Source organism: Salvelinus fontinalis, chromosome 7, assembly GCF_029448725.1.
Source record: "Salvelinus fontinalis isolate EN_2023a chromosome 7, ASM2944872v1, whole genome shotgun sequence".
In the NCBI taxonomy this organism is placed as follows: Eukaryota; Metazoa; Chordata; class Actinopteri; order Salmoniformes; family Salmonidae; genus Salvelinus; species Salvelinus fontinalis.
Window position 1 is genome coordinate 50,855,474 of NC_074671.1, and position 144,179 is coordinate 50,999,652.

A 144,179-nucleotide genomic window follows, 5' to 3' on the forward strand; every position below is an offset into this window, starting at 1 on the left:
AATTGTTTTAATAAATGATTTTCATATTTTTTCATTGGCTATTAAATGTTCTTTGAACAGAAAACATCAAAATTATAATACAATAAAATAACAACAATGTTCAACAAGTTCATTACAACTATAATTGAAAATCACACAATTATATAATCACATTGTTAAAACAGTTGTATTAAAAAAATCTTCCTAATTAGGGTTGGAGCTAATTGTTTTTAAGACCACAGGGAGGCTACTTAGCCCATAAACGTATTACCCCATTACCCAATAAAACCCCATTTAGAAGTACTTTGTAAGCAGCAGAGGACTCTGTGTGTGTGTGTGTATGTATGTATGTATCCGTGTGTGTGTGTGTGTGTGTGTGTGTGTGTGTGTGTGTGTGTGTGTGTGTGTGTGTGTGTGTGTGTGTGTGTGTGTGTGTGTGTGTGTGTGTGTGTGTGTGTGTGTGTGTGTGTGTGTGTGTGTGTGTGAGTGCGTGCGTGCGTGCGTGCGTGCGTGCGTGCGTGGATAAATAAACAGCTTCAGGGAGCTCCTTTAGTTCTCCTCAGGGAACCCTGGCTTTTAAAACAACCTCACCACGGGACTCTCCAAACTCCGGTGGTGCACATTTGTAGTTAATTACATTAAGCTGGTGGGATAGAATGAGAACAGCATCGACCTGTTGGATAAATGTGTATCAGTAGGTAATGGAAAAACAATTAGTTAGCTTTCTCTACCACATAGCAGATATGGGAGTTTGCATAAGAGCACTATAATTTGGACAATTGATTAAAAGGGTTATAGGGACCACAGGTTTAAAGGTCCAGTGCAGTCAAAAATGTGATTTTATGTATTTTGTATATATTTCCACACTATGAAGTTGGAATAATACTGTGAAATTATACAAATGGTGATAATGCCATGTTAGTGTAAGAGCTGTTTGAAAAGAACGCCTGAAATGTCAGCTTGTTTTGGTGAGATGGAGTTTTGGCCTGCCTGGTGACATCACCAGGCGGTAAATTAGTTAATAGACCAATAAGAAAGAGAGTTCCAAACCTCTCTGCCAGTAGCAGCTAATTTTCTGTTTTGTCCTCCCCACACAGACCACCCCCAGAGAGTCCTAGCAAAAGTATTGCATGAGACAATGTTCTTTGCTAAGAAGCATCTTTTGTTTCTTTTTTACCATTTTAATTTAAAACACTTTAAATCACTGTAGGGTACTTAATTGTTACCCATAAATGATTTGATATTGAGTTAAAAAACGGGTGCATTGGACCTTTAATTTAATAATTTCTCCTAGCCACTCACTTAAATAATTGTCTAATTTCCATTTGTTGATGATGGAGGCTGTTTTAACTCGAACAACAAAAGCAAGAGCCTAAAGTTACACATTTGTGTGTGCATGGCTTTTTTCTTTGTGCGACACTGATTTGTTTGGCCCCCTCGAGCGATAATTTTTGGGTCTGTCTCCTCAGCGCTCACACAGGATGTGCATGCTTTACAAAACAAGTTGACAGGTAATTACAAAGAACTCCTGTAATCTCCACACACTGTCACTCTGCATAATGCATCACTTTAGGACCATGACTCAGAAGGCTTTTATACTACTAGAAGTCTAAGGATGCTATGAAGGAAACTGAAATATGTGTCTCGTGGCTAACTTACTGATTGAACCCATGACATGGTAGCTGAGCTGAGCCTTACAGTGTAACCATAGGGACAGCAGAGACAAACAAAATGACCAAACATGTAATCTTGCTCCCAAAAACATTCCTAGGTCAGATTGCCCCCTTTCACACTGCAAATATAACCCAGAATGCCCTCCATTATCATACATTCATAGTTTGGTACAAAAGGAGCTAATGTCTTGGTCAATGGTGTGTTTTTGTTGATAGCTGAGGACAGACATTCAGATTCAGAAGTTTAAACTAACTCACACAGAGCTGGATACAATCCGTTCTTCGCAAAGTCTTAAGACACTTGGCTGACTCTCTGCTAAACTTGACTTATCTAGCCTTCACATGCCAATGATCATCTACAGCTGATAGGCCCTGTCAAGCTCTCTTCAGTTTTCGTCCAATGAAAGCCTTGAAGACGGACTGGAGAAACCTCTTACAGCCCAAAGTGATTTGCTTTCTGACCAATTCCTTGGAAACACACTGCTTGTAAATAAATTGTCGCCATTTTGAAATAGTGTTGTTGCTTCATCTTTTCCATCTCTCCCAATACTGTTGGAGCCCGAGAATATGTTGAACTAGCACAGCAGGCTGATCTATGCAAAAGAACTGTCAGTTTGTGATCTGAGTATCTTATGTACTGCTTTGTGATAGCATCTGAAGGTACTGTGAACAGGTGTCCATCTGAAGATACTGTGAACAGGTGTCCATTTGAAGGTACTTTGAACAGGTGTCCATCTGAAGATACTGTGAACAGGTGTCCATTTGAAGGTACTGTGAACAGGTGTCCATTTGAAGGTACTGTGAACAGGTGTCCATCTGAAGGCATGTATCTTTCAGCCGTGTTCCATGGGACTACTCTTTCACTATTCACTGGTGCGTGCAGAGTAGTTGCTCTACAATACCAAATGTTCACTCAATCGCATTTGTTTATAGTTTTCCAGGACAGATGCCTATCTTTATACCCTTTTTTATTTTCACAGGGAAAAAACTGGTTGAATCAACATTGTTTCCACGTCATTTCAACCCCAAAAACCAATGTGATGACGTTGAAACAATGTGGGAAAAAACAAATTGGATTTTAAATTTATGTCAATTGACAACTCAACCAAATTGAAATCAAAACTAGATGTTGAACTGACGTCTGTGCCCTGTGGGACCTGATCCCTGGCTTGCAGGTGTTGCTGCAACCAAACTATGGTACTTCCTGTTTCTTGTGCACTGCTGCTTTAGTGGGGGGGGTGGGGGGGGGGGGTGAAAGAAGGCATACTAACGTGCTGGCTGTCTCTCCCTTTTCCCGTCATGTGTTGTTCAAAATAGCCCTACCAGACACAGATTGTTTTGAGTGTTAATATCGTAATGAGCTGCTATTTATGAAGCATGGCATTTTTATGATCCCCAATACAATTCCAGGGAAAAACACTTCCCGCAAAGTATCCAAAGCACATTGATTAAATGTAACATCCTAAAATTCCAACGTTTCACAATATACAAGCACTTAAACGCAAATGTGCATGTCAACAACATGTCGGAAAAATATAATCTTGACAGAATTGTTCACAGGATTTGTCACAGCAGTACTACAGTAAGATTGAATAAAGTAATGAATGTTGTAGATAGTATTGTACATACAGTACATGTTTCATCGTCTGTGGGCTTTGTATGTCAATGTATGCAAGAAAGCACACGCAATCCTAGTATGCGGCTCACCGTTTGTTTTGCATGTGATTCCCCTCTGTCGGTCATGCACACGCACAGCCCATCTTTTTCCTATAGTGGAACGTTTCCCAGCTGACTATATGTCTTTAAGCTAACTCAGCCTGTCCGGACTCCCCGTTCCATCCCCTATAGCATCTGGGGCTCCACTGGAATAGCTCTGGGTGCTGAGGGTTGAATTGGCTGGAGGGATGAGGGGCTGGAGGGCTGGGGGACAGGAGGGTAGCCCATCACATCTTCATCCCCCTAGCTGGTGACTGGCGGTTGGGTCGGGCAGAACAAAGACCTGGGTCGCTTGTCCCAGTAGACTGGGCTGTGGTCTGGTCTAGTCTGCGGGCTGCATCCACACCCCAAGGTATGGCCTAAAAAAGACTATGTTCAGATCAAGGGTACAGCAATGGGTAAACAGTCACATATTCATATTTCTGCATGTATGTTTTTTTTTTTTTTTTTTACATGGTTGCACTTTAAGTAAAAACTAAGGAAATTAAAAAGATCTGGCCTCCCATGTGTTACTTATATGGAGGAAAACCAGAATGTATTTTGTTCTAATACATACTCTTCTTATTTTTAATGTGTTTTTTTGTTGCTGCTGCAGTTCTGAATTAAGGGCATTTGAGCCTCTTTTCCACTCTGATGGCCCTTTGAATTGGGACGAATTCTCTCAATGGCTGTGTTTGTTCTGCCTCTTATTAGGCAGTCATGGTCAGTTCTGCTCTGGTGTTCATTTAACTGCAGGTGTCAGATAAGAGGAGCCATAGAGAGAGGGAGACAGAGAGACAGAAAGAGAGAGAGAGAGAGCCCTAGCATGGCCGGCTGTGCTAGTCTTAAACACAGATTGATGGAGCAATGTCACGGTGCTCTGAAGTTCGTCAAGGCCGGTAGGGGAATTGGGAAGCCAGGATGTTTCCCAAGTATTTCTGGATTCAACCTACGACAACCCCTTTTATTTCTAATATGTGATTTAATTTCATGTCTGAGAGCACCGATTCAATGATTCGTGGTACTGGCATGAGACTCGAGGAGGTTGTCCACTCATTGACAAGAATGTTCTCTCACCAGCTGTGTGAGTCAGCTCATCTCATCCACAAACATCTGTGGTTCATCTCACCCCCATTTGAAGGAAATATATGATTTTATCCCCCGTCTTTCCTCTTGTCCTCTTCTGGCGTTTGTTTTGCTTATGGCCCATCTGCTCTGTATAAAATGTGGAGGATTGTGTTAAATGTACAGACGTAGCATTTAATCTCAGTCAATTTGTTATACCAGGAAAATAATCCTGCAGCAACAGGAAATGTGGATTATTATGTGGATTATAATTCATGGACATTTTTGTAGGGGTAAATCATGTCTGATATTTTTAAGTGGAAATTGCAAACTTTTGAAATATTTTATAAAAGCCTAATACACTACAAGTTTACATTCCTTGCTTTGAAGGAAAATTCTCATCAACAAAAGAGTGATCCAATTAAGAACCTACATCTGTACAGATGCAAAGGGAATAATACCAAAACAACTGTGTACTGATGTCCAAAAATATATATTTGATTTGTTGTTGACTATATGACCAGGAACATGGTAGTTTAGAGTAAGATTTCTACTGTCGAAATTACATACTAGTTTACTCTTTTCAAATCAACCATGAAGTACACATAGGATCAAGTAGAAATCAGGGCCACTTTTTTATTTGAGTAAGAAGGCAGCAAAGCAAGAATATATACACAATTCCGATAGATTTTTGAAACACTCTTTTCCAGAGCAACTTTAAGGTTCTAAGTATCCCATGCCAGTTCCTCCTATTTGCAAGCAGAGGTTGAAACTGACTATACAAGTATTCGCTTCTAGTGACCATAATAAAAAGTCTCAAACTCCTCCTCATAAATGTCTTCACCAACACACCCGGTAGATAGTTTCACACCTTACCGAGTGTGACTGCACCACTCAATAACCCATGGTAAGTTCATTCAACTTTCAGATGCCACTTCTTTCATGGTCCATGCTTGTAATTGCACTGCTTGTGCTTTTAAGGCCGAGTGCCCAGGTGTCCACGCTCACAGCAACCTGTTTGACTGGCACAGATAAGTATGGATAGTTGGATAACCATCACTGCACACACATTCAAACATAAATGTTTCTGCAGTGTGTTATACTTGCCTACTGTTATGCTTGCTTACCATTTGCGTAGCATTAGGCTTTGAGTATGAGAGTCCGTCCTCACAGCTGTCTTGCAATGCACAGTGGACATGCACACACAGACACACCATGTGTGTGGGTCCACACACGCAAACACACAGGCTTTAGATGGCATTCCACAGACCACACATCGCGCTGGATGTGTGTTAAAACAGTTATTCATGGTCTACATGCTACTCAATTCCAGAGATGTCTCACAGTGGTAACTTGAACTTTTGGCCAGTGCATCTAGTATGAAACTGTGTTTGCACAGTTGAATTGGTTAGTATGTTAGAACTGCTGTCTATGACGTGCGTAGTATGTGTTGCCTTGTGGGCTCCGAAAGGCTAATTCTAGGATTATTATCAGTGGTATAAAAAGTACCCAATTGTCATACTTGAGTAAAAGTAAAGATACCTTAATAGAAAGTTAAAGTCATCCAGTGAAATACTACTTGAGTAAAAGTCTGAAAGTATTGGGTTTTAAATATACTGAAGTATCAAAAGTAAAAGTATACATAATTTCAAATTGTACATTTCACATTGTAGGAATTTAAAGTGATGTTTGCTGGGATCGTTGTTGATTCAAACAAACGATTGTTTTTCTAGCATGTCAGCATCTGCCAAACGCAACTGGATAAGGGTCCAGATTTGAAGATTAATACTCTAATTCAGTAAACTGTACACATTCATGAACGACTATTCTTCGGAGGAACAAATTCAATTGGTTGCGAGACTTTTCCTTCAACTCTCTGTGACCAATCAGATCAACACAAGAGGACCTGCACCAATGAGAGTTTAGCAGCCAGCCTACACCGTCTGTAACAGACTCTTAGCCATACCAGCAGAACACTTGACTCTTCCACTGCATTCGACTGTAAAACTGAATGCCGGTTCTTGACCCTTATCAGTGTTGCGGGTCGTATTTGAGGTAATGTTTCCACTGGTGAAAGCCAATGCCAGAGACCACCCCTTCAGTCCAGCACTCCATCTATCTCTAGTACATATTAATGTTATTTTCGGGTCATTTAACTTCCCTGGGTGAGAGGCTGTGGATGACACATGGCAGTAAATCACGGACCAGCAGAATGGATGGGTGCCATAACAGATTATCATGCGGCTTCCAGCGTGGCCCAGCAGCCATGGAAAGCACATAGAAGGATATAGGAGATACACATGCAGATACACACAAACACATATGAATGGATAAATGTTGTCACACACATGAACATACAGGTACACACATATGTATATATACACACACACACACACACACACACACACACACACACACATACATACATACACACACACTTACATAAACACACAGGTCACAGATCACACACATCCTCCTACACAAATACACCACTTCTTTCATCGTCCCTTTTCTATCAATCTCTATGACCAATACACAGTATACAATATACTGTATACCAATGTACAGTATCCCTTTATCTCTGTCTTTTCTTCTCATTTAGACAAAGAAGCAACTGCAGCCAATAACATACATATATGTATTAGTTATCATACGAACAACACGTTCTATTGTTTTTCTTCAAAATACATGGGCATTTCTCTAGAGTTATTGACACATGCTAGTTTGAATTAGCATTGATGGATTTTATTTTATTTTTGTGGGGGGGGGGGGGGACATAGGTATTAATACTGCATCCTTTTGAAAAGTGCAAGATAGAGTTAGCGTATTTTTTGCATATTTTTACATATTTTTCCAAATGTAATCTACAACACAAAGTAGATATTGTTCCCTTTCATTTCATGTCAGGACTTAGGCATTCTTTTTTCTAATGTACATCATGTGAGGAGCTAGTTTGCTGCGTCTATACGTACATCATGTGAGGAGCTAGTTTACTGCGTCTATACGTACATCATGTGAGGAGCTAGTTTGCTGCGTCTATACGTACATCATGTGAGGAGCTAGTTTGCTGCGTCTATACGTACATCATGTGAGGAGCTAGTTTGCTGCGTCTATACGTACATCATGTGAGGAGCTAGTTTGCTGCGCCAATACGTACAGAATAACTCCCCCATACGGTTTGGTCACAGAGGGCCAATTTAGCGATGACATCACTAGTCTGTAGCGAGAGCCCATGACAAGCGTATGTAAATTGTATATGACTAATCGCCTCCCGCATCACCTCTCGGCACCTCCGAGGCCGGGGCGATGAAGGACGGAGCGAGGGAGAAATCTACCCAACAGCTCCTGCTTTTGAAGTGAGGAGGCTGGGGTGAAAACATGGCCAGCCAAGCTGCCCGCCCACGCCGCTATCCCCCTAGCCTCTCCTCCACCATCCCTCCATCTCTCCACTCTTCACGTCACCATCCCATGAAGTGATTCCATATGTCCAAGGCATGTAAGATGAAGGTGCTGGTGACCACCCGTACAATATGCCTCTTTGATAATCCCAGATCCTACTCTTTATCTGTCTGTGTACATAATACTGGACCTTCATTTAAAGAGAACGTCAAGATGAGTCTGGACAATGTGAAATGTGCACCACAGATGTCATTATGGATGGAGTTAACGTTTTACCACCAGCCTTCAATGTGTGGAGTTTTTTCCTGTAAGGAATATAAATGTGTCACCTCTGGAGTAATGCAGCCGTTGTCGAAGGATGAGAGGCAACATGAACTCATCAACTCAAGAGAAGTTGTTTGTGTCTTTTCGTGTCTGTCTTCACTCAAGTGGAACGGTCGAAGGAAAGCTGTTTTAACATATATTCAATCTGTGTACTGGTGAACTTGTTAATAATGCCATTTCTGATTGGTCATGGTTAGGCATGTGGTTATGTTGATGGCATTCTTAGCCAATTATAAGTGCTGCATTTCTCTGTGATCTTTTTTTGTAACTCATAATGCCCTTCAACAAGTTTCTAAATCGCTCGTAACATTTTGTGAGATATAAATTGAACAATGTCTATATACATTACATATGTATTATATTATATATTTATAAATACAGCATGGTAAATCAGGGGCTATTATTTCTATATATAAATTGAAACTTTAAAACGTTTTCTACAGAAATATTTGTTGTGTTTTTGTTTTGTACAGCTATATTACACAATGATAATGTACATAATGTACAATTCCACAGTTTAAAAGCATGACTTTAATAGTCTACTTATGAAACAGTACATTCACTATAACTGGACAGAATTGAATGGATCAAAGTGACCGATTTTACTATTATTTTCTTAACCCAGGTATTTATGCCTTTTATAGAGGTGGCAGGTAGCCTAGTGGTTAAGAGCGTTGGGCCAGTAACATGAAAGATTGCTGGTTCAACCCCCTGAGTTGACTAGGTGACAAATCTGTCCATGTACCCTTGAGCAAAGCACTTAATCCTAATTGCTCTGGATAAGACCGTATGCTAAATGAATAAAATGTAAATGTTTCACATTATGAGCATAATATAACATCTTATTTCAGATGATGAATTATATTGTATAGACATCAGACCGTAGCTTATGTACTTTCACATCGATCCAACAATGGAGTGGATAAACTACACCATAAACATCCAAGTCTCTCTTAAGAAAAATATCCAACCTTAAATACTCTTCTGGTTTTCTTCTATCCTCGCCTTTCCTGGAAGAATACATTTTGTGACTGTCACATAGCCGTGGTGGGACACACTATAATTTGAAGTCGCTTCCTTATTAATTAAAGATATATAGCTGTCCAAAAGTATCCTGTCTACCAAAGAGCACGCTCGATGTAGCAAATTATAACCTTTACACCTCCTCATTTTCCTTCCGAATGGCATGTAAGGCCTCAGAGAGAGGAAGGGAAGGTTATGGATACTGGGGTTATGGAGGACGCCGCGTCATATTCTTGGAGACTGACAGTGACAAAACAAAGCATGTTCATCACTCAGTCAGGAAATAAAAAGCAGTTGATATTATTTTGGGTAGTTTTATTATTTCAATTAGTTTATCGATAAAACAGCAGACAAGGTCAGATTTTATATTGGCTTTTTAATTAAAAAATTATTTGAATTTAGCTTACTTGTTGAATTTGTAGAAAATATACTTGTTTATACTCACTACAAATATACTCTCACCCACCTGCAAATGGGGAATGACTCTTTGGCCATTGGTGGTTATTTTCTGCACCGAACAGGACTCATCCCCTTTTACAATAAGATGAGACCATACTACCGCCATAGGCTTCTCTCCAAAGCTGAGAGTTTCCCTTCCCTCACACATAAGCTGACATGTGCAAGTCTGTGTTTCTGCTGCCGCTGGCACAGGCAGCAGAGAATTTGACTTGCAGAACAAACAAGTGGCGCTGCCTATATCCGCCATGTAATTTGTACTTATCTGTCGGATATTTACGGCTGTTTTTGCCCGGTGCCCCCAGACCATCTCAGCTGCGCCGTGGGAGGTTCTCTGTCAATGCCACCTTTGTTGTGTTGCTCCCAAAGATAGAGCGGTGCAATTGACAGGCCATAAAATGCAGTGAGTCATCTTCCTGTCTTCCCCCTGTCCTCTCTGCCATGGAGATCATGGCACATGCATGCTCCTTAGAGCCCCCTACAGCCTATCGCTATCTCTCTCTCTCTCTCTCTCTCTCTCTCTCTCTCTCTCTCTCTCTCTCTCTCTCTCTCTCTCTCTCTCTCTCTCTCTCTCTCTCTCTCTCTCTCTCTCTCTCTCTCTCGCTGTTTCTCCCTCGATATTTCTCTCTCATTTTCCCTCACTCTTTCTCTCTCGCTTTCTTTATCTCTCTCGCTCTCTCTCTGACAACAATCCTGGGAGCTGAAGGGGAATCAGCTAAGGGCTTCAATCCCTCACTGACACTCACCGCCACAACCTTCTTACATTTCTAAGAGTGAGAATCGGTTACATCCACTTTGAGCCTAGAAACTTTTCTAAAACTTCTTTGTTTCCACTTGTAGAAAGAATTTTCATGTTTCCATTTTACCACCAAACATGATTTCCTGTGCTCATATCATTGCCTTATTGGTTATCAGTTTAGTTTTCACTCTTGATAGTGGTTCATTTCTGGATGTAAAACAAATAATGACTTTCCAATGGGTGGGAGAGAAGAGAGGGTGTTGAAACTGTTGGCCTGTGTCTCCCTAAACCCTCCCCCTCCCCCTAAAGAGGAATCTCCCATAATTCAGGAGGCAGCAGCTGGAAGGGGATTACTCTAAGGTTCTGTACTTAGCAGTGGGATGGTCACAGGGTAGTGATCTAAGGAGCTCTTTTCAACTGCCTGCGTGCATGTGTGTGTGAGCGTGTGTGTGTGTGTGTGTGTGTGTGTGCGTGTGTGTGTGTGCGTGTGTGTGTGTGTGTGTGTGTGTGTGTGTGTGTGTGTGTGTGTGTGTGTGTGTGTGTGTGTGTGTGTGTGTGTGTGTGTGTGTGTGTGTGTGTGTGTGTGTGTGTCTGCGTACGCGCATGCATATGTGAACCGTGCGGGCATGTGCATGTAGATGTGTGTGTTTTGTTGTGTATGTGAGTGGATTTGTCTGTGTCTGATGCCAGGTTTCTGTGTGCGTCTGTCTGTCTGTCCATGTATGTTGATCTGCATTTGTCCGAGGCCCTATTATGGATTTGAAATAGGTTCCTAACAGTAAACACAGGGTCAGGGAAGATGAGGAATCAAAACAAGACAGGCCCTGGACCCCTGAGCCTCCATCCACATTGTACTCTAACAGGATTAAAGCTCACTTCGCCGGTGCATTTGCATACTTTAGCCCTATTCAGGGTCACTTGACGTCTCTGCATCACTTTGATTGCCCTAGCGTGACTTTGCTGGTCAGGGAGGAGACACAAAAGGGACACCATGCGAACCTGCAATTCTCCTTGGTGATGCAGCCTGCAACCTCAAAAGACCCCAACTATATTCCCAATCCATTCTCTCAAAATTGTAAATAACAAAACGATATTTGTTTTCTTTTTTATTATGCCTCATTCTGTATCCAGCTAGTACATTCAGCATCCAGTACACTCTACCTGAAAATCTTTTTTTACAGCTCCCCCTTCAAATGGAGTAATTTCCAGCGTCTTCTTTTATTGCTTTAATTTGCATATAAATTAAATGCATATTGTAGCTGTAAGGCAGACTATGCTAAGTATGCACTGGATCCCAGGGTTCCATTGTTTTATACATAAACCTCATGCATCTGCTAAATGATTAGGTGGGGAAAGTATCCTTGTAATTTTTAATTGGCTGAATAACTTCCCCCTTTGCGTCACCCCGTGCTATTCTAGGGCAATGTAGATTGCACCTTGCGATTCCGAGATCTTTTTCGTAAATTCTTATCCGGGTTTGCACACATAGCATGTCAAATACTCAATATATTTTATCTTCAGTGACCTTTTTCCAACTTACTGCCCTGTGTGTTGTCAGACCAATAGATGATGAAGAGGCAAGCATGTCACATCATGTAATGTAATGTCAAGTCAAACGCTTACCTGTCCGCTGTGCAGCTCCAGTAGGCCTACTGATCGTGCTGGGAACTTCGCCGCACTTTTGAGTGTAAGTTCAATGTTGTATTTGAATATTAGGCTATGTATATTACATTAGTCCATTGATAGTGGGCCTAGGCTATGAACGTATTCTTCTTGAAATTGCCAATGCAAAGAAAAAAAGGATAGCATTAGCTAACGCATAGACAACGTGCCAGAAACAACCATAGAGAAAAGGCGTCACCGAGTATACTTGAAAGAGTTGTTGAATATGACCTTACCATTATATTTTTCTGCACCAACCACTGAGCTGGATAACAATGTATTATGCGTATAGGTGCCGTATGAATTGTGTCTCTCTACCTATAGATGTCTTATTAAGATGCCATAATGCATTGAATTGAAATGTCTACATTAACTAGACTACATTAATAAGCTTATGGTGGCTGGAAATGTCCTTAAAAACTCTGAAATGAATTAATGCTGCACATTTTTCATTGACTGCCAGGCTACTCCACCCATAATTTAAGTCCAATGTTAACAGAAGTTATTCAAATAAATTATGCATGAGTGGTGTACGTGTGTGTTTATTAAAACTCGGGGAGTTAATTGAACGTCGAAACCCAGAGCAGTTCGAACAACATTGGAAATAATTAAAAACAAAACCGACGAGAAGCCCAGGGGCGGTTAAATGGTTGGGCTGCTGTCCTCTCCAGAGAAGTGGGCAACCGTTAATTAAATCCGAACTCATTTCTGGTTACGCAACAAACAGATAGGCTTATATTAGGACCAACGAAATAAACTAGGTACATGACCATGTATTTCAATTGAATAGGCTTTATTGTGTGTGTTGGACGGAGCCAAATTAAGTTGGACAATCTGTATTATGAATTCATGATCAAATGAATGAAAGCAATTGCACTTTCAGAAGTACGCCCAGTAATCAATAGGCTGTAGGCCTATACAAGATCAATTGGTATGAAAAAGGCATTCATATCCAGACATTCAAGGTTCGTTTTTGTCAATTGTTCATAGTTTACCATTTCTAATGTGTTGCGCTTGTGCCAGGCTTGCTGCCATACGCAGTCATCCTTAATAATTGATTGAGTAAGCAAGTATCAAAAAGTAAAAGTATTTTTTTATAAATAGGGACTTATGTATCCATTTAAAAAAAAATAGCCCTCAAAAAGGTAGAAGCGTTTAATCTTGAACGGAAAGGAAATTACGAACAAATGATCCATGTCGTATTATATTAATTTAAACTTTGTCATTGTTTTTCTCTTACCTGCACTATGCTACGAACCACGTCCGTTGTCAAGAAGTAAGATAATGTTGTTTTGGGGTAATGCAAAAATATGTGGTTTTCCATATTTAATAGCATATGCCTACGCTTATTTTGAGAAACTGTGAGTTATCTAGACAATATAGGTCCCAGTGTAGACTTGTTGTTGAAGGTACATTTAAATTTGGGAAATGTATTTCATTAATTAACCATTTTCATGGGGTATAAAGATCAAGGCAATGTAGGCTATAGGCTAGGCTACATATTTGCAGTGAATTGCAATATCCTGGCGTATTTTGTCGCACAGGGAATATTTCAAAGAAGATAATGCTGCAAGCCTACGCAGGAAAGCACCTAAATCCTATACACACCTGCAAAGCATAGTGTTCACCAATTGATAACTACGTTGAAGGTATTTTGGAGAACTAAAACAATACCCTAATGTTCGATAGAAGTAGACATTCATCCAGAGCAGTCGTATTGCGTAGCCTATTAGGTAACCCTAATATGTGAACAAGTTCAAACGAAGGCTATATAAAAGTGTGTTATGTGGGTTTAGCTACTAGGCCTACTTCTTCTGTCGATAAAGTAGGCTGGCCTAGACTCTATTTCAACGAAAGTTGCAAGATGATTTAGGCATTGTTCGTACTACAACTATCGTTTCAGAAGCTCGTGGCGTTTAGTTTCTTCGCGCCTCAATTTCAGAACAGCCGAGGCTTGGTAATTCAGATTGTTGGTAGGGGACCTTTTCACTGAGCAATCTGGCTGTTTTTTTATGATTGTATTTTTTATATTTACCTTTGTGTGTTTCCTACGCTCCTGCTATGATTGTGTAATTGCTTGGTCTTGGGTTCCCTCGAAAAAAGACCTTGGTCTCAATGGGACCCTGTCTAAATAAAGGTTAGGTCAAATAAAGTGCCAAATCTACTTTAGCCATATCATACTCCGGTCTTGAATTGGACTGTACAAGATAATTAGTAAACCTTTTTCTTACCTGTTCTATTACATTTTTTTGCAAAATATCTACTAATATCTACTTTTGTGAATGTGTGTCCTTTAGTGCTAACCTGGGAAAGTTAACACAATGTTTTTGTTTGGCGTATGTCTGATTAACGCAGTAACCTATTTGATAATCATTACACAGAGTTAAAATTTCAACATTTTAACATAGGAAGTTAACAAATAAAATAACAAGTATCGCTTTCTTCGAATTGAAATGAACGTCTGGTAGGCCTAATGTAGCCTATCGGTTGTGCTATAAATAGAAATGACTTGTTTTGACTGCCCGGTCTGACCTATGGCTTGCCCATGGGCTTTGAGATTTTTAATTTTTTTATTCCATAAATATGCTCTATAATTAAAGATCTGATTTTCCTCTGACCAATAAAATGTCCCGTTCTTAGATCTTCTGCCTCTTTTGGCGTTCCTCCATACCACCTGCGTGTTTAATCGAATCTTGTAAATGCCGAGAATAGTTTAATAAGTGAAATGAGATCCATTCTGGAAAAATAGCTACCATGTGTTAAGATGTCCGGTGACGGTGGCAGGGAGCTAGACAAAAGGACAACCTAACTCTTGTTCGAGAAAGTATCCCAGAAACAGGAAATTAATAAATACACATAACATAAGGCCAAGTTATGAGACAGTATTCTATACAATACAGTGTGTGTGTGTGTGTGTGTGTGTGTGTGTGTGTGTGTGTGTGTGTGTGTGTGTGTGTGTGTGTGTGTGTGTGTGTGTGTGTGTGTGTGTGTGTGTGTGTGTGTGTGTGTGTGTGTGTGTGTGTGTGTGTGTGTGTGTGTGTGTGTGTGTGTGTGTGTAAGGGAGGGGACGATGACTTAACAAGAGCAGAATTGATGTTGTTTTGGCTGGAACGTCATCTTGCTGGTTGCCATAATAATATTGCTTTACCACAAGGCCAAGTTATGAGATAGTATCCTATTCAATGCAATCATGTAATACAGTGTGTGTGTGTGTGTGTGTGTGTGTGTGTGTGTGTGTGTGTGTGTGTGTGTGTGTGTGTGTGTGTGTGTGTGTGTGTGTGTGTGTGTGTGTGTGTGTGTGTCCGTCTGCTCATCCGTTGCATATAGCTTTAGATTTTTTTCTTAAGCATTTTAACTCATATGGTGAATTCTTGCAACGTGTTCACTATTCACTTCAGTGGAACTTAATCTTCTGTTGCATGTATGTTTATCTCTAAAAGCTTTTAATACTTTTGTAGCCATGTAGTCAAGTTAAAAAACCCTTAGCGTGTCGACTTTATTATCCTTATATATTTCATGAGGAGACTGAAAGTGCTATTTAAAGCACAAGATAGCCTGCACAGAGATGATGACGTTCTGAATTGAGCCACGCAGTTTCTTGGAGAAGACAACAGCCACCATATACCAGTGGTGTAAAGTACTTAAGTAAAAATACTTTAAAGTACTACTCAAGTATTTTTTTTTGTATCTGTGTACTTTAATTTACTATTCATATTTTTGACTAATTTTACATTTACTTCACAACATTCCTAAATAAAATAATGTACATTTTCATTGACACCCAAAAGTACTCGTTACATTTTCAATGCTTAGCAGGACAGGAAAATTGTCAAATTCACTCACTTATCAAGGGAGCATCCCTGGTCATCCCTACTGCCTCTGATCTGTGGAACTCACTAAAAAAATGTTTCGTTTGTAAACGTGTTGGAGTGTGGCCCTGGCTATCCGTAAATTAAAGAAAAAAAGGAAGATTGTGCCGTCTGGTTTGCTTAATGTAATGTCTTATACTATTAGCCTTAATGTAGACATAGAGTGTATCCCAATGATAAAGGCCGAGATAATGTTTGTACTCATAGTAATATAATATTATTGAAGAAAAAACAATAATAATAGACCTACTAATCGTAATACTACTACTACTGCCCCCCCCCCCCCAATAAACGAATAATAAAAAATAACTTCCCTCCACTGTGACCTTGACGGATATAGACCTGCCTGTAGGTTACATAGCTTCCGTGAGTGTGTAGGCTTTAAGGTAGGCTAGGCTACACAGAGGGGCACGCCTGAGCCTTCTGTCCTATTAACAAGCAATGTTTGTATAGCAAATGGCATAGCTCGTGGGAAATATATGCATGTCGACATTATCTGAATTAACTCACTAAAAAGGTACGCGCAGTCTATCACTGCTTCGTTGATGAAAAATATGTATTAAATGTCAGAGCAAAATGTAAAAAGGTAGGTTTGTTTTGCATTACAATAAATAATTATGTCACTGAAGTTGTATATTTGTCCCGAAAGCTCAACAAATTACCCCATATTTGGTCATTGTCTCTTCGGGCTTTATTTAAACGACATAGTGTTAGTCCTGGGCCTTGAAAGCTAATAGTTAAAATCGATTCACAAACTACGCTTTGTGTATAGCATTTCAATGAGGAATGAAGCTGTAGCACATTCTACATTTTTTATTTATTTCAGACTACATATTCTCTGAACATATTAAAATCTTTGGCTTGGCACGTCGGTTCAGAAACGCAGTCTGTAGAATTGTGAGAGATTGGGGAGAGGGGCGACAGAAATCACACAAAAAAAAATCTATGTCAGACACTTATACTAAAACAATGGCCAACAACATCATAAGAAAAAGAAAAGTTTCAATCTAGAGCAAGTAGGGATTGATACAGACATAACCTTACCTGAAATTAAATATATACAACGTCATATTGTTTTGGCTATATATAAACTTTAATAATGTTCGTATTTGATATAATTATGTCCATATACTGTATCATAAACAGAAATCGGTTTTAAATAGCATCTGTCCCAGTCAAATCATATTTACCTCTTTCGTTTTCAGTTCACAAAAGAGTTCAAGCACTCTGCTTCAGTTCAGCGTCTATTTTACCCTGCACGAGGGGGGAAATTACTCGCTATCATCCTTCTCCTCTTGGACCGTGGTTGTGGAATGGTTGTACAGTCCTTGGGCCATGAGTTGGAGAGCCAGGCCGTTCTTGTAGCCATTCCCCTTTTTGATTTTTGCCCTCTTATTCTGAAACCAAATTTTTATTTGGGATTCATTGAGATTCAGTTCTGTGGCCAGTGACTGTCTCCGTTGTTCTGTTATGTAGCGATTTGCCTGAAACTCGGACTTAAGTCTCTGCAGTTGTTCAGCTGTAAACGCGGTTCTGGGTCGCTTGTCTTCTTTCTCATTTTTCTTCTTTTTCAATTTCCGTGTCCTTGGGCCTGATGTAGAAACAACAGTGAAACGAACACGTAAATATCAGTTAGTCCTAGGCCCAACAAACATTAATTTACACATGACTAAAACAATGGAGCATTTCAATGTAATAATTATTGTTCATGGCTAAATGTGTGTTTGCAGTGTGTTTCCAGTCAGTGCGACCATTTTAACACAGGCGCAAGTTTCAAACAAGGCTAAATGATGAACAGTTGTATTGACATAATGTATTCATTTGAATATTCATAATTTAAGAAATGCAGTAACACACATCTTCCAATTACATAATACAGAACCAAAAACATATAAGCAACGTCAAAACAATAAAATGTAGGCCTAGCGGTGTGAAAGACTGTTATCCTCGATTTCGTGCCTATTTTACGCATATGTTTTGGCCTAGGCTATATGTGGCCTACGAATTTCATAGTTTCCTAAAACAGATAGGGTAATACCAATAATACCAATATAATATCAAACGACATGCCTATACTTACTAACAGACTATTGTTGATTTGCATGCCTTTTTGTCTGTAGGCCTACCCTGCAGACCGGTGCAAGCACGACAACACACAGTATGGTGTTAGTCCTCCTTAGCACAAGTAGCCCTATGCCCCAGCTCAGCCACAATTCTTCCGTCAGTTAACGAGCTCATTCCATCAATGTGTGTAATAAAGACTCGGTGCCATAAAATGTCAAAGTAAACAAACTAAGGCAACATATTTGGTTATTTACTATTTCACTAGTCTATGCTTAGACCTACATTGCAATAGGTCTGTCTAAAACGCCATTGCACTGGAACGTAAAAGGCTACTGTTTTGCAAGTTGGTATTGAGATACTTGGCTATTCTATCCACAGCCATGTCGCGTGCACATAATTACATCTGAGAGGATCCTAACGTAGCATATACACGGTGCTAATATTGCGATAAAGAAGATACATGGATATAGGCTAATTAATCATTTATCTTTTATGCACACTTTCTGCAAACGTGTTACCTAACAGCTATATAGGCCTACTATTCATCTATTCGATTGACTTCTCCCAGACAACACAACAAAATGTAGACTGTCATTTCAGGGGGAAAAAACGATTTCTCTAAGCTAAAAAACACAATTAGGTCGTATATTGCCAAAACAAGCTGCGGATCCCAATGCAGTCAGTGCATTGTAGGATACGGTTTAAATCAGTTTGATACTGTATTGTGTGAAACTCAACTATATGCTTCTACTGTTCTCATAAACACAAAGGCTAGGCTATATAGCCTTATACTTTTTAATTGGCGGGATAGTTGTATTGGACATTTTCATCCGCGTTATGGACCGGTAGCCCTACGTCATCTTTATTTTGTCATTTGGAACAACATGGGCCAACATGGTTTAACATGTAACGACAGGGGGTCACGTTTACCTGCAGATATAGGCTACTTTCTGAATACAATAACAGTAGTAGGCCTACAATAGCAAGCACATACACAGGCTAGGCCAGGGCCTACTTTCCGAAAATATAACCTAGGCTATTTGATTAGCTAAAACAATTATATAGTCTGTCGGTTCATTCCATTTTCGTAAGCCTACATTGTTTTACCAGATATCATTCCCGAAAGATATCGAAACCAATAGGCCTAGTGTTTTTTCCCCCAATTCATATAGCCTAGGCCTAAATCTTATAGCTTAATTAGTCAATCAATCACTTTAGTCAATCAATAGATATTTTCTGAATTCTGAATCTCATGTCAAGTTCAGAAAGACTGTGGACTATAAACCCCCAACCATATTGACAAGGCAGTCTATACAACCCCTGATTTACACCATAGACCCGTCAATATGCTCGTCAGGTGAAAAGAAAGTCAGCTATTGTAGCCTAATCGAAGGGACATAATTGTTGGTTTATGTAGATAATATAGACTAAACTATTTGATGAATCTATTTTTGTTTTTTTATTTCGTGCATATTTTGCAGTTTGGGTGATTTGGAGACGGCCTTCAGCGAAGGCTTGCTAACAGTTAACAGTCAGTATAGGCATATGGTGTGAAGTAAAACAAGATAGTCAAACAAAATGACGACAGTTAAAGTGGACGTTTCGGTGTCCACTCCTTTCAAGTTTGTCTTGTCCACGCAAAACTTTTCAATGAGTTTTACATAAACAATGTGATAACATGGAGGACCAGTTTTCGGCATTGTTTTGTTTTGAGGAGAATAATACAAATTGGGGAGGAGAATCAAATTGCAGTCCAGTTGGTCTTCCTAACATGCTCTGCCAGGTCTAATTAATCGTTTTGTTTGAAATGCTCTCACCAAAACAAAGTGGCAAATGTGTGTGTGTTTGTTTGTGTTTGTCTACTATGATAATCCAGGCCTATCATCATTTGTTGTTTTGGCTGTTATCATTAGCTTTTTCAAGGTATGTTTCTTCATTTAGCCTATCGTGCATAACGCTCACGAATTGAATACATTTACAAGGGAGCGACGCGAGAGAGAAAGAGAGAGAGGGGGGGGGGGGGGGGGGGGGAGTGACAGACAGAGAGAGAGAGAGAGAGATGTTTACGATGTTCAAATTGACCTACAGGCTAGGCCTACTCCAAACATAACCAAAATAACAGACTTTCACATTTCAGACATGCAGGGGTAAAATTATTCGGAAACTAGCGCCATACCAGATGATGGTCGATCCGAATATCTCGTGCAGTAAACCCACGCAGGCCATAACATCGGCGTAGATTCTTTAGCGGGTGGAGATCCTCCATTACTGGCATTCACAACCACTATTGACGCGGTGTCTCCATATCTCGTTGTGGTAGTCCCATTCCCTTCACCTTGTGTTGTCGAGCTCTTTTTCGAAGACGGCGAGGACGACGAAGAAGAAGTACTGTCACTACTGCAGTTGGAATCCTGGCAAAGGCTGCTCGCGTGAGATGGCCTGATTACCAAGGGGTTGACGTTTTCTCTGCCGGAGGTCTGCGCCCGCTCCCGACTCCCAAGCTCCTTCTTGCAGCCGAAGTCTGGCCGCAGAATATTGTCAATAAAAAAGTTTGTGGTTCTATGTACTTGCTGTGCTGCCTGGTGGGGCAAAATTGGAGGAGATGGTAGATTCGGGGAGAGGGACACGCTCTCTCCCTCAGTCGAATCACGGCTGTTTTGATCAATTCGCTCTTCCATACCTGGAACACTTTTGGCTGGAGCGCAAACTCTCCACGCCAAACTCCACTTGTTGCTCAATGCCGTATCCGAATAATAGCAAACAAAAAAAGATATCTGACTATATTATGAAGGAACCCTATATAAAATACTTTTGATAAATGTGACAATGTTCTACACTGTCGACATGTTGCCTACTAAAGCGATCCAAGTGTCACAATAACCCTGCGCTACCACGAATGACTACACATCGCGCGCTGCAGCGTCGTCGCTAGCTTTCTCTAATGTATGTCGGCGCGATCTTTCTAAACTCTCCTAAAACCCGTTATCCCTCTCACACACTTTTTTTCACACCAACCGGAAGCACGTGAGTGCCAACACACGTGCAATAGACCAATCACTTGTGAAGATCCGCGCTGTCAGAAGTGACGACGTCCAATCGAATTTTACGAATCTCAGCAAATAAATAATTGATGGCTTTTAGGCACAAAACAAGGGGTCTCAGCGGTGCGCTTTTCTTCCATACCAAATGACTGTGCTCATCACCGATAGAGGAAAACATGGTAGTGACATTGGCCTTGTACAGAAATATTATAGGCTACCTATACAATTAGGTCACCAATGGTTCCCGTTAATTTGTCTATCGACTTGATTGCCATCCACTCTCTTACCACCGAAAGGTGATATGTGTATGCTTTTCTTAAAAGTCCTCTTCCTCCACATTTGGAAGGAACCGTAGCCTATACAATTGACATGCAGTAGGACATTTTTCCCACTCTAGTTTATGTTTTTCCTGTTTTATATCTAAAATAATAGGTGTGTCAAATTGGCAACCCATATCTTAAATGACTCTCATCTATGATATTTGTACAATTACGCATGCGTAATATCTGCTTTCCAAATGGATAAATCACTTGATAAACGCTTGTAATCATCCTCACCTGTGCATAGCCTGACTGACCGGTTACGTGCTTGTAGGTATGGGCTATATTTACATTGCTAAAAAGAAACAGGGGGACAAGTTAAGTTAGGTTTAGTTGATGGAGGTGGTAGGAGGTGACGGAGGTGGTCTGTTTGAGCGTTTGTATCAGACATACAATAAGAAGTATTAGGCCTAATGGTGACGTGGTGATGTAAAATATCTCAAATCAAGCTAATCATTCATCAACCCATTCCAAGGTGGCCTGTATCGTAAAATTGAAAATTGTTTATGTTCATTCTAATTGTATTAAGTTTAAACAGGCATGCAATTTGCATTTCTATAGGCCTATATCTGTGTCACTATCGTCTATAGGCTACACCACAGGTGCAGTTGGGTGCGGGTAGAGAGTCTAATTAAAAATCACTACAAATCCAACATTACAATCCCAGATTGAAATATAGATATAGCAGCAAACAAAACAAAACGAAACAAACACACATTGGAGACATAGGCCTTTTATGTTTGTTCATTGAGAACCTCATATTTTTTTGCAACAAGGTAGACGCTCGAGATTCTTTGTTGTGTGACAACTTTTGTCCATGGTTAGAGGTACAATAGAAAATGACACATAAATAAGAGTAATTAGTCACGAAATAATGTATTCTGCTCAAAACTATAGGACTGATTCACATTCAACATGCTAGTATTGAAATCTTTATCCCAAAAGCTATAGCGTTAGTGTGGGTAGTTAATTAAATTATAATTGGGACACTATCAATATGCTATTTAGCCAAGTACCCATTGTGGAGATGTAGTCCCTTTTCAGGCGGTAAATGAGGACTCCGGCTCTTATCTTGCCCACAAAGAGACGCCTTGAGAGGGGCCGCAAAATATAATTTATAGCTTTTAATTACTCTTCATTCCGCCTGATCAGCTTGGCGTTCATCACAGTAGAGTGAATAAAAGCCGGTCAAAAGCACTGACACTATTCCCTGGCAAGGCGCTTAATCAAAGTAAGCAGGGCAATATTATGCGCTCAAGAGGACCGCGCGTAATTTCCAAGGTGCTGATAAAGCCGGTTGAATAATGCGGCGAGTCTTCTGAGACACCATTTACAGAAATGACTTTATTGACGGCTTAACGTTGGTAATTCATTTTACCCTTCATGTACTGGACCTGGATTTGTTGCAGTAATAGGATGATAAATGCACTGACGGCCTGCAGCTCGTATTATTGAATATGGTGGGCTAGGGTGCAACACACACACACACACACACACACACACACACACACACACACACACACACACACACACACACACACACACACTTCTTCCTTCACTAACGTTAGCTGAAAAGCCCCCAGATCATTTCCAAACGAATGCTCCGACACTTTCTATTTAATTTTGAGGCCATGGTCGAATTGCTTTCATTTTCGATAGCTTTACTATTTTGCAAAAAGACAACAAACTGGAATAATACATTTGCTTTTTTGGTTGTGAGACTTGTAGGTGTGTGGTGGAATGAAACAGCTGGCTGGATGCGTTCATGACCACCAGGACAAAGACAGCCCACATGAATAGAAACGTTCAAGGATATGACCTCAATATACATTTGTCTCTTGCATCCCAATCTAAGATAACTTGTGGTTTCGTACAATTGAATGTAAATGGGGTGGAGTCAGCTACACAATAACAATTAGGCAACGAAAGGTCAACCTGCACCTTGTCCCAATGCAGTCAGAACAGGAGCACGCAGAGCACGCAGAGCACGCCAGCGCACAGCACTTGTAAAATCCAATGATCGTTGTGGGCATTGATCGGTGATTTGGGCTATCGGATGAAGTTGCAAAGACAGTTGAAAAACATTGGTTTATTCGGTTATTTGTGGAATCTCAAAACACTAACATTTAATGTCTATCCCATAAATTAGTCGAATAAACAAACAAAAAATTCTGGGCAATAATTTACAGAATTCATTCTCGAATGAATCGCTACCTTGCTTTATGGTGTCTTGCATATTTCTCTGTACTAAAAAGATAAGCATTGCAAATGCTTCAGCGGCTAACCCTGGTCATCCTTTCCACAGGAAAAGAGTTCAAGATGCAAGGAGACAGTACCGTTATTCATTCGCTTTATGATAGTTAGGCTACCAATTTCATTTTTTATTTTTTTTACCAAGTTTGATATTTTGTTCAAATGAAAGAATGCTTTTCATGCCATTGTGCTCTGTTTTTCTGACTGCAGATACACCTTTGTTTTAGGAAATAATACAAACTGATATTGCTGTTGCCAGTAGCCTGGGTTTATGATTATTACTCGCTAGAAATTTTAATGTCAAAATACGGCCAAATGCTATTTATCAGACAATCATCATAAGCAATTGGCCTTCTGCGAAATAACTGTCAAATCAACTTTATTTGTTGAATAACTTTGCATTCAAAGAATATATAATATAAACGAACGTGATATTGTATTATTTTATAGGCCTCGTTTATTATATACAATTATAATATGTTCGTATTACATTTCATGTGATCTAATCCCATGTCATATAATATTATATGATCATGTATTTTCTTATAATACATTAGCCATAGCCTACACATTTTAGATTAAAAAGTATTGGGTAGATTGACAATCAAAATGCTAAAACTGACATGTTTATCTCAAAAGCTAGTGTACTTTAATTAAGAAACTATGCATAATAAATTATCAATATGCTATTGAGCTAAATAACCATTGTGAAATGTAATTATTCACGACCGTTGCTTCATATACAGCAGGCCTAAATTAGCTGTTCAGAACCAGACCCATTGCAATTGTGTGTTGCCTATATCTAGGCTAGCTTTGAACAATATTTACATTCGGCTATATACAACCATTTGATTACCAAAAAAGTACATGCATTTTAAATGATTCAATTGTATACTACTTGTAATGATGAAATAAAGTCACCTCTTATGGAAACACTTCATCTGCTAGGCTTACTGATATGCAGCTTTTAGGCCCATATAGGCCTAGGTGTATTTCATGTAGACAATTATCACGTTTCAGATCGGTTGTTTCTTCTATTCTAGAGATTCGAACTGGGTGTTGAAAAGTCTTCTGCCATTTCTCTGATAGGCTACAGGGCGTGATACAGTGCGAGACATTTAGATACAACACCGGAATTGTGCTGTCCTCCAGTGGCCACTTCAAGAAATGGGCTTTTGTCGTTCCCAGTGAACCCATTCAAGTCACGTTCAACTATTCATAGTAATGATGACGCTAATATAAAAAACATTACCGGTGTCACCGTTGAATAACGTGTAAATCATATACTGCATGTTGAAATACGTTACTAAGAAATGTGTGGACCTAAGCCTACCTTTTCCCTTCAAATAGTGGACGGATTTTTTTTTTAAGTTTCAGGTTATTTTTGTTTAGTTAGAATAGATGGATGTGAATGTTATACAGTTCAAGATCTATATATTTTCTTGTACAAACAGTTTCTCTTATCAATGGTCAAGTTGGACTTTTGGACTATAATTGGAAAGTATTATTATTATTTATGCATCATCATCGTTGTCTTTATAGTCGTCACTGTTTTTGGCCTACACACAGCTACAAGCAAGTCTTCGCAATTGACCAATTACATTAATATAACAAACTTGGGCGACATCTTGTGGTCATTCTTGTAAGTGGGCGCCCTCTTATGTACAGAAGGAGGGATAGGACGGAGGGAGGAAGTAAGGAATCGAGAAAGCATAGCGCTTCAGAAATTCAAACAGGGATTTTCTGTCATGTCCAGTAGATGGCAGACAATCGCTAATAAGTGTTAATCAGTTCTGTAGCATGCTCCCAGTTGAACGTTTTATGCGGTGGTAACATAGCCACATACCACAAGCAAACGTAAGATGCAAACAAGCATGCAAACTATCAAGGGAGTACGCATTACTTAGCATAGCTGTAAGTTGCTGTACATAAAATAACATTTCTGTACATAAAGTATGTGTGAGACACATACATTTCATAATGGAACTAAATACTTCCCATTGATGAGCAAGCATGCCCCATGACAGGATTTCAATCCCTCCTAATGTAATTATTAACCTATTAGCCAGCAGAGCAGTATTGATAATTAGGCTATGAATAAAGACATCTCAGCATCCCAAATGGTTCCCTATTCCCTATGTAGTGCACTACTTTTGACAAGAGCCCATACGGGATATGGTGCTATTTGGGACGCATCCATAATCAATATTTTAGAGATATTCCAAAAATAAGATGACATTTTGTCATCAAGTCATGCAGATTGAATGATACCTTCTCCCTGCCCCATAACCACTGTCTTCCTCTGTTGCTCTTCTCAATGATGACCTTTATTTGTATTTCATGCCATGCCAATGTTGAATAAATGTACATTGTGTCAATACATAGAGCCTTGAGTTGAACATGCAGGGCTACTGGATAAATGCAATGAACATGCACACCACAGGAGGCTGTTGAGTGGAGGACAGCTCATAATAATGGCTGAAAACGAGTGAATGGAATGGTATCAAACACATGGAAACCATGTGTTTGATAAGTTCAATACTATTCCATCTATGCTGTTCCAGCCACTACTATTAGGCCGTCCTCCCCAATTTAGTTACCACTAGCCGCCTGTGATGCATACAATCACTATCATTTTTAGACCAGAGGAAAGAGTGCCTCCTACTGGCCCTCCAACACCACTAAGTCAGCAGCATACCACCCTGCATACCACTGCTGGCTTGCTTCTGAAGCTAAGCAGGGTTGGTCCTGGTCAGTCCCTGGATGGGAGACCAGATGCTGCTGGAAGTGGTGTTGGAGGGCCAGTAGGAGGCACTCTTTTCTCTGGTCTAAAAAAAATATCCCAGGGCAGTGATTGGGGACACTGCCCTGTGTAGGGTGCCGTCTTTTGGATGGGACGTTAAACGGGTGTCCTGACTCTCTGAGGTCATTAAAGATCCCATGGCACTTATCGTAAGAGTAGGGGTGTTAACCCCGGTGTCCTGGCTAAATTCCCAATCTGGCCCTCAAACCATCATGGTCACCTAATAATCCCCAGTTTACAATTGGCTCATTCATCCCCCTCCTCTCCCCTGTAACTATTCCCCAGGTTGTTGCTGCAAATGAGAATGTGTTCTCAGTCAACTTACCTGGTAAAATAACAGTAAAATAAAATAAAAATAAAAAAATTTGGGGTCATATCACTGTCAGATTTAATTTAAATGATCTGTCTGGATCTTTTGTTGAAGATGTCTACACAAACATACAGAATTGTAAAAAATAAATCCTATTCAAAACCTCTTTCAGCCAAGGTTGTCACAGCCAAGGTTTTTACACATCCCACTGTCATCATCCACCTCTGATAGTCTCGCCACACTCTTGAAATGCAAGCAGTATGCGCACAATCCCACATCTCAGCCCTCAGACATTTATATGCCAGAGAGGTAGAGGAGATGTTTGCATACTAAACGGTAATTATCATTCTGTTCTCTCTCTCTCGTTCTCTCACTCTCTTGCCGATCTCCACCACTCTCTCACTCTCTCTCACTCTCCCTGTCCTCTCTCTCTCTCTCTCTCTCTCTCTCTCTCTCTCTCTCTCTCTCTCTCTCTCTCTCTCTCTCTCTCTCTCTCTCTCTCTCTCTCTCTCTCTCTCTCTCTCTCTCTCTCTCTCTCTCTCTCTCTCTCTCTCTCACTCTCTCTCTCTCACTCACTCTCACTCTCCCTGTCCCCATCTCTCTCTCTTGTGCTCTCTCTCTCTCTCTCTCTCACACTCTCTCTCTCACTCTCTCTTTCACACACACACACACACACACACACACACACACACACACACACACACACACACACACACACACACACACACACACACACACACACACACACACACACACACACACACACACACACACACACACACACACACACACACACACACTCCCTCTCTAAGCACTTCCAGGAAATAAAACATAAAACATGCATTAATCAGTGGGAGCTGGGCGCACAGTGATCTTTGACCCCCACACCTATTATGTATAATTTAGCAGTTAATGCAGATAAATAATTAAACCATTTAAATGTATTTCAGACTAAATAGGTGGTAAGGGATAGGGTCTCTCTCCTCTTCTCAATATTTATTTGGGAAGAAAGACGTGGGGGTCTGGCAATAGATTGTAGGTGATGAAGGAGAGCGTGTGGAGTTTGTCGTAGAGCTTAGGCTGAAGGGTCGGTCTGACAGAGCAATGGAAGGGAGTGGGAAGATGGATGCACACTAAACGTATTGTGTTCACTACATTTTATACTTTCATATAATACATAATGAAAAATGTCTTCATCGTTTCTTTTATAGAACTTGTTTTATTGCATACCCTCGCCTGTGAAAAAGAAAGGACACTTTCAATCTTCAATCATTTTCAACTGTCGTCTCCCAAACGTGAAGTCATGCAGAGGAAGAAAACCGGTGGTCGTAGTTTCTGTGCCTTTCACCACTGAACACAAGGTTACGGTTGTTGTCCTTTTCAGCCACCTAGGCAGGTTTTGACCTTGTTTACAATGGGCTGCTGTTGTGACTACCACAGCACTCATCACTGTGACACTGCTACGTGACTTGGGTCATGGCTTTCATTTCACGCAGTACCTTTCTTATTCTTCAGCCTCTCTGAGTATGTGCAGCACCTAGTTTGTGGTATGAAAAAATCATTAATTTAAAGGCACAGTGCGGTCATAAACTGTTTTGGTGGGAAGGAGTTTTGGCCTTCCATTGTGACATCACCATGTGGTAAATTATACTGAACAAAAATATAAATGCAACATGTAATGTGTTGGTCCCATGTTTCATGAGCTTAAATAAAAGTGTTCCATACGCACAAAAAGCATATATCTCTCAAAAATGTGTTTACATCCCTGTTAGTGAGCATTTCTCCTTTGCCATGCCAAGGTAATCCATCCACCTTATAGGTGTGGCATATCAAGAAACAGCATGATCGTTACACAAGTGCACCTTGTGTCAGGGACAAGAAAAGGCCCCTCTAAAATGTGCAATCTACCATAACCTGCCTCCAACATTGCTTTAGAGAATTTGGCCGCACGTCCAACCAGCCTCACAACCGCAGACCATGTGTAACCACGCCAGCCCAGGACCTCCACACAAGGCTTCTTCACCTGCAGGATCGTTTGCAGGGGAGCCACCCGGACAGCTGATGAAACTGTGGGTTTGCACAACCGAAGAATTTCTGCACAAACTGTCAGAAACGTCTCAGGGTAACTCATCTGCGTACTCATTGTCTTCACCAGGATTTTGACCTGACTGCAGTTCAGCATCGTAACCAACTTCAGTGGGCAAATACTCACCTTCGATGGCCACTGACACGCTGGAGAAGTGTGCTCTTCATGGATAAATCCAGATAACATGTGGGCGAGTGGTTTTCTGATGTTAACATGGTGAACAGAGAGCCCCATGGTGGCGGTGGGGTTATGGTATGAGAAGGCATAAGCTACAGACAACGAACACACTTGCAGATCCTGAGGCCCACTGTCGTGCCATTTATCCGACGTCCATCACCTCATGTTTCGGCATGATAATGCACGGCCCCCATGAAAATGTCCCAGTTCTTCCAAGGCCTGCATACTCACCAGACATGTTACCCATTGAGCATGTTTGGGATGCTCTGGATCAACGTGTATGACAGCTTGTTCCAGGTCCTGCAAATATCCAGTAACTTTACACAGCCATTGAAGAGGAGCGGGACAACGTTCCACAGGATACAAACAACACCCTGATTAACACTATGTTAGTCAATGACACTATTTTAGTCAATGACACTATTTTAGTCAATGCCACTGACATTGCTCGATCTAATATTTATATATTTCTTAATTCAATTATTTTACTTTTAGATTTGTTTGTATGGTTGTGATTTTTTTTTAGATACTACTGCACGGTTAGATACTACTGCACTGTTGGAGCTAGGAACGCAAGCATTTCGCTACACCCGCAATAACGTCTGCTAAATATGTGTACGTGACCAATAAAATTGGATTTGATTTGAGGAGATGTGTCGTGCTGCATGAGGCAAATGGTGGTCACACCAGATACTGACTGGTTTTCTGATACACACCTCTACCTTTTTTTTAAGGTACCTGTGACTACTACACCCTCTTCAACCCCTATCCTCTTTCTTAATTTCTTCCACGTGTTCTTTATTCTAACAATTGAAACACTTTGCCCACAGTAAGGTCTGGCGAACTTTAAAGAGAAGTCATACATGTGACTCCGTGGCCCTCCGTCCCCTCAACGCACAGCAAAACACAAACAATAAGGGATTACAGTCGAAAGTCATCATTTTGAGTAGGCAAAATGAGGGACAGCACACCGTTGCGATTTCGTTTGGTTTGTGGGATTCTTGTGTTTTGTCATGTCGTTTCAAAATTGCACTTCATTCTTATTGTTAGACACGACGTCTGTAGACGTACTTGTCATATTTTGATTGGCGACCACGGAAGAAGAAAAAATGTGCCTCGTCGGCAGTAGTTGCATTAGTTGCCATGCTTAGATTGGTTAAGGAACTGTACTCTCTTCCAACACAATGTCCTCAAGTAAAGAATGCCCACATCATCATAGTGAGGAATCCCGCACAGAACAATATTGCAGTAATTTGACCAAACCTTGTTCTTTTCTGAGTCCTTTTCTCCATTTAATCAATGCTACAATTAAAAGCACCCTCTGCAGTTTCAACATTGGATGTACTGATCAACAGGAAATATCCCCTTCCAGTTAGTCCTTTGTGTTGGTGAAGTCACGATTTGAACGGCAAATCCCAGATAGGGAGCTTTCATTTGCTCTTACTAATCAAACATATTTTGTTCTTTAGCTGTTGAGGCTCATTAGTAGCCTGTGGATGTGGGACCTCATCTCCCATTCAGCATTGTGGAGCCACTAACCTTTCTCAATGCCCCTGGAGGAGCAAATATCTCATTTGTATACAAGCCATGTCAATTTCAATGTTAAAGGGCGGCTAAATGCAATTTGTGTTGAGGTGAGCTTTAAAACAAAGGAAGTGGAAGTTGTCTTTGTCTTAGTTTCCCTAATAAGTGTTTGGGATTTGTTTGACTTGTTTTTCTGCTAGGCATATTGTATCCTGATTAGGGTTGCAAAATTCTGGTAACTTTCCCAAGATTCCCAGGTTTTCCAGAAATCCTGTTTGGAAGTTTACCAAAAGAATACAGGAATCTTCCATCCAGGGTTTCGGGGAAAACATACATTTTGCAATCCTAACCCTGATCTGATTGAGTTGATGGTGTTGTAAGAGTTCAGTGTTTACTTGTTTTTGAGGGGCTGATGTCTTCTAGTTTCATCATCCTTTTCTTTCTCCTTTTATCAAACGTTTGATGCATTTTTACTCAAACCCATTTGATTATCCGAATAAATTGTTTCACCTCAATCAGAAGTAAAAATGTGAGAAAAAAATACAATAGAATGACGAATGGGCCACACAAGCTGGTCATCTCAAAGCCGGGAAAAATCAATGTCAAAAAGTTGAAGACTCTTGCAGAAGCTGAACGATTATGTGTCATACACAAGTGATGGTGATCAGAGTGCCTGAGGAGGAAGAGAAAAGTATGAGAGAGGGAGGTGTGTAGAGGTGGTTGAAGGCCATGCAGAAGGCATAATGACAACCCCCTGAACTGAGATTCTGAGAGGAGTGAGTGAGAGCCCCATTGGTAACCGGCGGGAGGAAAAGAGGGATGGGGGGATGAAGGGGATAAAGAGAAAGGGGTGAGAGAGGGAGGTGTGTAGAGGTGGTGGAGAGTGCAGAATGAGTGATGGGAACCCCCAGTTCTGAGAGGTATGAGCGATCCTTCCCTTGTACCCGGGGGGGGGGGGGTGATGGATCGAGGGGTGAAGGGAGGGGATGGGGTGTCATGATGGATCACCGTATCCCTCTGAGCTCCTCATCATACACGGGGTCCAACCTAACAGAGATGTGTTTTTGACAGCTCTATGCCATGTGGACCATTCCCTACCCGATGAATCATCTGATCTCTGGCTCCAACAGGCTGCACAATGCAGATTGAGGGACATAATTCAACCGGAGGCTATGGATCTCCAGAGTCGGACCGTGTTAGGAGAAAATGAGGTGCTGGGACAAGGTGTGACATTGGTGGCTGATAAGTGTCCTCAAAGACCAATGCTACAGAATGCTAAAGGGGTATGTGATTGTTCTGGATTTACAGAAAGTGAGAAGAGCTTCCACTGGGGACAGATCATTTGATTCCAAGCTTTAAATGTAACTCTGTAGAGAGAACTACAGGGTTACTATGAAAAGTGTTAATTTAACAGCTGCAAGTGAGGATGATACGACCACTGAAAAGTGTTAAATTCAACAAGCTCTCAGCGTTGATAGGCATTAGACGACTCTGCGATGTCATGGCACATCGTGTTGCTGAGTCGAAACTTCTACACAGCAACTCGTTATGGCATCTGTATTGCTTTGTAGCAACGAAACAGGTCTTTCATTAGTGTGCAATGCATGGGATCCCAGGTCTGCCTTCCGAGTCGTAATTTGCAACCAGTAGCACTCTCTTTGGGGTCCCGTCCTTTAAAGTCTCTCAAACAGAACAGAAGTCCGAGTGAGACTTGGAAACCACAGAGCAATGAGATCGTGCATCGTAATGATTTTGAATTGCAACTCTCCTGGCTTCTGATAAGATCTGAGCCGTCCCACACAATTTTTGGGGATGTACGATTAAACAATTCTAAAAGAAGAGATGAAGACAGACACTAAACTCCCCAGGATTGGCTGTACTTTATTTATCAATCAAAGTTTCCCTCCATTGACTTTGAAAAGGAAATAAAAGTCAGAAGGAGAGACAAACTGACGTCTTGGATTTGTAGAATTTATTGTAGAAATATGTAACAGTGAATCAGAATGATTTCGCCCAGAGACAAAAAATATATATTTTTATTTGAAACCCTCAATCCCTAAATCAGAAATAATATGTGACCCGTCTGGTGGTGACCCGTCTGGATGTCACCCTGTTATCCGATTAAGTGTTGACTCAAACTGAGAGGCGTTTAGTGAAACTGATACTGACACTTATCGGAAAATAATGTCAGACTGATAAATGGGAAATGTAACTTTCCTCTTAGTAGCTCAGCCCATAAGAGATTGGAGAAAATACATCAAATTGAAAACTCCAATGGCCTTGAGCAGAGCCTCCTTCTTCCAAACAGAAGTTAAAGGAAAATACCACTCAAAAACGATCTTTTGGTATATGGTCCTAAAATGTTTTTCATGTCAGCAATCAAGTTTTCAAGATGTAGAACTTTCAACATACATAAAGTGTCACAGTATCATCATCAACATGATCATCGTACTGTGACACTTTCTGTATTTTGAAAGTTCAATATGTTGAATCTTGACTATTGACATGCGAAACATGGTGGGATTGTATCAACAGAGGACTAATGAAACAAATACCAATAGTTTTTGAGTGGTATTTTCCTTTAAGTACGTTTCTGTATTGTGTGTATGTATGTGATACCTAGTACTGTATTTACATGATTCAAAATGCATTTCTCAATTTTCAGAGCAGGAGAAGACCAGTCACAGTCAGACTGTCTCACTCACGAGGCAGAGCAGCGGGCTAGGGGCAGAAGCGATCATTCCCGGGACAGGACAACATTGCCTGCAACTCAAGCCTGTCAGACTGAATCACATCAGAGCAAAGAGCCAGACTCGTCCTTTCATCTATCAAGGAGCTTTACCAGACTGCCTGTCACCCTCCAATCTTTCACCCTCATCCAGGAAGGCTCATTCTGGCCCTCCATCTTGTGGCAAGTGACACCTCCTTGCTGTTGTTGATGTCTCAATTGGAGTGAGGGAGAACATTTCTCCCTCATGTTTTGTTTTTAGTGTGCGACTGCAGTTGAGACAAGGTCATCACATCATAAGGTTTTACAAAGGGAATGTATATGAGTGTTTATAGCATAGGTGGCCTTTTCAGCTGCATTTTCCCCGCAATATCAAGGTGTAGGGTTCGGGTCAAGTCAATTCCCACTGGGCACGTACTGGTTGAATCAATGTTGTTTCCATGCCATTTCAACGAAATTACGTTGAACCAACGTGGAATAGACGTCGCATTAACATCTGTGCCCTGTGAGTTACCTCTCTTGGCCAGTTTGTTTGAGTATATGGTAAGTTGATCCAAATGCCTGTAGGCTGGGATTAGGCCTATAGGCTCAGTGGCCTAACGTGGCCTTGAAAAAATGCCTTGGTTCTTTCCCCGGTTTTGAATACTTACCACACTTAAGTCATTTATCTGTTACCTGAATGTTTACTGACATCAAACTCTTTTGGTCTGGAGATCTTCCACATTATCCTCAAACACCCCCTGAACCTAATATTCTCTCCAGACTGTTGTTTTTCCCTCAATCTCTTGCCTCTAACTGTTTCTGCTTCAACAACAGAAGACAGACAGCTCAGTATCACTGATCTCAAATCTGTCTGGCCGTTTGTGTTTTTCCCATTGAAAACCATGTTGATATGCAAAAATGAGGACACCTCCCTGTGGCAACTTATGCATCAACAACAGGACTTTTTGAAGAGTTCCCGAAAATAGAACTCCCTGTGGTCACTTGTGTCATTAGCACTTCTTTGTCACCTTGTCAGCTGCCTGCCCTCTGGCTTCCACCATACTTATGAGTGTTTCTGCAAACCGTCCGGCTCTCAGTGTATCTCTATCCGTGACATTACACCAGGACGTTTACAGAGCCCACAGCTCCCCCGGATGGGGTCTGTATTAGATTCGATTGAGTCTTGAAATGTGCCTGTGTGCATGGTGACGTGTTCGGGTGAGTCGATGCAGGCAGCTCCACTTCCTCCCTTAATTAAGAAGTGATGAGGCGGGGTCTTGAGCGGTATCATTACCACGCACCACAACACTCTCCAGGGGATGTTCTGTGTGTAATATGTGTTGGTAGCACTTTGACGCCATTGGTAATGAGTAGGATACATGAAAGGTGGATACATTATAGTCTACATGTAAAATGGAAATGGACAAAAGTTTTCCATATTGACTATTGAGTGTATTTGATGAAACCATGCCAGAAAGGCTTTTAGCAGGGTGGTTATTTTGGGGATAATAGTAGGGTATGAATTTAGTCATCTTGAACACAGCGAAATAAATCACCAACTTAGCCAGAGCCATGTTGAACCAGACTGGCTAATATTTGTTTTGCATGATTGCTGTTTAATTGATAGACAGCTGTTCAATCTGCCTGCCTCCAGGTGGAAAGCTGGTGAAATCATCACTTAGAGACACAACACAGTCATCCTCTTAGGAACTAGGTATGCTGTTGGCTAGACATGGTTCCTCCAAGTACTCTTAATGACTTTTCAGTCAATTCCTATCCAGGGGTATGTTCAGTTGGAAGAAAATGTTTTGAAACATTTTGTGACAGGGAGGTACCATCTGAACTTGAACAATAAGAAATGCTCCTTTTTGTTTTGCTATGGTGTGCCCTACTGAACACGACCCAGGTCTACACACATCCAACATCATTCACCTCCCATGATTGATTGCATTTGGATGACTGATACAGAGTTATTTGGGGTTTTGGACATTTATTGATTTCTTGTTTGAAGTCTTTTGATTATTCGTGTGCTTGTTTGACATTCTACTGCACAGGAGCTAGTAACACAAGCATTTCGCTGCACCCGCTATACCATCTGCTAAACTGTGTACGCGACCAATAAACTCGGGTTAGTTTGATGATACGTCACAATGAACTCATCATGTCAAAGTGAAAAGACACACCGTGTCCGTTGCAGATGTACCTTCATTGGTCGACTCCTTCTCTCTCTCTCTCTCTCTCTCTCTCTCTCTCTCTCTCTCTCTCTCTCTCTCTGTCTCTCTCTCTCTCTCTCTCTCTCTCTCTCTCTCTCTCTCTCTCTCTCTCTCTCTCTCTCTCTCTCTCTCTCTCTCTCTCTCTCTCTCTCTCTCTCTCTCTCTTTCCTCCACCTTAAACACACATCCATCTGTCATCCTCTTTAAGCCCCTGAGACATATGGGGGCCGTTGTAGAAAAGGAGTAAGAGGACAGCATTGCAACAGCGTCTGGGAATATAGATGGACCACAGCAGTCACCTAAAAGTCATAAGCCCTTCAGCAGAGGTCGAATGAGTACAGTAATCTTATTCAGTTCCTACAGATGACAACATATACAGTATTTGAGAAGTTAAAAGCTTGAGTTGAAGTCCATTTGGTTGTTTTACCATTACATTACTCTATGTACACGTTTTCACAGCACCAGCAAAACCCTAGTCACAATCTCATGTATACTGAGTGTACAAAACATTAGGAACACCGTCCTAATATTGAGTTGCACACCGTTTTGCCCTCAGAACAACATCCTCGATTCTTCTGGGCATGGACTCTACAAGGTATTGAAAGGTACTGAAAGCGTTCCACAAGGATGCTGGCCCATGTTGACTACAATGCTTCCACAGTTGTGTCAAGTTGGCTGGATGTCCTTTGTGTGGCGGACCATTCTTGATACAGACAGGAAAATGTTGAGTGTGATAAACCCAGCAACATTGCAGTTCTTGACACACTCAAACCGGTGTGCCTGGCATCTACTACTATACCCAGTTCAAACCACTTAAATATTTTGTCTTGCCCATTCACCCTCTGAATGGCACACGTACGCAATCCATGTCTGAATTGTCTCAAGGCTTTCATCTCCTTCCCTTCACCTACACTGATTGAAGTGAATTTAACAAGTGACATCAATAAGGGGAATCATAGCTTTCACCTGGATTCACCTGGTCAGTCTATGTCATGGAAAGAGCAGGTCTTCCTAATGTTTTGTACACTCAGTGTAGACTGTATCATGTGTATTGTACTGTAACTCCCTCACTTGGACCAGTAGGGAGGCCACATTAAAACAGAGAAAAAACATCAGACGAGAGAAAAACAGGCTTATGTGACTCATGGGTTTGTAATGTTTGAATGTATGTGTGAAAAAAGCCCCTATACCCCCATATAAAAAATATACTACAGTTGTTATGGTATATGTACTATAGTATTCACTGTAGTGTTTTTGCAGACATTACTGTAGTATTCACTCAAGTCTGTAAAAACACTACAGTGAATACTGTAGTATTTACTGTAATATTTACTGTAGTATACGGTAGTATACTGTACTATTTACAGTTAACTAGGTAGGTAGGTAGGTAGGTAGGTAGGTAGGTAGGTAGGTAGGTAGGTAGGTAGGTAGGACTTGTGTCTGAACAGATAGTTCAGAGCTTCTGCTCTTTTCTATAACCTGTAGGGAACACAATATGTGGTCTATACTTGGCATGTAGTTTTCTTACTTATGGGTGGCACAAATTGCAAAATGGGTGAGGGGAATGTGCAGGGTAAATGCTAATTAAATACTGTAGTGTTTACTATAGTTTTAAAAAGTGTTGTGTTTTTGCGGACTGTAGTGTTTTTGCGGACATTACTGTAGTCTTTACTGTAGAATTTACTACAGTGGGTTTTTTTTGACGAAAATGCTGTAGTATTTGCTATAGTATTCTACAGTATACTACAACATTTTATAGTAAGTATTACACATGATCGAGGGATACTACAGTGTGTAATATTGTTTTCTACAGTATACTGCAGTTTATTATATAATTCTATAGTAAGTACTGTTGTATTCTATAGTAAACTGTAGTATTTTTTTCATGTGGGCCTCTGTGAGTCAGTTTATGAGAGCCCACAACCCTTAACTTTACCCCAACCTTAAACCACATTCCTAACCCCAACCTTAAACTACAAACGAAATCTAAACAAACCTGCAGCCTCAGGTAGTAGAATGGACAGATTGTTATCACCTTCTTTCAGTGGTGGAAAAAGTACCCAGTTGTCATACTTGAGTAAAAGTATAGACACCTTAAAGTTACTCAAGTAAAAGTGGAAGTCACCCAGTAAAATACTACTTCAGTAAAAGTCTAAAAGTATTTGGTTCTAAATATACTTAAGTATCAAAAGTAAAAGTATAAATCATTTCAAATGACTTATATTAAGCAAACCAGACGGCACCATTTTCTTGTTTTTACTAATGTACGGATAGCCAGGGGCACACCCCAACACAGACATAATTTACATTTGTGTTTAGTAAGTCCGCCAGATCAGAGGCAGTAGGGATGACAAGGGATGTTCTCTTGATAAGTGTGTGAATTGGACAATTTTCCAATCCTGTTAAGCATTCAAAATGTAACGAGTACTTTTGGATGTCATGGTAAATGTAGAGAGTAAAAAAGTACTTTATTTTTTTCAGGAATGTAGTGAAGTAAAAGTAAAAGTTGCCCAAAATATAAATAGTAAAGTAAAGTACAGATACTCCCCAAAACTACTTAAGTAGTACTTTAAAGTATTTTTACTTAAGTACTTTACACCACTGCCTTCTTTGTCAAATAGCCACTAACCTTGTGGAGATTGAGCAAATAAGGATCCTCAACATAAACTAACAGACTTTCCTGACGCAATCAGGATGGAGAGCACCACAGATCTCCTCAGAGGGAGCTTCAATAGATTTATTTTTCTCTTTCCCCTAATTGTCATCTGACCCTTTTGAAGGGAAGCCGTAAGGAAAACATGAAATGTGTGAAGGAAAATCACACATTTCAGTCTTGACTCTGATGATAGAGTGTATAAGTGTGGTGCACCTTCACTAGTGCTAGTATTAGATGGCAGGTTGTCACTTTAACCTGCAACGTTGCTCCATAAGACTCAGCCATGCTGTGGTCCCGTGTTGTTCAGTTGGTAGAGCGTGGTGCTTGTAACGCCAGGGTTGTGGGTTGGTTTTCCACCAGTACGAAAATGTATGCAGTCCCTACTTACTGTAACTCGCTCTGTAATGTAATATTTGAAAAAACATTCAATGAGACATACTGTAAAATAATATTTATTGGTACATGAGGACAAAATATAATGCATTATTGGCCTAGTGATGTAATATAAAACACAACTCTGGACTCTGAATGTCCTGAACACATGGGTTATATGATTCTATCTCTGTGCATTTGACCTTAGCTACATATAAGCTATTTCTCCACATAAGGTGTTCCTATTGAGTAAAACAAACTACTGCATAAAGTCATTTTACCACATTCAATCAAACGACCTCAACTGCTATTTAGCCTATTTATCCTAAATATTATTGGTAGTTAGAAGACCATTACAAGCACCCTGCTCTTCAAAGGAAATGAGAGAGTGAAATTAAAGATGAAGTTCTGTTTGGACCTCATTCGGAGGTAGAGTCATGGGTAGCCTAAAACATGTCAGGCTATTTAATCTGGATACAAAATGAATCCAGAGAAGGTGCTGTACTTGTTGTTGTTGCCTCCGTGTGCTTTGCCACCGTCCAGTTTGACATAAATCTCATCTCCGGAGTCCAGGTGTAGAACCACGCTGTTACCTGCGTAATCGTAGTTTTGGTCTGCGTCCTGTGCAATAGCACTTGCCCGAACCTGTGTAATGGACGGGATACACAAAATAAGTATAATCCTCATTAACTTGATATTTGCTGGTTATTTGATTTCGTCTCTTATGGTCAGACAAATTCCTCCACTACCACTTTGTAGAATAGATTATATTATGTCACTTTGGACATCACAGAAGGGGGAACAAAGGCTTAATCAGATAAACGTGCTTTACTCTGGTAATATAATGTATAGCCTACCCTGAGTTTACCATTGCTAAGCAAATGAGAAGGGACCTAAGTGTTCTACTATAAAGCCTAAAAGTTCACTAGCTAAATTATATAAAGTGAGTGCGTAAAATTAGTGCGTAAAGTATACGTTTTTCTCCATACCCTTTGGGTTTTTGCATGCATTTATAATATTTTATAGACATGAATTGTTTTCAAATAAATTCGTGAATGAGAATACAATATTTTCGTATATGCTAATTGAATGAAATAATGTTTACCTGTCCGTTTTTGCACAAGTCTGCCCACATGCTTGTCCCGTCGCCTCCTCGCATTAACACATGGTATGTGAAAAAATACATTCCGGACACTTGGCAAGTGAACTTGCCATTGGTTGGGTCGTATTGATTTCCCAAGTTTGTGACAACATCGTCGAATTTTAGCACCTCATATCCTTCGTGTGGGTTCTTCAAACCGACATAGAACGCAACCTTTGTTTCACCGAGTGCGGTGTTAACCTCGTCCGTGTCCGTTTCGGTCTTTGCAGTCCCTGACGTTACCGCGGGGTAACCAGCTTTCCCGGAATCACCCCTGTCTCCAGGTGGTCCTCTTGGGCCGGGGGGTCCTGGTTCTCCCGGTGGACCCCTTGGTCCCGCTTTCCCAGGTCGCCCTAATTCACCTTTGGAACCTTGCGCCATTGGCGGCGGGATGGCATTCAGGTCCTGCATGAGCTCCATGGCCGTGGCGCTGGCGGGTTTCGAACTGTATGGATCACAGATCATTCGACAGGTGCCCATCATCTCATAGTGAGCCGAAGTCTTGGTACTTTGCACAAGCAGCGGTATTACTATGATAAGGGCCAACACCATGACGATGCCAAACACAGCGGCCACAAGTCGCTTCCTCTGGACTATCCGAGAAGCAAGCGATAGAAAGTCAGTTGAACTTGGAGGAGTAATAGTGGAAGGTTTGCGTGGGTAGTTAGAAGGAAAAAAACTGACACCAAATATATTTTCTTCCTCAAGGCAACTATTCTATTTTGTTTTGTCCATAAGCCTTAGGCATTCGTGCCAGAGCAGACAGACGAAGGGTACGAATATTGGCATGGATGGGCGCTCGCTGGTTCTCAGCACGGATTTGGAGCGCTCCTATTCTATTCCAGTCCTACGGGGGTCACTGACGTAACACATGCGGAGTAAAGCCTTTTGCAATTTGGATTAAGATTGAAACAATAATCGGGCAATCTTTATGTATGAATTACAAATCCTAATATTACAGTAAGGAAGATATGGAATTAGAAAGCATTAAACACTTTGATCCCGCCATTTATATTTTGAAACATGCAAACCATGTGGTTGTACAGAACATGTCCCCATATAATTAAATAGAACAGAATAGCCATTATTTTTTGCCGAAACGAAAAGCTCCATGTATGGGGCAGGAGCTGTCCTTTCAGCACCACTCCCAATCATTAGGACGCTGAAAACCAACATGAATCAAAACATTTAGCCTATGTATCAATGCGCTCTTAAAGGAACTTAACAATTTAGTCATTTTACTGTAGACCTATCTAATATTTGTTTTATGAAGTATTAGTTCGTCGCCTCCCCTTTGTAACAAATGGCATACCCCACACCATCCATGTCAACCTGCATTTACATTCACTCATTCTTGTATTCTGTCTTCAATCTCTAAGAAAGTGACGGTTTCATGTCTGAAACAAATCTGTTAATCCTTCTGTTTCAGAGCTGGGGTTTAACATCTCACACCCTGTCTCAGCAGCTAAGCAATCAGCTAATAGCAAAGCTCAAATTTATTCCCGGTCATTCCATGTTATTGAGTCTGTCATTATCGGCTACCACTAGACACTGCGAATGCAAACAGACTAAATATTTCCTATGTACGTTCCCTATGACTGTTCCCATATACTTAAATAGAACAGACTGGTAATTTAATATGTTGCTGCGTGTGTTCCCTTGAACCTTTTTTTGTCTTGTTGGCAAGGCCTAGGCAACTAGATTTTCAATTTTAAACAAACACAAGGAAGTAGGCCAAATATTTGACTCAAATGACCAACCCGTCCCATGTCAATAGTGGTCGCGTGCAGTGGGATTACTTGCATTATGACTCAAAGTTGTGTTACCACATTTACATAATGAGTTACAGGATCTCTACGAGTTCCAATCTGACGATTAGTATTGTGACGTTATCTAGCCTATAAATAACCCCGAGCAATCAATGCTAGTTTATTAGTAGCAACGTCTTGTTTCTAGAGACTACTACTTGGATCACCTTCTGAAAACATTACGGTCTGTTGTTCCGAATGTTGGAGACCTTAGCGGAAATTGTAGCGGAGATGTTGGATGGTGCGGTGCGTCTGTGTTGAAGATTGACTAAACATGGATCCAGCAACTATGGATCCATATAATGTGAGTAATCAAACACTTCACTCTGGAGCAGGGCGGTAGCAAGTAGCCTATTAGCTCTGGTCCAGGACGGTAGTGTGCGTTCCTCCACACTATCACCATAGACCAGAGTTAGCAAGTACCCAGTGATTTTTGCTGTCGTTGAGTTCACCTTAGTTGACACCTTAACCTAAATTAAATCAAAACTAGATGTTGAAATGATGTCTGTGCCCAGTGGGTTAGTTAAGCAATAAGCCCTGGGGGGGTGTGGTATATTGCCAATGTACCATGGCTAAAGGCTGCTCTTAACATGATGCAACATGGAGTGCCTGGATACAGCCCTTAGCCGTGGTATATTGGCCATATACTACAAACCCCTGAGGTGCCTTATTGATATTATAAACTGGTTACCAATGTAATTGGAGCAGTAAAAATACATGTTTTGTCATACGTGTGTATTTGGTCTGATATACCACGGCTGTCAGCCAATCAGCATTCAGGGCTCTAAAGTTCAGGCAACATTCAAAACGTTTCCTTTAGGTCCATGGAATATCAGTAGAATGATGTTACGGTCAGAACATTCCAGGGACATAGGCCTAGGCCTGGAAATGTTCCAGTTTGGTCCCTGTTTGGTTGTGAGTAACCGAACATTGGGATCAGGAGTTTTTCAAGATATTCCCAACATTAGCTGGTTGGTTCCTTAAAGTTAGAACCCTTAGTTATTTATTAATTAATGATATACACCCATTTGATTCTTATAGAATATAACTTATACATGCCTCATGATCTTAATTCAATTGTCATACGTACCCCATCAGAACCCCAAATATAAGCTTGTTTTAATCCAATGTGTGTAAACAATGTAAACGTAATGAAAACAACACTGTACAACACTGTATAACCAACATGGTTAAAACTCATTTTGATATCATGGATGGCCAGCTTCATCTTCATTTGAGAGTGCTTACATTTCTCCAGGCCCATCCCTCTGTTTTTTCCCAAAACAGAGGCTGCATCTCCAGTTTGTTATTGTTTAAATTAAGGACTCTCATTTTTAAAAGGTCTCTCGGTATAATGTTTCCCCCAATACATTCTGAGAACATTAAAAGGGATCCAATTTAATCTCTACCTTCCAGCTATTTTGCTTCGATTACAGGTTTTACTCTTTAAAGTTGTTCTCATTTGACTGTCTCCATGTTGATTAAATTGTTAAGGCTGATGCGGACGGGTTTTACAAGGGCGACGATTATGGATGTTTCCACTGGAATGAAAACAGGGCCAATGGGGTAAGTATTTCACACCTCAGTTGGGACTTGGTTGTATCATTTTATTAACATTCCTTTATGGAAATGAGAGGATCAAGCTTCTGCTCTCATTCTTTTTACAGAGAGGTGGACCCTAAACAACAAAGAGTACAAGCATGAGAATGCGTACAAGTATGAGAACAGGAAGGTCTATTACAACCCCCAGCATCAACCTGGTCAAGGGGCCAACTGAGAAATAGAGGATGGTTCTTCTCAGATTGTCGTTGCTCCTGCCCCTCTCCCCCTCCCTACATCCTCTGATCTCCCTCGGCCGAGCCCACAGGAGCAGCCTGGAGTCCTCGCAGCATCCCATGGGCCTCTTGCAAAGTAAGTACTTTGTTCATTAACACAGCAATGACATCTGCACAGCTAAGCTGTCCACCAGATACATTCATGTTGGGATTTGGTATACTATGATTACGCTGCCTTTACAATTAAGTTGATTGAGATATTGGATCGATGAAATGGAGTTTCAGATTACCTGGATTACCCAGAGTACCTAGATTGAGGTCTGAAATTGAAAGACCGTTTCATATCCACTGTGTGAAGCCTCCTTCCACCCATTCTAAACAACCTGGTGTGTTTCCTCTCCTGTAGCGTTGGGACTCTTAAGGAGATAATTGAGATTGCATGGCAGAAGTGTCAGGAGTACCAATCTAAGTTCTTCATGTGGTATTGTGTTACCCTGTTGTGCACACAGAGTAGGGCACATGTACGTTTCTTCATCGAATGAGACAGCATGAGTTAGGATGGATGATGAGGGAGGGGATGATTGTTATGGATTGCATTTTCATAAGTAAGCAAACAGGTATGTTTTAGGCCATGTGTCAATTACATGGTCATTTATTTGTATTGTTTCTGGACTAACTTTCTGTTTCTATACCACTATATATAGCCCATCTTTCCTTCAGTGAAGCCCATCGTCGTCGAGCGTCCCATCTCTCCACCAGTGGAGCCCATCGTGGTTGATCCACCGATCTCTCCACCAGTGAAGCCCATTGTGGTTGAGCTGCCCATCTCTTCACCATTGAAACCCATCATGGTTGAGCTGCCCATTTCTCCACCAGTGAAGTTCAGCGTATTGGAGCTGCCGATCTCTCCACCAGTGAAGCCCATCGTGGTTGAGCTGCCCATCTCTCCACCAGTGGAGCCCATCGAGGTTGAGCTTCCCATCTCTCCACCAGTGAAGCCCATTGTGGTTGAGCTGCTTATCGCTCCAGTGGAAGCTGAGTCGCTTCAGAGATTTGAAGTAGGCTACTCACTCCAAACTATCAATTTGTAAATCATGGTCCTATTTTAACCGCAATCAGCAATTCTCACGTTTATATGGAAAGGGAATTGGGGTACACCTTGTCAGTTGTACATCTGAATGCATTCAACTGAAATGTGTCTTCCTCATTTAACCCAACCCCTCTGAATATGGACTTTTTGTTGTTACTTTAGCTTATTTAGTAAATATTTTCTTAACTCTCATTTTCTTAACTTCATTGTGAGTAAGCATTTCACGGTAAGGTCTAACTTGTTGTATTCGGTGCATGTGACAAATGCAATTTGATTTGTTAATGTCCTTTCCCACTTTGCTCCACCACCGTGGAAAAATAAGCCACTGAACGGTCTGACACAGCGACATAGAAAAAGAGAGAAAGACATGGAAACTTCAGTTCCACAGGCCAGAACTACGCAGCCTCCTCCTGCCCTATCGGATTACTTCCCTCCACCTACACCAAGGAGATGCCAAAGGGCCCAGGATTTCTTCCCTCCACCTCCAGTGGAGCCTATTGTAGCTGAGCTGCCCATCTCTCCACCAGTGAAACCTATAATGGTGGACCTGTCCATCTCTACACCAGTGAAGCCCATCATGGTTGAGCTGCACACCTCTCCACCAGTGAAGCCCATCGAGGTTGAGCTGCCCATCTCTCCACCAGTGAAGCCCATCATGGTTGAGCTGCCCATCTCTCCACCAGTGGAGCCCATTTTGGTTGAGCTGCCCATCTCTCCACCAGTGGAGCACATTTTGGTTGAGCTGCCCACCTCTCCACCAGTGAAGCCCATTGTGGTTGAGCTGCCCACCTCTCCACCAGTGAAGCCCATTGTGGTTTAGCCACCGATCTCTCCACCAGTGAAGCCCATTGTGGTTGAGCTGCCCATCTCTCCACCAGTGGAGCCCATCGTGGTTGAGCTGCCCATCTCTCCACCAGTGAAACCTATAATGGTGGACCTGTCCATCTCTCCACCAGTGAAGACCATAATGGTTGAGCTGCCAATCTCTCCACCAGTGAAGCCCATAATGGTTGAGCTGCCCACCTCTCAACCAGTGAAGCCCGTCGTGGTTGAACGGCCTACCTCTCCACCAGTGAAGCCCATCATGGTTGAACGGCCTACCTCTCTACCAGTTAAGCTCAACGTGGTCGAGCATCCCATCTCTCCACCAGTGAAGCCCAACATTGTTGAGTTGCTCATCATTCCTCCAGTGAAGCTCACCGTGTTGGAGCTGCCGATCTCATCACTAGTGAAGCCTGTTGTGGTTGAGCCGCTCATCTCTCCACCAGTGAAGCCCATTGTGGTTGAGCTGCCCACCTCTCCACCAGTGAAGCCCATTGTGGTTGAGCTGCCCATCTCTCCACCAGTGAAGCTCACCATGTTGGAGCTGGCAATCTCTACACCAGTGAAGCCCATCATGGTTGAGCTGCCCATCTCTCCACCAGTGAAGCCCATAATTGTTGAGCTGCCAATCTCTCCACCAGTGAAGCCCAACATTGTTGAGCTGCGCATCATTCCTCCAGTGAAGCTCACCATGTTGGAGCTGCCGATCTCTACACCAGTGAAGTCCATCGTGGTTGAGATGCCCATCTCTCCACCAGTGGAGCCCATCGTGGTTGAGCTGCCCATCTCTCCACCAGTGGCGCCCAACATTGTTGAGTTGCTCATCATTCCTCCAGTGAAGCTCACCGTGTTGGAGCTGCCGATCTCTCCACCAGTGAAGCCCATCGAGGTTGAGCTTCCCATCTCTCCACCAGTGAAGCCCATTGTGGTTGAGCTGCCCATCTCTCCACCAGTGAAGCCCATCGAGGTTGAGCTTCCCATCTCTCCACCAGTGAAGCCCATTGTGGTTGAGCTGCCTATCGCTCCAGTGGAAGCTGAGTTGCTTCAGAGATTTGAGGTAGGCTTCTCACTCCAAACTACCCCTTTCAATTTGTAAATCATGGTCCTATTTTAACTGCAATCAGCAATCTCATGTTTATAGGGAAAGGGAATAGGGGTATACCTAGTCAGTTGTACATCTGAATGCATTCAACTGAAATATGTCTTCCTCATTTAACTCAACCCCTCTGAATATGGGCTTTTTGTTTTTACTTTAGCTTATTTAGTAAATATTTTCTTAACTCTTATTTTCTTAACGCTTCATTGTGAGTAAGTATTTCACGGTAAGGTCTAAATTGTTGTATTCGGCGCATGTGACAAATGCAATTTGATTGGATTTGATATTCTTTTCCCAGTTTGCTCCACCACTGTGGAAAAATAAGCCACTGAAGGGTCTGACACAGCGACATAGAAAAAGACAGAAAGACATGGAAACTTCAGTTCCACAGGCCATAAATACTCAGCCTCCTCCCGCCCTATCGGATTACTTCCCTCCACCTACAGCGAGGAGATGCCAAAGGGCCCAGGATTTCTTCCCTCCACCTCCAGTGGAGCCCATTGTAGCTGAGCTGCCCATCTCTCCACCAGTGGAGCCCATCGTGGTTGAGCTGCACATCTCTCCACCAGTGAAACCTATAATGGTTGAGCTGCCCATCTCTCCACCAGTGAAACCTATAATGGTTGAGCTGCCAATCTCTCCACCAGTGAATCCCATCATGGTTGAGCTGCCCATCTCTCCACCAGTGAATCCCATCATGGTTGAGCTGCCCATCTCTAAACCAGTGAATCCCATCATGGTTGAGCTGCACATCTCTCCACCAGTGAATCCCATCATGGTTGAGCTGCCCATTTCTCCACCAGTGAAGCCAATCGTGGTTGAGCCACCGATCTTTCCACCAGTGAAGCCCATTGTGGTTGAGCCACCAATCTCTCCACCAGTGAAGCCCAACGTGATCGAGCATCCCATCTCTCCACCAGTGAAGCCCAACATTGTTGAGCTGCGCATCATTCCACCAGTGAAGCCCATCGTGGTTGAGCTGCCCATCTCTCCACAAGTGAAGCCCATTTTGGTTGAGCTGCCCATCTCTCCACCAGTGGAGCCCATTTTGGTTGAGCTGCCCATCTCTCCACCAGTGAAGCCCATCGAGGTTGAGCTTCCCATCTCTCCACCAGTGAAGCCCATTGTGGTTGAGCTGCCTATCACTCCAGTGGAAGCTGAGTCGCTTCAGAGATTTGAGGTAGGCTTCTCACTCCAAACTACCCCTTTCAATTTGTAAATCATGGTCCTATTTTAACTGCAATCAGTAATTCTCATGTTTATATGGAAAGGGAATAGGGGTATACCTAGTCAGTTGTACATCTGAATGCATTCAACTGAAATGTGTCTTCCTCATTTAACACAACCCCTCTGAATATGGGCTTTTTGTTTTTACTTTAGCTTATTTAGTAAATATTTTCTTAACTCTTATTTTCTTAACGCTTCATTGTGAGTAAGCATTTCACGGTAAGGTCTACACTACGCATGTGACAAATGCAATTTGATTTGTTAATGTCCTTTCCCAGTTTGCTCCACCACCGTGGAAAAATAAGCCACTGAAGGGTCTGACACAGCGACATAGAAAAAGAGAGAAATACATGGAAACTTCAGTTCCACAGGCCATAACTACTCAGCCTCCTCCCGCCCTATCGGATTATTTCCCTACTACTACACCAAAGAGATGCCAATGGGCCCAGGATTTCTTCCCTCCACCTCCAGTGGAGCCTATTGTAGCTGAGCTGCCCAACTCTCCACCAGTGAGGCCAATCATGGTTGATCTGCCCATCTCTCCACCAGTGGAGCCCATCGTGGTTGATCTGCCCATCTCTCCACCAGTCAAGCCCATCGTGGTTGAGCTGCCCGTCTCTCCACTAGTCAAGCCCATCGTGGTTGGGCTAGCCATCTCTACACCAGCGAAGCCCATTGTGGTTGATCTGCCCATTTCTCCACCAGTGAAGCCCATCGTTGTTTATCAGCCCATCTCACCACCAGTGAAGCACATCACGGTTGAGCTGCCCATCTTTCCACCTGTGAACCACCAGGATCAACCTGATCAATGGGCCAACTGGGGAATAGAGGCTGGTTCTTCTCAGATTGTCGATGCTCCTGCCTATCTCCCCCTCCCTACTTCCTCTGATGTCCCTCAGCAGAGTCCACAGGAACAGCCTGGAGTCCTCACAGAATCCCCTGAGCTTCTTGCAAAGTAAGTACTTTGTTCAGCTGTGCAGATGTCATTGCTTTGTTAATGAACAGTCTTCCAGTACATTCATTTTGGGATTTGGAGTGCTATGATTACACTGCCTTTACAGTTAAATTGATTGAGATTTTGGACCAATGTAATGGAGTTTCAGATTACCTGGATTACCCAGAGTACCTAGATTGAGTTCAGGTCTAAAATCTAAAGACCGTTTTGTATCCACGGTGTGAAGCCTCCTTCCACCCATTCTAAACAACCTGGTGTGTTTCCTCTCCTGTAGCGTTGGGACTCTTAAGGAGATGATTGAGATTGCATGGCAGAAGTGTCAGGAGTACCAATCTAAGTTCTTCATGTGGTATTGTGTTACCCTGTTGTGCACACAGAGTAGGGCACAGGAACGCTTCTTCATCGAATGAGACAGCATGAGTTAGGATGGATGATGAGGGAGGGGATGATTGTTATGTTTTGCATTTTCATAAGAAAGCAAACAGGTATGTTTTAGGCCATGCTTTCATTACATTGTAATTGATCCGTGTTGTTTCTGTTCTAACATTTCTGTTTTTATATCACTATATATAGCCCATCTTTCCTTCAGTGAAGCCCATCGTTGTTGATCGGCCCATCTCTCCACCAGTGGAGCACATCATGTTTGAGCTGCCCATCGTTCCACCAGTGAAACCCATCGTGGTGGAGCATCCTATCTCTCCACCAGTGGAGTCCATTGTGGTTGAGCTGCCCATCTCTCAACCATTGAAGCCCATCTTGGTTGAGCTGCCCAACTCTCCACCAGTGAAGCACGTCATGTTTTGCGCTGCCTATCGCTGCAGTGGAAGCTGAGTCGCTTCAGAGATTTGATGTAGGCTACTCACTCCAAACTATCTCTTTTAATATGTAAATCATGGTCCTAGTTTAACTGCAATCAGAAATTCACACATTTACGTAGGCTTTTTTATTTGACATATTTAGTCAATCTTTTCTTAACTATTAATTTCTTAACTTTATTGTTGGTTAAGGGCTTGTGAGTAAGCATTTCACGGTAAGGTCTACACTTGTTGTATTCAGCATATGTAACGAATACAATTTGATTTGTTGATGTCCTTTCCCACTTTGCTCCACCACCATGGAAAAATAAGCCACTGAAGGGTCTGACACAGCGACATAGAAAAAGACAGAAAGACATGGAAACTTCAGTTCCACAGGCCAGAACAACTCAGCCTCGTCCCGCCCTATCGGATTTCTTCCCTCCACCTCCAGTGGAACCCATCGTGGTTGAACTGCCCATTTCTCCACCAGTGAAGCACGCCATGTTTGAGCTGCCCATCTGTCCAGTGGAAGCTGAGTCTCTTCAGAGATTTGAGGTAGGGTACTCACTCCAAACTGTCCCTTTTTAATATGTAAATCAAAGTCCTATTTTAACTGCAATCAGCAATTCTCATGTTTATATTATTTGTTTATGTCCTTTCCCTTCCCTCCACCACAGGGATGCCAATGGGCACAGAATTTCCTCAATTCACCTCCACCACAGGGTTACCAAACGGCCCAAAATGGAGTTAACCCATATTCAATGAGAGCAGGTGATTGTGCTTTAGCTAGCTCACCTTTCACAGAGAGAAAGAGATTTCAACTAGTCATTTACCTTATATAACACTGATTTCAATTAGTAACAGGTGCTCCAATGGGCAAATACCCAGGTTATCCATGTACAACTACCAAAGCTGGGTCTGGAATATCAGACGCTGCCCTGGTTCACATGCTCAGACTTCTCTCACCGATGTGAATGCCAAAAGGTAAGTGCCCTTTTGAACAGTAAACATCCTCTCTACTCTCGTAACAAGCCTGATTTGGCTGGTGAACAAAATATTGTCCACCATTGACAATTCTAAATCCTAACTGGGTTCAGGCTTCAATCAAAAAAAAATTGGTAGCACATGGTTACATTTAGTTTAACAATTGATTAAGGCTCTCCTGAATTGTGTTCAGATGATGGTGGATGGAACTCTGCTGGGGATCACATGTCCACGCCTGGGACTCCCTTCTACATGGGAAGGGAGTCCCAGGACTGGACCTTTAAAGCCCTTTAAGGTACTACATGACTTAATCCAGCTCATCTTTTTGACACAACAATCCAAATTAATCTATTTCAGTAAATGTAATTCCAGAGGTTGATATACTGTAAGTGCACGTTTTCAACATTAAAGTATGTTTGTGGTAAGAGATGTCACAAACTTTCTCTTTCTCCCATAAGCTATTTTGCCTGTGTAACGCTCGTCTTCCTCCTCGTCTGAGGAGGAGCAAGGATCGGACGAATATGCAGCGTGGTTTGAATACATACTTATTTATTATTATAAACGAAGACGGAAAAACACTTAAACAAACTACAAAACAATAAACGACGTGAACAGACCTGAACTTGAGAACATATAAAAATGAACGCACGAACAGGAAGGAACAAACAAAACGAAACAGTACCGTGTGGCGAACAAACACAGACACAGCAACAATCACCCACAAACAAACAATGAGAACAGCCTACCTTAATATGGTTCTCAATCAGAGGAAACGTAAAACACCTGCCCCTGATTGAGAACCATATCAGGCTAATTAAAAATGAACCGAACATAGAAACACATAACATACAATGCCCACCCCAACTCATGCCCTGACCATACTAAACAAAGACAAAACAAAGGAAATAAGGTCAGGAACGTGACAGCCTGAAAAAAAGGACGCAGTGGAGCAAAGCATATTTGTTTTTAAATAAACTCAAGCATACCCCGATTGATTTTATATTACATAATAAAATCCAATGAGACCAAATATGCTTATGCCTGTTATTTATTCATTTGAACTACAGTAGATTTTAACCTAGCAATCCCACACTATCAGTCCGTTGGATACCAAAGACACCAAAATGATGTGTGAAACAGTAGCCAGTTTAGATGTTTGTATTGCTGTGAAATTGGTAGGTTTTTCTAAGAGGAATAAACCCACACAAATAAGGTGATGGACATAGTTTTTGATGTGCTGGTTTTTCCACCATTGCAAGTGAAAAAATTATCTCTATCTCAGACACGAAAAGGGTGATTCAACCCAACACTATCAGAGTCCCATTGTTGATAAACTAACACGTGGAGGACATGAGCTGATGCTGGCTGCTGGCACACTGTCAGATCCAGACATATCAAATTTCAAATAAAATTTATTTATAAAGCCCTTCTTACATCAGCTGATATCTCAAAGTGCTGTACAGAAACCCAGCCTAAAACCTGAAACAGCAAGCAATGCAGATGTAGAAGCACGGTGGCTAGAAAAAACTCCCTAGAAAAGCCAGAACCTAGGAAGAAACCTAGAGAGGAACCAAGCTATGAGGGGTGGCCAGTCCTCTTCTGGCTGTGCCGGGTGGAGATTATAACAGAACATGGCCAAGATGTTCAAATGTTCATAAGTGACCAGCAGGGTCAAAATGGATGTCGAGGGTTCAACAGGTCAGCACCTCAGGAATAAATGTCAGTTGGCTTTTCAGTAGCCGATCCTTCAGAGTATCTCTACATCTCCTGCTGTCTCTAGAGAGTTGAAAACAGCAGGTCTGGGACAGGTTGCACGTCCGGTGAACAGGTCAGGATTCCATAGCCGCAGGCAGAACAGTTGAAACTGGAGCAGCAGCACGGCCAGCTGGACTGGGGACAGCAAGTAGTCATCATGCCAGGAGTCCTGCGGCATGGTCCTAGGGCTCAGGTCCTCTGAGAGCGAGAAAGGAAGAGAGAAAGTTAGAGAGAGCATACTTAAATTCACACAGGACACCGGATAAGACAGGAGAAATACTCCAGATATAACAGACTGGCCCTAGCTCCCCGACACATAAACTACTGCAGCATAAATACTGGAGGCTGAGACCGGAGTGGTCGGGAGACACTGTGGCCCCATCCGACGATACTCTCAGACAGGGCCAAACAGGCAGAATATAACCCCACCCACTTTGCCGAAGCACAGCCCCCACACCACTAGAGGGATATCTTCAACCACTAACTTACCATCCTGAGACAACGCCGAGTATAGCCCACAAAGATCTCCGCCACGGCACAACCCAAGGGGGGGCGCCAACCCAGACAGGAAGATCACGTCAATGACTCAACCCACTCAAGTGACGCACACCTCCCAGGGACGGCATGGAAGAGCACCAGTAAGCCAGTGACTCAGCCCCTGTAATAGGGTTAGAGGCAGAGAATCCCAGTGGAGAAAGGGGAACCGGCCAGGCAGAGACAGCAAGGGCGATTCGTTGCTCCAGAGCCTTTCCGTTCATCTTCACACTCCTGGGCCAGACTACACTCAATCATAGGACCTACTGAAGAGATGAGTCTTCAATAAAGACTTAAAGGTTGAGACCAAGTCTGCATCTCTCATATGGGTAGGCAGACCATTCCATAAAAATGGAGCTCTATAGGAGAAAGCCCTACCTCCAGCTGTTTGTTTAGACAATCTAGGGACAGTAAGGAGGCCTGCATCTTGTGACCGTAGCGTACTTGTAGGTATGTACGGCAGGACCAAATCAGAAAGATAGGTAGGAGCAAGCCCATGTAACGCTTTATAGGTTAACAGTAAAACCTTGAAATCAGCCCTTGCCTTAACAGGAAGCCAGTGTAGAGAGGGTAGCACTGGAGTAATATGATAAAAAATTTTGGTTCTAGTCAAGATTCTAGCAGCCGTGTTTAGCACTAACTTAAGTTTATTTAGTGCTTTATCCAGGTAGCCGGAAACTAGAACATTGCAGTAGTCTAACCTAGAAGTGACAAAAGCATGGATTAATTTTTCTGCATAATTTTTGGACAGAAAGTTTCTGATTTTTGCAATGTTACGTAGATGGAAAAAGCTGTCCTTGAAACAGTCTTGATATGTTCGTCAAAAAGAGAGATCAGGGTCCAGAGTAACACTGAGGTCCTTCACAGTTTTATTTGAGACGACCGTACAACCATCAAGATTAATTGTCAGATTCAACAGAAGATCTCTTTGTTTCTTGAGACCTAGAACAAGCTTCTCTGTTTTGTCCGAGTCTAAAAGTAGAACATTTGCAGCCATCCACTTCCTTATGTCTGAAACACAGGCTTCCAGCGAGGGCAATTTTGGGGCTTCACCATGTTTCATCGAAATGTACAGCTGTGTGTCATCCGCATAGCAGTGAAAGTTAACATTATGTTTCCGAATGACATCACCAAGAGGTAAAATATATATTGAAAACAATAGTGGTCCTAAAACGGAACCTTGAGGAACACCAAAATTTACAGTTGATTTGTCAGAGGACAAACCCTCCACAGAGACAAACTGATATCTTTCCGACAGATAAGATCTAAACCAGGCCAGAACTTGTCCGTGTAGACCAATTTGGGTTACCAATCTCTCCAAAAGAATCTGGTGATCGATGGTATCAAAAGCAGCACTAAGGTCTAGGAGCACGAGAACAGATGTAGAGCCTGGGTCTGACGCCATTAAAAGGTAATTTACCACCTTCACAAGTGCAGTGTCAGTGCTATGATGGGGTCTAAAACCAGAATGAAGCGTTTCGTACACATTGTTTGTTTTCAGGAAGACAGTGACTTGCTGTGCAACAGCTTTTTCAAATTGTTTGAGAGGAATGGGAGATTCGATTTAGGCTGATAGTTCTTTATATTTTCTGGGTCAATGTTTGGCTTTTTCAAGAGAGGCTTTATTACTGACACTTTTAGTGAGTTTGGTACACATCCGGTGGATAGAGAGCCGTATTATGTTCAACATAGGAGGACCAAGCACAGGAAGCAGCTCTTTCAGTAGTTTAGTTGGAATAGGGTCCAGTATGCAGCTTGAAGGTTTAGAGGCAATGATTATTATGATCATTGTGTCAAGAGATATAGTACTAAAACACTTGAGTGTCTCCCTTGATCTTAGGTCCTGGCAGAGTTGTGCAGACTCAGGACAACTGAGCTTTGGAGGAATACGCAGATTTAAGGAGTCCGTAATTTGCTTTATAATGATCATGATCTTTTCCTCAAAGAAGTTCATGAATTTATCACTGCTGAAGTGAAAGCCATCCTCTCTTGGGGAATGCTGCTTTTAAGTTAGCGTTGCGACAGTATCAAAAATAAATTTAGGATTGTTCTTATTTTCCTCAATTAAGTTGGAAAAATAGGATGATCGAGCAGCAGTGAGGGCTCTTCGATACTGCACGGTACTGTCTTTCCAAGCTAGCCGGAAGACTTCCAGTTTGGTGTTGCGCCATTTCTGTTCCAATTTTCTGGAAGCTTGCTCCAGAGCTCGGGTATTTTCTGTATACCAGGGAGCTAGTTTCTTCTGACAAATGTTTTTTGTTTATAGGGGTGTGACTGCATCTAGGGTATTGCGCTAGGTTAAATTGAGTTCCTCAGTTAGGTGGTTAACGTTTTGTACTTTGACGTCCTTGGGTAGGCGGAGGGAGTCTGGAAGGGCATCTAGGAATTTTTGGGTTGTCCGAGAATTTATAGCACGACTTTTGATGATCCTTGGTTTGGGTCTGAGCAGATTATTTGTTGCGATTGCAAACATAATAAAATGGTGGTCCGATAGTCCAGGATTATGAGGAAAAACATTTAGATCCACAACATTTATTCCACGGGATAAAACTAGGTCCAGAGTATGATGGTGGCAGTGAGTAGGTCCGGAGACATGTTGGACAAAATCCACTGAGTCGATGATGGCTCCGAAAGCCTTTTGGTGTGGGTCTGTGGACTTTTCCATGTGAATATTAAAGTCACCAAAAATGTGAATATTATCTGCCATGTCTACAAGTTCCAATAGGAATTCAGGGAACTCCGTGAGGAACGCTGTATATGGCCCAGGAGGCCTGTAAACAGTATGTAACGGTTGTCCTCCTCCTCTTCGTCCGAAGAGGAGGAGTAGGGATTGGACCAAAGCGCAGCGTTGTTATATGACATAATGATATTTATTAAAGTAAAGACGAAAACACTTCAACAAACTACAAAACAAATAAACGAACGTAGACAGACCTGAACTAGAGAACTTACATATACACGAAGAACGCATGAACAGGTACAGACTACACAAACGAACGAACAAACGAAACAGTCCCGTGTGGTGCACAGACACAAACACGGAAGACATCCACCCACAAACAAACAGTGTGAACAGCCTACCTTTATATGGTTCTCAGAGGAAATGTCAAACACCTGTCCCTGATTGAGAACCATATAAGGCTAATTACCAATGACCTAAACATAGAAACACAAAACATAGAATGCCCACCTCAACTCATGCCCTGACCAACTAAACACATACTAAAATAACAAAAAACAGGTCAGGAACGTGACAGGACCCCCCCTCAAGGTGCAAACTCCGGACGCACCACCAAAAGTCTAGGGGAGAGTCTGGGTGGGCATCTGTCCACGGTGGCGGCTCAGGCTCTAGGCGTGGTCCCCATCCCACCATAATAAGACCCCGCTTTTTTAGCCTCCTCCCAATGACCACCCTCCAAATTAACCCCACTGGATTAAGGGGCAGCACCGGACTAAGGGGCAATACCGGAATGAGGGACAGCACCGGAATGAGGGGCAACACCGGAATGAGGGGCAACACCAGAATGAGGGGCAACTCCGACGTGAAGGGCAGCTCCGGACTGAGGGGCAGCTCCGGACTGGCTGACGGCTCTGGCTGGTCATGGCCGGCTGACGGCTCTGGCTGGTCATGGCCGGCTGACGGCTCTGGCTGGTCATGGCTCGCTGACGGCTCTGGCTGATCCTGTCTGACGGAAGGCTCTGGCTGATCCTGTCTGGCGGAAGGCTCTGGCTGATCCTGTCTGGCGGAAGGCTCTGGCTGATCCTGTCTGGCGGAAGGCTCTGGCTGATCCTGTCTGGCTGATGGCTCTGGCTGATCTCTGGCGCAGTTTCTCCCCGCACTCGTCCTGAGGTGCGTGCCCTCAGCCCGGTACCACCAGTCCCGGTACCACGCACTAGTCCTATAGTGCGCCTTGATAACTCAGTGTGCCCTGTTCCTGCTCCCCGCACTAGCCTTGAGGTGCGTGTCTCCAGTCCTGTGCTCTAGCTCTGGCTGATCCTGTCTGGCGGAAGGCTCTGGCTGATCCTGTCTGGCAGAAGGCTTTGGCTGCTCCTGTCTGGCGGAAGGCTCTAGAGACTCCTGTCTGGCGGACGGCTCTGAAGGCTCATGGCAGACGGGCGGCTTTGCAGGCTCAGTACAGACGGGCGGTTCATGCGGCGCTTGGCAGACGGACAGTTCAGACGGCGTTGGGCAGACGGGCAGTTCAGGCGCCGTTGGGCAGACGGGCAGTTCAGGCGCCGTTGGGCAGACGGGCAGTTCAGGCGCCGCTGGGCAGACGGCAGACTCTGGCCGGCTGAGACGCACTGTAGGCCTGGTGCGTGGTGCTGGAACTGGAGGCCCCGGCTAAAGACACGCACCCTCAGGCTAGTGCGGGGAACAACAACAGGGCACACTGGACTCTCAAGGCGTACTATAGGCCTGGTGCGTGGTACCGGCACTGGTGGTACCGGGCTGAGGGCACGCACATCAGGACGAGTGCGGGGAGAAAGATCAGTGCGTACAGGGCTCTGGAGACGCACATGAGGCTTGGTGCGTGGTGCCGGAACTGGAGGCACTGGGCTGGATACACGCACCACAGGGAGAGTGCGTGGAGGAGGAACAGGGCTCTGGAGATGCACTGGAAGCCTGGTGCGTGGTGTAGGCACTGGTGGTACTGGGCTGGAGCGGGGAGGTGGCGCCGGAAATACCGGACCGTGCAGGCGTACTGGCTCCCTTGAGCACTGAGCCTGCCCAACCTTACCTGGTTGTATACTCCCCGTCGCCCGACCAGTGCGGGGAGGTGGAATAACCCACACCGGGCTATGTAGGCGAACCGGGGACACCATGCGTAAGGCTGGTGCCATGTAAGCCGGCCCAAGGAGACGCACTGGTGGCCAAATATGTAGGGCCGGCTTCATGACATCCGGCTCAATACTCAATCTAGCCCTGCCAGTGCGGGGAGGTGGAATAACCCGCACCGGGCTATGCACACGTACAGGAGACACCATGCGCTCTATTGCGTAACACGGTGTCTGCCTGTACTCTCGCTCTCCACGGTAAGTACAGGGAGTGGGCGCAGGTCTCCTACCTGACTTCGCCACTCTCCCTTTTAGCCCCACCCCCCCCAAGAAAATGTTGGGGTTTACTCACAGGCTTCCTACCGCGTCGTCGTGCTGCCTCCATTCGCCGGTATCCCTCCTCGTACTGCGCCAGAGAATCCCAGGCGGGCTCCGGCACTCGCCCTGGGTCGATCGCCCACCTGTCGATCTCCTCCCACGTAGTGTAGCCCAGATCCTTCTCCTGCTTCCGAGCTAGCTCCTCGAAACGCCGCCTCTCTGCTTTCGCTGCCTCCAGCTCAGCTTTGGCGCGGCGATATTCTCCTGGTTGAGCCCAGGGTCCCTTTCCGTCCAATATTTCCTCCCAAGTCCACGAGTCCTGGTTCTTTGGCCGCTGCTGCAGGTTCCTCTCACGCTGCTTGATCCATGGTTGGTGGGTGGTTCTGTAACGGTTGTCCTCCTCCTCTTCGTCCGAAGAGGAGGAGTAGGGATTGGACCAAAGCGCAGCGTTGTGATATGACATAATGATATTTATTAAAGTAAAGACGAAAACACGAAAATACTTCAACAATCTACAAAACAAATAAACGAACGTAGACAGACCTGAACTAGAGAACTTACATATACACGAAGAACGCATGAACAGGTACAGACTACACAAACAAACAAACGAACGAAACAGTCCCGTGTGGTGCACAGACACAAACACGGAAGACATCCACCCACAAACAAACAGTGTGAACAGCCTACCTTTATATTGTTCTCAATCAGAGGAAAGGTCTGTCCCTGATTGAGAACCATATAAGGCTAATTACCAATGACCTAAACATAGAAACACAAACATAGAATGCCCACCTCAACTCACGCCCTGACCAACTAAACACATACAAAAATAACAGAAAACAGGTCAGGAACGTGACACAGTAGCTATAAAAAGTGATTGAGTAGGCTGCATAGATTTCATGACTAGAAGCTCAAAAGACGAAAACGTCGTTCTTTGGGTGGGTAAATTGAAATTTGCTATCATAAATGTTAGCAACACCTCCGTCTTTGCGGGATGTGCGGGGGATATGGTCACTTGTGTAACCAGGAGGTGAGGCCTCATTTAACACAGTAAATTCGTCAGGCTTGAGCCATGTTTCAGTCAGGCCAATCACATCAAGATTATGATCAGTGATAAGTTCATTGACCGTAACTGCCTTGGAAGTGAGGGACCTAACATTAAGTAGCCCTATTTTGAGATGTGAGGTATCACAATCTCTTTCAATACTGCCAGAAATGGAGGAGGTCTTTATTCCAGTGAGATTGCTAAGGCAAACACCGCCATGTTTAGTTTTGCCCAACCTAAGTCGAGGCACAGACACGGTCTCAATGGGGATAGCTGAGCTGACTACACTGACTGTGCTAAAGGCAGACTCCACTAAGCTGGCAGGCTGGCTAATAGCCTGCTGCCTGGCCTGCACCCTATTTCATTGTGGAGCTAGTGGAGTTAGAGCCCTGTCTATGTTCGTAGATAAGATGAGAGCACCCCTCCAGCTTGGATGGAGTCCGACACTCCTCAACAGGCCAGGCTTGGTCCTGTTTGTGGGTGAGTCCCAGAAAGAGGGCCAATTATCTAGAAATTCTATCTTTTGGGAGGGGCAGAAAACAGTTTTTCTGATGTGGGATGTGGGTGGATTTGAGCTATAATTTCATCATCAACAGGCCTGGGTATCTCCAAGACAGATTCAATCTCATGTTATTACTTTAGCTGTCTGAATATCTCTATAATCTCGATCATCCAAAATGATATAGTAACAGGTCACTGAAAACATACACGTAAAGAGATTAGTGGTCATCAAAGTATGTAGGTTTGTATTAGTCATTTCAAGTCAAGATGAAACAGTTCCTCAAAGAAAAGGACAACAGGACATGGTTTACACACATCTGTATAACTGCATAACTAAGTTTCTGAGTGGCCAAAGAAAAGGACAACAGGACATGGTTTACACACATCTGTATAACTGCATAACTAAGTTTCTGAGTGGCCAAAGAAAAGGCAGGCTGTTGTGTTCGAAAAGGAAAAGGAAACTCCGGTACACTGGTTCTTATACGATCCACAATGTGTATAATGGATCTCAAAACTCCCCTCTGTTTTCTATATATAGCATCCATTACATTTCAACCAATCAAAGAAATACACCACTCACAAAAGTATACAAGTTAAATCTATGAGCTTTTATCTGATTGTGTAGATCTTGAAGAAAAACGAATGTGAGGATCAATTTTATATTAAGTTGGACCTGTTTCATATAGCACAAGTGAAACTGAACTCTCTCTGTGCTCCGCCCAGTTCAGTATAAACACATTTGTTTCCATCAACAAAGGATAAATGCTTACTGCCTCATTACTCACATGGCTGCTGATGTGACCTTTACCAGGGATTTGAACAATACACCCATGGAAAGAGGGAGGCAGGGCGCACCACTATCCATGCTATGGAGGTCATTGCAATGAACCGACCACTGCCCTGTCGTAGATTCATAGGGTACAATTTCCCTAATCACCCATCTTGTTAGGAGGATGCTATGTTTTCAGAGGCCAATGGAGGTAGAGGACTCAATCAAATGTCACATAGCCCAGTACAGTATATCCAACCTTAGTTAGGAACATGCAGATTGACATAGGGTACAATGCAATAGATTTTTTGAAATCATGTGATTCAAATGAGCAATGCCCATTGAAATATCATCAGCAAAATCCCAGGTAAACACTGAATTTTACGTTGATCTGGGCTACTGTCTGTGTATGTGTCCAATTTTGAAGCACCAAAGTGTTCCATTGTCAATACGTTGACCATGAGTTGGTACTGCTGGCTGTACATGTCTGCTCCCAGGCTCCAACTCTAGCCTGACCCAGTTCTCCAGCCCAGTCTGCGTTATCTGATGCAGTGAGACTGACTCACAGAGTCATGGTCCCCTGGGCTGCATTAGCGCCCACTGCCCAGCTCATAAAGACAACACGTCCTCAGTTTGGGAGACAGATTTGGGCAGTGGATGACGTGGTGCCAGTGGATGACGTGGACAAAGGTTTTTAGACTTGGGCGGATCTCTGTTGACCTTTGACCCTAAAGGTCACAGAGTGACCGGTAGTCCCTTGTTCTGTTACAAATCAAGTCTTTACATTATACACTTAAAACATGTTGTAGAAGAGAAATGACTTAGCCCCTCACTGTAAGTAAACTGAATGAGGCAATGGTTCTCTGCTGCTGGTAGGCAAATGCAGTCTTACAGTTGTTGGCATGAAGGGAAATCTTACATGTTGAAATAGACTGAAACATAGGTTAATGTATGTGAAATATGTATACAATCTTCATGAAGAAACATTGGTCCTGTATCAAAGACAGTCATTTATTTCCAATAAATCACATGAAATGCTCTGTGATTTATAGATTACAAGATGGATTAGTGTGATATTACACTCCAAATCAGTCACGGACGAGTTAAAGGCTGCCGATGGTCATATATTTGTGTGATTTTGTGATCAAGGCTGAGGCTTTCCACAGAAATCCCAGCTTTACGAGCTCATCTTGACCGATGGAGCCAGGAAGATTACAGTAATGTGGCGGAGCAGCCAGGGCTTGGGAGCAAGGCAGGCGGGGAAATGGTTCGGACATGCCTGGCATCCAACATGAGCCCAGATAGAGCTATCGGCTGAGATGAAAGTTAACCACAAACACTGATGCCATAACGGATCTCGGAGTGTAAAGTCAGAGTTTAAAGTGGCCTTAAATGCTGCAGCAATATATGGTGGTCTGACATAGGAAAGTCATGGCAATGGAGTCACATAACATTTAGATGTAGCCTACTCATGTCAAAACATAGTGCGCAATCACTGTCACGTGACTTTCCAAAATTAGATTACAATATCTCCATCATAGGTCATAGTCATAGGTCAAATATGTTAATCAATTATCATCAATAACTATAATTTACAAATGGATAGAAAATTGACAAATGTAGGTTAAGTGAGTAGAGAGAGACAGGTGAAACCATGTAAGCCTGAAGGATACATTTAACCTTATACAGCTGGCAAAGGCAGACTGATGAACAAGTGTTGACAGCCTCTGACCTGCAGTCAAATCTCCCTTTTACTTTTAGTGGGCCTATATTTTTTATTTACAGTAAATCCCAGGGCTGACTTTTAACAACAGCATTTAAGATCCTCATGGAAAATAAACTTGTGATACAGCAAGCCAAACATCCAATGTAAAACGAATGCACCACAGAGAACATATTGAAAGAAAAATCCTAAATACCTACAGACACTGCAATCAATTTACATAAGTCAGAGCTTTTCGAACCATGTTAATTATGGGTTGACTACTGTCTTCTTGATAGGGATAACGTATACTGTTGCTACTGTTAAATTAATGGCCAGTCCTAGCCTACTGTAGGCCAACTCTCATGTCAGTTTGGGGAAGAACTTATCTTCTTCACACAGAGGGGGCGGTTAGGGCGGGGACGGATTTCTGAGTCACAAAGTTATGAGCGCAAGACAAAAATACACAGACGTCAAGAAACGAGGTGAGCCAAACAACATGAATTCAACAATAATTTGTGGCTACTGTTTTGCTGTAGCTAGTTAGTTAAAGTATACATTGGACATTTTTAGAAGTTGACCAAGTTTGTCGAAAAGAGTTGGTAGTTCCGTGTTCTGTATTTTTGGGCAAAAAGTTAGCTAGCTAACGTAGCATTGCGTTCAACCAAGCAAGAACAGGTAGGTAGCCTGCTAGCTAACTGTTAGCTAAGTAACTTAGCGTTCGCTCTCCTTTGAGCAGGAGTAACGTTAGCTAGCTATAATATAAATATGCGCAGCCATGGCTGCAATACCTCAATGTCTAAGTATTGAGGTGTGCACAAATAAAGGATGTCTAGCTAGTAACTTCGCTAGCGTAGTAGTAGTAGTAGTAGTAGTATTAAGTTCGCTAGCCAGTTAATATAGCAGTTATAAAGCAGGTTGCATTAGCTAGCTAGTTTGCCAGTTGAACCAAGTAGTACATCAGTGTTAGTTTGTCAATAACAACATCATCTTTACATTGAGTGCTGCACAGACACAATTGTCTATTGATAGACATTTTACAATGTTAGCGACCTTTCGTTTTTTTCAGCTCAGGACAGGATGCCCCATGAGGAGATGAAGAAGCCTCTTATACTTGGTGGTGCCAGCCCCAGACACCTCAAAACCTCAATTTCCGATCCAGGTACCCCCTTGGTTGGCATCCTGGGCACAGGTGACTTCTCCCGCTCCTTAGCCACCAGGCTGGTAGCCTCTGGGTACCGGGTGGTGGTGGGCAGCCGCAACCCCAAGCGCTGTGCCTCCCTCTTTCCCGAGGAGGCTGAGGTGACCACCCAGCACCAGGCTGCCACCCAGGCCGACCTGGTGTTCGTGGCCCTCTTCCCCGAGCACTACTCCACCCTGGCTGGGCTGAGGGAGCCGCTAGTGGGGAAGACTCTGGTGGATGTTAGTAATGGTACTAAGATCAACAGGGATAAGCAGTCCTATGCGGAGCAGCTGGCCAATATCTTCCCAGAGAGCAATGTGGTGAAGGCCTTCAATGTGATCTCGGCCTGGAGCCTGCAGACGGGGCCAAGGGACGGCAGCAGACAGGTAAAGCCTAAGTCCTCTGCACACACAACAGTGCCAGAGAAGACAGACATACATTACTACTCTGAATTACATTTGGATGTACTGTTTTATAGTTTTTTGCTCTAAACCGGACAATGTCCACAGTTTATGTAATGTTACATGTTTCACACATTCTCATGTTGCAACCATATTATCACAGGTGTTGGTCATATGGTGTTGTTGTAGCTAAACTATGTGATGTAGGCTATTGGTAAAGTATCGTGTCTCTTCAGTTGGGTTCTCCTTGGTGAAGATTCCCTTCCCTGACACTCTTCTGTGACACTCGCCTCTTTACTATCCAGGTGCTGATTTGCAGTGACAGTAGTAGGGCCAAGAGCGCTGTACTCCAGATCTGCCGCAGTCTTGGCTTCATCCCTGTTGACATGGGCCGCCTCTCCTCTGCCCAGGAGATAGAGAACACCCCCCTGTACCTCTTTCCCTCGTGGCGCGTCCCATGTCTCTCCACCCTCGGCCTCTTCTTCTTCTTCTACGCCTACAACTTCCTTCGTGACGTCGTCCACCCGTACGCCACGGCAGGGAAGAGCACATTCTACAAAATTCCGGTGGAGGTGGTAAACGTGACACTCCCCTCTGTGGCCTTGGTGACCCTGGCTCTGGTCTACCTGCCCGGTCTCGTGGCTGCCTTCCTGCAGCTGTCGTGGGGCACCAAGTACAGGCGTTTCCCCAACTGGTTGGATCGCTGGCTGCAGCAGCGGAAGCAGTTGGGCCTCTGTGCCTTCCTCTGCGCAGCGCTGCACGCCGTCTACAGCCTGTGTTTGCCCATGCGCAGGTCTGCTCGCTACAATCTGCTCAACGCTGCCTTCAAACAGGTGAGATAAGCATCAGTAAACTATTTATAAATAGTTTAGCCTACATACTATTAATGAATTAGTATAGAATTATAAATGTATAGTTCTAAAGCATTAAAAACATTACAACTCATCAGCATTTAAAATGTTTTCAATATAGTAAAACATTTGTAATGGCTTATTCATAGTGTAACCACCTGACATCACAGTAAGCAACAATGTGTATTTACTGTGCAGGTGAAGGCAGTCCAGGAAGACTCGTGGGTAGAGGAGGAGGTGTGGAGGATGGAGCTGTATCTGTCTATAGGCATCCTGGCCCTGGGCCTGCTCTCTCTGCTGGCTATCTCCTCACTGCCCACCGTGGGCAACTCGCTCAACTGGAGGGAGTTCAGCTTTATACAGGTCAGCACATTTGCACGGACACCTTTTCTGTGTACATGAGCAGTAGTTCAATGAAGCAGTCAAAGACTGGCGAAACAAATTAACATTGTAGCCTACTGTAGAAAGACAACCTCTGAGCTGTGTGTGTCAACTCTTCTCGCATGCCGCGGAATTCATAAAGGGAGAACTTTACTATTATGGTTCCATTTTCCAGGGATTTGTCCTCCTTTGGAGCGTTTAGAACTTTCCCTTCATATGTATGCTAAGCTGATCCAGTCGGTGCCAGATTAGTCACATGCTGCTAGTCCGTGTGATAAAAGGCCTGGGTTCTGCTTGGCCTGTCAGAATGGCCTGTCTGCCTACAGCCCGAAGCCGCAGTAAAACATTTGAGCATTATTCTCCATCAAGATTACAGTCCTGCAGTCCCTTAAGCTTGCAGCCAGGCAGACAGTGTAGTGAGTTCAGTCCGGCTGATTTGTAGCGCGGACGACAGACGACCATCGCTTTAAGTGAGTTAGGCTGGTATTAGGAACTATTAACTCGAACTGACTCTTAACAGAGCCTTGTATAATTATTGGTAAAATTAGATACATTAAGTATTTTAAGTAATACACATGTATACTGTACAAAAATATAAACGCAACATGCAACAATTTCAAAGATTTTACTGAGTTAGTTCTCATAAGGAAATCAGTCAATTGAAATAAATAAATTAGGCCCTAATCTATGGATTTCAAATGACTGGGCAGCAGTGCAACCATGGGTGGGCCTTAGAGGGCGTAGGCCCACCCACTTAGCAGCCAGGCCCACCCACTGGGGAGCCAGGCCCAGCCAATCAGAATGAGTTTTTCTCCACAAAGGGGCATTATTACAGGCAGATGCACCCCCCTCAGACGATCCCGCAGGTGAAGAAGCCAGATGTGGAGGTTCTGTACTCGCGTGGTTACACGTGGTCTGCGGTTGTGAGGCCGGTTGGACGTATTGCCAAATTCTTTAAAACGACATTGGAGGCAGCTTATGGTATAGAAATTAAGATTCAATTATCTGGCAACAGCTCTGGTGGACATTCCTGCAGTCAGCATGCCAATTGCATGCTCCCTCAACTTGAGACATCTGTGGCATTGTGTTGTGTGACAAAACTGCTCATTTTAAAGTGGCCTTTTATTGTCCCCAGCACAAGGTGAACCTGTGCAATGATCATGCTGTTTAATCAGCTTCTTGATATGCCACACCTGTCAGGTGGATGGATTATCTTTGCAAAGGAGAAATGCTCACTAACAGGAATGTAAACAAATTTGTGCACAACATTTGAGAGAAATACACTTTTTTGGTGTATGGATATTTTCTGGGAATATTTATTTCAGCTCAGGACCAACACTTTACATGTTGCGTTTATATTTTTGTTCCGTGTATATTTAGGGATGAGGATGAAATGGGTGAGTCACGACTGAACCTTCCCACCTGTCAAGGGTAATTATAATTCAGCTGCTCTCTGTAGTGCCCTGTACTGTGCTAATAATTAGAGGGAACACACACACACGGACACAGACACACACACACACATGCTGACTACAGGGGCTCATTAAGGACAAATGTTGAGCTTGTAGGTCATACTGTTCCCTTGGGCCTCTTTACTACACTCGTGCTTCCATGATGAGCTAATATACTGCACATATAATATACCACTCAAATCACCACTTCCTTTCACCTCACTAAGATGTTGAGTTATTAAAAGGTTATGTAGAAGGTTCAAAGGTCAACAATCATCTCCCAGGTGTTCTGTACATCTGGGTAGGCCAACTTCATTTGCATTTAGTCTTTCATTAAAGGGGTTTGATTGGCTATGTATTGGGGGGGGGGGGGTTTATAATAATTTCAAGAGTTTGTAAGTGTATTTTAATGTTTAATATAATATTCACCCAGAAGTGGCGCTCCTAGTGGCCGGGGACTTTAATGCAGGCAAACTTAACCAGAAGAAAATAACTCTAGACCACCTTTACTCCACACACAGAGATGCATACAAAGCTCTCCCCCGCCCTCCATTTCGCAAATCCGACCATAATTCTATCCTCCTGATTCCTGCTTACAAGCAAAAACTAAAGCAGGAAGTACCAGTGACTTGCTCAATACGGAAGTGTGCAGATTACGCGGATGCTACGCTACAGGACTGTTTTGCTAGCACAGTATGGGATATGTTCTGGGATTCATCCAATGGCATTGAGGAGTATACCGCCTCAGTCATCGGCTTCATCAATAAGTGCATCGACGACATCATCCCCACAGTGACCGTACATACATATCCCAACCAGAAGCCATGGATTACAGGCAAATTCCGCATCGAGCTAAAGGTTAGAGCTGCCGCTTTCAAGGAGTGTGACACTAATCCGGACGCCTATAAGAAATCTCACTATGCCCTCAGACGAACCATCAAACAAGCAAAGCATCAATACAAGATTAAGATTGAATCCTACTACACCGGCTCTGACGCTCGTCGGATGTGGCAGGGCTTGAAAACTATTACGGACTACAAAGGGAAACCCAGAAGCGAGCTGCCCAGTGACGCGAGCCTTCCAGACGAGCGAAATGCCTTTTATGCCCGCTTCAAGGCAAGCAACACTGAAGCATGCACGAGAGCACCAGCTGTTCTGGTTGACTAATGTGATAACGCTCTCGGTAGCTGATGTGGGCAAGACCCTTAAACAGGTCAACATTCACAAAGCCACGGGGCCAGATGGATTACCAGGACATGTACTCAAAGCATCCGCAGACCAACTGGCAAGTGTCTTCACTGACATTTTCAACCTCTCCCTGACTGAGTCTGTAATAACTACATGTGTCAAGCAGACCACCATAGTCCCTGTGCCCAGGGAAGCAAAGGTAACCTGCCTAATTGATTACCGCCCCGTAGCACTCACGTCGGTAGCCATGAAGTGCTTTGAAAGGCTGGTCATGGCTCACATCAACAGCATCCTCCCGGATTCCCTAGACCCACTCTAATTCACATACCGCCCCAACAGATCCACAGATGACGGAATTTCAATCGCACTCCACACTGCCCTTTCCCAACTGGACAAAAGGAACACCTATGTGAGAATGCTGTTCATTGACTACAGCTCAGCGTTCAACAGCATAGTGGCCATGAGCTTATCACTAAGCTAAGGACCCTGGGATGAAACACCTCCCTCTGCAACTGGATCCTGAACTTCCTGACCGGCCGCCGACTGCGTGGCCAAACACGACTCCAACACCATCATTAAGTTTGCTGACAAAACGGTGGTAGGCCTGATCACCGACAACGATGAGACAGCCTATAGGGAGGTCAAAGAACTGTCATTGTGGTGCCAGGACAACAACCTCTCCCTCAATGTGAGCAAGACAAAGGAGCTGATCGTGGACTACAGGAAAAGGCGGGCCAAACAGGCCCCATTAACATCAACGGGGCTGTATGGAGCTGGTTGAGAGTTTCAAGTTCCTTGGTGTCCACATCACCAACGATCTATCATGGACCAAACATACGAAGACATTCGTGAAGAGGACACGACAAAACCTTCTCCCCCTCAGGAGACTGAAAAGATTTGACATGGGTCCCCAGATACTCAAAAGGTTCTACAGCTGCACCATCGAGAGCATCCTGACAGGTTGCATTACTGCCTGGTATGGCAACTCCTGGGGATTTGACTGTAAGGTGCTACATTGGGTAGTGCGTATGGCCCAGTACATCACTGGGGCCAAGCTTCCTGCAATCCAAGACCTATATAATAGGCGGCATCAGAGGAAAGCCAATAAAATCATCAGAGACTCCAGTCACCCAAGTTATAGACTGTTTTCTCTGCTACCGCACGGCATGCGATACCGGAGCGCCAGGTCTAGGACCAAAAGGCTCCTTAACAGCTTCTACCCCTAAGCCATAAAACTGCTGAACAATTAATCAAATGGCCACCAGACTATTACATTGACCCCCCCCCCCCTCCATTTGTTTTGTACACTGCTGCTACTCACTGTTTATTATCTATGCATAGTCACTTCACCCCTACCTACATGTACAGATGACTCGATAATCTGTACCCCTGTATATAGCCTCGTTATTGTGTTACTTTTATTTTCTACTTTAGTTTATTTGGTAAATATTTTCTTAACTCTATTTCTTGAACTGCACTTTTGGTTTAGGGTTTGTAAGTAAGCATTTCACAGTAAGGTCTACAGTTGTTGTATTCAGCGCATGTGACAAAGTTTGATTTGATTTGAAATTGGCCATCACCATCAGATCTCACGACCTGACATTGTATTGAATAAAAAAATATGGATTTCAAACCAAATTAACCTGTCTAGCGGCACCCCCCCCCCCCCCCCCCACTGTAAAGGCAGAGCCGCGAAATTCCCCCCCAATTTTTTTTTTTTAATATTTAACTTTCACACATTAAAGTCCAATACAGCTAATGAAAGACACAGATCTTGTGAATCCAGCCAACATGTCCGATTTTTAAAATGTTTTACAGGGAAGACACAATATGTAAAGATGTAAATCTATTAGCTAAACACATTAGCATAATCCACCATCTTTTCTTTGTCCACCAACACCAGTAGCTATCACCAATTCGGCTAAACTAAGATATTGATAGCCACTAACCAAGAAAAAACCTCCTCAGATGACAGTCTGATAACATATTTATGGTATAGGATAGGTTTTGTTAGAAAAATTTGCATATTTCAGGTAGATGTCATAGTTTAGAATTGCACCCACCGTCACAAATGGACTAGAATAATTACAATGAGCAACGTGTTTACCTAACTACTAATCATCAAACATTTCGTAAAAATACACAGCATACACTAATCGAAAGACACAGATCCTGTGAATACAGACAATATTTCAGATTTTCTAAGTGTCTTACAGCGAAAACACAATAAATCGTTATATTAGCATACCACATGTGCAAACATTACCCCAGCATTGATTCTAGCCAAAGAGAGCGATAACGTAAACATCGCCAAAATATATTAATTTTTTCACTAACCTTCTCAGAATTCTTCAGATGACACTCCTGTAACATCACATTACAACATACATATACAGTTTGTTCGAAAATGTGCATATTTAGCCACCAAAATCATGGTTAGACAATGAGAAAAGTAGCCCAGCTGGTCAGAAAATGTCGTGCGCCATATTAGACAGTGATCTAGTCGTATACATGAATACTCATAAACGTGACTAAAAAATATAGGGTGAACAGCGATTGATAGACAATTTAATTCTTAATACAATCACGGAATTACATTTTTTTTAAATTATCCTTACTTTTCAATACAGTTTGCGCCAAGCGAAGCTACGTCAAAAAAGATGGCGTCCTAAGCCATTAACATTTTTCGACAGAAACACGATTTATCATAAGAAATTGTTCCTACTTTGAGCTGTTCTTTCATCAGAATCTTGGTCAAAGAATCCTTTCTTGGGTCTAATCGTCTTTTGGTCGAAAGCTGTCCTCTTGCCATGTAGAAATGCACATTGCGTTCGGCATGAACTGGAACGGTGCCCAGAGATTCACAGCGTCTCAGAAATAAATGTCCCAAAATCGCACTAAACGGATATAAATTGCTATAAAACGCTTTAAATTAACTACCTTATGATGTTTTTAACTCCTTTAACGAGTAGAAACATGACAGGAGAAATATAACTGGCTACACTAATGCTTGGAAAAACAGTAGGTCGGTGTCCTCCGCGCGCCTGACGCACCTAGAAAAGAGTTCCTACCTACACGTGTTTTTGTTTTATAGGGGCTGTGATTGGGCAATCGATACCATTCAAAGCGTCATCACGTAAAGGCATCCAGGGGAAGACGTAAGCAGTGTCCGTATACTCATAGCAATAACAGTGGCCTTAAAACTGACTCCAGAACAGGGGTCAAAATGTGTGAAATCTGACTCCATGTCAGGGAAATTGCTGTAGAATGAGTTCTGTTCCACTCAGAGACAAAATTTCAACGGCTATAGAAACTATAGACTGTTTTCTATCCAATAATAATAATAATATGCATATTGTACGATCAAGAATTTTGTAGGAAGCCGTTTCAAAAATTACACGATTTCCATAAATAGTGACAACAGCACCCCCTAGCCTTAACAGGTTTTGTAGTGAGTACATCTGAAGCCGGCTATCACCCAGATTCAGTTCAACTCAAGAAAGTTATTAATTATCATGGTCCTCTCTCTTTCTCCCCTCCAGTCCAGACTGGGCTACATGGCCCTGTTGATGGCCACCCTCCACACGCTGACCTACGGCTGGGACCGGGGCTTGGACCCGGGGCAGTATCGCTTCTACCTCCCTCCCACCTTCTTGCTGGTGCTGGCCCTGCCGCTGGCTGTGCTGCTAGGGAGGCTGGTTCTGTCCCTGCCATGCGTGGCTCTCCGGCTGAGTCGTATCAGGAGGGGTTGGGAGAAAAGCCGAGCCATCCGGTTCACACTGCCTGAGGACGAGTGTAACGGGCCATCTCAGGAGGACATCAGTAATGTTTGAGAGAGATGCTTGGTTTAGTCTTACATGCAGGATTAAATGAAGGAAGCATGGAAGACACACACACACACACACACGCAGGCAAGTGGAGATGGGAGAGAAGTACTGACTGTCATATTAAGGGATGTATGTCACCAACAGTAGCCTTATGCATCAAAAGCAATTTAGGGATTTCATTGGCCTTTGTTATACTAGTGAACATGCTTCTTGTTTGGTAGACATGTCATCTATAGCACTACCATTTAACTTGGTATATTTATCAAGAGAAATTAACTATGGTTCTATTGCTCACTAAGCCTCCGGCACATGTACAGTGATGCATTTTGGAGATGACTATTATAGTGCTGCTTTTAATTTGCTGCCACTACTTCCTTTAACTAAACTGGAAACCAGACATTCATTGTCTTTCTACTGGTTTCTTAGCCAGTCAGATACTGGGCATCCAATGCTATCAGGTAAAAAAAAACTTGTACTGTCTCAGGCTTTCACTTCAACGTGAGGGAAGCCTGGGCATCCAACACTGTAGTTGTAGTGCTGTTAGATGCCTCAGCTCTGCCCTGCTCGTGGCTGAATCTGGCTCAGCTGTCTTTGCCTGCCCTGATGCTATGGTCAGTCTGAGCTAAAATGTTGCACCTCACAGCAATGTCATCAGTTGTTCGGTGGTGTCATACTGCTTCTGCTGTGTAATCACTTCTTACTGCATCGGTGATGTGTTAAAAAAATAGACCTTTATATTTTTTGCCTTAGGCTATTGTTGCGTTGTTTTGATGCGTCAATTACTGCACTATAATGTTTATACTTTACCTGGTCGGAGTCTTTCAAAGATCAAATGTGTACCAAAGATTGTGAAAATATGTTGCTGGCACCAAACCCAATCGAGGATGGCTCATGTTTTGTTTTTGTGTTGAAGTTACACTGTTATAGGTATAATTTAAATATGATGACATTGTATAAAATGTACTAATTTTATTGAACAATCAAACTAACCTGCTGTCATGGTGACTCTATGGTACATGTGAAATTGTAAGAGATATTTTATATTCTGACTGTTACATTTCTTCTGTTAAATGCCATAAATTCCATAGGTTTATCCACAAAATGAAATCAAAGACATGTATATTCTGATAGTGCTTATTGGCAGAATAAACACACTATTTTCCGCAACTTACCCATTCTTTGTTATGCAGAAGTTCATGAATGTATTTAATTGCCACTCACTATCCTTACTGACCTGGAGATCGACTGTGGACACATGCTGTCCTCTTGTGGTAGCTATAGGCTATTGCATTTGTCACCTCCCCATTTTTTTCCCGTATTTCCAATGGAATTTGAGATGTCACCACCTACTCAAAGGTGAAAGGTAAGACAGAATCGCGGAAGTAAGCATTTCCACATGCAAGGAGTAGCTGGGTCTTTTTCTGGGGAACAACATGTCTATGGTAAGCAGAAACGTAGTTATTTTTCATTTTATTTGTGCAGTATCTAACCCAAAGTCATCTGTCAACGTGTTACTGATACCTTCCAGGTGTTAATACCTGAATCTACTGTGCATTTCTTTTCAAAAGTTTTTTTGTTGCAGTTTATCTGTTATGAAGCTACTGCATGTAGCTTAGTGTAGAAATCCATTTTCACTGTGGCACATAGGATTGACTTTGTCATAGTGAGATGTTTCTTTTGTGTTAAGGTATTCATCCTAACACATGGCACAATGTGATGTGCAAGTATTTTCTTTGGCATAAGCTAAGTTATTATATACATATTGTCTGTATATGGATTTTTGTATATATTTTTTAACTATCCTTCTGGGTACCAGAAGTCCTCACAACGATTGTAAAACAAGGAAAATTTGAACAAGTGGGGACATTTTGTCGGTTCCCACATTAAACAAAAATGCTATGTTAGGTATAGGGGTTGGGCTTAGGGTTATGGTTAGGTTTAGGGAAAATAGGATTTTGGATGGGAATCAATTCTTTGGTCCCCACAGATACCAATACAAAAAAAATAATGTCTTTTTTTTTCTTCTCAAGGCTGAATTTGAAAAGGCTGCGGATGAGGTGAGGAGGCTGACTGTACAACCTAGCTACGCTGAACTAGCAGTAGTATATGGTTTGTACAAGCAGGCGACACTTGGAAACGTCAATACGAGTGAGTCATTCTGTTCAACCTGTTCAACAGGCTGCACCTCAAAGCCAAATCCCTGATTATTGCCTAATCTTTCTTGTACCACTAAGCATCAATGTATATTTACATATAGTGCATTCGGAAAGTATTCAGACCCCTTGACATTTTTTTACTTGACATTTTGTTATTTTGTTACTTATTCTAAAATGGATTAAATAAGACATTTTCCGTATTCATCGACTTTGCTAAGGCTTTCGGCTCTGTCAATCACAACATTCTTATTGGCAGACTCAACAGCCTTGGCTTCTCAAATGATTGCCTCGCTTGGTTCACCAACTACACTGCTCAAAAAAATAAAGGGAACACTTAAACAACACAATGTAACTCCAAGTCAATCACACTTCTGTGAAATCAAACTGTCCACTTAGGAAGCAACACTGATTGACAATAAATTTCACATGCTGTTGTGCAAATGGAATAGACAAAAGGTGGAAATTATAGGCAATTAGCAAGACACCCCCAATAACGGAATGGTTCTGCAGGTGGTGACCACAGACCACTTCTCAGTTCCTATGCTTCCTGGCTGATGTTCTGGTCACTTTTGAATGCTGGCAGTGCTTTCACTCTAGTGGTAGCATGAGACGGAGTCTACAACCCACACAAGTGGCTCAGGTAGTGCAGTTCATCCAGGATGGCACATCAATGCGAGCTGTGGCAAAAAGGTTTGCTGTGTCTGTCAGCATAGTGTCCAGAGCATGGAGGCGCTACCAGGAGACAGGCCAGTGTTCCCTTTATTTTTTTGAGCAGTGTACTTCTCCGATAGAGTTCAGTTTGTGAAATCGGAGGGCCTGTTGTCCGGACCTCTGGCAGTCTCTATGGGGGTGCAACAGAGTTCAATTCTCGGGCCGACTCTTCTCTGTATACATCAATGATGTTGCTCTCGCTGCTGGTGATTCTTTGATCCACCTCTACGCAGACAACACCATTCTGTATACCTCTGGCCCTTCGTTGGACACTGTGTTAACTAACCTCCAGATGAGCTTCAATGCCATACAACTCTCCGTCCGTGGCCTCCAACTGCTCTTAAATGCAAGTAAAACTAAATGCATGCTCTTCAACCGATCGCTGCCCGCACCAGCCCGCCCGTCCAGCATCACTACTCTGGATGGTTCTGACTTAGAATATGTGGACAACTACAAATACCTAGGTCTCTGGTTAGACTGTAAACTCTCCTTCCAGACTCACATTAAACATCTCCAATCCAAAATTAAATCCAGAATCAGCTTCCTATTTCGCAACAAAGCATCCTTCACTCATGCTGCCAAACATACCCTCGTAAAACTGACCATCCTACCGATCCTCGACTTCGGCGATGTCATTTACAAAATAGCCTCCAACACTCTACTCAACAAAATGGATGCAGTCTATCACATTGCCATCCGTTTTGTCACCAAAGCCCCATATACTACCCACCACTGCGACCTGTATGCTCTCGTGGGCTGGTCCTCGCTTCATACTCGTTGCCAAACCCACTGGCTCCAGGTCATCTACAAGTCTCTGCTAGGTAAAGCCCCACCTTATCTCAGCTCACTGGTAACCATAGCAGCACCCACCCGTAGCACGTGCTCCAGCAGGTATATCTCACTGGTCACCCCCAAAGCCAATTCTTCCTTTGGCCGCCTCTCCTTCCAGTTCTCTGCTGCCAATGACTGGAACGAACTGCAAAAATCTCTAAAGCTGGAGACTCTTACCTTCCTCACTAGCTTTAAGCACCAGCTGTCAGAGCAGCTCACAGATCACTGCACCTGTACATAGCTCATCTGTAAATAGCCCATCCAACTACCTCATCCCCATACTGTATTTATTTATTTATTTATTTATCTTGCTCCTTTGCACCCCAGTATCTCAACTTGCACATTCATCTTCTGCACATCCTACCATTCCAGTGTTTAATTGCTATATTGTAATTACTTTGCCACCATGGCCTATTTATTGCCTTACCTCTTATCCTACCTCATTTGCACATGCTGTATATAGATTTTTCTACTGTATTATTGATTGTATGTTTGTTTATTCCATGTGTAACTCTGTTGTATGTGTCGAACTGCTTTGCTGTATCTTCGCCAGGTCGCAGTTGCAAATGAGAACTTGTTCTCAACTAGCCTACCTGGTTAAATATAGGTGAAATATATATTTTTTTTATCAATCTACACACACTACCCATAATGACAAAGCGAAAACAGGTTTTTAGAAATTGTTGCAAAGTACTAAAAATTAAATAATATGTAATTTGCATAAGTATTTAGACCCTTTCATCCTCTGTGGGGACAAACCCGAATCAATCGTTCCGCCCTTATCTTCCGGACTTCTCTCCGTGCTGTTTGTTGCTACTTTGCTATCTGCCAAAATGTTCGGTTTTGACTTTTAATACATTTACCAATTTTTTTGTTTTTTTCCTCGTTCAACTTTTTCACCCCGGAAGCTTTATCTGGACATGGTTCTACAGGACCTCCACCAGCCGAAAAAGCAAAGTAGTTAACTTAACATTGCCATCTAATTGCGGTCTCTGTACTCATAATATACAGGAGAACTATCGCCTTATGGTGAGGATAGCCGTGTTGCAAGCACAGCTTCAGATGCAGTCGTTAGGCAAGTGCAATTTAAGTGTAGGAAAGGAGGAACAGCATCTGTGCCTCCAGTTTAGTACAGATAGTAGTATAAATCCCCCGCACAGTCCCCGCATCCAGACAATTTTCTCAAAGCTTCTGGAAAGAAATGCTGCCGGCATGCTCAACCGGTGTCGCTCAAACTTTCAACCGCTTGTCCCCCATTAAGCAACTAGTCTGAGGCCGAGCCTTCTCAGGTTTCTCCTCCACCCCTTACGGGGTCTGAGCCGCCGATGCCTCCCACCATTAGCTGACTAATTGAAAACGCCAGTCATTGGCGACCACATTACCTGCAATATTAGACTTAAAAATAATCATCCAGCAATCATACACTGTTTACCAGGGGGCACGGCTACTGACGTAAAGGCTAATATGAAGATGGTGCTGGCTAAGGCTAAAACTGGCGAGTGTAGAGATTATAGGGATTTTGTTATCCACGTCGGCACCCACAATGTTAGTATGAAACAGTCAGGGGTCACCAAGAGCAACATAGCTTGTAAATCAGCTAGAAAGATGTGTCGGCATCGAGTAATTGTCTCTGGCCCCCTCCCATTTAGCGGGAGTGATGAGCTCTACAGCAGTCTCTCACAACTCAATCGCTGTTTGAAAACTTTTTTTCTGCCCCTCCCAAAAGATAGAATTTGTAGATTTCTGGGACTCACGCATTAACAGGACCAAGCCTGGCATGCTGAGGAGTGACAGACTCCATCCTAGCTGGAGGGGTGCTCTCCTTTTATCCCTCAACTTAGAGAGGGTTCTAACTCCTCTAGCTCCACAATGAGTTGGGTGCAGGCAGCCAGCTTAGTGGAGTCTGCCTCTAGCACAGTCAGTGTAGTCAGCTCAGCTATCCCTATTAAGACCGTGTCTGTGCCTCGATCTAGGTTGAGCAAAACAAAACATGGCGGTGTTCACCTTAGCAATCTCACTGGAATAAAGACCTCCTCCATTCCTGTCATTATCGAAAGAGATTGTGAGATCTCACATCTCAAAATAGGGCAACTTAATGTTAGATGTCACTTCCAAGGCAGTTAGTCAATGAACTTATCACGGATCATAATCTTGATGCCATTGGCCTGACTGAAACATGGCTCAAGCCTGATGAATTTACTGTGTTAAATGAGGCCTCTCCTCCTGGTTACACAAGTGACCATATCCCCCGTGCATCCCGCAAATGTGGAGGTGTTGCTAACATTTATGAGAGCAAATTTCAATTTGCAACAACAAAAATGACACCGTTTTCATCTTTTGAGCTTCTAGTCATGAAATCTATGCAGCCTACTCAATCACTTTTTATAGCTACTGTTTACAGGCCTCCTGGGCCGTATACAGCATTCCTCAATGAGGTCCCTGAATTCGTATTGGACATTGTAGTCATGGCAGATAATATTCACATTTTTGGTGACTAATATTCACGTGGAAAAGTCCACAGACCCAGTCCAAAAGGCTTTCGGAGCCATCATCGACTCAGTGGGTTTTGTCCAACATGTCTCCGGACCTACTCATTGCCACAGTCGTACTCTGGATCTAGCTTTGTACAATTGGAATGGAAATGGCGCTCCACCAAACTGGAAGTCTTCCATCTAGCTTAGAAAGACCGTACCGTGCAATATCAAAGAGCCCTCACTGCTGCTCGATCATCCTATCATCCTATTTTTCCAACCTAATTGAGGAGAATAAGAACAATCCCCCCAAATGTGATACTGTTGCAAAGCTAACTAAAAAGCAACATTCAACAAGAGAGCATAGCTTTCACTTCAGCAGTAATAAATTCATGAACTTCTTCGATGAAAAGATCATGATCATTAGAAAGCAAATTACAGACTCCACTTTGAATCTGCGTATTGCTCCAAAGCTCAGTTGTCCTGAGTTTGCACAGATCTGCCAGGACCTAGGATCAAGGGCCTCTAAACCTTCCAGCTGCCGACTGGACCCTATTCCAACTAAACTACTGAAAGAGCTACTTCCTGTGCTTGGCCCTCCTATGTTGAACATAATAAATGGCTCCCTATCCACTGGATGTGTACCAAACTCACTAAAAGTGACGGAAATAAAGCTTTTCTTGAAAAAGCCAAACCTTTTAGACCCCATCATAGCACTGAGACTGCACTCGTGAAGGTGGTAAATTACCTTTTTTAATGGCATCAGACCAAAGCTCTGCATGTCCTCATGCTCCTAGACTTTAGTGCTGCTTTTGACACTATTGATCACCAGATTCTTTTGGAGAGATTAGAAACCCTAATTGGTCTACACGGACAAGTTCTTGCCTGGTTTGGATCTTATCTATCGGACAGATATCAGTTCTTCTCTGTGGATGGTTTGTCCTCTGACAAATCAATTGTAAGTTTCAGGGTTCCTCAAGGTAAAATTTTAGGATCACTATTGTTTTCACTATATATTCTACCTCTTGGTTATGTCTTTCAGAAACACAATGTCAACTTTCACTGCTATGCGGACGACACACAGCTGTCCATTTTGATGAAACATGGTGAATCCCCAAAATTGCCTACCCTGGAAGCCTGTTTCAGACATAAGGAAGTGGAGGGCAGGATATTTTTTACTTTTAAATTCAGACAAAACAGATGCTAGTTCTAGGTCCCAAGAAACAGATCTGCTGTTGGATCTGACAATTATTCTTGAAGGTTGTACAGTCGTCACAAATAAAACTGTGAAGGACCTCGGCATTACTCTGGATCTCTCTTTTGACGAACATATCAATAATATTTCAATGACAGCTTTTTTCTATCTTCGTAACATTGCAAAAATCTAACTTTTTGTCCAAAACTGATGCAGAAAAGCTAATCCATGCTTTTGTCACTTCTATATTATTTTACTGCAATACTCTACTCTCCGGCTACCTGGATAAAGCACTAAATAAACTTCAGTTAGTGCTAAATACGGCTGCTAGAATCCTGATTAGAAACAAAAATTGTGATCATATTACTCCAGTGTTAGCCTCTCTACATTGGCTTCCTGTTAAGGCTAGGGCTGATTTCAAGGTTTTACTGCTAACCTACAAAGCATTACATGGGCTTGCTCCTACCTATCTCTCCGATTTGGTCTTGCCATACATACGTATGCTACGGTCACAAGACACGGGTCTCCTTATTGTCCCTAGAATTTCTAAGCAAACAGCTGGAGGCAGGGCTTTCTCCTATAGAGCTCCATTTTTATGGAATGATCTGCTTATCCATGTGAGAGATGCATTCTCGGTCTTGACCTTTAAGTCCTTACTGAAGACTCATCTCTTCAGTAGGTCCTATGATTGAGTGTAGTCTGGCCAGAGGTGCGAAGGTGAACGGCAAGGCACTGGACCAACGAACTGCCCTTGCTGTCTCTGCCTGGCCGGCTCCCCCTTCTCCACTGGGATTCTCTGCCTCTGACCCTATTGCTATTCCATGCCGTCCCTAGGAGGGGTGCGTCACTTGAGTGGGTTGAGTCACAGACGTTATCTTCCGGTCCGGTTTTGCGCCTCCTTGGGCTCGTGCGGTGGAGAAGATCTTCGTGGGCTATACTCAGCCTTGTCTCAGGGTAGTAAGTTGGTGGTCTGTTGATATCCCTCTAGTGGTGTGGGGGCTGTGCTTTAGCAAAGTGAGTGGGGTTATATCCTGCCTGGTTGACCCTGTCCGGGGGTATCGCCTGGCGGGGGTCCAGTGTCCCCCGACCCACCCCTGTCTCCATTATCTATGCTACAATAGTCTATGTGCCGTGGGGCTAGGGTCAGTCTGTTATATCTGGTGTAATTCTCCTGTCTTATCTGGTGTCCTGTGTGATTTAAAAAATGCTCCCTCTAAATGTCTCTCACCATCTCTCCCCTCCCGGAGGACCTGAGCCCTAGAATCATACCTCAGAACTACCTGGCCTGATGACTCCTGGCTGTCCCCAGTCCACCTGGTCGTGCTGCTGCTCAAGTTTCAACTGTTCTGCCTGCGGCTATGGAACGCTGACCTGTTCACCGGACGTGCTACCTTGTCCCGGAACTGCTGTTTGACTCACTCTCTCTAGCGCACCTGCTGTCTCGACCTCTGAATGCTCGACAATGAAAAGCCAACTGACATTTACTCCTGAGGTACTGACCTACAACCAATGTGATTATTATTTTACCCTGCTGGTCATCTATGAACATCTTGAAGAACAATCTGGCCTTAAATGGCCGTGTACTCTTATAATCTCCACCCGGCACAGCCAGAAGTGGACTGGTCCCCCCTCAGAGCCTAGGTTCTTCCTAGGTTCCTTCTTTTTATAGAGTTTAAGCTGGGTTTCTGTATAGCACATTGTGACATCTGCTGATGAAAAAGGGCTTTATAAATACATTTGATTGCTATGAGACTTGAAATTGAGCTCAGGTGTATCCTGTTTCCATTGATCATCCTTGAGATTTTTCTACAACCGGATTGGGGTCCACCTGTGGTAAATTCAATTGATTGGACATGATTTGGAAAGGCACACACCTGTCTATAAAATGACCGTGCATGTCAGAGCAAAAACCAAGGCATGAGGTTGAAGGAATTGTCCGTAGCGTGCCGAGACATGATGGTGAATAAGGACAGGTCTGGAGAAGGGTACCAAAAAAACTATGCAGCACTGAAGGTCCAGAACACAGTTGCCTATATCAATCTTAAATGGAAGAAGTTTGGAACCACCAAGACTCTTCCAAGAGTTGGCCAAACTGAGAAATCGGGGGAGAAGGGCCTTGGTCAGGGAGGTGACCAAGAATTTGATGGTCACTCTGAATGAGCTCCAGAGTTCATCGATGGAGATTGGAGAACCTTCCAGAAGGACAACCATCTCTGCAGCACTCCACCAATCAGGTCTTTATGGTAGAGTGGCCAGACGGAAGCCACTTCTCAGTAAAAGGCAAATGACAGCCCATTTGGAGTTTGCCAAAAGGCACCTAAAGGACTCAGACCATGAGAAACAAGATTCTCTGTTATGATGAAACCAAGATTGAACTCCTTGGCCTGAATGCCAAGCGTCACATCTGGAGGAAACCTGGCAGCATTTCTACGGTGAAGTATGGGGGTGGCAGTATTATACTGTGCGGATGTTTTTCAGCGTTAAGGACTGGCAGACTAGTCACGATCGAGGGAAAGATAAACGGAGCAAAGTACAGAGAGATCCTTTCTCCAGATTGCTCAGGACCTCAGACTGGGGCGAAGGTTCACCTTCCAACAGGACAAAGACTCTACGCACCCAGCCAAGACAACGCAGGAGTGGCTTCGGGAAAGTCTCTGAATGTCTTGAGTGGCCCATCCAAGCCCGGACTTGAACCTAACATCTCTGGAGAGACCTGAAAATAGCTGTGCAGCAACGCTCCCCATTCAACCTGACAGAGCTTGAGAGGATCTGCAGAGAAGAATGGCAGAAACTCCACAAATACAGGTGTGCCATCTTGTAGCGTCATACCCAAGAAGATTTGAAGCTGTAATCACTGCCAAAGGTGCTTCAACAAAGAACTGAGTAAAGGGTCTGAGTACTTATGTAAATGTCATATTTCTGTTTTTGTTTTTTTATATAAATTTGAAAGAAATTCTAAACTTGATTTTGCTTCGTCATTATGGGGTACTGTGTGTAGATTGTTGAGGAAAAGCAACAATTGAATCCATTTAAGAATACGTCTGTAATGTAACAAAATGTCAAGGGGTCTGAATACTTTCCGAATATACTGTACTTAGAACTTATAAGTATGGCTAAGAGTTTTGGGGCGCTTTGAGGCACTATTCTTTTACTGATATATCCAGCATTGTCCACTAGTGCTGCTGCAGGTAGGAAATGTTCTGCAATTGACACAAGCTGTCTCCACTTAATAAATCTATGTCTGGTTGGCGTGGGGATCGCTTAAGCCAGGGGAGGCGTAGCACTGTGAATCTTAATCGCACAAAGTCTATTATTTGGCAGGGAATACTATTTGTACTCCCCACTTTTCTCAAACTGATCCTCTCCAACGGACTGGGAAGTTGTAGCAAAAAAAATAAATTAAGGGCAGTTAAAGGGGAGAGTCATTGAAACCAACCATGAAAATATATTGAAGTGAATTCGGGGAGTAGCCCCGACCAGGACTCGAACCCGGATCCAGCGACTGTCAAGCCAACGCCTTAACTGTACGCTCTTGGCGTAACGGTTCATGTGTTGGCTTGACATTCACAGGTTCAAGTCTCGTTTGGGGCTACCCCCGAAGTTTGCTACAACATATAGTACTTCCATGGTTGGTTTCATTAACTCTCCTTTAAACTGCCCCTAACTGACAACTTTGTAGTCCGTTGGGGAGGATCAGTTTGAGCAAAGTGAGGTTTAGAGTCACTGATCTACAAACAGTATTCCCTGCCAAATAATATATTTTGTGTGATTTAAGATAAGCAGAGCTACGCATCCCCTGACTTAGGCAATGCCCCTGCCAAACACACATATGGATAATTGGAGACAGCTTGTGTCAATTACAGAATATTTCCTAGCTGCAGCAGTGCTTTTATAGTGTCTTATTACAAGGCTTATAAATTTGTCTCGGATGTGCTTTTCTCAAGAGTTACAAAATGTATTGACTTATCAATTGTTTAGCTGCCTTTTTTGTCTGTGAGTAAACCGTTTAAAACCATTCAGGGATTGACATGAAGAGTTGCCCTATTTCCTGCGGCAAGTGACATGAACAGTTGCACCAGTTGAGGATGGTGAGGTTGCCCCATTGGGCAGGTGATTTAAGAAGTGAAAACAACCAAAATGCAAAGAATTCCAGCAAGCCTGAAACTGATCTTTGTGAAAGACAGACATTGTATGGCAGTCGGGCAAGTTGAGCCTGCTCTGAGAATGTATTTACTGATAACAACCTTATTTTTCAGATTCCTCCCCTGTGTATGTGGAAGGCAAGCAATATATGGCACTAATGCATGTAAATATACTGAACAAAAAAAATGTATGCAACATGTAAAGTGTTGGTCCCATGTTTCATGAGCTGAAATAAAAGATCCCGGAAATGTTCCATATGCACAAAAAGCTTATTTCTCCCAAATGTTGGGCACAAATTTGTTTACGTCCCTGTTAGTGAGCATTTCTCCTTTGCCAAGATAATCCATCCACCTGACAGGTGTGGCAGATCAAGAAGCTGATTAAACAGCGTGATCATTACATAGGTGCACCTTGTGCTGGGGACAAAAGACCACTCTAAAATGTGCAGTTTTGTCCTTCAAGTTTTTACTGAATGTGCAATTGACATGACTGCGGGAATGTACACCAGAGTTGTTGCCAGAGAATTGATTCTTCATTTCTCTATCATAAGCCGTCGTTTTAGAGAATTTGTCCGTACGTCCAACTGGTCTGACAACCGCATACCACGTGTAACCACGCCAACCCAGGACCTCCACATCTTGCTTCTTCACAAGCAGGATGGTCTGAGACAAGCCACCCGGACAGCTGATGAAACTGGGTTTGCACAACCAAAGAATTCTGCACAAACCGTTAGAAACCATCTCAGGGAAGCTCATCTGTGTGCCAATCGTCCTATGGGCAGGCGTAAGCTACGGAGAACGAACACAATTGTATTTTATCGATGGCAATTTGAATACAGATATACCGTGACGATATCCTGAGCCCCATTGTCGTGCAATTTGTCCGCTGTCATTTACATTTAAGTCATTTAGCAGACGCTCTTATCCAGAGCGACTTACAAGTACATACATTCATACTTAAAAAAAAAAAAATTGTACTGGCCCCCCGTGGGAATCGAACCCACAACCCTGGCGTTGCAAGCGCCATGCTCTACCAACTGAGCCACACGGGGACCATCACATGTCATCACATGTTTCATCATAGTAATGCGCGGCCCCATGTCGTAAGGATCTGTACACAATTCCTGGAAGCTGAAAATGTCCCAGTTCATGGCCTGCATACTCACCAGACACGTCACCCATTGAGCATGTTTGGGACGCTCTGGATGGACGTGTACGACAGCGTGTTCCAGTTCCCGCCATAATATAGCAACTTCGCACAGCCATAGATTAGGACCTAATGAATTTATTTTCAATTTCAATGATTTTCTTACATGAACTGTAAGTCAGTAAATTGTTGCTTATTACATTTTTATTCAGTGCAGCTTATTTTTACATTAACAATCAAGTGATCATAATTTTCAGGCAAAGAAAAAAGACTCCCGACTTGTCCGATGGGCAAGTGTCTTTCAGACTGCCAATACCTGCCAGTTAAAGCAATATTTTTTGTTGTAACAGTAACTTTAAGATGTATGCGTTGTGTCCACAGAGCGTCCGGGAATATTTGACTTCCAAGGAAAATCTAAATGGGATGGTTGGAAAGCACAGGAAGGTAAGTATTTTGGACAATCTGTTATTCTGCTTTTCCACTCTCTCTGTTTTGAATGTAACACAAATCTTCAATGTGTCCTGTTTCTATTTTCAATCCTATAGGAAAGTCCAAAGAAGATGCCATAAAAGAATATATTGCCTTTGTGGAAGAAATGAAAGCAAAGTACCCAATGTAGAGGTTATCTTAAGGATATTAGTGCACATTTTTCTTCTAAGAACCATTTTATAATTAAGGAATAAGGCCCGAGGGGGTGTGGTATATGGCTTCCACTTTGCGTCGTTCCTAAGAACAGCCCTTAGCCGTGGTATATTGGCCATATACCACAAATCCCAGAGGTCCCTTATTGCTATTATAAACTGGTTACCAATGTAATTAGAACAGTAAAAAGAAATGTTTTGACATACCCGTGGTATAAGGTCTGATATACCCATGTCTGTCAGCCAATTAGCATTCAGGACTCGAACCACCCAGTTTATAATAAAGTTACAATGAACAAGAAGACGAGGGACCAAATCTGACATTTACATGGGTAAAGTGTTGAGACAACCAAGATCACAGTTTTAGACCACTCACCAGCAATTTGTTGTTATCCTGTTGAAAAAGTGCAGCCCTTGATCTTGGTATTTATTTCAGAAAATGTCAAATTTTTTGAAAATACAGTACATTGATGCAAAAGAACAGTAAATTATGTTTCTTAAAAGATCTGTCTTCAAAGTATAATAAAAAGTGAGAATTTTCAATCATGTTGATAAATTCTCTGGACAAAAGTATGGTCATAACCAGACCTCTTTCCAGGATTTCTCTTTCACATGTTGATGATGAAGATCGGCGTCCTACTTCCACTTTTTGAACATGTTCCCGTTTCTTAGGATTTCCACTGAACCCAAATGTCTTAGATCTTCAGGCCCAGTCCACTGTCCATAGTCCTAGAAATGTTGCTTGAGCTTGAGGGAATGGCACAAAATCACAGTACAGTGCTGTTTCCCATGCCATGTCCAAGTCTTCAAGAGTGGCCAAGTGATTCTGTGGACCATTCCTCAAGTTCAAGAAAGTTCCAGAGAGTCATCTGTGTAAGCGTTTTTAACCGGTATGTCTAGGAGATCACCAGTGATTTGGTGGGTTGAGAGGGGGGGTCAAAGGTCATGCCAGGCTGGCCGGTCCGGAACAGGGAAGCAAGGAGACCTGGGTAAGGGGAGAGACGCTTTGGCTCATGGAACCATGCTGTCTGGGCTCCCCGTGTAGATGCTGCTTCAGCCTCCACCTGCGCCATCTCCTCTGTACCTCGTACTGTACCTGTGTGTGGAGGTTTGGAGGGGATGGAGATGGTGTATCATCGACACTAGTTAATCAGGGCTGCTGCATAATATTAGCAATAGCACATTTATACCACTTATTTCAACGTACATAATAGTTTTGAGAAATGGGGCAAAAACTTACCTCCCCATTTAGAAAACAGTAAAGAACAGCAACTCCAAAGCCCTGGAAAGGAAGAAGGGGGAATTTAGACCTCAAATAGTATTCCCGCAAAGTAAAGAGAGAGAAGAAAAAAAGTCTAAATTACCTGTGTTGATGCAAGAGCCAGCTCAAAAAAGGTCCATATTTTGTAAGTTAAACCACTGACTTTGATGGGTAAGAAGGCAAAGAGGATGTAGTACAAACCAAAGAGGGTCACCAAAAGAAAAGTCGATTTGGTAAGTCTCCTGAAAATATCCAAGGAAAATATGCAATTTTACAATACACAAAAGACACAAATCAATACTGTACACATGTTTTGGGAGATTTCATTAGTTTGCCGTTGTGCTGGTCTTTCAGGTTTGACTGGGCAACGCTTACAGAAAGTTAGCACAGGTACTGTAACACTCGTAAGCAATTAAGTTATTTATTATTTTAGCCTACAGAATAAACATCCTTGAAATCCTTTGGTATTAGTACAGTACGGTCATGTTGACAACTCACTTGTATTGGCTGAATTCATTTCCATGCATGTCTGGCATCTGCAGTTTCCCCACCAGAATTCTTATGATACTCAGAAAAAATACCAAATTAATCTGCAATGAAATGGCAACAAATGATTACCGTACGGAGTAAAACTAATATTTACATTATCAGTTATATAAAAAACTAATTGTATTTCACATACACCGGATACAATGGGTGGAGACTTACAGTGAAAATGCTTGCTTACGAGCCTTTCCAACAATGCAGTAAAAAAAATAATAATACAAGAATGAAGTTATAGTGCATTTGGAACGTACTCAGAACCCTATACTTTTTTTCTACATTACAGCCTTACTAAAATTGATTAAATAGATTTCCCCCCCCTCATCAATCTACACCTTATAATGACAAAGCAAAAACAAGTTTTAGAAATGTATAAAAATATTCACTGATCACATTTACACCGGTATTCAGACCCTTTACTCAGTACTTTGTTGAAGCACCTTTGGCAGTGATTACAGCCTCGAGTCTTCTAGGGTATGACGCTACAAGCTTGGCTCACCTATATTTGGGGAGTTTCTCCCATTCTTCTCTGCAGATACTTCTGCGCTGTTTTGGCTGTGTGCTTAAGCTTGTCTTGTTGGAAGGTGAACCTTCGCCAATGTCTGAAGTCCTGAGCGCTCTGGAGCAGGTTTTCATCAAGGATGTCTCTGTACTTTGCTTCATTCATCTTTCCCTCGATCCTGACTAGTCTCCAAGTCTCTGACACTGAAAACATCCCCACAGCATGATGCTGCCACCACCATGCTTCACCGTAGGAATGGCACCAGGTTTCCTCCAGACGTGACACTTGGCATTCAGGCCAAAGAGTTCAATCTTGTTTCCCATGGTCTGAGAGTCTTTTGGCAAACTCCAAACGGGCTGTCATGTGCTTTTTACTTAGGAGTGGCTTCCATCTGGCCACTCTACCATAAAGGCCTGATTGGTGGAGTTCTGCAGAGATGGTTGTCCTTCTCCCATCTCCACAGAGGACCTCTGGAGCTCTGTCAGAGTGACCATCGGGTTTTTGGTCACCTACCTGACCAAGTCCCTTCTCCCCCAATTGCTCAGTTTGGCTGGGTGGCCAGCTCTAGGAAGTCTTGGTGGTTCTAAACTTCTTCCATATCAGAATGATGGAGGCCACTGTGTTCTTGGGGACCTTCAATGCCGCAGAAACTTGTTTGTACCCTTCCCCAGATCTGTGCCTTGACTCAACCCTGTCTCTGAGCTCTACGGACAATTCCTTCGACCTCATTGTGTGTAGATTGATGAGAAAAATGTATTTCATCTATTTTAGAATAAGGCTGTAATGTGGAAAAAGTCAAGGTGTCTGAATAATTTCCGAATGCATTGTAGCAGGGAGTACCAGATCAATGTGCAGGGGTATGAGACACAGTATTTGAGGTAGATATGTACACGAAGGCAGGGTAAAGTGACTAGGCATCAGGATACATAATAATAAAAGTCAAATAAAGCACAGAGTAGCAGCATATGAGGGTGTATGGTTTTTCTTGTGTACAAAACATTAAGAACTTCTGCTCTTTCCATGACAGACCGTCGAGGTGAAAGCTATGATCCTCTTATTCATGTCACTTGTTAAATCCACTCCAATCAGTGTAGATTAAGGGGAGGAGACAATGGATTGAGTATGTGTGCCATTCAGAGAGTGAATGGGCAAGACAAAAGATTTAGGTGCCTTTGAATGGGGAGTGGTAGTAGGTGCCAGGTGCACCGGTTTGAATGTGTCAAGAAATGCAAGCTGCAGGGTTTTTCATGCTCAACAGTTTCCTTTGTGTATCAAGAACGCTCCACCACTCAAAGGACATCCAGCCAACTTGACACAACTGTGGGAAGCATTGGAGTCAACGTGGGCCAGCATCCCTGTGGAATGCTTTTGACACCTTGTAGTCCATGCCCCAACGAATTGAGGCTGTTCTGAGGGCAAAAAAAGGGGGGGTTCAACTCAATATTAGGAAAGTGTTCCTAATGTTTCGTACACTTGGTGTGTGTATATACAGTACCAGTCAAAAGTTTGGACACCTACTCTTTCAAGGGTTTTTCTTTATTTTACTATTTTCTACATTGTAAAAAAATAGTGAAGACATCAAAACTATGAAATAACACATGGAGTCATGTAGAAACCAAAATGGTGTTAAACAAATCAAAATGTATTTTATATTTGAGATTCTTCGAAGTAGCCACACTTTGTCTTGATGACAGCTTTGCACACTTGGCATTCTCTCAACCATCTTCATGAGGTAGTCACCTTGAATGCATTTCAATTAACAGGTGTGCCTTGTTAAAAGTAAATTTGTGGAATTTCTTTACTTAATGCATTTGAGCCAATCAGTTGTGTTGTGACAAGTTAGGGGTGGTATACAGAAGATAGCCCTATTTGGTAAAAGACAAAGTCCATATTATGGTAAGAACAGGTCAAATAAGCAAAGAGAGAGGACATCTTTAAGGTCAGTCAATCGGAACATTTCTAAAACTTTGAAAATTTCTTCAAGTGCAGTCACGAAAACCATCAAACTCCTATGATGAAACTGGCTCTCATGAGGACCACCACTGGAAAGGAAGACCCAGAGTTACCTCTGCTGCAGAGGGTAAGTTCATTAGAGTTAGCTTCACCTCAGATTGCAGCCCAAATAAATGCTTCACAGAGTTCAAGTGACAGATACATCTCAATATCAACTGTTCAGATGAGACTGCATGAATCAGGCCATCATGGTTGAATTGCTGCAAAGAAACCACTACAGGACAAACAGGACAATAACCCAACACACCTCCAAGCTGTGTAAGGGCTATTTGACCAAGGAGAGTGATGGAGTGCTGCATCAGATGACCTGGCCTCCACAATCACCCAACCTCAACCCAATTGAGATGGTTTGGGATGAGTTGGACGACAGAGTAAAGAAAAAGCAGCCAACAAGTGCTCAGCATATGTGGGAACTCCTTCTAGACTGTTGGAAAAGCATTCCATGTGAAGCTGGTTGAGAGAATGCCAAGAGTGTGCAAAGCTGTCATGAAGGCAAAGGGTGGCTAATTTGAAGAATCTAAAATATATTTAGATTTGTTTAACATTTTTTTTGTTACTACATGTGTGTTTTCATAGTTTTGATGTCTTCACTATTATTCTACAATACAGAAAATAGTAAAAAATACAAACTGAATGAGTCAACGCAGAAAATAGTAAAAATAAAGAAAAACTGAATGAGTCAGTAGAAAATAGGGTCATTGCACATAGTTAATTAAATGGTTACCCAGACTATTTATGGCTATTTAGCAGTCTTATGGCTTGGGGTAGAAGCTGTCTCGGGGCCTGTCGGGGAGATGATGCTCCGGTACCACTTGCTGGACTGTAGTAGAGTGAACAGTGAACTTTGGTGGGTGTCTTTAGCAATTTTTCGGGCCTTCCTCTGACACTGCCTGATATGGAGGTTCTGGGGCCGTGTTGTGCCGAAAATCTCCCCCCTGACAGAACACCCCCCCCCCCCCCCCCTTCTAATTTCCTTAATTTTGTGGCTAGAGGCAAAAACTTCCTGTGGCACACATAAGAGTCAAATACTTTCTATAGAACAAACTTCACGTCAGGATAGGCAACCGAAATGAATAATGAATGTATGTGTGTTATATTAAACATAGAGGAACCGAAATGAATAATGAATGTATGTGTGTTATATTAAACACAGAGGAACCGAAATGAATAATGAATGTATGTGTGTTATATTAAACATAGTGGAGGGAATTAAATGTTGGCAAGCAATAAACATTTCCGAAAAACTATTGCTGAATTATTATCCTTACACTTTCAAAAACACTAGTCGAATAAGACATGGGAGAGATGACGAATTTTGGCAAAGAGATTTATTTATAGACTAATACAAATCAGTAGCGGATTTTGGTACGGACTACATAGGGCGCCCCCGCGTGTGGGCGCTGAAGGGGAGGTTCGCCCAGGGCGCCATACAAGCTACAACTGCCACATACACTTGAAACAAATAGCCTAACCGAAAACTGAAGACAAAAATGCTTTATGCTACTAAGATCAGTGAAATGCAGTCTAAACTGACAACGGAGTGCAGATCAGAAATCTCAACTAGCAAGCAATGAAGAACAGGAAGGTGGGGAGAATTCTGGAAGAGGGGAGATTTTCGGCACAACGCCGGATTCACAAAACATGACTTACGAAAAAACGTAAGAGGTTTCTTAAAAGAAGTTCATAACATAGTAAGTGCAATTCCTCAAAATGTTCTTTGGAATTCATTGTTTTCTTAGGAACTTCGTGAATATCTTTCATAAGAACTTCGTAAATATCTTACGTGGCATTGACATTAGTGACATGCTTGAAACCAGTAAATAAGCCCATGTGACAGGGATAAGATTTGTCCCACTATAATAGTGTTGATATTCACATTTTAATACATTTATTTATTTGCGTTATGTCTAGTTGTTGTTGTTGTTGGCTCGCGAACGCTTTATGCACAAAAACAAACGTCCTTTTTTTCACACATTATAGCCATCAGAACAGCTATATCAAAAACAAAAATGGATAACCTCAATATGGTTGGATGGTTCAATAAAAACTTCAGCAAACAAGAGTTTGAAGTGATGGACGAAATAGCAGCCAGGAAAAGGTTGCTGTTGAGGACACCCAATTGCGGCGTCACTGCAGAGACCAAAAAGAGAGGATGGGCGAGAGTGGCAGAGTGTCTTTGACGTCGGTGGTATGGCAAGTGCCATTGAGGCCGCCGTAAAAAAATAGTGGTCCGACATCAAGTCGGTTGCTAAGAAGAGGGGAGCTGAGAGGCCAGCTGGAGGAGAGAAGGTGTTGTCCATGATAGGAGAGACGGTTATTTAGGTAGCTACGTTAGCTAGCTAACGCGTAACGACATTATAGCCAACAACGTTAACGTTAGCCAAGTTCTTCTTTGCAAATTGACAAGCTACCGCTCGCTATGTAACACTTCTAGAATATTGTAATATATTATTCATTACTAGCTAGCTAGATAATGCGCATTGAATTAGTTTTCTTGCTGTATTTAAATGTCCGGTAGCCAACTGTGTCGGTGGCAGTGGCGCAAGAAAACGTTCATGGTTACAAAAGTATCCATTCGTCAGAAGACAAGGGTTTAGCTGTCCTAAAGCTAAGAACATTTCCAAGAAGAAATCCTAAAACATTATTTTCAAGAATCCCATTTCTTAACTTTTTTATTAGGAAGAAACGTACGGGAAACATTTACATTTCCAATAACTTTGAGGAATAGCAACTTTGCTTAACTATCTTCACAAGTCTATAGTTAAGGAAAAAATGGCGGTTAAGAAGACATTTCTTCTTAAGGTTTTGTGAATCCGGCCCATGGATGGCAGGGAGCTCGGGCCCAGTATAATACTAAGCCTTCCGCACCACCGGCTGTTGCGCTTTGCGGTCAGGGGCGTTGCATTTACCATATCAAGCGGTCATGCACCCAGTCAAAATGCTCTCTGGTGCAGCTGGTGCAGTCCACGCTCAGCTCCTTGGTCTTACTGACGTTGAGGGGGAGGCTGTTGTCCTGGCACCACACTGCCACTGCCAAGTCTCTTACCTCCTCCTTGTAGGCTGTTTCATCACCATTGGTGATCAGGCCTACCACCTTTGTCGTCAGCAAACTTGATGATGTTGGAGTTGTGGGTGAACAGGGAGTACAGAAGGGGACTAAGCACACACCCCTGTAGGGCCCCCGTGTTGAGGGTCAGCATGGCGGAGGTGTTGTTGCTACCCTCACCATCTGGGGCCGGCCTGTCAGGAAGTCCAGGATCCAGTTGCAGAGGTTCAGTCCAAGGGTCCCGAGCTTGGAGCGGAATATGTTGTTGAACGCCGAGCTGTAGTTTATGAACAGGAATCTCACATAGTTATTTCCTCTCTTGTCCAGGTGGGAAAGGGCAGTGTGAAATGCAATTGAGAGCATAATCTGTGGATCTGTTGGGGCAGTATGCTAATTGGATTGGTTCCAGGTTGTTTGGGATGATGGTGTTGATGTGTGACATGACCAGCCTTCCAACGCACTTCATAATTACAGATGTGATGTGCTACAAGGTGATAGTCATTTAGGCAGTTTACCTTGGAGTTCCTGGGAACAGGTATAATGGTGGTCAGTTTGAAACATGTTAGGATTATAATCTGGGACAAGGAGAGGATGAAAATGTCTGTGAAGACACTGGTCTGCGCAAGCTGTGAGAATGCCACCTGGTATTCCATCTTGAACAATCTGGAACAATGCATTGGCCTAATCATTAGTTATCAACAGCGATTGATGCACTTACGATTATGAAGAGTAGGACTGGTAATCTGAGAATCCACCAAACCCAGTCATGTACCCTTGTCTCCCAGCAGCTTGAGGAGAAAGGGAAACATATTAATTTATGTGAACTATGATGATGCAATTGTCATCTGTTTAAAATAGTCTATGACATCCCATTAATCTGTATTTTACCCTTCATCCTCATAGAAGTATTTTGCCAAGCCCCAGGATACAATGACAATCATTGGTAAACCTATGTAGAAAAACAAAAGAAAAAATGGTTTGGTTAAATCCAATCCTCTCATTTCAGTTAATAGTTCACTATCAAGTCTGTCTCTTAACAGATCAAAATGACATGACATTGCTAGATGACATTGACATGGTATCAGTAGTGTTGTAATGTAGAGTGGACAGGTGTCCGTACCCCAGCCCAGGATGATGTACCACCAAAGGTGTTTCTTCTTGGAGAAGAAGGAGAGGCTGACCAGGGTGTGGAGGTAGTGTCCCTCCACCAGCAGCCAGCTGTAGTTAGCCATGATGCAGTAGTTGGAGAACATCACCACTAACTTACACACCACCTACAGGATATGATCAGAAAATACACTGCTCAAAAAAATAAAGGCAACACTTAAACAACACAATGTAAATCCAAGTCAATCACACTTCTGTGAAATCAAACTGTCCACTTAGGAAGCAACACTGATTGACAATAAATTTCACATGCTGTTGTGCAAATGGAATAGACAAAAGGTGGAAATTATAGGCAATTAGCAAGACACCCCCAATAAAGGAGTGGTTCTGCAGGTGGTGACCACAGACCACTTCTCAGTTCCTATGCTTCCTAGCTGATGTTTTGGTCACTTTTGAATGCTGGCGGTGCTTTCACTCTAGTGGTAGCATGATACGGAGTCTACAACCTACACAAGTGGCTCAGGTAGTGCAGCTCATCCAGGATGGCACATCAATGCGAGCTGTGGCAAGAAGGTTTGCTGTGTCTGTCAGCGTAGTGTCCAGAGCATGGAGGCGCTACCAGGAGACAGGCCAGTACATCAGGATACGTGGAGGAGGCCGTAGGAGGGCAACAACCCAGCAGCAGGACCGCTACCTCCGCCTTTGTGCAAGGAGGAGCACTGCCAGATCCCTGCAAAATGACCTCCAGCAGGCCACAAATGTGCATGTGTCTGCTCAAACGGTCAGAAAAAGAATCCATGAGGGTGGTATGAGGGCCCGACGTCCACAGGTGGGGGTTGTGCTTACAGCCCAACACCGTGCAGGACGTTTGGCATTTGCCAGAGAACACCAAGATTGGCAAATTCGCCACTGGCGCCCTGTGCTCTTCACAGATGAAAGCAGGTTCACACTGAGCACATGTGACAGACGTGACAGAGTCTGGAGACGCCGTGGAGAACGTTCTGCTGCCTGCAACCTCCTCCAGCATGACCGGTTTGGCGGTGGGTCAGTCATGGTGTGGGGTGGCATTTCTTTGTGGGGCCGCACAGCCCTCTATGTGCTCGCCAGAGGTAGCCTGACTGCCATTAGGTACCGAGATGGGATCCTCAGACCCCTTGTGAGACCATATGCTGGTGCGGTTGGCCCTGGGTTCCTCCTAATGCAAGACAATGCTAGACCTCATGTGGTTGGAGTGTGTCAGCAGTTCCTGCAAGAGGAAGGCATTGATGCTATGGACTGGCCCGCCCGTTCCCCAGACCTGAATCCAATTGAGCACTTCTGGGACATCATGTCTCGCTCCATCCACCAACGCCACGTTGCACCACAGACTGTCCAGGAGTTGGCAGATGCTTTAGTCCAGGTCTGGGAGGAGATCCCTCAGGAGACCAACCGCCACCACATCAGGAGCATGCCCAGGCGTTGTAGGGAGGTCATACAGGCACGTGGAGGCCACACACACTACTGAGCCTCATTTTGACTTGTTTTAAGGACATTACATCAAAGTTGAATCAGCCTGTAGTGTGGTTTTCCACTTTAACTTTGAGTGTGACTCCAAATCCAGACCTCCATGGGTTGAAATATTTGATTTACATTGATCATTTTTGTGTGATTTTGTTGTCAGCACATTCAATGTAGATTATGTAAAGAAAAAAGTAATTAATAAGAATATTTCATTCATTCAGATCTAAGATGTGTTATTTTAGTATTCCCTTTATTTTTTTGAGCAACAACAATATGTGGATACCAGTGGATCTGTGCAGGGCAGTCAAGTTCTTCCACACTCATCTCGACAAACCATTTCTGTATGGTCCTCGCTTGTGCATGGGGGAATTGTCATGCTGAAACAGGAAAGGGCCTTCCTTAAACTGTTGCCACAAAATTGGAAGTACAGAATCGTCTATAATGTCATTGTATGCTGTAGCGTTAAGAATCCCTTCACTGGAACTAAGGGGCCTAGCCCGAACCATGAAAAACAGCCCCAGACCATTATTCCTCCTCTTTCAAACTTTACAGTTTGCACTATGCATTGGGGCTGGTAGCATTCTCCTGGCATCCGTGAAACCCAGATTCATCCGTCAGACTGCCAGATGGTGAAGCGTGATTCATCACTCCAGAGAACACGTTTCCACTGCTCCAGAGTCTAATGGCGGGGGTCTTTACACCACTCCAGTCGACGCTTGGCATTGCGCCTGTCAATGGCCGAGCAGTCGCCTGCTCTGCCATTGAAACCCATTTGCATGAAGATCCCGACGAACAGTTGTTGTGCTGACGCTGCTTCCAGAGGCAGTTTGGAACTCAGTAGTGATTGTTGCAACCAAGGACAGACCATTTTTTAAGTTGACCGGGGCAGCTCTAGCAGGGCAGAAATTTGACGAACTAACTTGTTGGAAAGGTGGCGTCCTATGACGGTGCTTCGTTGAAAGTCACAGACCTCTTCAGTAAGGCTATTCTACTGCCAATGTTTCTCTATGGAGATTGCATGGCTGTGTGCTCGATTTTATACACCCGTCGGCAACGGTGTGTCTGAAATAGCCGAATCCACTCATTTGAAGGATTGTCCACATACTCTTGTGTGTATATAGGAGGGGTATTTTAGTATGTCCATATCATAACAACTTTTTTCAATAGTTACAAAAGTGAGGTATTCCACTTTCACACACTAAATTACTGATGTCTCTATCAATGTGTTCATCCATTCACACATGCATTGAGAGTCACTACAAAGTACAGTAGATACGTACTGGGTAGTCGTCACAGTGGTAGAAGTCTTCATCGGTGAAGAGCACAGAGTCTTTGATGAAGATGAAGGTAGCACGCAGGATGAAGGAAACGAAGAGTTGGATGTGGATGTAGTTTCTGGTGCAGTGCAGTTTCCTAGACAACAGGAAAAGTGTAAAAGCAGTTTGAAATGTCCTCCTTGACCAACATGCTTTTGTAATATGTTTAATCCCCCACTGAGACCCAATATTAAGATACGCATGTTGATTACAGTGTAGTTTATTGGGTACCAACATGGATTATCATATTTCTTTATCATAACAGTTCTTAGACTTGATTCTCTGTTTCTCACCTAAAGAGACAGAGGATGGTGATGGCGATGGTGAGAGAGATTAGAGAGAGAGCGTAGCCTGCAGTGTACATTGTCTTCACGTAGAGGAAGTACATGTGGGAGTCATGTGACTGGGAGGAAAAAGAGGCCTGAGGTAAGAATTGTTTTACATAAATTGTCCATGTATTTTTAAATCAATGCTCAACACTTATATGGCTTTCCCTTATTTTTAAGTAATTTTCCTGAATCAAAGACAAAACCAGTAATGTAGCACATACTAAAAGTACACATGTACCCACCTCTCCAAGTAAGTGTAAGGTTTCGTTGAAACATGCATGCTCGTAAGGAGGGAATGGGTCCGTCCAGCCTGTGTCTGTGCAGTTCCGGGACACTTTACCTGGAAAATCATACAGCCTCATCAATACTTACTTGCTGTACTGTTCAAATAAACTAATTTTGCCAGCAAAATAGTCGGCATCAGAGTAAAAAACCTTGACCATAGAACAGACCTAAGATTTTCTAAGACTACATAGTACGCAGTTTCAATCTCTCAGGTATTTTAGTGCAGGCAGTCTTTATTGCAGGATTCATTTGTGTTATGTAAGGTTGTCATAAATCACTACATGATGAAGCTGTTTCCACAAGCAGACCTTTTATGAACTCTATACCACTCCTCTGTTCTTTTAGTCGATCGCCTGTATGAGCATCAATCGACAGTTTATGGTAGAAAGACAAACATTTTTGTATTGAATGGAAACAAATGATCTTGGTGGTGGATCATTAACTAACTAACACACTCATAACAGCCAGGGGTGGGGGTCTAACACATCATAACAGCCAGGCGTGGGGTGGGGGTCTAACACATCCTAACAGCCAGGGGTTGGGTGGGTGTCTAACAAATAACAGCCATGGGTTGGGTGGGGTCTAACTCATCGTAACAGCCAGGGGTGGGGTGGGAGTCTAACACACACATCGTAACAGCCAGGAATGGGGTGGGGGTTCCTCACCTTCTGATTTGAAGAAATTGGGACAGTTCTGTGATGCCGTTTCCCCTACAAAAGCAGGAGACCAGCAATTCAAGTGGTCCCACATACCCTTGCAGTCTGAATAAGAAAAAAAAAATCAGGTACTGTTTTCTTTTATCGCTCAAATTATAATCAAAGTGTGTAGATCATTTTTTTAAATGGGGGGGCTATCTATACATGTGTTTGGTGGTTTGTTGTCATGCATTATAAGGCAAACAGTACAACGGCAGTCCTTGTTTGGTCATTGTGAATAATTTACATTTTAATAATTTATACTCTCTTATCCAGAGTGACTTACAAGAGCAATTGAGGTTAAGTGCCTTGCTCAAGGGCACATCAACAGATTTTTCACCTAGTCGGCTCGGGGATTCGAACCAGGAAACTTTTCAGTAACTGGCCCAATGCTCTTAGGCTACCTGCCGCCCATAGTCCAGTAATAACAAGAGGAGCAGGACAAACAGCTCTGATAATCTGATGAACTGTTCTCACCAACATGACAGTAATGTTGAACTCAAAGTGAGTAACTAACTACAACGATAATGCTGTATGTTGAGATGTAACCTACTCTATACTGCCACTAGAGGGAAACCTAGTCCACTGTCAAACTGGCTTGGTTCCCAGTGATGCGCTGATGTGTGGTGCTGTTTCAGATTTTGATACCTGTGGGACTGGAAATGATTTTACTCTTATGTTGTATGCATATCATATAATGCCATTAAATAAACAAATTCTAAGAACATTGACTATTATGGAATAGAGAAGGAACATGTTAACCTATATTTGTTTAGCTTAGGAAAACGTGACACCATGCTGGGTATGAATTCCTAAGGGGGAAAAATACAAACGGTCTCATCTCACCTGGTTGGGGAGTTTTGGACACATTATGCAGTTGCAACTCATGAAGGCACCGCTCCTCCTCTCTAATAAGTATGATGTACGGCTCACAGTCTGCTTGAACCTTTCATAGTTAAAAAGAAAAAGAAGGTGTGCATGTGTCATCTCCCCACAGCCTACAGTGCCTTCAGAAGGTATTCACACCCCTTGACTTTTTTCACATTTTGTTGTTAGACTGTATTTAGAATGGATTAAATTCAGTTTTATGGTCACTGGAATTAAGAGGAATTATGTTTTTTTTTTTTACGTTTACAAATTAATAAAAAGCTGAAATGTCTTGAGTCAATAAGTATTCAACCCCTTTGTTATGGCAAGCCTAAATGAGTTCAGGAGTAAACATTTTCTTAACAAGTCACATAATAAGTTGCATGTTTTTTTTTATTTTTATGACTACCTCATCTCTGTACCCCACACATACAATTATCTGTAAGGTCCCCCAGTTGAGCAGTCAATTTCAAACACAGATTCAACCACAAAGACCATGGAGGTTTTCCAATGCCTCGCAAAGAAGGGCACCTATTGGTAGATGGGTAAAAATTTTAAAAACAGATATTGAATATCCCTTTGAGCATGGCGAAGTTATTAATTACACTTTGGATGGCGTATCAATACACCCAGTGACTACAAATATACAGGCGTCCTTCCTAACTCAGTTGCTGGAGAGGAAGGAAACCACTCAGGGATTTCGCCATGAGGCCAATGATGACTTTAAAACAGTTAGAGTTTAATGGCTGTGATAGGAGAAAACTGAGGATGGATCAACATTGTAGTTACTCCACAATACTAACTTAATTGACAGAGTGAAAAAGGGGAAGCCTGTACAGAACAAAAATATTCCAAAACATGCATCCTGTTTGCAACAAGGCACTAAAGTAATACTGCAAAGAATTTTGCAAACAATGTACTTTTTGTCCTGAATACAAAGTGTTATGTTTGGGGGAAATTCAACACAACACATGGAGAGTACCACTCCATATTTTCAAGCATAGTGGTGGCTGCATCATGTTATTGGTATGCTTGCAATCGTTGGAATGGGCACAGGCAAAATCCTAGAAGAAAACCTGGTTATGTCTGATTTCCACCAGACACTGGGAGATTAATTCACCTTTCAGCAGGACAATGACAGAAAACATAAGGTCACATCTACACTGGAGTGTTCCTGAGTTGCCGAGTTACAGTTTTGATTTAAATCTGCTTTAAAACCTATGGCAATATCTGAAAATGGTTGTCTAGCAATGATCAACAACCTATTTGACAGAGTTTGAAGAATTCTGAAAAGAATAATGTGCATATGTTTCACCCTCTTGCTGTGGAAAACTCTTTTTTTTAATTTTTTTTTTAGGGGTGGAAAACTCTTAGAGAGACATACCCAGATAAGACTCACTGCTGTAGTCTCCACTAAATATGAAAATAATATACACTGAGTATACCAAACATTAGGAACACCTTCCTAATATATATATATATATATATATAAATATTTTTACAACATTTTAGATTTTTCCCCCGCTTTTATATTAAAGTATTGTGCAGATTGTTGACAATTAAAAAAAAAATGTATGCCACTTTGTAACAACACAATTTGGAAAAGGTTAAGTGTGAATACTTTCTGAAGGCACTTAGTGCACAAAACATAAAAATAAGTATTCCTGAGTTTCTAATTTTCTCAAAATCTAAAGGCATATCATTCAACCTAGATTCTCTTTCTATGACATAGTAGACTGCCCAGGTATAAGCTATGATCTATTATTGATGTCACCTGTTAAATCCACTTCACCTCAGTATAGATAAAGGTGAGGAGACAGGTTAAAGAATGATTGTGAAGTCTTGAGACATGGATTGTGATATGTGTCAATTCAAATGTGAATGGGCAAGACAAAATATTTAAGTGCCTTTGAACAGGGTATGGTAGTAGTTTGAGTGTGTCAAGAACTGCAACACTGCTGGGTTTTTCCACGCTCAACAGTTTCCCGTTTGTATTAAGAATGGTCCAAAAGACATCCAGCTAACTTGACACAATTGTGGGAAGCATTGGATTCAACATGGGCCAGCATCCCTTTGGAACGCTTTTGACACCTTATAGTCCATGTCCCGACAAACTGAGGCTGTTCTGAGGGCAAAAGAGGCTGCAACTCAGTTTTATGAAGGTGTTCCTAATGTTTCATACACTCAGTGTATATGTATGTACCTTTGCCAAACATGCCCAGCTTTTTCAAACACGCGTGTGCATTCTTACCTTCAAGTACATGCCCAGTAGGATTCCAATAATTCCAATGTGCATTTTGTCAGTCACAGCATCATTTACCAAAAAAATTTAACCTAATTATAGACTTGAATAAACTGTAAACTGACTTTCGGTACTAAAAGTCTGAAATAGTCGTCCTATTCAAAGCAGCAAGTCATCAATCAGCATCCACTGGCTTTGTCCAAACCAACTGCATGTGTTTTGTTTGTGCGGTTATTACACCTGACCTTTTTATAATATACTAGTAGCAAAGACAATACAGTGTGAAGATAGGCAGAAGATGCTTCTCCAATAGAAATCCCCGATAACGCTTGTAGGCGAGGTCATGGTGATCGCTAAACTCATGTGCAGAAAAACGTAATCGGGTCTTATTAAAGGTCGTCTCACGCTGTACTGCGCATGTGCATGCCTTCATATCAAAGACACTCCTTCGATATAACGTTGTTTTCACTTTCACGAGGTTGTAGTAATACCATGTTCAACTGCTTAATACATTGGCTCGAATCTAGGTTGTGCCTTTAGATAAATTAACGACTAAATAATAATTATTCGCTTCTCTCATTCACTTCTCAAACCCCCAAACCCGTTTTTGTATGCTGGGTCTGTTTTGCAAGCGTTCCTAGAAGTGTGCCGATGTTGCGCCTCTGGGTTTAGAAACTCTTTGCTAGACCTAACCACGTCCCACCGAAGCATTACTATAGCGACAAGAGTGTTTGGTGGATGTTCTGTAGGTGAACCAACAGGTACGTGCCGTTTTCAACCTTGAAAAGCACCGACATCATGCAACGAATAAAAACATGTGTTGTTTATGAGCTACTAAATCGAACCTAAAAAAAACGGTTTACAGACTAATATATCCAGAAAGTCGCACGGTTGTCATGTAGTTTGATAACAATCTATAGTAGCGAGCTGTTCCTCTTTGCTAGCTGCTCCTCTTTGTTGCGCTAGCTTCCACTCTCTTGCTAACCCGTTCCTAGCTAGTTTGCTTACTTTCCAGTGTCAACCACTGTAGCTGCACATGCACAAAGTTGGCTTGCTAGCTTTGTGTCATTTGGTTCTTCTCATTATCATATGGACAACATTGCATCTTTGAAATGCAAGCATTTACATATCTGATGTGATATGAATTGTGATATTGTTTGCTATCTTCTTCACCCCTGTTTTTAATGGAGAAGTGATGGAAGTGGCACACTGCATCAGAGACATTCACAGACAGTCAAAGGAAGAAGACCCCTCTACCCCTGTTCCAACTGGTGGAGGACAGAAAAAAGAAGTCCCTCTAATGTCCCTCATCACCTACTAGAGACCAGTAGGACCCTTACACTTTAACAATTTGATACATCTCAGTCATATATTTAACAGGCTATATTCAGTCAAGAAGAATATGTTTATTGTAGTAGAGTGCTTGGGCTAGCATGCTCATGAGGCTATCTGAGTTACCGTAGCCTACATTATACAGTATGTGGCTCCTCAGGCATTTTGGTTTGTTATATTTCCATTATAGTCCTTTAGCAAATGTTCTTATCCGGAGCGAGTGCATACATATTCATACTTTCTTTTTGTACTGGTCCCCCATGGGAATCAAACCCACAACCCTGGCATTGCAAGCGCCATGCTCTACCAATTGAGCCACATGGGACTAAGCAGATGGTGAATACATATATCTCATTTATATTAAACTTATACCTTCCAGAAACGTATACCAAACTCAAGAGCAACAGTGCAATCCAAGCAGAACCCTCAGCACTTCACTTCAGTGGGTTTAAACTGGGGAAGGATTATCAGAGGAGCTTGGTGAGCTTCAGCAATGAGCTTCAGCAATGTGTGACTGTTCCAAGAGAACAAAAGACAAAGCACTGACTTTTTAGATACAATTGTGCAGTTATATGCACTTCATCTACCCGTACATTCTTATACAAGGCATCATCTAATTCATCTTTGTTTTAATCTTCCTCAGAAGCTTATCAACACATCATCTGAAGTGATCAACATTCACATTATCCCCACCCAAACAAAGCATTTCAAAACAAAATATTTAAAAAAAGGTATTTGTTTATTACTATTTGATGTCATGTTATGCATTCCATCTATAATCTTTGATTCGTATGAGTGTTAGCGTTGATGCTTCATTCCTCCATTTTGATATTCTGTGCAGCATCGTCTTGTCTCCGGACTGTTCTACACAGTGAAAGTACACTTCTGTCCTGACGAATGGCGCTACTTCTACGACTGTATTCGGGTTCATTGCAAGGTTGGAATCCAGTGCTATGTTAGTTTCTAATCAAGTTCGCTTGCTGTCATACCTGACAGTGATCTCTTCGACTTCTACTTCTAATCTATTCAACTGTCAATCAAAATAGGGATTTGCTGTGTTTATGCATCACATGTTGTTTGTTGTCAACGTTTCTCTCCGTAGTTGCTGCAAGGTAAGCCTGGTCCCAGATCTGTTTGCGCTGTCTTGCCATCTAAGGTCATTGTCACTCCATTGCAAACTGATCTGGGACCAGGGTACTGCTAGAAGGTTTCGTCTTGCTTAGAACTCCATGAAATGAATGCATCAGGGAGCGTTGTTATTTTCTCTCAATCTCTCTCCAGGGGGAAGAGAATTTACAGGTTCCAGTCCATGCCTACCCCATCATCGATGACTTGCACATCCCAACACACATCACCATACCAGCTGTCCCACTGGGCCAAAGGTGAGGTGAAGTGGACATTTGTGTCTCTGTGCATCTTTGTCTTTTGAATAATCTTTAAACCCATCAATTAAACTTTACAAGAGGATTCTACATGAGTTGCATGGCCACTCATATCCCTTACAGAAAAAACACATCATTTGTGAAATCATGTGTTTTTAGAACACTTCACATATGATCACGTTTCCACATGTGTAGTTTCATGTTCTCACATGTTGCTTTAAATGTTGTCACATTTTATCACATTAACTTCACATAAGATCACATATGATCACATGAAAACATGTGTTTTTGGAACACTTCATATGTGTTCACATGTGAAATTCATGTGTTTTTTCCGTAAGGGATAGGCAACAGCTACAGCCTAGTCTGCTAAGTGCACCAGTTTCTGAATTAGCCTGCCAGATAAACATGATGAGTGGCAACAAAGGCTTGTTTGTGGAATAAACTCAGTGTGTTATTATGGTCACGTAATGGATCATAAATGTTTGTTTTTAATAATCTCTGTTGACACTAATGATGCAGTGAGAAGTCAATATATTAGAGTCCATTTGCACAGGTAGATAGCTAATCGTAGTTCTCTAACTAAGCCTTATGCCGGGATATTTATTTTTAAATTTTTTATTTATTTTACCAGGTAAGTTGACTGAGAACACGTTCTCATTTGCAGCAACGACCTGGGGAATAGTTACAGGGGAGAGGAGGGGGATGAATGAGCCAATTGTAAACTGGGGATTATTAGGTGACCATGATGGTTTGAGGGCCAGATTGGGAATTTAGCCAGGACACCGGGGTTAACACCCCTACTCTTATGATAAGTGCCATGGGATCTTTAATGACCTCAGAGAGTCAGGACACCCGTTTAACGTCCCATCCGAAAGACGGCACCCTACACAGGGCAGTGTCCCCAATCACTGCCCTGGGGCATTGGGATTTTTTTTTTTTTTTTTGACCAGAGGAAAGAGTGCCTCCTACTGGCCCTCCAACACCACTTCCAGCAGCATCTGGTCTCCCATCCAGGGACTGACCAGGACCAACCCTGCTTAGCTTCAGAAGCAAGCCAGCAGTGGTATGCAGGGTGGTATGCTGCTAGGGTCAGTAGTATTTGTCTTGCATATTCAACAATCTTCAGTTAAAACAATACGCTTGGAAAGAGAATACTTCACAAATATCAGAATATAAACATTTGTAGAGCCCTAGAGATATAATAATTGTTTACATTTGACAGATTGTGACGCAATCCACTTTCCATGGTTTTTTTTAGTATGGTATTTTTATCTCTTGATGCAAATGATTGTCTTTTGAACTGAGTGGCTGACTGAATTTGATTTAGCTTTACATCGTAGGTCTCAATAAACATGTAGGCTGTTGCCCTTTCTCTCTGGGGCTGTGCGATATCTATGCTTGTTATCTTTGACCTTTGACTCGTCTTTGACCTTCCAGTGTCAGCAATGTGATCCCTCTGAGCTGCAGCTGTCCCATTGACTTTGAGTTCCAGGTGTACATCATCCAGCCACACAAGGCCTTCTCTGTCCAGCCCCTGTCAGGTAACTCCCATCAACAGACTTGGTAGCACTTTTACATTAGGCCACTGAATAAAGTGGTAATAACACCATTATGTTAGAGTCCTGATGACAGATGATAGAACAAGATAGCAACAACATCTTAACAGCTCAGTCAGACAGACAGTGAGGAGAACACCTGTATTATTCTATCTACAGTTGGTATATATTATGTGATTAATGTATTAAGCCCACGAGTCTCATTGCCAGATGTGTATCAATTTATTTTAAAGTATTTGACGGTAGGATCACTTCTGGTTCACAATAAGGTTCCGGCTATGTTTTTGTGTTAGTTCCTTGAGGTGATTAGTTTAAACTTTGAACCACATAATCATTTTTTTTGTTTGTTGCTGACACCCAGACTAACCTCTATGAACTCACGTAATATTATTAGCTCATTACCTAGCCCTGACCTGTGATTCCTCAACACCGCCATCATGTCTTGTGTCTGAATTAACTGTGGAAAGATGCTCATGATCTGCAACAGCCACATTGACATAAAGCAGTCAGGGACTCAGTGCATCTAGCACAGGGGGAACTGTGCTGTTTTGTCTCTGGCATTGATGGTGATGCTTTCCAGACAATGAGTGATGCTGGATTTCCGGGGTTACGCAAATAGCCTAGTACTCAGACTGGGTAGAGAGATCTGAAAGACTATCTCTATGTTTTCCGTGTTTTGAGGGGTTCGAAGTGTTGAGTTTAGGTAGGCCTACGTATTGTTTTCTTTTCAAAAAATTCTGAGTTTGTCAAGACCGGTATAATCCTTTGTTGGTGTTTGATTCTAGGAGTGATTCCAGCCAATGGGAAGGTGGAGGTGACCGTCACGTTCAGGCCATTCCAGTATGACACGTCCCAGGTCACTCTACAGGTGGTCATCTCCCAGTTCAACTCCAAACCCTACGTCTGCACACTCAGCGGGTCGTCCTAGACCCACCTGGCACTCACGTATCCCAGAACCATTTTGTAATGTTAAAGGTTAGTTCATCAAACACTATATTGAATTATGCAATTTTTACCAGGTCATAGTTACAATTATATACATATTTGAAATATGGTCAGCAAAGTTCCTGTTTTCTTGGTTTGTGTCACGTTATTAGTTGTTATTTTGTGTAATTGCGAGTTCCATCAATTGATGCACTGAGCCAAATATATTTCTTTACTGCTAAGAATGGAAAATATGTGATTGTTAAGTGGTTACAATATCCTTCTGTAAACAATGCTTACGCACATTTCATAGAGCGGGTGCTTTTGTGAGAGAGACCAAGTGCAGCACATGTACTGTATTGAAACTCTGTCTGCAAACTTTGAAAATAGAAATTGTACAAACATTTAGAGAGATGAAAATGAACTCTTGCAGCGAAGAACCATACAAGTGCATACTGTTCCAATTTCATATAATCAAATGTTTCTCTCTTTCTAAGTGTGTATATAACACATTAGGAATTGTACAGTTGATAGATACTTGAATAATCCCCCCCCCCCCAAAAAAGTATAATGATGTATCATGTTTATCTACATTTTCTTGAAAATGCACATATATGGTACTTCTGCACGATTCTAGTTATGATGATATCCTTTTGTTTAATTGATTTCTGTTCATGGCTAACTTCTTTGTTTAGTCCTGGGCTACAGACTCAAAACCACGCACAGTCACTTATAATGATAAACAGGTTCTTCTTGTTTCTAGTCTGTATATAAAATATAATTTTGATTCAGTTCCCATGAGAAAATGGGTGTACTCTCTCACTGACAGTGGACGAGTTTTACTCCCCTGTGTTATGACTAAGAGGAGTTAATGATTTATTAAGCAAGGGAACTGCAGTTATATCAAAATGCATCGGTATCCAATCCATTCAATGTGTGCGCTTCGGATCAGATATTCCCATGTTTACTTCTCCCTGGACCCGCAATAAAAGATATGAAGATAAGATATGAATGAGTTAATTGAAGAATTGGCGGATTGAGTTGCACCCTCTTTTGCGCTCAGAACAGCCTCAATTCATCAGGACATGAACTACAAGGTGTCAAAAGCGTTCCACAGGGATGCTGGCCCACGTTGAGTCTAATACTTCCCACAGTTGTGTCAATTTGATTTGAAGTTGGCTGGATGTCCTTTGGGTGGTGGACTATTCTTGATACACACGGGGAACTGTTGAGCTTGAAAAATCCAGTAACATTTTAGTTCTTGACACCCTCAAACCCGTGCGCCTGGCACCTACTACCATACAAAGGCACTTACATCTTTTGTCTTGCCCATTCATCCTCCGAATGGCACACATGTACAATTCATGTCTAAATTGTCTCAAGGCTTCAAAATCCTTCTTTAACCTGTCTCCTCCCCTTCATCTACACTGATACCATGGGAAGATTATTGTTTATTTTGTTTAGTAAATATTGATAGGATATATCTACTCTTACAATGCCAACAGCCCCAATGACAGTATCAAAGTCAAATTGTTAGCTAAGTACACAATTAAGTTATTAATGGCAGATAAAGCTTGGTAAGTTATTAGTCAACTATAGCTATGTTGAGCTCTGGAGGTCTTCCAGCAGGCAGTCCCCAAGATACAGTACTTAGCGCTCTCTCTTTTACTCCATTAGCATTAGGTTTTGGCCCTAGGCCTAGAGTGATGAAAACAAACTATTATTGACATGTTTCTGCAGTGAGCTAAATCAGGGTCACACAGAGTGTTTCTTGGTATTCTTAAACAAATTTACTGTGAAACAAAAGTTTTCACCTCACACACATGGTTATGGGCTTAAAAAAAAGAAGACGCCTGTACCATGTCAGATATAGCGTTAAAATGTATTACATTTTCAGTGTGCGTCCCAATATTACTGATATATCACAAAACCGTTTGACATAGAAACATCGGATTTTCAGCATTTAAAAAATAAAGTTGATTAATTATGAAATTACAAAAAAATATATGAGTAACATTCCACAGGTGAAGCCACTAGAGGGTCATTTGGTCATTTGATTGCAGGAAATGTGTTACATACATTTATTTGTGTAGTTTCTGATCCAGTCAACAGAAGAAAGACATGGGACATGCAAAATACGTTTTGTTTGTTGACAGTCGTGGGCCTCCACCTGTCTCCTTGATACAGCCTCTTACCAAAACCAAGCAGAGGTCAATGCGGACACCTGAAAAGTCAAAGGTACTGCAACCATTTAACTCCTGCTGTACCAAGGGTGCGTTTCCAGAAAGCCTTCTAGCTGACATCACACCGTATTTATCTTGAAAACCCAGCTGCACAGAGATAAGAGTCATACTAGAAATAAAGGACAATGTTAGCTACGGGGCTTTCGAGAACCTCACTCCAGTTCATTGAGCAGACTATACAATGATGTAGATAATGAGGTAATCATATGAATATGAACATATCTGGTGTGTGATTGGTATTGTATGATTTCAATAGACTGTAAGGGAGAGAAGAGAGAGTGATGTGAAGCTGAGCCTGAAGACAGCAGTTGATGTGTCCGCCCCTGCTGGAGTGGTCAAGATACTGATACAACAGACTGATAAACTGAGCTCTAAAGACCTGAGGGAAGATACCTGGACAAGTTTTACACCCTTAATCAACTTTCACACCAGTAATCAACATACATTAGATTTTCTCTAAGAGATGAAGGAGTGTCATTCACTATTCACTTAATGTAAAGAGGGGAGAAACCGGGTTTGTCGGATGACTTGTTTGCTAGTATGACTGAAAGCTAACTCAGATGATTCAAAGTCTGGAATGCTTAATTCATTGCCATTTGGGTCTGCTGCAGACTGTATTTGCTGTTATTAAGTTACAGATATACAGTTGAAGTCGGAAGTTTACATACACCTAGGTTGGAGTCATTAAAACCCGTTTTTCAACCATACCACAAATTTCTTGTTAACAAACTAGTTTTGGCAAGTCGGTTAGGATATTTACTTTGTGCATGACACAAGTAATTTTTCCAACAATTGTTTACAGACAGATTATTTCACTTATAAATCACTGTATCACACTTTCAGTGGATCAGAAGTTTACAAACACTAAGCTGACTGTGCCTTTAAACAGCTTGGAAAATTTCAGAAAAGGATGTCATGACTTTAGAAGCTTCTGATAGGCTAATTGACATAATTTGAGTCAATTAGAGGTGTACCTGTGGATGTATTTCAAGGCCTACCTTCAAACTCAGTGCCTCTTTGCTTGACATCATGGGAAAATCAAAAGAAATCAGCCAAGACCTCAGGAAAAAAATGGTAGACTGCCACAAGTCTGGTCCATCCTTGGGAGCAATTTCCAAATGCCTGAAGGTACCACGTTCATCTGTACAAACAATAGTACGCAAGTATAAACACCACGGGACCACTCAGCCGTTATACCGCTCAGGAAGGAGACGTGTTCTGTCTCCTAGAGATGAACGTACTTTGGTCCGAAAAGTGCAAATCAATCCCAGAACAACAGCAAAGGACCTTATGAAGATGCTGGAGGAAACAGGTACAAAATTATCTATATCCACAGTAAAACGAGTCCTATATCGACAACCTGAAAAGGTAAAAGCCACTACTCCAAAACCACCATAAAAAAAACAGACTACGGTTTGCAACTGCAAACCGGGACAAAGATTGTACGTTTTGGAGAAATGTCCTCTGGTCTGATGAAACAAAAATAGAACTTTAGAGGAAAATGGGAGAGGCTTGAAAGCCGAAGAACACCATCCCAACCGTGAAGAACGGGGGTGACAGCATCATGTTGTGGGGGTGCTTTGCTGCAGGAGGGTCTGGTTCACTTCACAAAATAGATGGCATCATGAGGGAGGAAAATGTGGATATATTGAAGCAACATCTCAAGACATCAGTCAGGAAGTTAATGCTTGGTCGCAAATGAGTCTTCCAAATGGACAATGACCCCCAGCATATTTCCAAAGTTGTGGCAAAATGGCTTAAGTACAACAAAGTCAAAGTATTGGAGTGGCCATCACAAATCCCCGACTTCAATCCTATAGAAAATTTGTGGGCAGAACTGAAAAAGCATGTGCGAGCAAGGAGGCCTACAAACCTGACTCAGTTACACCAGCTCTGTCAGGAGGAATGGGCCAAAATTCACCCAACTTATTGTGGGAAGCTTGTGAAAGGATACCCAAAACGTTTGACCCAAGTTAAACAATTTAAAGGCAATGTTACCAAATACTAAATGAGTGTATGTAAACTTCTGACCCACTGGGAATGTGATGAAATAAATAAAAGCTTAAATAAATCATTCTCTCTACTATTATTCCGACATTTCACATTCTTAAAATAAAGTGGTGATCCTAACTGACCTAAGACAGGGAATATTTACTGTTATTAAATGTCAGGAATTGTGAAAAACTGAGTTTAAATGTATTTGGCTTCGGTGTATGTAAACGTCAACTGTGTATGTATATAATTTTTTTTACAATTCAGTCATGATGGCCCAACCTAAGCTGTGCCTCCAGACAAGACAGATGAAGGAGGCATTCTTTGAGACCAGGGTTCGACAGGACATCCAGGAGGAGAGAGCCAATCATCTCAGATGGTGAAGAACCATAATTTACTCACATTAATAATCATGAACAGTGCATTCGGAAGGCATTCAGACCCCTTGACTTTTTCCACATTTTGTTACATTACAGCCTTATTCTAAAATGCATTATTTTTTTATTTTCTTCAATCTACACACTACCCCATAATGACAAAGCAGAAACAGGTTGACATTTTTTTGCAATTGTATAAAAAAAATAAAAACCTATCACATTTACATAAGAATTCAGACCCTTTACTCAGTACTTTGTTGAAGCATCTTTGGCAGCAATTACAGCCTTGATTTTTCTTGGGTATGACGCTACAAGCGTGTCACACCTGTATTTGGGGAGTTTCTCCCATCATTCTCTGCCGATCCTCTCAAGCTCTGTCAGGTTTGGAGGTGGAGCGTTGCTGCACAGCTATTTTCAGGTCTCTCCAGAGATTTTAGATCGGGTTCAAGTCCTGGCTCTGGCTGGGCCACTCAACGACATTCAGAGACTTGTCCCGAAGCCACTCCTGCGTTTTCTTGACTGTGTGCTTAGGGTCGTTGTCCTCTTCGAAGGTGAACCTTCGCCAATGTCTGAGGTTTTCATCAAGGGTCTCTCTGTACTTTCCTCCATTCCCTCAAACACCTCCCTGACCAAGGCCCCTCTTCAATGATTGTTTAGTTTTGCCTGGCGGCCAGCTCTAGGGAGAGTCTTGGTGGTTCCAAACTTCTTCCATTTAAGAATGATGGAGGCAACTGTTTTCTTGGGGACCTTCAATGGTGCAGACATTTTGTGGTACTCTTTCCCAGATCTGTGGCTCGCAACGAGCCTGTCTCGGAGCTTTACCGACAATTCCTTCGACCTCATGGCTTGGTTTTTGCTCTGACATGCACTGTCAACTGTGGGACCTTATATAGACAGGTGTGTGCCTTTCCAAATCATGCCCAATCAATTGAATTGACCACAGGTGGACTCCAATCAAGTTGTGGAAACATCTCAAGGATGATCAATGGAAACAGGATGCACCTGAGCTCAATTTCGAGTATCATAGCAAAGGGACTGAATAAGGTATTTCATTTTTTTTTTTTTAAGATAATTTGCAAACATTTCTAATTACCTGTTTTTGCTTTGCCATTATGGGGTATGGTGTGTAGATTGATGAGGAAAAGTACATTTTAGAATAAGTCTGTAACGTAACAATGTGGAAAAAGTAAAGGGGTCTGAATACTTTCGAAAGGCACTGTAGATGACCATATCTTTGATTATGTACTAAATGTCATAGGTCACTCAAAACTGTACTGTAGATAAGGATTTTTTTTGATAAAGGCAAGTTCACCTTGGGAAGGACCCTGTCTTGACACAGACCAAAATACAGGTTTTGGAGGAGAGAGATTTTGCAGATTATGAATATATGGTAAGATTTGTAATTTATCATGATAGTCATAATAATCATAAAACACTGTTGCTGTATGTTCTATATCCAACATGTTCATGTTTTCCTCTGCTCTGGCTTTGTTTTCTCATCACTTGTGCAGCAATCTGGGCAACCAGTTTTTCTCCGGTTTGCATACCGTATTGTAACTATGATTTATATACACAACATGACCAAAAGTATGTGGACACTGCTCATCGAACATCTCATTCCAAAATCATGGCATTAATGTGGAGTTGGTCCCCTCTTTGCTGCTACAACAGCCTCCACTCTTTTTGGAAGGCGTTCCACTAGATGTTGGAATATTGCTGCAGGGACCTGCTTCCATTCAGCCACAAGATCATTAGTGAGGTCGGGCACTGATGTTGGGCGATTAGGCCAGGCTTGCAGTCGGCATTCCAATTCAAGTCAAAGGTGTTGAATGGGGTTGAGGTCAGGGCTCTGTGCAGACCAGTCAAGTTCTTCCACACTGATCTCGACAAACCATTTCTGTATGGACCTCGCTTTGTGTGCGGGGGCATTGTCATGCTGAATCAGGAAAGGGCCTTCTCCAAACTGTTGCCACAAAGTTGGAAGCACAGAATCATCTAGAATGTCATTGTATGCTGTAGCATCAACATTTCCCTTCACTGGAACTAAGGGGCCTAGCCCAAACCATGAAAAACAGCCCCAGACAATTATTCCTTCTCCACCAAACTTGGCATCTGCCAAACCCAGATTTGTCCGTCAAACCCAGAATCACGCTTAACTGGGGGTAGCAGGTAGCCTAGTGGTTAGAGTGATGGACTAGTAACCAAAAAGTTGCAAGATCAAATCCCCGAGCTGACAAGGTAAACATCTGTCGTTCTGCCCCTGTACAAGGCAGTTAACCCACTGTTCCTAGGCTGTCATTGAAAATAAGAATTTGTTCTTAACTGACTTGCCTAGTTAAATAAAGGTACAATAAAATAAAAAAATGAACATCTGGTTAAGTGTGATTCATCACTCCAGAGAATGTGTTTCCACTGCTCCAGAGTCCATTTGTGGTGGGCTTTACACCACTCCAGCCAACGCTTGGCATTGCGATCGTAGGCTTGCGTGCGGCTGCTCGGCCATGGAAACCCATTTCATTAAGCTCCCAAAGAACAGTTATTGCGATGACGTTGCTTACAGAGGCAGTTTGGAACTCGGTAGTGAGTGTTTACCACGCTACGCGCTTCAGCACCCGGCGGTCCCGTTCTGTGTGGTCTACCACTTCATGGCTGAGTCGTTGTTGTTCCTTGACGTTTCCACTTCACAAAAACAGAACTTACAGTTGACCAGGGCAGACATTTGACAAACTGACTTGTTGGAATGATGGTGCCACGTTGAAAGTCACCGAGGTTTTCAGGAAGGCCATTCTACTGCCAATGTTTGTCTATGGAGATTGCATGTCTGTGTGCTCAATTTTGTACAACTGTCAGCAACGGGTGGGGCTGAAATAGACGAATCCACTAATTTGAAGGGGTGTCCACATACTTTTGTATATGTAGTGTATTAAGTTATTTTTCTTAGAACTGCATTGCTGGTTAATGGCTTGTAAGTAAGCATTTCACTGTTGTATTCGGTGCATGTGACAAATACAATTTGATTTGGTTTGAAGTCAGGCTGTGCAACTGTATTTGAGTTTTATTGAGAACGGCCAGTAAATGTATAAAGCCAACCGTAGTGACTTTAAATTAGATATACAACATGACGCTGTAATGTCAGGGAGAGCTACTGCTATTGCTGTTTCTTCTAAAGGGGAACAGATGACAGATCTTTCCCAGGACACTTAACAGCACTTCCTCTCCCCTCTCTCTGTTTATTGGCTGTATTTACTCTGTTCTTTACAGGCCACCATTGTTTTTAGAGAGGCCAATCACTCCACTTGGTGATTGGATAAACTCCTTTCATGTGTCTTCTCTGGAGTCTGGAGCTCAGGCCAGGAACCAAAACAGCCTTTCCACCTCTTCCCTATACCTTGTCCCTCATCTGTGTTTCATACGTTTGTGTAACAGAGGTAATTTAGTGACCATGCTAGGGTGATGATCAGTAACCTTACCTGAGACTTGAAGAGTTGCAATGTCTCCCCTAGCAACTGCCTAGGCTTTGGCTTAGTGTGCTAATGCGTTCTCCCAGGATTGATCCCTGTTAGTCACACTTGCTCGTATTCTGAACATGACGAACGCCCGTCTTAATTCCAGGTTAGAAAAGGAGAGGTGAGAAAGGAGAGCGACTTTGCTAGAAGCCAACCTAAGCTCTCTACCAGACGGGTCCTGCGTAACACAGGCCAGGTAAGCATGTCGAAGTCAAAACGGACCTGTTTGCCTCTAATATGGCATCAAATGGAATGCATATTGCTTTTTCCCCCCGAGTATGAGAGCTGCTTTCATCCATTTTCTTTTTCACAATCAAAACGTCTGTTCTGTTTGTACCTTCCAGCCACCGGTGGGCACGCCTTCCTTTCGCATGTACTCCAGCAGTCATCTGGAGATCTGTCAAAGAGCTCTGAGGCTCTTCCAGCAGGCAGCCCGCAAGGTACAGTACTTAGCCCTCTCTCTTTCACTCCATTGGCCTTAAATAAAATAAAATAAAATCTAATTTTATTTGTCACATACACATGGTTAGCAGATGTTAATGCGAGTGTAGCGAAATGCTTGTGCTTCTAGTTCCGACAATGCAGTAATAACCAACAAGTAATCTAACCTAACAATTCCACAACTACTACCTTATACACACAAGTGTAAAGGGATAAAGAATATGTACATAAAGATATATGAATGAGTGATGGTACAGAACGGCACAGGCAAGATGCAGTAGATGATATAGTGTACGGTCTATACATATGAGATGAGTAATGTAGGGTATGTAAACATAAAGTGGCATAGTTTAAAGTGGCTAGTGATACATGTATTACATAAAGATGGCAAGATGCAGTGGATGATATCCAGTACAGTATATACATATACATATGAGATGAGTAATGTAGGGTATGTAAACATTATATTAAGTGGCATTGTTTAAAGTGGCAAGTGATACATTTTTACACAATTTCCAACAATTCCCATTATTAAAGTGGCTGGAGTTGAGTCAGTATGTTGGCAGCGGCCACTAAATGTTAGTGGTGGCTGTTTAACAGTCTGATGGCCTTGAGATAGAAGCTGTTTTTCAGTCTCTCGGTCCCTGCTTTGATGCACCTGTACTGACCTCGATTAGGCCCTATAGGCATCGAGTGCCTCACCCCAGCCCACTCAACACAATGGTTTCACTCACAAACCACAAGTCAAAACCCTGTGAGACGGTGTGTATACTCTCTCTGATAACGATCTTAAGCCATGTCATAAGATGGTGTAGTAGTCCCTGTAGTATGTCTGGGATGGGAATTCCTAAGGTCAGCTATATTTAATGATGTAGCCTACATTCAACAAAATGCCAAACTGTAAAACCAGTATGTTATACAATACCTCATAGGCAGTTGGAAAGCTGACAATGTCCAAGTCCTGGTTCTCTTTAATATCATTTTTCTCCCAATGCATACTTGAAAATATGTTTGGGTTTTGTATTTATATCATTCTCTATTTGAGCAAGAAAGATGTATCGTAACAGATGTCATACAGCACGAAGAGGGTTTGCTTATAGACATGCATAACCTTTTGAAACAACACGACTTCTAAGTGAGTGCACCATGTGTTTCAGGTGGTGATTCAATGTCGTGTGAACAACAGACTGGTCTCGTTGAGGCAGCTGACTCAAAGCTTGAAGCGCCTGTCCACAGGAGTAAGAGGTATTGCACTGTTGAGACCCCACAGGGCAAACGTGTTCTCTATTTGACACAGGCATATGATCAAAATACATACCTGAACGATGCAGCACACACATTTGTTGTGCCAAAATAGAAAAATCTATCTTAAAATTATTTGAACCCCCCAAGTCATTTTGATGTTGGAAGCAAGCAAGATGCATGCATTTTTCTGTTTTCAGCTGAGGAGGAGCCCTTTCATCCCCCGAAGATCTCACCAGACAACGTGATTCCTTTCACATTCCCCCATCTTCTCTCTTCCTAACCAGCCTGATGAACTGGTAAGTGCAGTGCACTTTGATAAAAAAGCCACCTTGTTCTTGCATGGACTACTTGCAAAGAAGGAACACTGATTTGATTTGCCCAGTAGCTTGTATTCATTGAAATGATTTAGTGAAAATGACCATAACGTAGTGTTGGCCTTGTATGCCCAGGCTCCCAATGCATGGGGTGCCGTCCCTGTTAGGCCTATTGAGGTCCTGGTCAGACGACACACTCCATTCTTCAATCTGAAGGTACATTTACATGACAGGTCTTTGCCTGAATAAAGAATCGTTGATGTTGCTTGTACATTGTAGCACTAACAACTAGCTATGTTTGCCTTTCAGTCACTGCTGATGATGACAGGGATTTTGCTTATAAATTGTACAGTAACATGCTCACTTCTGTCCCATTACGTGTGTTGTTTTTCAAGGTTCCCCAGCACTACAAGTTAATGGGGTACCAGCCTGTTTCGGCCTTTGAGGCTGCAGCTAGCTACATTCCCCCAACCCAGCCTGCTATGCACTGGGGCACAGGTGAGCCAAGAGACTTACCACCAACACTGTGGGACGCTTACGTAGGTGGTGTGTAATACACAGATCCATTTATACAAAAGCAAATAAATCAAAGTCAATCTTTTAAGCCTTTTATGAGATGATGTACAAGTGATATAACATAAACAATGATGTGAAACAGCAATAATCCTGAGAACTCTGAATGGTTTGATTGATTACTTAATGGGGTCACTGTCAGAGACTAGGATCTGCTCTGCTCCTCTGACATCCAATAGCTTGTGTGTATTTGCTCATACTGATACAGCAATATCCTCATTGTTATGTAATCAAACCATTATTAAAAAAAATAAAAAAATCCTATAGTTTCCCATGGTTGACAAGACCGTAACAAGACAACCATTAATCACCCTTCTCCAGAGCTCATGGTCCCCACTTAGCTCCCATCATACAAACACTTACTCATTTGCGGTCAGCTCTCCATAGCAAACTATTTACCACAACATTACTTATTACAGAAACATCCTACAACTGTCAGATCTGATCTTACTTTAGGACAACGTCAAGTAGGATTTTTGCAATTGCAGAACTAGAGTTTCTAATAGATTGGCCCCATCTCATTAATATGATTTTTATAGTGTATCTCTACTCTTGCCAGCATGGCTGTTATACAAGACTGATAAATCTTTTTTTCTTTTTTTCTCTGCTGGGTCATATTCATTAGGGAACACTGTAGGAAAACATTTTGTAACGGAAAACAAAAATGTGTGTTTGGTATTGAGCAAGTTCAGGTCGTCTCTCCTATTTCAGTCTCCTAATGCACTGGTTACTTACGTGGTTGTGTCCCTGTCTTTCAGGATGAACTGTGGCCCAGGGTGATCCGTTCTCCCTTGGGGTGTGCAGTGGCCGAGCCAGAGGGCGAGCAGGATGTGGAGCAGGAGGACGAGTGTCCCAGTCTGAGCTTCACGGCCCCCACCGCCCTGCTGAAGCCTCCCTACGCACACCCCCTCAGAATCTTTGTAAGGCAATATCACAGAATATGATACAACACATGTATTTATTTATTTACAGTATATCACTGGAGGCTGGTGGGAGGCGCTATAGGAGGACGGACTCATTGTAATGGCTGGAATTGAATAAATGTAACGGTATGAAACACATAAAACATGGAAACCACATTTGACTCCGTTCCAATTATTCTATTTCATTCCAGCCATTACAACAACCCCGTCCTCCTATAGCTCCTCCCACCAGCCTCCACTGCTGTATAAATGAATGTGTTCATCATGCATATCTACAGTATGGACATATCATACTCCAGTAAATACAGTATGTCATATCTCCAGTAAATATCTCCAGGTTGTCCATTTATAAGGCTGTATACAGTAGATGTAGTCGTAATGATTGTTCTTACTATCATGCATAGTGTTGGAAATGTTTTGTTGGAATCTCTGTCATAATGATTCCCACAACAGCTGTTCCTCTTCTCAATAGTGGAATCCTTCACTGGGCCTGAGAATATCGATACTTGTGAATAATTTTGCATTGATAATTTATACTGCTCATGTTCCATGTTGGACTTTGTTCTGCTCTGTAGAACCCAGCCCCCGGTCTCCATGCTTTCAAAGCTGACCCCTCTACCTAGAGCACAGGTGTTAAAAACTCATTCCACGGGGGGCCGAGTGTCTGCGGGTTTTCGCTCCTCCCTCATACTTAATTGATGAATTAACATCACTAATTAGTTAGGAACTCCCCACACCTGGTTGTCTAGGGCTTTATTGAAAGGAAAAACCAAAAACCCGCAGACACTAGGCCCTCCGTGGAATGAGTTTGACACCCCTGACCTAGAGTGTGACCTGGAGTTCCACCTGTGTCCACTGCCCCGGTACACCATCCCAAAGCCCTCTGTGTTTGGAATGCACTTCCCCAGCACTCAGAAAATATTTTTAGACCGAACAGTAAGTCTCTCATATCGAGAGGAGTTATTAAGCAAAAACTTACATTTTTGTGTACTAGCATTGCATTTCTATATAATTAAAACATAATTAAAAATAATAGAATAGAATACCTTGATTTTTCACACAATGTGGACATTTGTGGTAATTGAGACTAAAGCCAAAGCCGTTTTTACAACAATTACACCATTTTTTATCCTGATCAAATTGCAGGATGTGATCCGTGGCGTGATGACCTGGAAGAAGTTCCCATCGGCTGCCTTGGCCTCTCTGTCCAACAGTCCCACACTCACCAGTAGCTGGGCCCCACGCATGTAAGGATCCAGTAGCACAGCTTTACAGGGCAGTGACAGTGTCTTAACGGTACATGATGTACTAACTCATCTATACTATGTGTTCTTGAGCAAACAGTGCAAAGTATAGACTGTTGTTCTTCACACACAACTGAACACTTTTTATTAATGAGCTTATCTTGTTTGGTCATCTTGTTTGACCAGCTCACAGCCGAGGTTTCATGGTACTGGGATGCTATGGGTAGGTAGATAGCACAGGAGGTTGGTGACACCTTAATTGGGGAGGACGGGCTCGTGGGAATTACAGGAATAGAATGAGTGGAATGCTATCAAATTCATCAAACACCTGGTTTCCAGGCATTTGATGCCATTCCATTTGCTCCATTCCAGCCATTATAATGAGCCGTTCTCCCCTCAGCAGGCTCCTGTGGGAGATAGTTAGGATTGTTTTGCTATTATTGGCAGATTTTCCATTGATTGCATAGAGCTTCAATGAAGGCACCGCACGCAACCAGTAAGTTGCACTTAAAAAACCTCCTACCCTTCCTCAGAGCATTTTGACTTGACGAACGTGGAAACCCCTTTTGCTCCTTAGGAAGTACACTGTAGGTTATCGGTCATCCACACACTTCCAGCTGGCTCAGTGTGTTTGTGCGTGTCCACTTCTTCCAAGGATGTTCTTGCTTGCTTCTTCTCTGCCTCCAGATCATTTGAATGGCTAAGGCTAAGCTGTAGCACGTTAGCTACAGGCCCAGACCAGTGCAAGTCTCACAGACAGACTTATGAATGGAAACACAGTGATTTACTTCATATTTACAGGGTGAGGGGGGACCGGCACTCTGTTCCCTTGTCTAAGATCTATGGCCATGGTGCAGACTCCTTTCTGGAATCCATTCCAACACCAGGGTTACTAAGAGCCAGCGCTATATCCTCTGCTTTGTTGAAGTAGTGTCCAAACAAGTCCAAGTGAAATGTTGCTTATCAGTTAAGGTAGGCCTCTACAACAAACCATAGGGCTGCCTAGTCATCTGACGTGAAGATATTGCAAACATCGACAGAATGTTAGCCTGTATGTTTATACTCAGCTGTACAACATGGGCTGAACTTGTGTTACCTTTTATAAATACAGTTGCGATAATAGAGTTGAGTCATTAAGTCAGTCAACGTACCAGTCCTTTAATGATCTCCGAGTCTCTACCACCTGACCGTGTGTTCGACCAGGTCTGACCCCTTCAACAGTGACATCCCGCCCACCATGGCGCCCACAGCTCTGAATGGCCTTCCAGAAGATATGACAGAGGAGCTACTGGATGGACGGTAAGCACTAACACACGCTGACAGACAGACGGACTGAAAGTAACAGGAATCCATTTCAGAGGGTTTGTGTGACTGATGTGTTTTACCAGGTCTGAAAGCGCGGGAGTATCTCTCAGGTCTGAGATGATCTGAGCTGAGTTTCCCCTACCAGAGAATGTACCTTCCACTCCCAGACAGCTGAAAGACGACAGCTCTAAAGATGACAGCAGGTATACTGTTCGCACACACACACACGCACACGCACACACACACACACACACACACACACACACACACACACACACACACTCACACACTGCAGGACTAGGAGCATCATGCATCTGTGTTTCCACTAAATTAACCTCTAATCCCTATGAGGAATACTGGCATTTAATTTAGCCTACAACTCAATCAGTGTGTCTTCCCTTGAGTCCTTGCCAATTGTCATCAATCAATAACTTGAATTAGCATTTATGTCACGCACACCATTTTCTGTTTATTCCTTCATGTTTGGTTTGTCATTATCTCTGTACTTCTATTGATGGTGTGGCATGCTAATTGTTTGTAATTGGATTTGTCAAAAATCATATTATAATCAAATTATCTCTTCTAATTTGGCTAAAATAATGACGTTACATCAGCATGATGCAAAATGAGTCAAGAGATACAGAATTATAATGATGTTGCTGTACTACTGCCACCTTGTGGCCAGGTTGGGATTGTAAAAGAGGATGTTAGATAATGGTAAGATAAAGGTGGAGATAACAACAGCTCATTGTGCTTCTCCTCCACTAGTTCCCTGAGTCCCTGTAAAACTTCCCAGATGATGCCTGTCAGCACAGTAAACACCTCCAGGTGAACACAACACTGTTCCTTTCCCTCCCACTCAGCATCTGGTGTTAGCATCAACTACTATCACACACACACACACTTTAGGATTCTTTCTCTTTCTTAATCTAAGACATATCTCTTTTTTTGGAATGGAAGATTTCAAAACCAAGAACAATAGGTATGATTATTGATATGTGTATAACTTTTACTCATAACTTCTACAGGGAATCAAGAGAGCAGCAGCTGGAGATGTTTCTGAAGTCTCAGACCAATAGACTTGGTGCCAAGGTGATGGCGCGACTCAACCACCTGAATATTGTGGGCAAGGCTAATTCACCCTCTACACCAGAGAATAAATAGTGCTATATTTGGTATGAGGCACTAAGGTTGATGCAGGAAATATCAGATTACAGTACCAACATACATTGACCGATATATTTCCGATAATATATTTTACTGTAAACTACATCATTACTGTAGCTGCTATGTGCTATTGTACAGTTGCCTTTGTACAGTGCCCATTGTCTTGCATTTACACTGGCCAATTCAGCCAAGGACATTTTCATTTAAAACAGTCTTTATGTACTTTAAAGTTTGGCTTCTTGTTTTATTTAAATAATGACAGGCCTTTCTGGCAAATTAAAACAATGGATAAAGGAATGATTCCAAATGAATACATGTATGTCACAGATCCACAGTTAAAGCAATCTCTATTGCACTCCACACTGCTCTTTCCCACCTGGACAAAAGGAACACCTACGTGAGAATGCTGTTCATTGACTACAGCTTAGTGTTCAACACCATAGTGCACTCCAAGCTCATCACCAAGATAAGGACCCTGGGATTAAACACCTCCCTCTGCAACTGGACCCTGGACATTCTGACAACACATCCGCCATGCTGAACCCAACACGGGGGTGCCTGCTTAGTCTCCTGTACTCCCTGTTCACCCATGACTGCATGGCCACGTACGACTCAAACACCATCATTAAGTTAGCCGATGACACGGCGGACCGTGGTAGGCCTGATCACTGACGATGATGAGACAGCTTACAGGGAGGTCAGAGACCTGGCAGTGTGGTGCCAGGACAACAACCTCTCCCTCAACGTCAGCAAGACAAAGGAGCTGAGCATGGACTACAGGAAACGGAGGGCTGAGCACATCGACGGGGCTGTGGTGGAGCGGGTCGAGCGATTCGAGTTCCTCGGTGTCCACACGTCACACATCATGGTCCAAACACACCAACACAGTCGTGAAGAGGGCACGACAACTCCTCTTCCCCCTCAGGAGGCTGAAAGATTTGGCAAAAAGTTATACAGCTGCACCATTGAGAGTATCTTGACTGGCTGCATCCCCGCTTAGTATGGCAACTGCTTGGCATCTGACTTGTAAGGCGCTTAGGAGGTTACATCACTGGGGCCGAGCTCCCTGCCATCCAGGACCTCTATACCAGGTGATGTCAGAGGAAGGCTCGAAAAATTGTCAGACTCCAGCCACCTAAGTTATAGACTTCTCTCTCCTACCGCACGGCAAGTGGTACCAGAGCACTAAGTCTGGGACCAAAAGGCTCCTGAACAGCTTCTACCCCAAGCTATAACTGCTGAACAGTTAATAAAATGGTTATCCGGAGTATTTGCATTGCCCCCCTTGTTTTTGCACTGACATTCTTGCTCAGGCTCTATGCACACTCAATGTACTCTACCCACACACTCACACATACTACACCGACACTCCAACACACACACACACACACACACACACAAGCACTCACATATTACATACATACGCTCACTCACACAAAACACACACATGCATATTTTAGGAACATTTAGTGGTCCTAAAACGGAACCTTGAGGAACACCGAAACTTACCATTAATTTGTCAGAGGAAAAACCATCCACAGAGACAAACTGATATCTTTTCGACAGATAAGATCAAACCAGGCAAGAACTTTTCTGTGTAGACCAATTAGGGTTTCCAATCTCTCCAAAAGAATGTAGTGATCGATATTATCTGAATATTATCTGCCATGACTACGAGGTCCGATAAGAATTCAGGGAACTCAGTGGGGAACGCTGTATACAGCCCAGGAGGCCTGTAAACAGTAGCTTTAAAAAGTGATTGAGTAGGCTGCATAGATTTCATGACTATAAGCTCAATAATGAAAATCTATATATTTTTGTCTTTGTAAATTGAAATTTGCTTTCGTAAATGTTAGCAACACCTCCGCCTTTGTGGGATGCACGGGGGATGTGGTCACTAGTGTAACCTGGAGGAGAGGCCTCATTTAACACAGTAAATTCATCAGGCTTGAGCCATGTTTCAGTCAGGCCAATCACATTACGGTTATGAATTATGATCAGTGATTAGTTCATTGAATATGACTGCCTTGGAAGTGAGGGATCTAACATGAAGTAGTCCTGTTTTGAGATGTGAGATATTATCACAATCTCTTTCTATAATGACAGGAATGGAGGAGGTCTTTATTCCAGTGAGACTGCTAAAGCGAACACCGCCATGTTTTGTTTTTCCCAAACAAGATCGAGTCACAGACACGGTCTAAATCGGGAAAGCAGAGCTGACTACACTGACTGTGCTAGAGGCAGACTCCACTAAACTGGCAGGCTGGCTAACAGGCTGCTGCCTGGCCTGCACCCTATCTCATTGTGGAGCTAGAGGAGTTAGAGCCCTGTCTATGTTGATGGATAAGATGAGAGCACCCCTCCAGCTTGGATGGAGTCCGACACTCCTCAACAGGCCAGGCTTGGCCCTGTTTGTGGGTGAGTCCCAGAAAGAGGGCCAGTTATCTTCAAATTCTATCTTTTGGGAGGGCAGAAAACAGTTTTCAACCAGCGATTGAGATGTAGGAGTCTGCTGTAGAGCTCATCACTCCCCCTAACTGGGAGGGGGCCAGAGACAATTACTCGACGCCAACACATCTTTCTAGCTAAGTTACACGCTGAAGTTATGTTGCACTTGGTGACCTCTGACTGTTTCATCCTAACATGGCTGGAACCGACGTGGATAACCATATCCCTATACCCATCTACGATCACCAGTTTTAGCCTCAGCCAGCTCCATTTGTAGGACAAACACTTCAAAACCTTATTCCTTATGATGTTTTTTCTGACTGTCTTTTTTTGCCATTTATGATTGTGTTATTCAATGTGTTTCTATGGGCTATACTAGTAAAGGCCAAATAGCTAAATGATCCATGGTGTGACCATCTTATAACAACCCCCCCCCACCCCATTGCAGGCTGTTTTTAGTTAAGGATCTATATATTTACCTGCATTGTCAAAACAATAGTTATTGGCTTACGTCATTTTTCAGCTAATGTGCATTTGTCTATGCAGTGACGGATACATCACTGTTGTCCGCTTTAAAACTAGTTTCCGTCTCCTTGACGACTTTGTCTTTCTCTAGACACGTTTCAACCGTTCTATCTCGTCCTTGTAGATGTCCTCCATCTCTTTATTTTCTCCTCCCTCTCTTTAATAGACTTCCTCATACTCGCCATTGTCTTTAGGTAGTCCTCACATAACAGTTTACGCTCCAGGTTGCTTTCTGGTACATTGTGAGAAGGAGCTCACTTTTGTACCCTACAACCATCTCAATCTTCTCCAGCTGCTCAGACACCTGTTGGCTATTCACTGGGTTTTCATTCTCCATGACGTGGTACCTGTTCCCACTTTTCTCCACCAGCTACCGGAGGGCACCCCAGCTCTCGATGTGCTCCTCAGGGCTGACCTTTCTGAAGCAGTCCCCCATGGTGAACAGTACCAGGGTGAGGGTTCACACCCCTAGGACCAGTAGCTCCAGAGGTTGCTCCAAAGCTTGCCTGTTGCTCTCTGTGAAGGTCACGTCACCCGAGACCACGAGGAGGAGGGCGTGAGTCTCCGGAGGACACAGATGAACGCTGCGTACCACCTCTCGCTTCACCCGCTCAGACTTATCCTGCACGGAGCGCCAGCCCCAGCCCAGAGTGTCAACCACGCTACCGCAGAGCTTTTCCCATCATATTTTCCCCCTAGGAGCAAAATCCTTAGCTCTGTCAGTCTGTGGGTTGCTTCTATGAGTGAGACAGAGAGACACAAGATCTCATCCAAAACTAACCGAAATACAGTGGTTTGTTATAAATATGTACTGTATGTTTGTTTGAAATGACAATTTTTCACCTGAGTGAAGAAGAGCTTTGAGGGTCTATCATCTGCCCTTTTTTCAATCTCCCTCCTCGTGTTCAATATTTTCCCAGACTGCCATTGATTTCAAAGCATCTGCCATTGTTTCCCGACATCACCTCTATCCTCTCCAGCAGCCTTCTGACCTGTGTGCCATCATCGTCCCCACTCACATTGTCAAACACATGGTACCTGTTATTGCGTTTCTCCACCAGCTGCTTCCAGCTGACTTCTCTCTCCAAGAGCTGCTCTATCCTCGAGTCCTCCTCCCTCAGAGCGTCACCCTCAGTGAACAGCACGATGGTGTATCGCCAGATACTTTCGATGGGAAACTCCTGCTGCTCTTCCACCATCCACTCCTTCCCCCTGAACGTGCCCGTGACTAGCAGGAAAATGTGTGGTCCCCTGGAGGACACATGGACACGTTGTACGCCAACCTCTGCTTAGCGCTCTCCAGGGAGTCCAGGGGGAAATAGCGCCTCGTCCAGGCGGGGATGTCCATCACAGTGACCCTTCTCCCAAATACTTCCACTTCTCGCCTCACACACTCCTCGGTTCGGGCTCCGACGGCAAACTCCTCTCAGCCTAGGATGGTGTTTCCTGTTGAACTCTTCCCAGAGTAGCGGCTCACCAGGAGGACAATCCTCAGCTCTGAGAGACGACCTTGGTTCCTGACTGTAGAATAGATCTAGGATAAGTTCCTCTCTGATCCTAGATCAGCATTCTGAGAGGCGTTATGAATACAGGCCCAGGCATACTTTACCTTCACCTAACATGCAGTGCATACATCTGAAAAATCAAATTTTCTTACTGGCAAGAAAAAGCCATATACTGTACTGTAGCTACCCTGCCAAATATGACTATTAACACTGTTAATGTGACATTAGGTCTACTATGTTGTAGGCCTACACATTATGCAACCCAAACAAACTTTTATTAGAATGCAGGCTTACTATTGTCAGTCATATTCACACATTTTGTTGCACTCCCGCTTTCCTCCAAATAGTAAAGTCCTCTAATCTCATTAATGTTGATGATAGAATCAGTCATTCAATTGTCAGGAATGGCTAAATTCCAATATACGGCATGTTATGACTAGCAGTGCTGTTGTCAGCACCACTCGTCTATTTTCACTTCTTGTTGCAGTGCAGTTAAAAAGGTTTGGCTTTTATGAGTCTCAAAGTCCCTCACTCATTTAACTCTGGAGGAGGGCCAATATCATATAATTTAACTCTGGAGGAGGGCCAATATCATATAATTTAACTCTGGGGGAGGGCCAATATAATATAATTTAACTCTGGGGGAGGGCCAATATAATATCATTTAACTCTGGGGGAGGGCCAATATCATATCATTTAACTCTGGGGGAGGGCCAATATCATATCATTTAACTCTGGAGGAGGGCCAATATAATATAATTTAACTCTGGAGGAGGGCCAATATCATATAATTTAACTCTGGAGGAGGGCCAATATCATATAATTTAACTCTGGGGGAGGGCCAATGTCATATCATTTAACTCTGGAGGAGGGCCAATGTCATATCATTTAACTCTGGAGGAGGGCCAATATCATATAATTTAACTCTGGGGGAGGGCCAATATCATATCATTTAACTCTGGAGGAGGGCCAATATAATATAATTTAACTCTGGAGGAGGGCCAATGTCATATCATTTAACTCTGGAGGAGGGCCAATGTCATATCATTTAACTCTGGAGGAGGGCCAATATCATATAATTTAACTCTGGGGGAGGGCCAATATCATATCATTTAACTCTGGAGGAGGGCCAATATCATAATTTAACTCTGGAGGAGGGCCAATATCATATAATTTAACTCTGGAGAAGGGCCAATATCATATAATTTAACTCTGGGGGAGGGCCAATATCATATAATTTAACTCTGGAGGAGGGCCAATATCACTTAGCATTTTTAATGATCCATCTCTGGACAATGAACTAGACTTTATTTTCCATGATGTCTCACCTCCCACTAAAATCAACAACATGATATATCATATATATATTAATAATGTATGCCCTTCCACAGACACTTTCATCCTAAGCAATTCATAGCAGTACATGCATACATTTTTGTATGGCAGCAGGTATTGAACCCACAATTCTTACGTGGCAAGAGCCATGCTCTACTAACTGAGCCAAACAGGAGCACCGTGATGAGGATGATAATGATGATGATCTACTCACTTACATCACAATTGCTTTGTCCATTAAAGCATTTACAACATGTCAACATATCAATTGTGTACTCTACTGCATTGGAAAGGATGAATTTACCGTCACCTTAATCTCAATCTAATCAATTTTCTGTGTGAAAAGTGATTTAATTCCAGGAATGGACACAATTAAGACATTTTCTTTCCCTTGAGTCTCATAATTCTTTCTTATGCTTTTTATCTCTGTTGGAGAGGCAAATAACTCTAATTTCTCTGTTACTTGTGCCAGAAAATAATTACAGACTGTCTCTACAGTCAGTTTCTACATTGCCTTCGGAAAGTATTCAGACCCCTTGACTTTTTACACATTTTGTTATGTTATGTTATGTTACAGCCTTATTCTAAAATGGATAAGAAAAAACAAAAATCCTCTACAATCTACACACAATACCCCATAATGACAATGCAAAAATAGGTTTTTAGATATTTTTGCAAATGTATTCAAAATAAAAACAGAAATACCTTATTTACATAAGTATTCAGACCCTTTGCTATGAGACTTGAAGTTGAGCTCAGGTGCATCCTGTTTCCAGTGATCATCCTTGAGATGTTTCTACAACTTGATTGGAGTCCACCTATGGTAAATTCAATTGATTGGACATGATTTGGAAAGGCACACACCTGTCTATATAAGGTCCCACAGGATTGTGTTGAGGCACAGATCTGGGGAAGGGTACCACATTTTTGCAGCATTGAAGGTCCCCAAGAACACAGTGTCCTCCATCATTCTTAAATGGAAGAAGTTTGGAACCACCAAGACTCTTCCTAGAGCTGGCCACCCGGCCAAACTGAGCAATCGGGGGAGAAGGGCCTTGGTCAGGGAGGTGACCAAGAAACCGATGGTCACTCTGACAGAGCTCTAGAGTTCCTCTGTGGAGATGGGAGAACCTTCCAGAAGGACACCAATCTCTGCAGCATTCTACCAATCAGGCCTTTATGGTAGAGTGGCAAGACGGGAAGCCACTCCTCAGTGAAAAGGCACATTACAGCCTGCTTGGTTTGCCAAAAGGCACCTACTGTAAAGACTCAGACCATGAGAAACAAGATTCTCTGGTCTGATGAAACTAATGTTGAACTCTTTGGCCTGAATGCCAAGAGTCAAATCTGGAGGAAACCTAGCAGTATCCCTACGGTGAAGCATGGTGGTGGCAGCATCATGCTTTGGAGATGTTTTTCAGCTTCAGGGACTGGGAGACTAGTCAGGATCGAGATAATGATGAACGGAGCAAAGTACAGAGAGATCCTTGATGAAAACCTGCTCTAGAGTGCTCAGAACCGCAGACTGGGGCGACGGTTCACCTTCCCAACAGGACAATGACCCTAAGCATACAGCCAAAACAACGCAGGAGAGGCTTCTAGACAAGTCTCTGAATGTCCTTGAGTGGCCCAGCCAGAGCCCGGACTTGAACCTGATCGAACATCTCTGGAGAGACCTGAAAATAGCTGTGCAGCAACGCTCCCCATCCAACCTGACAGAGCTTGAGATGATCTGCAGAGAAGAATGGGAGAAACTCCCCAAATGCAGGTGTGCCGAGCTTGTAGCATCATACCCAAGAAGATTCGATGCTGTAATCACTGCCAAAGGTGCTTCAACAAAGTACTGAGGAAAGGGTCTGAATACTTATGTAAAACATTTTTTTTATAAATAAATTAGCAAATATAAAAATATAAAAAAGTTTTTGCTTTGTCATTATGGGGTATTGTGTGTAGATTGATGAGGGGAAAAAACAATTGAATCAATTTTAGAATAAGGCTGTAATGTAACAAAATGTGGAAAAGGGAAGGGGTCTGAATATTTTCCGAATGCACTGTTATGTCTCAATGTTATGGTTGTTCTAAATTATTCCCCTTTGTCTTTTATACAATAGACCAGATGTGCAACATGATCAACTCTCTTTTTTGTAAAAAAAACAACAGCAAAAGAAACGTGTATTATAAAATGTACCAAATTGAATTGACGTCAGTTGGCTAGTTGAACTATTCAGGATATTCACCCCCCCCCCCCCCCCCCCCCCAAAATGTCAGGAGATTAGTTTGATTTAATCCCTCAACTTCACGTTTTAAACCCTTTATCATTTGATATCTCATTTTTTTTAGTGACAGCGTATTTGGACCTGTGCCTAAAAGCATTAACAATAAAACACAACAATCATTCACTCTCCTGGGGACCGTAGGGTGCTGTTGTCTATGATCTCTAAACCACATATTCTACACAGCTCATACCCTTATGCATCACAGATCATGAATATCAATGAGTTGTACTTTTCCCTTTGAGTACCTCAGTTTAAAGAGGAGTAGTGCGTACGTCAACACAATTGTGTTTTCTGTTAACTCCTTCAACCGTTTGACTACTACGTAAATATGATGTGACTCTATTTAAAATGCACTGGCATTAAGAGTGGAACAGTGGTGATGAAATATAATTAATCAATCTGGCAGTCACACAGGTTTTGTGTAGATTTTGTACTAATGGTTGTTGTGTTGACAGCCTCAAACTAGTGTCTATGCTACCCCTATCCTAAGAGGAAGTACACAAAAATAGGTCTTTATTTTAGGACTTTGTTTACACAGATTTGAAAGGGAGGCATGGGAGCCTGGCTGGGGTTGAGGTCATTTCCGATCTTTCTTTTTAATCACATCAAATGAGAACAGAGAACAGATGATTCCTCTGGTGGTGTGGCACAGAGTGACCCAAGCCAGACGCTGAACTTGGATTGGCAGATGGGGGCACTGCATGCTTCTGTCTCGCTCAAATCACTCCATCCATCTGCACAGGCAGAATATATAAGATTTTAAAAGGGGAACCCACATTCACAGCTGTGGCGTGTTCAGTGTGGAGCTACTAGCTGAACTTATCCAATAAGAACACACTTTTTTTTTTGTTCAGTTGCAAAATGTTTAACTATGGTGTGCCCAATTGAACACAACCCTGACATGCAACTTCAGAGATGTACAAGGACTACGGTATCTTGCCACATAGTGGCGCCAAAGCCCTCAATTGAGAATCACCTACTAAACTGATGGTGCCTTGTATGAGACAGCCAGGCCTTGTACCCCACACAGTGCACAGTGGTCAGGTGCTTTGTCTGCTAGCTGGCGGAACACTTCATTATTTTGGAGAAAGATCAGAATAGGACAGCTGTTGATGTATTAGTTGGATGACACTTTCATTCATTAGGGTTAAATTCAAACAATAAGAATCACAGATGTGCCCAATCATTGCTTTTCACAAGGGAACTGAAGACAGAACGTTCTGTAATAAAAACAACCTATACCTATCCAGATGATATTTGGGATTACATACAATTTTCCCTTTCTTAGATTACTCCATTCTTAAAGCTGTAGCATTTATATTATTGCTGGTTCCCGCTGTTGCATTGCAGCACCAAACTAATCATTTTAAAGCGTTTGTTCATAGAGTCCCACAGTGGAGGTGTCATAATACCCATAAAACCTAGCGGTCAAACAGGGAAATGTTTCTAATCATTTTTTCCATCATTCATTTTTCACATAGGGGATTTTAGAAACACTGTGTTTCGTGTATGCTTACTCTCGCGTGACGTTTTGAAAATCATGTAAATCTCTCTCGGACAAGGTGACTTTTATCAATATATTTGGCTCTATTTACTCTCAGATGGGTAAAAAAAATGCTATTTGGCATCAAAGTATACATCATGCAACCTTTGCTAACAGGTATTGTGTCAATTTAAAACTTGCACAAGACAGTTCACATAATTGTCTATTTAAAGAAATGTAGCCTATTTATTCATTACTACATTTAGCTAACATTAGATAATTAATCCAGAGATTCTTACTTTAGCATCGATTGGGAAGTCTCATCCAGATCATCATGGGATTTGTAGTTCTTTATGATAGACACACGGCTAATTAGCATTTATTTTTGGGGGGAGTAAATACAGTCAAATATATTGATAAAAGTCACCTTGTCCTAGAGAGATTTACACGGTTATAAAAACGTCAAGCCAGGGTAAGCCTACACGAAACACAGCCCTTATTTTAAGTGTTTCTAAAATCCCCAATGGGAAAAATGAATGATGTAAAAATGATTGGAATCATTTCCCTGTTTGACCTCTAGGTTATATGGGTATTATGGCTCATACTGTGGTACTCTATAGCCTTTTCTAATGTTTTGCTCATATTCTCCCCATATCTTTCAGCCTCAAGCCGCTGATACTGTAGTTTAGTAGTAGCAGGAGCTAAAGCATCATTTCAATTAAAACATGCATTCATTGGGATGTGGGATTATTTGGCCCTGATTTAGCTGGGGTTTCATCAGAGTGTGCTCTGCTCAGGGATTAAGCACATAGGACCTGCTTAATCTTGGTTACAGATTACAGTGTTCTCCTAAGGCCTGCCCTGCTTGCCTAGGCTACCCACAAACCCACCCACATGGATGACAGAGATGATAATGCTCAAATGGGACATTTGTGCTTAGTGTTACATATAATTTACTTCACTTCAGACATGTCCACTCGCCTCATACCTTGACTGGAATGTACTTACAATACATGCTTATGGCGAAGTGTGCAGGGATGGATGTTCATAAGATTTAAATCAGGAAATTATACTGTGTTAGTAATACTGTGTACTGTACGTAGCCTGCGTTCCATTAACTCACTACTTAGAGATTTGATGGGTTGAGGGAATTGGTTTAAACGATGACCTGCTAGTTCCATTGCATGAAGCTACTGCTTATCTAACAATGGTTGGCTACTGCGCAGTTCACGTGTGGCGTGTAGTGATTTCTGATTTCCTAGCTCATCAAGTCCTTACCCTATGCCCATCGTGGCAGCCCTGTGTTGCACGGCTCGAGTGCCGTGGACAACATGAATCGAGTCACGTTTTTCCCAAACAATCTTATCAAGACAAGGGTTTTACCCACCATCTTGGTTGGTTTTTAATCAGGAGTGCTGACGTGCACTCCCACCGTTAACGCTAGTGTGTGTACACGCCCCCTTGACATAATCTGCCCAAATATCAGTGACAACAGCGCAGCTGTTGGAGAATCCTCTCAGGATCATCGTCGGACTGGAGCGATAGAGCGGAACCGACCGGGAGTAGGAAAAGAGTAAAAGTGTGTGTGTACGCACGTGTGTGTGTGTGTGTGTGTGTGTGTGTGCGCAGAGCCATATATGCACTAGAAATATATGGCCCTGTGTGTGTAGCTATGCATGTGTTTGTGCATATGTGGGTGTGTCCAGAAGTGATTCCCTCAACCCATCCCCACTTGGTTGACCATAGTGGACACAGCCACTGCTGCCACATGCAATAAGCAGAATTACCTGCTACAGCGGATATTACATTTGATATATTCCGCACATTATTGATACGTCTTGCTAATGGGGTAAAGACAGTAGTACAGTAAGGGCTTAGAGTAACATTGTTCCATAATGCAGACACCGATCTTCATATTATCATTTGATAGATGGTATGACTGACAGGGGACTTCAATAGCGATGTGTTCTATAAATCCTTGCTACTGTAAGATTGGCCAACAAACCTTGACCTGTAGACCTGCAGGTAGCCCTTGCTGATTTAAACCAGGCCTCTGCCTATATACGTTTTTTGTTTTTTTTAAACTGCTCACATCATAGAGATGGATAGATGGTGCTTCTACATCTACATTGCTTGCTGTTTTGGGGTTTTAGGCTAGATTTTTGTTTAGCACTTTGTGGCATCTGCTGATGTAAAAGGGGCTTTATAAATACATTTGATTGGTTGATTGATTGATGGTACCCCTCCTATCTTTGCCATTGATCACTCTCTGACAGCCTGGGCAGCACCATGGATGGCTATCTCCATATCAAAGTAGTCAATTGTCTTGTTTTGTGTTTCAAACAAGCATAAAGCCATCGTTGGCAATATACTGACATCAAGTCACGCTGGAATGTTTTAACAGGAGAATACTTAATTGGCTGATCCCTCCTACAGACCTGGATTCAATTCTTACAAAGTATAGACAAACCCATTTGAGGAAGAATACTATGCGTTGATCATTGCCCGATCACTCAGAAAACATAGCAAATCCCACTCAGTTAACTCTTTGAAAATGGTGAAAGCCCTCCATGGTGTTGCCTATGCCATGACACCATCACAGTCTTTTGTGGCAAGTGTGACCTCTATCCATCTCTATGGCTCACTTCTACTACAGTTGAGTGGACTAAATTTAGGTAAACTACCGATCAGAGGAATTATAGATTTTTCCGACGCATCTCTGTGACCTGAGCCTAAAAAAACTCAACATGAATGGTTCCTGCCATTGCCTTTATGCACTATGTGGTAAACTGTGATTTATCCTCACGTTGACAGGAGGACATAGCCGGGTCATATTGATATTTGCTCAGAGTTAGCTGTCAGGTATATGGGGAGGGAGTGTTGTTTGTTGTTGTGGTGGAGGAGGAGGAGGAGAAGCCATTGTGGTGGTCTGACAACCTGCATCCCCTCTCAGACGTATGCCAGGCAAACCTTTCAAAATAAACACCCTATATTTAGGGAATTGAGCAGGGAGAGTTGTTGTGTTTTAGTCGTGTCTGTTTCAGGGAGAGGTAACATATTCTTGTAAGTGTATTCCTCATTTCTATTCCTCCTTTTTGGTAGAGACAGATATTCATTTTTTGTTAAATTGTTTGTGCTAAGCTAGTTTGTCAGAGGAGCAATGTGTTGCCTCAGTTTTAGGAAGGGTGTGGTGAAGGTACAGTGGATGGGGGTGGCGGTTAGCCGCCACAGGGGCATGGAGATTTTGGCGGATGGATCAAACACAAGCCTGTGTGGTTGTGATGCAATCACAGCCGAAACTGAGCAACCGTGACAACATTCAACATTGTGACTTGTATTTAGCCTACCACATCAACATACAGTACAGGCACTCTCATTGGGTATTTATGTTACTGAACCACTAGCTATATGCAGCACGGGATGAACCTTCCGTACAATTACAACAAACAGTCAGTCATTGAGAATACATTATCTTTTACAATAACGACCTTGCCAAGATGGAGGAATGAACTGTGCTGCAAGCAGACAAGTGACAACGTTACAGACAAAGCAGACAATTAAAAAAAACATTTAAAAAATCATCTCATAAACGGAAATAGAAAATGACATATTTACAACACATCGGTGGGGGTGCAACACATTTCATGGAAAACATAAAGGACACAGCTACAGTTAAGGCCGTGTTTCCCAAACTCGATCCTGGGGACTCCAAGTGGTGCACATTTCGGTTTTTCCCTAGCACTACACAGCTGATTAAAATAATCAAAGCTTGATGATGAGTTAATTATTTAAATCAGCTGTGAAGCGCTAGGGCTAAAATCAAAACGTGCACCCAGCGGGGGGGGGGGGGGGGGGGGCCAGGGCCGAGTCTGGGAAACGCTGAGTTAAGGGCTAAAAGCAGTCACGGGATAAATAACCAGGGTGTTTAGACTGCTTGACGAAACTGGAGAGATGAAGGGATCATTAAGTGATCATTGATTATGTATATATCTTACCGTATGGGTAAGATTATATTGTGTTTTATAAACTGGGTGGTTCAAACTCTGAATGCTGATTGGCTGACAGGGTTTGACAAAACATTTATTGTTACTGCTCTAATTACGTTAGTAACCTGTTCATAATAGTAATACGGCACCACTGGTGTTTGTGGTATCTGGCCAATATAGTACGGCTAAGGGCTGTATCCAGGCACTCCGCGTTGCGTCGTGCTTAAGAACAGCCCTTAGCCGTGGTAGATTGGTCATTTACCACACCCCCTCGGGCCTTATTGGTTAAATATAAACCATGCGTGAGAAGAAACACCGTATAATGAGCCTTGTGTTAAGCTCCTCTCTCTCACTTAACCCTTAGCAGCAAATGGATCATTAGTGAGTGAAAAGCCCATATACATCCTAGTTGCAGGGATACAAGCAGTAATGTATTCACTCAAGAACTTCAATCCCTCTTCCCTCAAATACTTACTGTATTTATTCCACCCAAAGAGGTCACCCTATAACAGGGACGACCACGTCTTCTCTTGGAGAGCTGGTTGTGCAGGTTTTTGCCCCATCTTTACTATAATATACCTGATTCAGCTAATCAATGTGCTGAGGAGCAGCAGATCAGTAGAATCAGGTGTGTTATAGTAAGGGTGGAACTAGCTCCAACAGGAGTGTACTGCTCCCTAGAAGGAAGAATAGCCACCCATGCCCTTTAATACGTTTCCACACCCGCATACTGTCCTCTTTTCAGTCTTCACCTACGTCTGTGTATTACTTATTCACATTTTATCAGCACTGTGGTGGCAAAGCCTGAAATTCTCACCGGGCGCATTCCTTCACAACAGAAGAATTGAAATGCCTCCATTATACCGAACCGTGTGTATCCGTGTATACCGTGTATATCCCAGTGTCCTTGTGTCAGTGAAAGAGGATTAGCTCATTTATCTGCCGTACAGGAATGAGCGATAAGGTTTCCTCGGGACGGAAAACCAGGGTTGTATTCATAAGGCACCAAACGAGAAGAAGAAAAATAAAAGAAACAGGGTTGGGACTACCTGAACTCGTCCAATAAGAAAAACGTATTTTTGTTTTCCATTGCAAAACGTTTTGCTACGGTGTGCACTAATGAACACGACACAGACCTAGTTGGCTGCCAAACACACCAAGCTTTTCGGCAACACAGCTGTGTCACCCACAAAGCAGGCAATTAACACAAGCTTCTCACCCCTTAATTATTTCTATGCTTTCTTCCATTTCCCAAAGATAGAAATGTAGAGTTGTGCACCACACACCCACTTGTTATCACAATGGCAAATTTCCAGCCTCTACTTCGAGATATTTAGCTGTAAAGAGTCATCATTAGGATAATAGCGGGAACAGTATTATCGGTGCTTTCCTTATAGGTATGTATCATATGTAAACATGATCCCTTTGCATCAGTGTCTCTACTTTTGTGTATGTATTTTGTGTAACTCATGAAACCACTTTCCACTTCCCCCAACTACCAGGATACATATGTGGCCCAAGGTGATTTTGTTAGAGAATTTCAAACCTTTGTGACTGATTTGTGATTGCATATCATCCATCCAGTCAAAGGAGAAGAAAAAGTGGTGACTTCTCTCATACTTAACTCTGTTTGTTCTACTGCTCCTTATAGTGGAAGTAGTGAACATTTCCTGATAGAAATGTACACATCAAATTTGTTGAAAATCCATGTATTGTGGCGCAGCTGTCTAAGGCACTGCATCACAGTGCAAGAGGCGTCGTTACAGTCCCTGGGTCGATTCCAGGCTGTATCACATCCGGCCGTGTTTGGGAGTCCCATAGGGCGGCGCATAATTGGCCCAGTGTCGTCCGTCTTCGGCTAGGGTAGGCCGTCATTATAAATAAGAATTTGTCCTTAACTGATTTGCCTAGTTAAATAAATAAAATAAATATTTTTTTAACCCCCTTGAGTCTCTTGACACACCCTTGCGTCAATCGAAGTAACATAAAAATCCCTATCAAAATCGGTCAATTTAAGCTAGAGATATCTGTCTAGATATAGGACATACACTTCAAAACCTTATTCCTTATGATTTATTTTTCACCATTTATTATTTCAATATTTTCTCTCATTTAATTGTTTTTTTTTTTAGACCTAATGGAACATATGAACCCTAATGGAACATATTAACCTTGTGTGAAATGTTAGTAGGAAAACATAGGAAGCCCTCTCAGCTATTCCTGGCTCCCATTAAAGCTCAGCACAATGCATCCCCCCCCCCCCACACACACACACACACACAGACAGACACAGAGACACACAGACAGACATTAGGAACTGGTTTAGTGTGTGTTAACTACAACAGTAGTAATCTGATACAATTCTGCAGTCTGCACACACACAGAGATAGCTCTGGATTAGAGTGGGTGAAAAGGAGGTTACAGTAACAGGCTTGTATGCGTGTGTCTTTACGGGAGATTTCCCTGCATGTGCCTCCAGTGGAAAAGAACTATGGGGTCTTGGAGTGAGAGTCCTGCACATTACGTTTCCTTGTTGGGACAGAACTGCAGGAAAGTTACTACTAAGGCAGAAGGAACAGCCTGCCCTTGGAGCACCAAACCTTTCAAAAGGATCATCACTTATTCAGACCGCCGAGCGTGTAGTTCACGAGGGACTACTGTGAAGTTTGGCACAGTGAATATTTTTTTTGTGCCATTGTGTATGCAATACAGTAGTACCTCATCCAAAATGTCTCTCTCTCTATACACGTGTTAACCTTCCAGTTTGCTTCAAATCTTAATTGTGAACTCCCTGACGACGGTCATTTGGCGTTGAGGGATGGGGGTCAATTCTTTATAAACGAGGAAGTGATTTTCAATTAGGGAAGTTTCCATTTTGAGATTAGAATTTCAGTTTACTTCCTGAATTGACCAAACTGAAATGGAATTGGCCCCAACCCTGAATGGGGTAGTCTGTGTGTTCTACACTGAGTGTACAAAACACTAGGAACACTTGCTCTTTCCATGACATAGACTGACTAGTTGAATCCAGGTGAAAGCTATGATCCCTTATTGATGTCACTTGTGAAACCCACTTAAATCAGTGTAGCCTAGTGGTTAGAGTGTTGACCAAGTAACCAAAAGGTTGCAAGATCGAATCCCCGAGCTGACAAGGTACAAATCTGTTGTTCTGCCCCTGAACAAGGCAGCTGTTACTAGGCCTTCATTGACTTAACTGACTTGCCTAGGCAAATATAAAATAAATACACATATTTAGCGGGTGTAACGAAATGCTTGTGTAGATGAAGGGGAGGAGACAGGTTAAATGATTTTCAAGAATTGAGACATGGATTGAGTATGTGTGCCATTCAGAGGGAGAATGGGTAAGACAAAATATTTAAGTGCCTTTGAACGGGGTACGGTAGTAGATGCCAAGCTCACCGGTTTGAGTGTCAAGAACTTTCGATGCCTCTACGAAATGAGGCTGTTCTAAAGGCAAAAGGGGGTGCAACTCAATATTAGGAAGGTGTTGCAAATGTTTTGTACACAGTGTATATCTGACAATAGAAACTCTTCAGGTAGCCTACAGTACCTGTGGTAAACCACTCTGAATGCTAATCACAAAACATACAGTACCCAACAGAGTTGCATTTGATTCAATCAGTTTGGATTCAATTTTCCCACATCAAGTATGATGCACATATTCAAACCAATTATAAACTAAGGAGGGAGTATTTTTGTCCTTGATTTGGTATTCATGAAAAAGAACACACCCAGTTTTCAATCAAACACTTCACTGTAGGGGCTCAGAGTCTATCATACGAGTTCATTCAAAGTCAATTGAGTTTAGTGGGCTTTATTTTCCCTGTTTGTTTCTAAGGGGAGTTCTACCATTCTCTGTAGCCTTCTGTTCTCCGTGCCGCCCCCCCATCTCTCCAAATCCGCAGGTGGTGTCTGTAATTGTCAGTGCCGCTTGGTGATTGGCTAGTCTTCGCTCCACTCGCCACGGGTGTTGGATGATTCAATCTTCACCTTCCGAAGCATAGCTGGTGGCATTTTAGATCAAACACTTGGTTTGAAGAAAGTACATTGCATTGGTTGTGGCTTTGTTTATATGACAAATAAGTCACTTAGTCAGTGGTGTATCAATTTAATCATCTGATTCCGCTAATTGGCACTTTTAAGTCCCTGGGTTTTTCAGTTTTCAAAGACCACTAAGGATCTATGCACTCAGGCAGGAAGGTTACCACATGAGGGAGGAGGATGCCTTTCCTGTAATGCACAGCGTTGTGCACAGCTCAGTCCGATGATGCTGTGACACACCGCCCCAGAACATAGCGGACCCTCCACCTCCAAATCAATCCCGCTCCAGAGTACAGGCCTTGGTATAACGCTCATTCTTTCGACGATAAACGCGAATCCGACCATCATCCCTGGTGAGACAAAACCGCGACTCGTCAGTGAAGAGCACTTTTTGCCAGTCCTGTCTGGTCCAGCGACGGTGGATTTGTGCCCATAGGCGACGTTGTTGCCGGTGATGTTTGGTGAGGACCTGCAGTGCTGTCTTAGGCGTCTCACAGTACGGACATTGCAATTTATTGCCCTGGCCACATCTGCAGTCCTCATGCCTCCTTGCAGCATTCCTAAGGCACGTTCACGCAGATGAGCAGGGACCCTGGGCAGCTTTCTTTTGGGGTTTTTCAGAGTCAGTAGAAAGGCCTCTTTAGTGTCCTAAGTTTTCACAACTGTGACCTTAATTGCCTACCGTCTGTAAGCTGTTAGTGTCTTAACGACCGTTCCACAGGTTCATGTTCATTAATTGTTTATGGTTCATTGAACAAGCATGGGAAACAGTATTTAAACCCTTTACAATGAAGATCTATGAAGTTATTTGGATTTTTACGAATTATCGTTGCAAGACAGCGTCCTGAAAAAGGGACGTTTCTTTTTTTTGCTGAGTTTGTCACTCCCTTTGGTTCCTTCCCCAGGCGTCATTGTTTGTGTTTCCTGTCTGTGCGTTGCTCGTGTTTCTTGTTTTGTATTATGTTTCATTTATTTATTAAAACACTCACTCCCTGAACTTGCTTCCCGACTCTCAGCGCACATCATTACAGTTTCAAAGCAGTTTAGTCTCAAACATTCACTTTTTGTCCTTAAAAAAATCCCCCTTTTTATCTCAGTGGGACAAACTGGTAAAATGATAGGGAAGGGAAAAAAGGGGGGGGGGGGGACAATCCTGAAATATTTTGATAGTGTTGTGTTAGGTCATTGTGACTGTTTCTACATTATTATCTAAAACCCTGTCCTGCTAGCAGACTAGCCACACAGTGGTGGAGACAAGACACCCCTTGGTTTATGTTCTATTCTCTGCCCCACCACCATCACCACAGGGCATCTTTGGCTCCTCTCAGCTCCCATGGAAAAACAATACATAGCAGACCCAACATCTCCCAGACTAATGCATTTTTCATTTGTCATGAATATTCATTATTGTCAGCCGTACAGGAACAGGAAGCTCATCATATATCCTTCCCCTTTAATGCCTGGAGTCTGCTACCAACTGGTGTCATAGGTTATAACTGCATATCTCAGTGGTCCAAATTAAATCTATCAAGGTCTTGGGGATATGTCAGGGATCATTTTCCTTATGCAATATTCTTGTCATAAAAAAACGTTTTAAGGAGTTGGAGATAAACAGAAATAAATGAAAATGCATATTATTGACTTTGCAAATTACAAAAATCTGGTATCTCTCCACTAAGCAGGCTTTATCATCTATTGTTTCTATCTCCTATCTTCCCATTTGCCTATGTGCCCACTTCGATTCTTTACCTTATGGACTCATAGTGTAAATAGGCCGTTGGTGAGAAAAACTCAGATTTTTGAGTGTCCTGTTCTTGGTCAATGTTGATTGAATGCTGTATGCATTTACAGGGAGAGTGTAAACATTTGGAGCAATTTCCCCCCGTGTCATCCTTTCATTTCAATGTAATTTCCCATCCGCTGATTTATGCTGTTTGTCTGTAACTGAAACGTCCCAGAGTCTCTGCTTTACGACTTTCTCACCGCTGCCTCCACCACACAGTCTTGAATTATTATGGAGTTTATGAACAGGAGGTCATATTTTCGTTCCAGATATCACTCAGCAATATAATTCAAGAGTTTTATCTGTAGGAGTGAAGTAGAGAGTATTATACTGTATATGGGGATGTCTTTGAGAATTGAGGGTGTCAAAAGTATAGTGACCATAAGAGCATTCTGTGACTTTTCTTTATAATCGATCCATCACTCATAGTTCTGATCTCCCTAGACAGCCCTCCAAGGCTGGACCTTCAGATGGTCCTTCAAGCTACAATACAAAACACTGTCTAGGAACTGTTCTCCTATCCAATCTACCAAGTTAATTCCACACATATTTTCATAACTGCCAATTCTGTAAGAGTTTTTCTCTTAATCTCTTGATTTACTCGTCCCAATCCAGTCCCAATCACAGATGAAGATGCAGCTGTCAGTCAGTGCATAAATTGTAATCACCATCAGTAATATAGAGCATCGCTCAGTAAAATGCAATGAATTGCAATTTTGCTGTTGCTTTTCCGTGTGACTCTTTTCCTGAGATATTCAGTACGGTGTCCATTTTAAGACACCCTCAGCCTCAAGCCGAGTGAGGCAGAGGGTATCCTAAAATGGACACCGTAAAGGAGCTCTACTGCAAACAGATGCGGGGCTGTATGCATTTATCTTCTCTCAAACCAATCAATATGCCACTGTAACTCAAGGCCATGCTATCGGAAAATTGCCACCGCAAATCACAATACCAGGTAGCAGGAAACTCAACAGAAACTCACTTTATTGCATAGGCGGCAAAACAACAAATTACTTCTGTCTGTGCATGGGTTGGTCAACATGCCATCAATACCCTCGGGCTAAAGACTGAGGTTTAAGGCATCTGAAATCCATCCCACCTTAGGCCTGGGATCCGTAGCAATCGACCCTTTGTGTGACCGCACCATCTTGCCTTGCTGTCGGCGACTGGTACTGGTTCCCATCGTATTTTAGTCCTATTATAGTGTCGCTCTGGAATCTCACCAACCGAACGTTTACACAGGTATATCTAAAGGGCATGTCACATTTCTACACTGGAGGGATATTGCGGAAGGTGCACAGTCGGCATTTGTACCATAAAGTGGGGAACAAATAGCCCGGTCCCAGATTTGTTTGTATTGTACTCCTATGGCAATTGCTTAACAAATGTTTGGCATGACAATGAGAAGGAGTTGGCAATACAGCACACACAGATCTGAGACCAGGCTATGGAACAGATATTTTGTAAAAATAACTGCACTCTAATTTATGCAGTGAACATCTCCTGTGTATCTTTTTTTTTTTTTTACATAATAGTGGCGCTGTAAACTACAGTATAAATCAGTGTTGTAGTGAAAACTGGGGACTTGGGATTCGACTCGTGGCTCGACTCGTGACTCGGACTTGGACTCGAACACTGGGGACCTGGGACTCGACTCAGCCTCGGGGTTTAGTGACTTTACTACATCACTGATATAAATTGCTTGCAGCTGAAAATCAATCCGATCCATTCAACATACCGTAGAGCCAGCCAAGCTTGTCTTTTGATATGTGTCGAATGAGATTTTACACAGGTGACACTACACAGGCAGCTTGATTTGGAAAACGTTGATGATTGCCACGAGACAAAGAATTTTAGAGGGCAGTGACAAGCAAACGAGTTGGTCCTTTATGTGTATAGCTAAATATCTATTTTCGCTGCTGATTCTCCTTTGAGCCCCGCCACCTGCGGCTGTTGTTTTCATGCAGGCGTCAGAGGCAGATCTCTTGTGGTTTCACAGCTTTGGTAGCATCAGCAGTGCCACTAGAAAAAGAGTACAAGGAACGAATACATGGCTGATTGGGTTATAAATAGTCTTGACGGGGGTCTCTGCCTCATGAAGCGCCTTTGAAGCACAGAGAAAAGCAGAGTAAAAGCAGTATGCATTCAGAGTCACACAGAAATGTCTTATTCTACCTACCAAGTATGCTGTAACAGTCTTTTGAGTAAGAATACAGTAGAGTATTTTCGATCTTGTCTCATCGCTACGACTCCCCAACGGGCTCGGGAGGCAAAGGTCGAGTCATGCATCCTCCGAAACATGACCCGCCTAACCGAGCTCTCTTAACGCCCGCCCGCTTAATCCCGAAGCCAGCCACACAGACCCGGGATCAAACTCAGGTCTGTAGTTACGCCTCTAGTAATGCAATGGAGTGCCCTAGACCTCTGTGCCACTCGGGAGGCCCGAAGTGATCTCACTTCTAAGTGAGATCAATCATGAGAAGCAACAATCCATGAAGGCATTCATTTTATTTTGAGTATGACTGTGTTCTGGGGTAATGCATTTTAGATATCTCATTTGCAAACTGAGAGACGTGACCATATTATAAACCTGTGGTTCAAAGACACGTGATATGATGTGACACACATAAAGTATGATACATAAGCTGTAGGTGTTTAGTTATGATACATAAGCTATGTGTGTTAAGCTATGATACATACGCTGTGTGTGTTTAGCTATGATACATAAGCTGTGTGTGTTTAGCTGTGATACATACACTGTGTGTGTTTAGCTATGATACATAAGCTGTGTGTGTTTAGCTATGATACATAAGCTGTGTGTGTTTAGCTGTGATACATAAGCTGTGTGTGTTTAGCTATGATACATAAGCTGTGTGTGTTTAGCTATGATACATAAGCTGTGTGTGTTTAGCTATGATACATAAGCTGTGTGTGTTTAGCTATGATACATAAGCTGTGTGTGTTTAGCTGTGATACATAAGCTGTGTGTGTTTACAGGGATGCAAACTAGTCATCTTTTGGCAAAATTCGCTGTTTTGAATCCAAACTAGGTGATTTGTGTATTTCCGATGATATTTTTTTTTTTTGGGGAGGGGGGGGGGGGGGGGGGGGGCCTATGGATCACTACTGGCTGTAAGCAAAAAGTGATGCGTGTTTCGAGCAATCCTGGCTGTATCAAGTTCAGCCAATTGTTCACATAACAACAGAATGCAGCACACGGCTGAAGAGAGAAGAGACAACCAATTTGCTACTTACAGCATCAGCGTGCGCTCTGGAAAGACAGCAGAGAGTTGAAAGGCAGTTTGCCAGTTACAGCAGTTACAGTTACATCCCCTGAACAATAACGAAGAGGTAGGTGAGAAGCTTGACCATGGAGACGTGGGTGAGAAGGTGATGAAGCGTAATTCATGAGCTTTAACCGAAAAACAACTGGCATTTGGAAAGTTTGAGGTAAGGGAGAAAGTGTGGTGGAACAAGTATTGTTAGCATTGTTATGTATTTTTTATTTTTTTATTTACCTTTATTTAACTAGGCAAGTCAGTTAAGAACAAATTCTTATTTTCAATGACGGCCTAGGAACAGTGGGTTAACTGCCTGTTCAGGGGCAGAACGACAGATTTGTACCTTGTCAGCTCGGGGATTTGAACTTGCAACCTTCCGGTTACTAGTCCAACGCTCTAACCACTAGGCTACCCTATCTTGCTAGCTGGATTGAATTCTTCATTAGCTAGCCAGATAAATGTTGAGCAACATTAGCTATCTTAACTGATCAACTAATTGAGTTTATGGTGTGAAAATTAGCTGGCTAATGAAGTCAGACTGCTAACGTTAGCTAGCTAACATTACAACATCAGATGGGCTGGGCCTGGCTTAAGCTGGATGCCACTATAGAGGTGAAAGGAACACCACACACTTTCCCTCTTTCTCACTTTTTCAATACAGTGGATAAAAAGAGGTTTGCCAGGTGTACTCTCTGCCTGAAAGAGATAAATTATGCCAACAAAGAGTATCTTTCTCTGCTGGCACATTGTAGAACAGATGTCCACAGGCAGAAAGTGTACAATGTTATAATGTGCAGTGTAGCCCAAAGATATTGCTTTTGTTGTGTTCAACTTGACAGTAACACTTGTGTGTGAGTGAGCGGGGATTATTACATTTTTTACTCAGTAAACATTATTTTTGCACACATGTAGCCTTGTGCACTTGATCGATCCACTAAAATAGAGCAAAAATAGAATGCCTGTTTGTTTCATTCTATTTCTACTTTAAGATGTTTTTTCCCCCAAGTGCAATATTTAGATGTGTGTGGTCACAAGCATTCTATTACAAAGGCTGTCATGGCTAACGGCAATATTTATCACGTTTCAGGGTATGACCCAGATGCAGACAGTGTTGAAGAAACAAAAGTTTATTTCTAATACAGGGTCAGGCAAACGACAGGTCAAAGGCAGGCAGG

At 42.5% G+C, this 144,179-nt stretch overlaps 6 protein-coding genes and 1 pseudogene across 8 annotated transcripts; 4 read left to right on the forward strand and 3 right to left on the reverse strand.

The window, feature by feature from the left end:
- Positions 1-16,682: 16,682 nt before the first annotated feature.
- LOC129859639 (homeobox protein engrailed-1-B-like) lies at positions 16,683-20,927 on the reverse strand. The gene is made up of 2 exons (XM_055929676.1): positions 20,125-20,927; positions 16,683-17,475 (listed from the first exon to the last, which is right to left on the reverse strand). The coding sequence occupies exons 1-2, from the start codon at positions 20,624-20,626 to the stop codon at positions 17,156-17,158; spliced, it is 822 nt and encodes a 273-aa protein (XP_055785651.1). The 5' UTR covers positions 20,627-20,927; the 3' UTR covers positions 16,683-17,155.
- A 17,553-nt stretch (positions 20,928-38,480) lies between these two features.
- On the reverse strand, positions 38,481-40,398 carry LOC129858850 (complement C1q-like protein 2). The gene is made up of 2 exons (XM_055928087.1): positions 39,519-40,398; positions 38,481-39,058 (listed from the first exon to the last, which is right to left on the reverse strand). The coding sequence occupies exons 1-2, from the start codon at positions 40,104-40,106 to the stop codon at positions 38,879-38,881; spliced, it is 768 nt and encodes a 255-aa protein (XP_055784062.1). The 5' UTR covers positions 40,107-40,398; the 3' UTR covers positions 38,481-38,878.
- A 2,751-nt stretch (positions 40,399-43,149) lies between these two features.
- LOC129860077 (calphotin-like) lies at positions 43,150-51,027 on the forward strand. Its single transcript, XM_055930412.1, is given in 12 exon segments — positions 43,150-43,273; positions 43,858-44,211; positions 44,539-46,106; positions 46,444-47,325; positions 47,651-48,327; positions 48,602-48,683; positions 48,901-49,125; positions 49,127-49,177; positions 49,464-49,679; positions 49,847-49,895; positions 49,983-50,108; positions 50,302-51,027. Coding segments are annotated over 12 exon segments (4,455 nt in total). The 3' UTR covers positions 50,403-51,027.
- A 10,847-nt stretch (positions 51,028-61,874) lies between these two features.
- LOC129859641 (metalloreductase STEAP3-like) lies at positions 61,875-71,964 on the forward strand. 3 transcript variants are annotated; one of them, XM_055929679.1, is made up of 6 exons: positions 61,875-61,996; positions 62,581-63,080; positions 63,401-63,928; positions 64,145-64,309; positions 65,708-65,758; positions 70,509-70,597. In XM_055929679.1, exons 1-5 carry the CDS (start codon positions 61,957-61,959, stop codon positions 65,711-65,713), a joined length of 1,239 nt encoding a protein of 412 aa, XP_055785654.1. In that variant the 5' UTR covers positions 61,875-61,956; the 3' UTR covers positions 65,714-65,758; positions 70,509-70,597. The 3 variants fall into 3 exon arrangements, with proteins under 3 accessions (XP_055785654.1, XP_055785652.1, XP_055785653.1); XM_055929677.1 differs by lacking the exon at positions 65,708-65,758 and having other exon boundaries at positions 61,898-61,996; positions 70,509-71,964; XM_055929678.1 differs by lacking the exons at positions 61,875-61,996; positions 65,708-65,758 and adding an exon at positions 62,006-62,189 and having other exon boundaries at positions 70,509-71,964.
- Positions 71,965-72,136: 172 nt separating this feature from the next.
- LOC129859642 (acyl-CoA-binding protein-like) lies at positions 72,137-84,630 on the forward strand. The gene is made up of 4 exons (XM_055929680.1): positions 72,137-72,235; positions 72,824-72,941; positions 83,828-83,890; positions 83,992-84,630. Exons 1-4 carry the CDS (start codon positions 72,227-72,229, stop codon positions 84,063-84,065), a joined length of 264 nt encoding a protein of 87 aa, XP_055785655.1. The 5' UTR covers positions 72,137-72,226; the 3' UTR covers positions 84,066-84,630.
- LOC129860078 (secretin receptor-like) lies at positions 83,633-99,868 on the reverse strand (the record flags this gene model as incomplete). The annotated part of the gene is made up of 13 exons (XM_055930413.1): positions 83,633-85,183; positions 85,328-85,369; positions 85,452-85,590; positions 85,847-85,938; positions 92,171-92,240; positions 92,341-92,401; positions 92,573-92,726; positions 95,340-95,472; positions 95,669-95,778; positions 95,947-96,044; positions 96,655-96,750; positions 97,531-97,630; positions 99,803-99,868. Coding segments are annotated over 13 exons (1,314 nt in total), but the record flags the coding sequence as incomplete, so codon positions are not given.
- Positions 99,869-100,829: 961 nt separating this feature from the next.
- LOC129860079 (cilia- and flagella-associated protein 221-like) lies at positions 100,830-121,587 on the forward strand (annotated as a pseudogene).
- Positions 121,588-144,179: the final 22,592 nt, after the last annotated feature.

Coding starts and splice junctions, on each gene's coding strand:
- LOC129859639 (XM_055929676.1), bottom strand. CDS start 20,626: ATGGAAGAGCGAATTGATCAAAACAGCCGTGATTCGACTGAGGGAGAG. Junction 17,476..20,124: donor TTCGGATCGACCATCATCTG/GTATGGCGCTAG, acceptor TTTCTACATCAG/GCCCAAGGACACGGAAATTG.
- LOC129859642 (XM_055929680.1), top strand. Junction 72,942..83,827: donor ACTTGGAAACGTCAATACGA/GTGAGTCATTCT, acceptor TTGTGTCCACAG/AGCGTCCGGGAATATTTGAC. Junction 83,891..83,991: donor TGGTTGGAAAGCACAGGAAG/GTAAGTATTTTG, acceptor TCAATCCTATAG/GAAAGTCCAAAGAAGATGCC.
- LOC129859641 (XM_055929677.1), top strand. CDS start 61,957: ATGAGCGCAAGACAAAAATACACAGACGTCAAGAAACGAG. Junction 63,929..64,144: donor TCAACGCTGCCTTCAAACAG/GTGAGATAAGCA, acceptor TTTACTGTGCAG/GTGAAGGCAGTCCAGGAAGA. Junction 64,310..70,508: donor GGGAGTTCAGCTTTATACAG/GTCAGCACATTT, acceptor TCTCCCCTCCAG/TCCAGACTGGGCTACATGGC.
- LOC129858850 (XM_055928087.1), bottom strand. CDS start 40,106: ATGGTGTTGGCCCTTATCATAGTAATACCGCTGCTTGTGCAAAGTACC. Junction 39,059..39,518: donor ACTTGTGCAAAAACGGACAG/GTAAACATTATT, acceptor TCCATTACACAG/GTTCGGGCAAGTGCTATTGC.